Genomic DNA, 121,896 nt, shown 5'->3' with positions numbered 1-121,896 from the left:
AAGCTGCCCATAAACTTCTTCCTCATATTTGAGACTGAATTTGGTTGCTAGAGATTGAATAGAATTTTAACTTAATAAAGATTGTTCTGCAGGATCAAAAACCATTTTACGAACCTTTAAATGTTCAACTGTGATGTGCAAATAAAATGAACCCTGAAATTGTATGAAACACCTGTGTCTCCAAATTCAAATTGTTTAGGCAGAAGGGACTTTTCAGGTGGAGAGTGGTAGTGTGTTTAGGTAAGATGTAACCCAGGTAACTGGATTTGTCATTCTTCTTTTTTCTGATGATCAAATCAAAGATTGGGTAATCAATATATGAGCAATATAGAGTAAACTACTCTTTAATTTGTGTCATCTTCTAAGACCTAAAAGGTTTATATTTGTTTTCTTAATTGTCAGACCACCTGGAGTGGATTTATGATTTACTCCTCAACATTCATCCCACCTTAGAAGATTAGCCTTATCTTATTCCACTGCCCTGCTACCACCACCTTCTCGGGTGACTGGTCAGGATTAGGCATGGTGGTGGAGACTTTCCAGTGTCCTCCACATCTGATTCTACTGTCCCTCCTTAGGACATAGGAAGACAATACTTCTCCATATACTTGCAATTGAATGGGGCCATATGACTAATAAGCCATGAACGAAAGTGAAAAGTATCACGTAGGGATTCAGCATTAAACAGTTGTGCAAGACCCTCTGCTACTCTCCCTCTGCCATAAGGAATGTGGAAGAATGGAGATGCAGGTGTCCACAAGATTTCTGAGTCAGCCAACTCGTGGAGCAAGCTGCCCCAGAGAGTCTCTGGAACCACAACATACTTTGCATGAAGCAAGAAACACACCTTTGCAGTCTGAAACTGCTGAGAGTTGAGGATTATTTCCTACTAGAGCATAATTTAGCTTAAGCTGTGACCCTATTCTAGATAATGAAATGTTAGATAAAATCTGATGAGTGGCCGGGCACAGTGGCTCACTTCTGTAATCCCAGCACTTTGGGAGGCTGAGGCAGGTGGGCAGATCACCTGAGGTCAGGAGTTTGAGACCAGCCTGGCCAACACGGTGAAACCCCGTCTCTACTAAAAATACAAAAATTAGTCAGGCACGGTGGCGCATGCCTGTAATCCCAGCTACTCAGGAGGCTGAGGCAGGAGAATCACCCGAACCCGGGAGGTGGAGGTTGCAGTGAGCTGAGATTGCACCACTGCACTCCAGCCTGAGAGACGGAGAGAGACTCTGTCTCAAAAAAAAATCTGATGAGGGCACTTTTGGGGAAAGTTTCCTCTCCTAAAAGAAACCACAGGAAGAGGTAGTTTGTCATTTCCCTCTGGATTTTAGGTCTGGATGTGAGGCTGGGACCACTACAGCCATCTCACTCCCAGCCCCAGGGTGAGGCTACTTAAGATGGGAAAGCAGAGAGGTCTTGGATCATTGGTGACATCTTTGAGCTATTGAATCAACAACTCTGGAACTTACTGTACCTCTTTTCTTTCTGCTATGTGATATAACAAATTTCCTTATGTTCAAATTGGTTTGATTTGGAGTTTGTTACTGTGATGATTAATATTGAGTGTCAACTTGATTGGATTGAAGGATGCCAAGTACTGTTCCTGGGTGTGTCTACGAGGGTGTTGCCAACAGAGATTAACACTTAAGTTAGTGGACTGGGAGAGACAGACCCACCCTCATCTTGGGTGGGCACCATCTAATCAGCAGCCAGCGTGGCTAGAATGAAACAGGCAGAAGAACGTAGAAAGACTTGACTTGCTGAGTCCTCCGGCCTTCATCTTTCTCTCATGCTGGATACTTCCTGCCCTTGAACATCAGACTCCAAGTTCTTCAGCTTTTGGACTCTTGGACTTACACTAGTGGTTTGCCAGGAGCTCTCGGCCCTTTGGCCACAGACTGAAGGCTTCACTGTCAGCTTCCATACTTGTGAGGTTTTGGGACTTGAACTGATCCACCACTGGCTTCCTTGCTCCTTAACTTGCAGACTACTCATTGTGGGACTTTTGATTGTGTAAGTCAATTCTCCTTAATAAACTCCCCTTCATATATACATATATCCCATTAGTTCTGTCCCTCTAGAGAACCCTAATACAGTTACTTTCAATCAAAAGCATCTTAACAGATAAATCATAGCTTTTGGCAATACAAGATTAAACTTCACTTCACTCCTCTGCAAATACTACTCTTGTAGCAGAAATGTTGCTAAAAGCTCTATTTCTCATCTAGGGCCAGGCACAGTGTCTTACTGTAATCCCAACACTTTGGGAGGCAAAGTGGGGAGGACTGCTTGAGTTCAGGAGTTTGAGGCCAGCCTAGGCAATATGGTGAGACTTCATCTCTACAAAAGATTTCTTAAAAATTAGCCAGGCATGGTGTCGCATGCCTGTAGTTCCAGGAACTTAGGAGGCTGAGGTGGGAGGATTGCTTGAGCCCCAAATGTCAAAGCTGCAGTGAGCAATGATTGTGCCACTGCATAAGCCTGGGTTACAGAACAAGACACTGTCTTGAAAAAAATAAATAAATAAAATCTAATTGAATTAAATAGGAAACTAAATTTAAAATAAACTTCCAGGCCAGGCACAGTGGCTCATGCCTGTAATCCCAGCACTTTGGGAGGCTGAAGCGGGAGGATCACTTGAGGTCAGGAGTTTGAGACCAGCCTGGCCAATATGGCAAAACACCCTCTCTATTAAAAATACAAAAATTAGCCAGGTGTGGTGGCAGGCACCTGTAATCCCAGCTACTCCAGAGGCTGAGGCAGGAGAATTGCTTGAACCCAGTGAGAGGCGGAGGTTGCAGTGAGCAGAGATCACACCAATGCACTCCAGCCAGGACAACAGAGTGAGGCTCCATCTCAAAAATAAAAATAAAAAACAAACTTCCAATTGTTCTAACTGCTTTATAGTATTTATCTCCTTAAGACCCCACAGAAGCCAGTGAGAGAATCTGGCTCCCAACTGTGGGGACAACACTGAGGTGTGGCACCTTCTTGGCTCTGGAGGGAGCTCAGTCCCTGGACCTGCATTCTCCCACAGGCCCTGCCTCCTGCCCACTTGTCTCAGCATCTGGTTGTGGAAAAAAAATTGCCATGTGATACTGCAGTTGCATGTGATGATTCAGAGGGTAAGGGAACCTGAACAGAGCTTCTCGGCACCCCAGGACAACTTATAAGTCTCTTCTGGTGCCAGCTTCCCAAGATGATTTTGGTCTCCTATTATGGGGAGCTCAGGTGAAATATGGGCACTGTGTGCCTACTCACTCTGCATCTGAATGGTCCTAAAGCCTCATAGAAAGGTTATATCCTTTCTATCTTCATATCCTTTATACAAGACTCCCAGCTGGGTATGATGGCTCATGCCTGTGATCCCAGCACTCTGGGAGGCTGAGGTGGGTGGATCACTTGAGTTCAGGAGTTCCAGACCAGCCTGGCCAACAGGGTGAAACTCGTGTCTCTACCAAAAAATAGAAAAAAAGCCAGGCGTGGTGGCGTGCGCCTGTACTCCCAGCTACTTGGGAGGCTGAGGTGGGAAAATCGCTTGAACCCGGGAGGTAAAGGTTGCAGTAAGCCAAGATAATGCCACTGCACTCCAGCCTGAGTGACAAGAGTGAAACTCTGTCTCAAAAAATAAGACACCCTTACACTTCCCCTAGAGGAATCTCTGAGGGAAAATCTATGCAGATCTCTAAAGGGTCACTGGGAAAGCAGGAGAAAGGGACCAAGGTGAGTGCAACTACTCAGTAGCCGCCGTGAGGGGCTCAACCATGATGATACTGGAGGGTGTCATTGATGTGGATATGCAGTGACAAAACTAAGTGTTCTTTGTGTGTGTTGGGGGAAATATCCAGGAGACAGTGTGTCTCTTCTTTCTTCCCTTGAAATTTAACTTAATTCTGTTATAATCACTTCTCGGCCTTTTGGCTAAGATCAAGTGTAATTCTGTTATATTATTTTTATGTTGTATTATGTTTAAATTATTTGGGGATGTAGGTGGGGTTTAAGTAGAGTAAATAGTTAACTGTGATATCCTATATGGGGACAGTCATGGTTCGCTTGCATTCACCTCATTCATTCATCCATCAAAAATACTTTTAAGGATCTACCGCTTGCCAGACAGTGTACTAGGCACAGGGATACAGAAAGAAGAGACACTGTCACGGGGTCAGGAATTCGAGACCAGCCTGGCTCACATGGAACCCCGTCTCTACTAAAAATACAAAAATTAGCCAGACGTGGTGGCAGGCGTCTGTAATCCCAGCTACTCGGGAGGCTGAGGCAGGAGAATTGCTTGAACCCAGGAGGCAGAGGTTGCAGTAAGCTGAGATCACGTCATTGCACTCCAGCCTGGGCAGACAGAGCAAGACTCCATCTCGGAAAAATAAAAAACAAAGACACTGTTCTTGAATTCAGTATAAAGTGGGAGATAAACAAATAAGCAGGCCCTGACAATCTAGCAGAACAAAAGCCATGTGAGATCGTGCCTTGGTAGCTTTGGGGGCTTCGGGGAAGTGCACTATGCCAACATGTATCCTGCAGTATGGAAATTCCACCCGTGGAGACAGGAAGCCCTCTTAAGAAGTCCTCCGTTTAAAATAAGGTCTTACCTTGGCTTCTCCCAAAAAGGGCAGTCTGAGCCGAGGGCCTGTGTGTCAGTGGTTTATTTTGATAAGCCATCCTAGGGGTCTGGTGTGAGGGAATCAAGAAGAATCAAACAAGGGCTGGGCTTGGTGGCTCACGCCTGTAATCCCAGCACTTTGGGAGGCTGAGGTGGGTGGATCACCTGAGGTCAGGAGTTCAAGACCAGCCTGGCCAACATGGTGAAACTCCATCTCTACTATTAATAAAAATATAAAAACTATCCGGGCATAGGGTGCATGCCTGTAATCTCAGCTATTTGGGAGGCTGAGGCATAAGAATCACTTGAACTCGGGAGGCAGAGGTTGCAGTGAGCTCAGATTGCTCCACTGCACTCCAGCCTGGGCAACAGGGCAAGAGTCCATCTCAAAAAAAAAAAAAAAAAAAGGAAGGGAAAGCCAACTTAGGGGTGTATTACAGAGCTACAGAGCTGGTTACTCCCATGGGCAAGTGGGAGAGTTCCCCCAGGGAGGCTTTCTGAGGAACCACTGAAAGGCATGGGAAAGGGGAGGTTTCCCCTATTGGCTCTTCCATCCTTTGGTCAAAGCTCGCTCTGAAGTGTTGACGCTCACATTTCCTGGGTTTTGTGTGCATGCACCAGGGCTGTGGAGACGGAAGCCTGGGAGTGGGGGCAGGAGAAAGGAAGGACAGCCGAGGAAGGGCTGTCAGGCTCCAACTGCACAGGAGGCTGCTGCAGCAACAGCAGGAGCTCACGGTGGCCTGAGTCAATGGACAAAAGGTCATCAAAGGCGCTTGGCTGAAAGGAAATGTTATCGGAGGAAAAGTTACCATTCCACTAGGCTAGTGCCAGCTACCGAGCATGCATATTCAATTCTGATCAAGCATTTATTGGGCTTTCCACTCCAGGGTCTGGTTTGCTCCCTCAGGGTCCTCCCGAGGAAAGGGACCAGAGGACAGGCAAATTCCGATAAGTCAGTGGGAGAAGAACCTTTTTGGGGCAGTGAGAGGTGGTGGAAGTTTTCGAGGGAAAACAAGGAAAGCCCACGAGACTGACTCAGATCACCAACTGCCTGAGGAGAGTGTGAAGGAAGCTTGAGAGGTCCTCTGTGGAAAGGAGGAGAGAAGCGCCTGTGGCAAAGCTCTCCAGCTGTACTCAGGAGGAGTCCCTCTAGGAGAAACTCAAATGAAGATGCTTAAAGACAGCAGGGCACTCAGGGCTTCACGGAGAGGGAGACTGACAAGTTTTCGAGAAGTCTGAAAGCCTTCATCCTTAGCATATTTACTGAACTAAGGCCACATTGCAAACCCAGGCCATTACACATGCTTGAAACGTAAGACACATTTCCCCAGAAGGCGAGGCCAGTTTCTATAAAGATTGGTCATGATGAATAGCCTTCTCATTGCTCCACCAAACTTGGGTTTCATTGGAATTGGATTACGCCGTTGCTGCTTTGAACATACAATCCTACTCAGCTGGGAGCTGAGACACTACCTTCTGTGGCCGTAACTCTGCACTCTAATAGAATAACTGTCAGAACCACTAGCCATCAATTCTGGCTCCTCTTTCCTTATTGGTATTGGAAAACACCTTCAATATGTTTAAAACCAAATGCCCAAGTGCTTTATTCCAGAAGGCCAAACACAGCCTGGAACTCCTCAAGCAACCCAGGCCCCCACATATCCCACTTGGTTTATTTTTTGCATGTGCAAACCTAGAGTTCCAAAGACCCACATGCATGGGCTGCAATTCCCAAATAAGGAGAGGAAAAAACAGAGGAAATTATCCAGAAAGAAACAGAGTTTCAAACCTCCAAGTCATAAATGTATTAATTACAGCTACCATTTCTTGCATGCTTACTGTGTGCCAGGTCCTGTCCAAAATAGAGTTATCTCATTTGATCCTCATAACAGTGTGAAGTAGGTGCTAGTTTCCACATTTTATAATCAAGGAAACTTGATCAAATAACATGCCCATGGCTGGGCGCAGTGACTCATGCCTGTAATCCCAGCACTTTGGGAGGCTGAGGTGGACGGACAATGAGGTCAGGAGTTCGAGACCAGCCTGACCAACATGGTGAAACCACGTCTTTACTAAAAATACAAAATTAGCCGAGCATGGTGGTGCATGCCTATAATCCCAGCTACTTGGGAGGGTGAGGCAGAAGAATCGCTTGAACCTGGGAGGCAGATGTTGCAGTGAGCCGAGATCGCGCCACTGCACTCTAGCTTGGGCAACAAGAGAGAAACTTCATCTCAAACAAACAAACAAACAAAAACAAAAAAACCAGGCTCATAATCATACAGTTTGAAGGGCAAGAGCCAGAACTCAATTCAGATCTGATTCCGAAGCCCTGGCTTTAGGTATTGAGTAGGGGGGAAAAATTATAAATAGGAATAAAAATATCCCCTATGAAAACATCTTCTCTCCAAAAGGATGAGTTGAGATATTTCTAATAATCTGTTATCACTGCTTTGAGTTCTTGGCTTCAAGAGCAGAAATATTATCTTTTCTCCTCATTGACTTCTCTTCAGCAAAACCAGGCCACCCAATCACCTCCTCCCCAAAACCACAACCAATTATTCCTACACACTCCTGTTAATTACGAGTTACGCAGGTCCTTTCGGAGACAGAAGGAGTGATGAGGCCAGTCAGCCAGAAAACATCTTCCTTCCACAAACATTCCTCACTGGGGCTAAAGGCTTCAGCTACCCAGATCTTGCAGTGTAGTAATGTCTCTAAGCAAAGAGACTTTTTTCCTCCTTTTTGACTCTGGATTGCATCCCATGGTGCTAAAAGAGAACGGACTGGGTAGATTAGGCATCAACTTTGACTCTCCTCTATAGGTAGGGCATGGAATGATTGATTTGCCTCTCTTTATTATGGAGACTTCCTCCTTCACACACATGGATGCCCACTGAACCCTTCTGAGGCCACTTGTCAAGTAAAATGAGGCACTTGAAAACAACTGAATGAACAACCTCCTCTTTTAGACATTTTAATCGATTCTCTCATCTTGCCGTTGCTCTTGGTGGGTGACTTTCGTACTTGAAACACTCACCTTTTCTCCATTATGCCCTCTTACCTGCACAGGGTGGTTTTCTGCCTCCTCCTTGTGGAGCGCAATCAATATTCTGTTATTCTCTGTCATTTGGATGTTACTTTGTGCAAACAGTAGTTTAAAAAAAAAATAACATCAGGAGCTCTGCTGTCTACACAAATCAACAACAATGAGAAACAAGAAGTGGATTACTACCGAACGAAATCCTTTCTGTTCTAAACTGTAATCAACTATATTGGATGCGAGGTTTGTCCATTTAAAAAATTTAATAATGGGGTCTGGTCCTCTTGTTTCTATAAAAAGGGCATTTATAAATATTAATATGGAATGCCAGGGAAAGAACAATACATAACAATAATGAGAATCACAAAATCCCATCACATTTGACACTGTCATATCACCAGCTTAAGGATTAGCAGGTTAACCTTAGAGTTAAAAATATTGCTTTATGATTAAAAAAAAAACCTCACAATAAAAAAAGCTCCTTGTTGCATTACATATTCGTTGCGGCTTCCTTATTTTTCTTCAGGTGATGGGATCACTGCTTCGATTAACATTTTTGGGGAGAGGAGGCTTATAAGAAGGTGGTAGGTTGACTTATCTGCGTTCTTTCTTGTTCAAGTCATGCTGAGCTTGTCTTTTGTCTAATTCTAACCCCTGACACTACTTGAGTCAAAGGCCTGGCAACTAATACCCCCATTTTAGCTGGGGGTTTTTATCCACTCAGAGCTCTGTTTTAAATGATAAAGTTACCCAAGGTGTCAGTTTTCACCAGTATTTCTAAATACATCTAGTAAAAATGCAGCAATTTCATAGAAATCCAAGCTACTGAGATCTAATCACTGCTTAAGCTGTGGCTTTATTCAAATCTGGATCACCAATATGGCTTAAGATGTAAATGAAGTGCAGAGAGAAACAAAGCAAGAAAATCTCCGATGGCCTTTCTCTCTGCTATTTGAGGCCCAGGCTCTTATCAGTCAATTAATGCAGCTAAACTTCACTGGCAGCATCAGTGTAACGGCACCAGTGGCTGCTGTCCTCCTCCAGCCTCAGCCAAACAAAACACACTTTCAGTAGCCTTAATATGAAACGGGAAAAGGTCAAAATAGACAGCTTTGCCGAATAAATCCCGAAGATCCATTCTAATTTCCACCCAAGGATCTTTTAAGTCGTCCTGGATGCTCTTTATGATACGTTGATCCACACTTAGTTTCATTAAAACTTTGGGACTTGGTATTTTTCAACCTGATAGCTTCACTAAACTAGTTCTCAAAGTGTCCACTAAGCTGCTATGCATAAAACTACTTTGCTGTCATGGTGGCTTCTAATATCACCTCAGTGCAGGCAGCGGCGGTTCTGGAAATGAACCTGATCTACATGCATTCCATCTGAGCTTGGGAATTACTTTCCTTTGGCTTTCACCGGATGTCTTCTGAGGAAGAGGTGCTGTCCTCTGCAGCCCCCACCCTAAACCCTCCTGAAACTGAACGTTGAATTATCTACCACCCTGTATTTGTTCTGGAAGCAATCTACATAGAACATGACTTTTATCTGCTGAGGTTTCCAGCTGGGATTAACAGATGCTGAAACATTTGGGGAGGAGGGAGGGGCCCACAGAAAAGAAAAGAATTAAAATTAAGGTCTCTTCCAACAATGGCATGGCAAATACAGAGGAGATTCAGACTAAGCTTAAAAAGCAAGAGGTTCCTCAGAGAGGCACATGGAGAACCTAGCTTTACTGACATGAATTTTAAAATGGCAAAAGAAAAAAAAAAAAAACCACTCTGGCCTCTTGGCTACTCTGGAATTACTTCCCAGCTGGCTGCGTCTCTCTTAGTGATTCCTAGCCCCTCAGCTTCCTTCCACCCTGAGATCTGACAAAAACCTTTATTTCTTTATCAATTGCTGTGGTCACTATACATTACTACAGTCAACAGAACTATTGGCAAAGGGTTTCAAAAAAGGTGGAGATCATTTTTCTAGGGGAAGAGGGGATTAAACATAAAATAAATAAATCAGCCAGGCTGAATAACAGACTCCCAAACCCAGCTGAGTCTGCACTTGTCATGTTTTCAGGGACTATGGTATCCCCACAAGGTCTACTCAACATAGCAGCCGTGGACAGCCCTGCTCAGCCTCCACTTGCTAGGGTGCAGAGTGGAAAACCAGTCCTCACCTTAGCTGTCTTCACCTTCCTCAACAAGCCGCATCTCAGAATGTGGTGAATATAGGCCAAGATTTGACACCAGGCCTGCATTTATATTTACAAACTCTCAGACTTTGCAATCACATCAACCTGGATTGGAAATCTGCCTCTATCAGCAACTGGCTGTGTGACCTTGGATAACTTCTCTGAGTCTAAATTTCTTTTCTGTTTTTTTTTTTTTTTTTTGAGACAGGTCTTGCTCTGTCACCCAGGCTGGAGTACAGTAGTGGCGCAAACACGGCTCACTGCAGCCTCGACCTCCTGGGCTCAAGCAGTCCTCCCGCCCCAAAAGTGGCTGGGTTTACAAAGTCTCAAAATGTTGGGATTACAGGTGTGAGCCACCATGCCTGGTGGCCTCAATCTCTTCATCTATAAAATGGAGACGATAATAACACCTTCTGCTAGAGTAGATTGGATACGGTAATTTATATGGAACACCAATCCTGGTGCCTGGCACATGTTTGATGCTTAATGCGGATAATATAGTGATACTTATTGTTGTACTAGGACTCTGCACATACCGTGAAAGGGCTAAGTGAGACTCTTCACTAGTGAACAACAAAACACATCCTGAAGCTTCAACCTCCACCTTTGTTGTTAAACCTCTAAGTTTGCTGTGGGTGCTGTTGTTAGTGTTGCCTCTATAACCAAACTGCTCTGGGATTCTCCCCCATTACTTGGAAATTGAGGATTTTTAATTCTACAACTCTACCCACTCCCCACCCCATCATTAGACTGTATGTTATAGAAAGATATGACAACCACCGGTAGGCTTGAGTCTCCAGGAATATTAGGGAAAAGTGAAAAGGCCCTTAGGAGAACTCTCAGAATAGCCCAGTAGGCTCTCCTAGGGCCATAACCCAACCTGCTTCACCCTCTTGACTCTTCCTAAGGCATTTTCCAAGATGGCTGCAGTTGCTCCTCCCACTGACCGCAGCCAGCCAACAGTTATGAAGCCCACACAATTCTGCTTTCCTCATTGAGAACCAGATTCAGAAAAGTGAAGCCTTGTGATGATGAATGGATGGCTATAAAGACCAGGGAGGCGGAGGAGGAATCAGCCACAGGATGTGTTCCCTGTAATCTGGAAGAATCTGGGGTTGAGGTGTGGCTTCAGGTTTTGGGAACATGAGGAATGGGTTAGTCACCTCCCTGTTGATGGCATCAAAAAGCTCCTAATGGCCTGAGGTGCTGGGAGAGGCCTCTTGCACAGAGGAGCGGGTGGAAAGAGCACTGGGCGACGGGGTCTGGGACCCCTGCCCTTGCTCTGCTACAGAATGACTGCTTGACTTCACCTCTCTGAAGCCTAGTATCCACATCTTTAAATGAGGTAGTTGACCCCATTACCAGGGATTACCTCTGAAGGATGAGATTATAGGAAGAACTTTCACTCTTCACTTTAAACACCTGTACTTGTTTAAAAACATTTTTTTAAACACCACGTTGTATTACTTGTACAATATAAACTTTTCATTGAAATGGAAACTCAGGGGCTAGGGCTGGATCTCCTATAAAATCCAGAGGAAATGGTGGGTAAGGATTGCATAGGTGGCCAAGTAAGGACCAACTGGGAACAACTGAGGAAAAAGTCTCTGAGCACTTATCATGACTAAGACAAGATAGGATCCAGAATATTCTCACATAGATCATCAGATCACATTGGGCCTGTGAAACCCAGACTCCACTGAGACCTACTTCTTACACACTGGATAATCATATGATCAACTAGAGCTCCTTCCTTTAAATCTGTGGGTCCTTTGGAACATTTCCCGGCACCATGAAATGGGATCCTGAGAGGAACATGGGCAATGGGGCTGGAGCTGTCCTGCAGGCTCTCTCAGCTTGGGGACTGGCCCTTGTTGCTCAGTCAAGGTGCACAGGATAGTCCTTCAAGTCTTTTGTTGGACTTGGCCAGCTGGCCCTGCCGCCCAGCAGCTTTAGTCTCTATTCGGAAGCCATGGGTCTAATGCGTTGTGACCGGCATTTTCTGGCCTGAGGTCATCTCCTGGGCACCCTTGCCTTTCTCCCCTCTTCATGTTCATGTCCTAGGTTACCAAATAATTTAGATCAGTAGTTCCCAAACCTGGCTGCATATCAGAAGCACCTGGGCAGTGAGTTAATAACAGATTCCTGAGCCCTATCCCAGGAGGTCCTAGACTAGGTGGGACTCAAAAATTGCATTTATTTTGAAGCAGTGCAGGTATTTCTGATGCCACCAGGCAGGGACAGTGACATCCACTGTGACATGTTACTGGATGATCTTTTTAGGGCTTCCCAGGTGCATGGTTCAGACCTGAAAACATAGTCACTCATGAACAAGCCATCTAGACAGTTGAACCTAAACATTAATCCCAACCCACTGCTGCACCACGCACAGGTGGGTGATTAGTGATGGGAACATGGCTGAGGGTGTTTTGACAATACTGAGTGTGTCCCTCCCCTACTCCATCTGCAATGCACTGCATCCCACTCTGTCCCCGACACCCAACAGCAAGTTAACTGCAGATGGAACTAACCTCAAAAAACAAGAAAAGCGCTGCAGGGGGCCTTCTTGGCTTCGGGAGAGTTCAGTCCAATTTGCCACCAATATCAAGGCTTGCTTTTGATTATGTTGATGATAAAGACTGTAAACAAAACAGCCTTTCTCTACTAATTAATTCCCTTCGAAGAACTCTAAAGATCTTTAATTACACAGTTTGAAAAGCAGCGGTTACCCGATCGGCCTGATCGGGCTCTGCACTCCTCTCTGTCCACCTGAATGAAATATTTTCTTGTTTTCCCTGCTTCACACACCTAGGACGGGCTTGCAGTAAATCCTGTCAACTAAACGCCTGACAAAAGTGCTCTGATGTCAGGTATAAAGAATGCCACCTACAGCTTAATGTCTGGAAAAAAAAATTCTGAGGGCTGCAAACAATGAAGGTTTTTGTCTCCTTAATGCCCAGTATGCAATCGAGTGGAAATGCTACTTCCATCCATAATCTACAAATGAAATTAAAGTTGTTGAAAGACACAGAGTAAACCAGAAGCCTTTGTTTCTTTGCAGAACAGGAAAAATTTAAACCACTAAATGTTTTAGCAGATTTACTAAATTTCCAATTAAATCATGAAATCTGCTATCACGGAGTTCTAAGAAGGCAGTATCTTTCCCATTCTTTTCTCTGTCTCTCTCTGCCTCCTCCTCTCCACTTGTGAACACACATGTATGATATACTATAAGCAAGCCGAATTCCCAAGTCCTCCAACACGTATATAGCCTCTGTGCAATCTGGGGGAAACTGGGGTATAGAGAGGGGCACACAAGCCTCAAGGTAAATGAGGCCAGCTCAGCAGTGATTTTGGGGAGAGATGGGGCCAGGTTTTGGGGAAAAATAGGAGTTTTCCCCGTCTCTATGCTTGCAGGGTTCCTGGGCCCCCAGCAGGTCGAGGCAGCAGGCTGGAGCAGAAAGGCCTCAGGCGCTCAGGCGTGGGGAGGGAGTCAGATCTGCTATACAAGAGCACCCTCTGCCAGTTGGCACAGAGGGCTGGCTGGAGAGGCCTGTGGCCCAGAGTCAGGGGAAAGGGCACGGCACCCTGCATTCAAAGCTTGCAGGGTTGGGAGCCAGGCAGGAGAGAGATTCTATCTTCAAAATAGAACATTCACCTCTGGAACAATAGCCGGTGCAGGCAGGAGCAATGCTGATTTTCCAAGGGCTCTCCACATTAATCCTCCCCACCAAATCCAGCCACTAGGAGCCTGAATGGTCCTCCAGACACCCATTCAGTAGAAAATGACGGGTGATTTTTGCCCTTGTCTCCCGAGATCTCCGGTGAGCACCGCTGCTCTGGCTGACATGTGTTTGTAAAGATAAAGCACCAGGCTACTTTGGGGGCCCTCCCAGGCTATTACAAAGAGCAAGTGGTGCCAACCATGGCTTTTTAGAATTGAGCTGTTAAATTTTTTTATATGCACCTCTTTCTGAAAAGGATTTGAAGCAACTTACAAAAAGGCAAACACAATAAAGTCATTCAACTAAAATTAGAAAAGCAAAGCCATGGAAAGGAGGAAGAACCAAGCATTGACTAGGAAGTATAATAGAATTACTGTGATTTAGCATCAGATTAGGCCTTGAGCTTCCTGGCAGCCAGGGCAAGAAAGGATACCCAATGAGACAGTCCATACAACCTATTAGAAGGAAGCAGGACAATTCTCTAAGAGAGATTTTTTGTTTTTTCCTCTGGCATTAACTTTCTTTTCTTTCTCTCTCTCTCTCTCTCTCTCTCTCTCTGTGTGTGTGTGTGTGTGTGTGTGTGTGTGTGTGTGTGTGTGTGTGTGTGTATGTGTGTTTTCTGAGACGGAGTTCCACTCTTTTTGCCCAGGCTGGAGTGCAGTGGCGCAATCTCAGCTCACTGCAACCTCTGCCTCCCAGGTTCAAGCGATTCTCCAGACTCAGCCTCCCAAGTAGCTGGGATTACAGGTGCCTACCACCACGCCCAGCTAATTTTTGTAATTTTAGTAGAGACGGGGTTTCACCATGTTGGCCAGGCCGGTCTCAAACTCCCGACCTCAGGTAATCCACCCGCCTCAGCCTCCCAAAATGCTGGGATTACAGGGATGAGCCACTGTGCCCGGCGCATTAACTTTCTTTTAGGAGACTTTGCATAGGAAACTTTGAAAACATTATACAGTGTGTCTATCAATCTTGTTGTATAGTAAATGCAGAGGCAATTCTGATATTGCTCTTTCTTGCTATAATCTTTGGCATTTGCAAAGGGCATTTATCAATCACAACTCAATAATGGTAAATCTTAATGGGATAAAGCAAAGTGTGGGGTGAAGGGTAGCTACACAAATGTGAATCAAATTTTAGTTCTTGTCCACCATGGTGGTATGTGCCTGTAGTCCCACCGGGGAGGCTGAGTTGGAAGAATCACTTGAGCCCAGGAGTTTGAGGCTACAGTGCACTATGATCATGCCTGTGAATAGCCGCTGTATTCCAGAACATAGCAAAACTCATCTCTAAAAAATAAAAAAAGAAATAAAATTTAGCTTTGGGGTACTTCATTTATTCACTGGTGCATTTGATATTTATCAAGTGCCTACTAAGTGTCAGGCTCTAGTAGGGGAAACAGAGCAGTGAAGCAGTGGGCAAAGTCATACTCTCAGGGTATGATCTCATCTGATGCCAAGAAAGAACTTAAAATCCCCAGAGGAGTGGGTGGATAGCAGGCAAGATTCCTGGAGCTTAGTTGCTAAGTAGGAGCAGGTGTAACAAATAGAGTGCTTTCAGATATAGATCTCAGAAATCTCACCTCAAACTGCCTAAAATAATAAAGAAATGTGATTTTTTTTTTTAATTCAGTGGCTCAACAATGCCTTCTCTGGGTTATACCATCTTCACTGTTGGCCCCATCCTTGGACTCATAGCTATACAGCTGCAGCAGTTCTGGGAGTCACAAAAAGAACAAGCTGCAGAGCAAGACAGAAGATTATTTCTTCCTGTTGCTTTCTCTTAGGATGGGGGAAAAATGGTCTAGCCCATGTCTCCACCTCCTCCAGCAGACTACTTTTGTCTCACTGGCCAGAGGGCCCACATGTCCATTTGTGATCCCATCTTGTCAAGGAGGCTGGGGTCACTCTTAGACCAACCAAGCCACTCCTGGAGTTGGCTTCCCTTCTAATACTTGGCCAGGTGTGAAAGGAAGACACTCGAGCAAAGTTGGGGTTGTGTTGGAAAGGAAGAAGGGGCAGGGGAGAAGCGGATGCTGGGCAGACAGCTAACACTATCATTTTGGCCTTAAAATGCCAATCCCTTGGGGGATGTGAAGATTAGTATAGAGTCATCAAGGCTGTTGGAATGTCTGTCTGCCTAGGCTTCTCAGGAAAAGAACCTTACTAAATAGTATAATCCTTACTATTTGCCTTATTTCTTGAATGAGACTTACTATTATCCATATCTGCCAATTCCTCGGTTAAAGCCTTTACTTCTGTTTGTACACATTAAAAAAAAATTCTTTTAACTGGTCTTCCTACCTCCAGTCTTACCCAGATCTAGTCCAACTTCCACACTGTTAGTGGAACCATCTTCTCAAAAATAAATGTATAATATTATTCTCTTGTGTAGCAACCTCTTTGACTTGCTATCACCTATAATACAAAGTTAAACATCTTTGCATTAACATACCAAAAAAATAAAATATTTAGGTATACATCTAACAAATGTGTATGACATTTATGTTAGGAAAACTAAAAAACTTATGAAAGAAATCAATGTAGAGCTAAATAAATTGAAAGACATTCCATGCTCATGGATAGGAAGGCTAAATATTATTAAGATGTCAGTTCTTCCCAACATGATCCATAGATTTAATGCAATGCTAATCAAAATCCCTGCAAGTTATTTTGTGAGTATCAATAAATTGACTGGAAAGTTTATTTATATATATATATATATATATATATATATATATATATATATATTTTTTTTTTTTTTTTTTTTTTTTTTTTTCCTTACTGATAGCACTCCTGCAAACATGGTGAATGTTCCTAAAACCCACTGGACTTTCTGTAAGAAGTGAGGCAAGCACCAACCCCACAAAGTGACACAGTACAAGAAGGGCAAGGATTCTCTGTAGGCCCAGGGAAAGAGGCGTTACGACAGGAAGGAGAGTGGCTGTGGTGGGCAGACTAAGCGGATTTTCTGGAAAAAGGCTAAAACTACAAAGAAGATTGTGCTAAGGCTTGAGTGCATTGAGCCCATCTGCAGACCTAAAAGAATGCTGGCTATGAAGAGATGCAAGCGTTTTGAATGGGGAGGAGGTAAGAAGAGTGAGGGCCAAGTGATCCAGTTCTAAGTGTCATCTTTTGTTTGATTAGGAAGACAATAAAATCTTGAGTTAAAAAAAAAAGTTTATATTGAAAGGCAAATAAAACCAAGAAGACTAAACCCAACATTGAAGAAAAAGTCAGAGGTCTGACGCTAGCCAGCTTCAAGACTTATGATAAAACTACAGTAATCGAGGCAGTATGGTATTGGTGAAAGAACAGACAAATAAATCAATGAAACAGAATAGACCCACAGAAATAGACAAGTATAGCCAACTGATTTTTGACGAAGGAGTAATGGCAATTCAGTGGAGAAAGGACATTCTTTGCAACAAATGGTGCTTGGACAACTGGACCATGCAAAGAAAGGAAAAAGAAAAGGAATCTAGATGTAATTCTTACACCTTTTGCAAAATTAATTCAAAATGGATCATCGGCCTAAAGTAAAATGCAAAACTATTAAACTTCTAGAGATAACATATGAGAAAATCTAGACAACACTGGATTGGATGATGACTTTCTAGATACAACACACACAAAAAAATGATTCATGAAAGAAAACATCAAAAATTTGAACTTTATTAGAATTAAAAACTTCTGCTCTGCAAAAGACACTGTTAAGAGAATGAAGAGACAAGCCACAGACTGGGAGATAATATTTGCAAAACACCTAACTGATAAAGCACTTGTACGGTAAGGAAACAGACAACCCAATTTAAAAATGGGTGAAAGATCTGAACTGATATCTCAACAAAAAAGATATAGAGATGGCAAATAAGCACATGAAAAGATGCTCAACATTAGGGAATTGCAAATTAAAACAACAGTGAGATACCATTACATATCTATTAGAATGGATAAAAACCAAAACACTGACAACATCAAATCCTGGTGAGGATATAGAGCAACAGGAACTCTCGTTTATTGCTGGTGGGAATACAAAATGGTATAGCCACTATTGAAGACAGTTTGGCAGTTTCTTACAAAGCTAAACATAGTCTTACCCTATGACCCAGCAATCACACTCTTTGGTGTTTTACACAAATGAGTTGAAAATTTATGTGCACACAAAAACCTGACATTTACAATTGTCAAAAACTTGAAAACAACCAAGATATCCTTCAATAAGCAAATGGATAAACAAACTCAAGTACATCCAAATAATGGAATATTAGTCTGTAATAAGAAGTGAGCTATCAAGCCACGAAAAGACTTAGAGGGGCCTTACATGATCATTGCCAAGTAAAATAAGCCAGTCTGGACCAAGCACAGTGTGACTCACACCTGTAATCCCAGTACTTTGGGAGGATGAAATGGGAAGATTACTTGAGGCCAGGAGTTTGAGACCATCCTGGGCAATGTAGCGAGGCCCTGTTTCTACAAAATAAAAATATTAGCCATGCATGGTAACCAGCATCTATAGTCCAAACTACTCAGGAGGCAGAGGTGGGGGGATCTCTTGATCCCAGGAGTTCAAGGCTGCAGTGAGCTATGATCATCCCACTGTACTCCAGCCTGGGTGACAAAGCGAGATTCTGTCTCTATAAAATATTTTTTTAAAAAAAGAAAAAGTAATTCTGAGAAGGCTACATACTATATGATTCCAACTATATGACATTCTGTAAAAAGCAAAAATATAGACAGTAGAAAGATCCATGGTTGCCAAGGGTTTCAGGGAAGATGGAGGAGGATTAATGGGTAGAAAATAGGAGATTTTTAGGGCAGTGAAGTTGTTTTTGTGTGATTCACACTTGTGGGTATATGACACTGTGCATTTGTCGAAACCCGTAAAACTGAACAACACAAAGAGTGAACCCTAATGTAAACTATAGATATTAGTTAATAATAGTGTATCAATATTGATTCATCAATTGTAACTAATGTATCACACTAATGCCAGATATTAATGGGGAAAACTAGCGGGGAAGAGAAAGGGGGTAAGAGAGGATGGAAACTGTATTTTCCGACCAATTTTTCTATAAATCTAAAATTGTTCAAAAAAATAAAGTCTATTAATTTAAAAAAATCTTTACTATGACATAAAAGACTCTTCACTGTCAAGATGGTATCATTCGCCCTAAACTTAGCTCCACAAATTCTTGCCTATATCCTTTGCATTTTTTAACTTCTCATTTTTCCTAACCACGCAGTGCCATTTTTTTGGGTCCAGAACATTGCACTTTGCTTAGAATACTGCTTTCTTTATTCACTGACTGACAAACTTCTATGCATCAAGGTAAGCATTGCTTGCATGCCTACTATGTGCCAGGCCTATCAAAGTCCCTACCCTAGAGAAGCCCACAGTCTATTGGAAAGAAAACAACTCAAACAACCATTATAATTTTTTTTTTTTTTTGAGAAAATCTCGCACCCTCACCCGGGCTGGAGTGCAGTGGCGTGATCTTGGCTCACTGCAACCTCTGCCTCCTGAGTAGCTGTGATTACAGGCATCTGCCAGCACGCCCAGCTAATTTTTATATTTTTAGTAGAGACAGGGTTTCACCATGTTGGCCAAGCTGGTCTTGAACTCCTAACCTCGTGATTCGCCTGCCTTGGCCTCCCAAAGTGCTGGGATTACAGGCGTGAGCCACTGCGCCTGCCCCATCATGAATTTTTTACTGCAGTAATTAGTTTCATCCAGTTTTCTTGTTTATAATCCACAGTATCAAAATTACCCTCCTGTTTTAAAATAGCTTCTGGAAGCATCTCTGTTTCTTCAGATGGTAATTCTGCCATTATACAATGGTGAAGGAATGAAATAGATGGAGTATCAACTGTCATGTTTATTACCAAAGTATATTCCCACATAGGGAATGTGCCCATTCTACAGGGTAGCAATGAGGCTCAGGGAAGTTCAGGAATTTGGGTAAGGTTGCTGAACTAGAAGGTTGCACAGTTCTTGCAAACTCAGTGCTTTGCAAGAACAGAATTACCATCTGCTGGTGGCTTCACCCCACACAACCCAGAAAGTAGCCCTAGCAGGTAACTTATTTCAGATTAGAGGTTGGTTGGCCTGAAAAGCCAAGCTGAAATCTAGCTGGGCCTATCCATAAAAAGAAGGCTTGAAAACATCCTCCAACCCCATGAATAAATGGAGACACTAGCCCTAGCCTCCTTACAGTCGCGATGTGGCAGAGGATGGGTTGTGGTTAGTTTTTACACTACTGTATCCACTCTGCCTAGCACAGTGCCTGACCCACAGCAAATGCACTTGAAATATCAGCTAAGTAAAAATAAAATAAAGGTCCTTATGTTTACCTTACCCCTTTTTAAGTCACTTCCATCTGCACTATCTCTTTGATATCACATTAGCCCTAAAGACTATGTAGAACAGAAATCATAGTCCTCATGCTATGTGAAGAAAGAAAATCGGGACCAGCATCCAAGTTTCTTCACGTCCAGTCCAGAGCACTTTGTGTCTCAAAGCCACCCTTAAGGAAGCAGAGGCTCAGTGAGTTGGGATGGTCAAGTCCACCACTTATTGAACACTCACTATTATATTATCTAATTTAATGCTAACAGTAGTATTGTGGGGTAGATTTCAATATTGCTATTTTAAAGAAGAGAAAACAGGCTCATTGAAATTGTCACTTGCCTAAGGTCACAAAGCTTTGTTTTCTAGTTATTCATACAAATTTATGGGGCACATGAGAAATTTTGTTCCGTGTATATAATGCACAATGATCAAGTCAGGGTTTTCAGGGTGTCGAAGTACAATGCATTTTTGTTAAGTATAGTCACACTACTCTGCTATCAAACATTGAATTTATTCCTTCTGTTTTACTACTGTATGTTTGTACCCTTTGACCCAGTTCTCTTCTTCTTCCTCGCTCACCCCATTCATCCTTCCTAGTCTCTGTTAGCTATTTTTCCACTTCCTTCCTTCATATGATCAAATTTTCTAGTTCCCTCATATTAAGTGAGAACATGCAATACTTGTCTTTTTGTGCCTGGCTTATTTCACTTAACATAATGGCCTCCAGCTCCATCCATGCTGCTGCAAATGACAGGATTTCATTATTTTTATGGCAGAATAGTATTCCATTGTGTATATAAAACACATTTCTTTACCCATTCATCTGCTGATTCCATATCTTTGCTATTGCTTTGCTATTGTGAATAGTGCTGCAATAAATATGTGAGTGCAGGTATCCCTTTGATACATTAATTTCATTTTCTTTGGGTAGATGCCCAGTAGTGGGATTGCTGAATCAAATGGTAATTTTATTTTTAGTTTTGTGAAAAATCTCCATACAGTCTTCCATAGTGGCTGTACTAGTTTACATTCCCACCAACCATGTGTAAGAGTTCCCTTTTCTCCACATCCTCACCAATATCTGTTAATTTTTGTCTTTTTAGTAGTAGCTATTCTGATGGGGTTAAGGTGCTATCTCATTGTGGTTTAGATTTGCATTTCTTTGAGGATTAGTAATATTGAGCATTCAAAAAATATACCTCGCATGCCTGTTGGCCATTTGTGTGTCTTCTATTGAGAACTATCTATTCATTTCCTTTGCCCACTTTTTAATAGGACCTTTTCTTCCTGTTGAGTTGTTTGAGTTCCTCGTATATTCTGGATATTAGTTTCTTTCAGATGAATAGTTTGCAAAATATTTTCTCCCATTCAACAGGTTCTCTCTTCGCTCTGTTGATTGCTCCCTTTGCTGTATAGAAGCTTTTTAGTTTAGTCCAATTTGTCTATTTTTGTCTCTGTTGTCTGTGTTTTTGAAGACTTAGTCACAAATTATTTGCCTAGACCAATGTCTGGGAGAGTTTTTTTTAAAGGTTTTCTTCTAGTATTTCTATAGTTTTGGGTCTTATGTTTAAGTCTTTAATCCACTTTGAGTTGATTTTGTATATGGGGAGAGATGGGGTTCAGTTTCATTCTTCTGCATTTGGCTATCCAATTTTCCCAGTGAGAGCCTAGATTCAAATCCAATTTCACTGGACTCCAAAATTCATGAATTTTCTTTCTATGATGTCAATGTACTGCCCAGTTTTCTAGATTAGGAAACTTTGAAAGGGTGTTATGTAATAAATATTATTTTTTTTTGAAAACTGGCTCCCCTCTGCTATTTAATGAGGTGATCACAATGCTTCAAATGCAGTGGATCAGGTGAGAGTTGATGGATAATCTAATGCAGTTGTCAGCAAAGGGAGGGGCCAAAGTACAGCACACGCAGCCTCTGTCCTGTTCAGTTTACACCTGCAACATTGGATCTCTTTTTGGAAGCTGCCTTTCAAGAGGAACATTGATCTTGGACACCATGGCCCTGGAAGGTGACAACGATGGGAGGTGTGAGCCTGGAAACCACTTTTTAATGAATGAAGAGATTAGCTGTGTCTAACTTGGAGAAGACTGAGGAAGGCCGTTGTTGTGGATAAAAAATGAAAAGTACTATTAGTAGAGGAGTAGTGGACTCACACCATGTGTTCCAGGAAGAAAGACCAAAACCAACATACATGAATGCAAACCAACTCACAGAGAAAAGAGTGCTCAAACCCATGGTGGAAAGACTGGCCATGACATGGTGAGCTCCTTATCCTCTGCCATCATTGTCCTCCCATGTCTTTGTCTCATATTTATGATCACCTGCCAGGTATGCTAGGTAAAAAATATCTGTGCATCTTGGCCCAAGTCCTCTAAAAGGCAGTGTCAAAGGCAATAGTTTACATGGTTACCCTTTACTGGGGTGCAGGGTACAATTGTAGGGAAGCAGAAGTGAGGGGCAAATCAAGTGAGGCAGAGAAGCAGTGAGATAAATATGGGAGCATGTTACCGAGCTGGTCTCAGCTTTGAAACAGATGCCACTGATTGCTCAACCTTGTGGGGTTCATTAGAAAGACTATGTGAACCGCATCACAGTCTGTCCAGGAGGAGAAAGGGAGATAAATGATCCCAAGAGTTGCCTTCCATCCCTGTCTGGCCCATAAGTGATTTACCTCTTTGCACTGTGGATTGCATTACCTGTCTCTGTGCAGCCACTGGGGAGGCCAGCGCCCCCGCCTGAGAGAACAATCCAGCCAGTGGACTCCTCTGTCTGCTGGGGTGACAGCAGCAGCAGCAGTGACCTGGATCCATGACCCTGGGAGTGGTCAAGCTGTCACTACAGCCACTCTGGCTGGAAAGGGAGGGCAGCACACAGTGGCCCACAGGCTGAGTCTAACAGAGTTTGAGCCAGAAAGGAAATAAATTGTCCAGGAATAAGGGAAGGAAGGTGCTATGACTGAATGCTTGTGTTTCCCCCAAATTCCTATGTTGACATCCTAATCCTCAAGGTGATGGTATTTGGAGACTGGGCCTCTGGGAAGTAATTAGGTTATGATGGGGAATCCCTCATCAATAGGATTAGTGCCCTTATAAAAAGGACTCCCGACCGGGCGCGGTGGCTTATGCCTGTAATCCCAGCACTTTGGGAGGCCAAGGTGGGTGGATCACGAGGTCAGGAGACCGAGACCATCCTGGCTAACACAGTGAAACCCCATCTCTACTAAAAATACAAAAAAATTAGCCGGGCGTGGTGGCGGGCACCTGTAGTCCCAGCTATTTGGGAGGCTGAGGCAGGAGAATGGCGTGAACCCGGGAGGTGGAGCTTGCAGTTAGCTGAGATTGCACCACGGCACTCCTCAAGGAACCAGGAAACGGGCCCTCACTAGACACTGAGTCTGCCAGCACCTTGATCTTGGACTTCCCAGACTCCTGAGAAATTCATGTCTATTGCTTATATGTCACTCGATGTTATTCTGTTCTAGCATCCCAAATGGAATAAGACAGAAGGGAATAACAGTCAGGGGAAAACCAGTGCCTAGTCCTGGTTTGTGGTATAATAACAGCAATAGATTCTGAATGAGCACTTAGCATGGGCCAGTTTGCATTTATTATGTCATCGAATCCCCTCAGCATCCTATAGAGGAAATATTATTGCCTACATTTTCTAGATGAAGCTGACGCCCAGAGAGGTCAGGTCCAACACCTTGCAGGGGTCTCCCAAATGAGAAAGAAAGATGGGATCATGAACTCGTAAACACATGCCACACCCTAGCTCCTCACCCAAGGCTAGTGCTCCTGGAAGGATGCCTTAAGACACAGAAAGCAAATGCTCTGCACATTCAGAAGGCTGGAGTGGGCTGGCCAAGCTCCACCTTAATAACCAGGGAAACACTCAGTCATCTCAAGAAAGCAAACAGGTTATGTCAGTACAATGCAAAGGCGTGCTGGACAACAGGCTTAGTGACGAGTATCTGAAAGCTCAGTGTGGATCACTGACCTGCCCTAGAAACATCGCAATTTACCAAAAAATTACACACTTTATTCTGAATGGGTAGGTAGAGAACGATGTGGGAAGCTTTATGCCACTCTCCAAAGGCAAAGAAATAAGATTGCAGCCGAAAAGTAGTAGTAAATGGAGTATTTCTCATGTGGACCTATAGAACTTTGGGATGCTGGGATGTCCTGCTTCTGGCCAGCATATGAGATGGGGGAAAGCAATGTCGCATCTTGCAAGCACAATGCCAGGGCACAAAGGATCTGGGAACAGAGGGACTGTCTGAACCACAGGCACCCACCCCTGCACTAGCTCTGAGTTATGGAAGGAAAGGCAAGAGCATGTGAACAATCCAGGAAGAAACAGCATCATGATGCTGAGGTCTCCTTCTCTTTCCTGGTGGTTATCAAATACCATCCAGAACACACAGTGATGTTGAGAGATGACCCTGTCAACGTTGGGGACTGCCATTATCACCAGCCTCCAAGGGCATCAAGCATTCCAAAGAGATCATGTGTATTTCTCTGCCAGGCTAACTCAGGTTCCTACAGATGGTATATGGAGAAAGGCAAAATCCTCTCTACTCCAATTCAGGGATAAATTGAAGGTCATGTTGAAGACCAAGCCTAAGTTAGCAGGGGGGCCTACAGGGACACACCACTCCTTGGCTGCCACAGGCAGGAGTGAAGAGGGCCTTGAAGATGTTAATGCAGCCCTATCTCAGCATGGAGAGGTCACTGTTCAATACCCTGGAGCTGGTTAGAAGAGAGAAGCCAACGATCGTCTGGGAAAGGGCAACTGCAAAGTCATCTCAAAGATCGCTCTTTCAGGTTTGGGCAAGGTATCCTGAAAGAGGAAGCATGCTGTCAATGGAACAGGTTCTCATTATTTGTTTGGCATCTGGCTGCTATTTGGAGGGCTAAATACACATTGGGTAACCCTGAATACCCCAAACCCATATGTTCCTCTGGCCTCATGTTGCTTCCACTCTCTTATAAAGTTCAAAGCCCTGAGCATGGCGTACAACGCCCTTCTGTAGATGGCCCCACCGGCCATCCCACACTCTCCCCATCACTGTAGCCTTCACTCCTATTTATGAGGCACCCAGACCTACTTGCTACTGCCCAAACACACTGCATAGAGATGTGCTTGCATAGTTGGGTTTTCCCTCTTGGCTTCTGTCATGGCAATGAGAAAGACATCCTGCTCGGCCAGTCCCGGGAAATGAGACATTCTAAATAGCCTGAAGCCAAGCCCAGCTGTGCCTAACCTGGATCAGCCAAACTCTAGTCTTATCACAGGTGTGTAAGTAAGAAATAAGTGCTTGTTGTCATATGCTACTGCCCCATCTTTCTGTATCTCTGCTTCACAAAAGGGCTTCCCCTGCTTTACCTGTTTTATATCCTGTTCTCTGCACTCTGTCAGGCATCTCCATCCCTCACTTGTGTCTGAAAGCTGTTTCCTTCACCTGTTCCTCATCCGCATTTAAGCTGGCTCCACGGGCTCCAATCATTAAACCAAAACATCCACATTGACCCCCAAGTTCTCCTTCGGTAATCACCCTCACTGTCCTTCTCAGTCTGATTTCTTGGTGAGTTGTCCATGTCAGTGGCTCAGCTCCTGTCTTCACGTCCTAATTTCCCACTCATTCCTCCAGACTGAAATCGGACTCTCCACTGTCATCCTAGGAAACCACCCTCGCATCTCTGTTCTTACACCGCTTCTTCGCAGTGGCTTTGACTTTGGATCACCCCCTCTCTGAAATGCCCTTTCCTCTTGGTCTTTTGGTATCACACAGGCTTCTTCTTTCTTTTGGGGACATCACTTTCTCTGCCCCCCCCCTTTTTTTTTTTTTTTTTTGAGATGGAATCTCGCTCTGTCGCCCAGGCTGGAATGCAGTGGCACCATCTCGGCTCACTGCAACCTCCACCTCCCGAGTTCAAGAGATTCTCCTGCCTCAGCCTTCTGAGTAGCTGGGATTATAGGCGTGTGCCACCACACCCAGCTAATTTTTGTATTTTAGTAGAGACGGGGTTTTACCATGTTGGCCAAGCTAGTCTTGAACTCCTGAACTCAAGTGATCTGCCCTCCTTGGCCTCCAAAACTGCTGGGATTACAGGCATGAGCCACCACACCTGGCCTCACCTCTGCCTTTCTCTTAAAGATTGATGTTTCTCAGGGCCCTTTCCTTGCCCCTTATTTATTCCTACTCTATGTCCTTCCCATGGGAGGTCACATCCACTGCAAGGGTTTCATGTACCATCTATCTGTTGGTGGCCTCCAGTCCTCATCTCTAGACCAGAACTCACTACTGAGTGCCAGACCCATAATCCAGATTCCTACTGGAGTATCATCTATCTATTACACAAATATTTTGCTGACCACTCCTGTGTACCAGACACTTGTTGGAGGTGCTGGATGTACAAGCAGTGAACAAAACAGACAAAAATCCCATCCTCATGAAGCATAGAGGTCACTAGAATAGGGGAGGTCAGACGATAAATAAATAAGATGTTAGCACTATCAGAGGATGATAAGCAGAGGGCGATGTCATCTGCTTGTATTTCTAAAGGCTCCTTCTGGCTATTGTGTTGCAGATAGACTGAGGAGGGGGTAGGAGTGAGAGCAGAGAAAGGCAGGAACAGGGCTACCAGCTACTGGACATCTATTTTTAATGCCCCATGGGCACCTGAGACTCAAAACTCCAACACTGAGCTCATTATCCCTCTTCTAAACTTGCTCTTCCTCTTGTGCTCAGGACACCCAAATCCACCAAGGACTCAAGCCAGAACCTGGAATTTCTGCCCCTGCAGCCCCTTCCCCTCACATCAAACCAGTCACAAGTCCTATCCACTCTAGCTTCTCAATATCCCATTCATTCATTCATTCATTCACTATTTCACTAGTTTGTCAAACATTTACTGGATGCTGACCATGTTTCAGGCCAGTACTAGAAAGGTAGATAATGGTCTCTGCCCTCTGGGAGCTTACAGTTTAGCGTGTGAAACAGATAACAAAACTAAAAATGAAACAATACCTGTATGACTTCCACTCATGCTAAGGGCTATGAAGAAAATAAACTAGTTTTAACAAAGGAGAAAAATAGCAATACTCTTAGGTAAGCTGGCCAGGGAAGGACCTCCTTAGGAAGAGATGCCTGAGAAGGGATGAGTCATGGGTGAAGAATGATGTATTAATTTCCTAGGGCTGCAGTAACAAATTCCCTCCAACTGTTACAGTCTCACCAATGTACCACAATGTAGCAGTTTCTCATTATAAGGTATCATCCAGAGTTCTTTGTCTCAGGACGGTGGACACAATGGGTGAGGTTGCAGCAAAAGTTTAATAAGGGAAAAGAAGCTCTCTGCTGCAGAGAGGGTACCCAGAAGAGGGCTGCCATTTTCACAATTGCGTACAAAGGCTTTTATAGGAAATCAATGAGGGCTGGGTGTCTCATTTGCCTAAGGCACGAATTTCTGGTAGCTCCACCCCATCTTCCTAATGCGCGTGTGGGCCCTTAGCTTGAGTTATTCCATATTGCTTTGTTCCCCTTACTGCACATGTGTCAGGGAATGGAATTTTCCATTGCGGGCATGTCTGGGTAAGTCACCTGTGCAGCCTTTCTTATCTATATGGCTGTGGCATGTCTCAGGTAAGCCCTCCTGTGCAAATTCCCTTATCTGTCCCTGCCGGCTGTTCTTTTGTTTGAAAGGATTCAACCGAAGAGCCACCCTGTCTGCCTAACCATTTTTTTTTTCCTTTCTCCTCAATCAAAACTGACTCTTCTTGTCATTCCTTGGCCTATGGACACATCACTCCAGTTTCCACCTCCACATGGTCACATTCCCTCCATGTCTCTATCTCTGTGTGTCCTCTCCTCTTACAAGGATACTAGTCATTGGATTTAGGGTTCACCCTAATCCAGTGTGATTTCACCTTAACAAATTGACATCTACAGCCTTTTCACCTGGCTGTAGGTGAAAAGGCCCTCAGGTGAAAAGGCTTGGAGTGTTTGGAGCCAGTGTGGCTGAAGTGTAGGCGCAAGGAGTAGAATGAACCCAGGTGAGCTGGGAAAGAGGCAGCCCCAGGGTATGAAGGATTAATAGGGTATAATAGGAAATGGCTGAAGTGTAAGGAAAAGCGTCTCTCCAGATGGAGAACACCGGGGTGTGTGATATGGAGAAAGAGACAGAGAGGGAGAGCGACGAAAGGATACAGAAGAGGAGAGAACTGAAGGAACAGAGAGAGTCTTTGAGAAGGCGGTGGTTCAGGAGCGGAGGAGGGGAAGATAGACACAGAAGCAGACAGGTATGATGTAAGGGAAAAGGGAAATCCTCTCTAAAGGCTTCTATTTTCTCGACTACATTAGATAGCTGAGGTGGAGGAGTGGGAGCTGAAGTGTGGAGAGATGAAAGCTCGGGATGTTTGTCTTGGAGAGTGAGAAGTCATGCTTGCCAGGATGGCCGGGCAGTGTTAAGAGTCTGTTCAGGGTTTGGTTTCTAGAATATGTTCATTTTTCTTTCTCCTCACTGTTATCGACCTAGTTCAGGCCACATCATCACCCCGTGTAAGTGCAACCACCTCTGATTGGGTTCTCTTCTTCCCATCGTGCCCCAACCCCACCCCAACCCGGTCTATTCTCCACATTGCTGTCACCACGGTCATTCAAAGTTTACGTGGTGTCACTCTCCAGCTTAAAGTCCTTCCCCTAGTTTCCCACTGCCCTCCAGATAAAACCCAACTCTGTACTGTGGCTCTCAAGATCGTTATCAGCTGGTTTATGCTTCACTAGCCTCATTTCTTGCCACTTCCACTCAAATTCTGCACTTTTTTTTTTTTTTTTTTGAGACAGGTTTTGCTCCGTCACCCAGGCTGGAGTGCAATAGTGCGATCATAGCTCACTGTGCCCTCAAACTCCCGGGCTTAAGCAATCTTCCCACCTCAGCCTCTGGAGTAGCTGGGACTACAGGCTTGCACCACCACACCCAGCTAGTTTTTTTCTTTTTCTTTTTTCAGAGACAGGGAGTGGGGGCTGGGGTGGGGTAGTGGTGGGGGTCCCACCATGTTGCTCAGGCTGGTCTCAAACTCCTGTCCTCAAGTGATCCTCCCACCTCATCTTTCCCAAGAGCTGGGATTGCAGGTTGAGCCACCACACCTGTCCTAAATTCTGCATTTCAACCACTCAGAATTACTTTATAAATTCCTTGAACGTGCTGTCCTCTCTCCCCTTCAAGGCTTTGCACTTGCTCATCCCTGTTCCCGAATCCTCTTTCCCCTCCTACTCTAGCACTCCCCAGTCGTCTGCCCTCTCCTGCTAACTCTCCTCCTCCCTGCAGCTCAGTTAGTCCGCTCTGCCAGCCAGCTTTCTTTGACATCCTCCACTCTGAGTCTAGATAGGTTTCCCGTACAACCCTCTATGTTTCCCTTATTAGAGCAAGTACACCTTATAATCCAATTGCTCCTTTACCTATCTTAGGTCCTCATAAAAGTATAAACCTCTTAAAGTATCCTGTTTTTCATATTACTTGACACATGCCAGATACTTTTTAAAAATGTGAAATACGTAAATAAATGAAAATATTAAAACAGTTCATGTCTATGCTGAAAGTCGTAAGTAACTCAAAGCTTTCAAACAATTGGTTCTGCTTCCCCTCAACGCACAACAGGATTGACCTTGATGCAGGGGGACATCAGGGAACTGCACTCTGCACCGCCACCAGGACCCAGACCCCTGTTTCATGCTCTGCTTCTCAGTTGGACTTCTGACTTCCATCACGAACTGCATGAGGCTTTGGGAGGGTTCCCCGCAGGATAATTTCTGCCGTGTCTTTCTGCTCCTTTGCACCCCCTGTCTCTGTTGTAATCAGTGATCTCTGTGTTTTGGTCATAGGGAATGCTTTTCTTTATAAGTGCTCATCCAGCTTCTGAGAGCCTTGGAAGAGTGTGTCTTGGAGTCTCCCCGGTCATTTGATTTTGAATTCCCAGAAACTGTTATTGTAAGCTGCTCTTTTCTTGTAGCACAAATAACTGTCCCAGTTCTCATACTTCCTACTCTGCCTTTGGGCAGTGTCCCAAGGATGTGCTTCCACTCACACCCAAGTAGTCCTAGAATGGCTTCTCAAATGACGAAAAAGAACAGAAGATGCTGTGGTTTCTGTTTTGCATTACTTTTCTACACGAAGGCCTTCTGATCTTTTTGGAAGCATGCTGATTCCAACTGCTCATGCATGCAGATCCAATTCCTGCAGACTGGCAAGATCATGCTGCATCTTTAACCCATTCTATTGATGAAATAATAGTTTCCCTTCTCAGTTCTAGTCTTCAGAGAAGTCTTCACCTAGCTTTCATGTCATTATTGGGTAAAACTGGCTATCTTTTGCTCTTCCTCATGTTCTAATCAATGTACTGATTAGTGTGCTTTGGATGTCACATAAATAGATACATGTTGGCCAGGCTGGTCTCAAACTCCTGATCTCAGATGATCTTCCTGCTGCCTCAGCCTCCCAAAGTGCTGAGATTACAGGCTTGAGCCACCATGCCCGGCCAGAAATATATAATTCTTAACCCTCATTATTTTGGGTTGATCTCAGTACCCATAAACCCTTGTTGAAAATTCCTGCATTACTAATTTACCCACTTCTGAATGTGCATTTGTTTTTGGTTAAAAAAATTTACTCTTGTGTACAGTTTGTAAATATGCTTTTTCAAAATAAAACCCATGTTTTCATTTCTGTAATTGTTAAAGAGTGACAAATACAGTGTATCGATGCTCAACATTTAATGCAACTGCTTTTTTTTTTTTTTTTTTTTTTTGAGATGGAGTTTTGCTCTTGTTGCTCAGACTGGTGGGCAACAGCACGATCTTGGCTCACCCCAACCTCCGCCTCCTGGGTTCAAGCGATTCTCCTGCCTCAGTCTTCCTGAGTAGCTGGGATTACAGGCATGTGCCACCACGCCTGGCTAATTTTGTATTTTTAGTAGAGACAGGGGTTTCTCCATCTTGGTCAGGCTGGTCTCAAACTCCCAACCTCAGCTGATCCACCCGCCTTGGCCTCCCAAAGTGCTGGGATTACAGGCGTAGCCACGGTGCCCAGCCAGTGCAACTGCCTTCTAGAATGTTTTGTGTACTGCAGAGGCTGGACAATTAAAACTGTGCTTCCCAAATGCCCTTGCAGTGAGGGTTCTGGACGTGAGCGTAGTTCGGCCATTCAGATACACTCATGTGGGATTCAGAAGGTGGCAGTGAGACACAGCCTACGTTTTCTATTGTTTTTGCGGGCAAGCCTAGTCGGAGATAGTTTCCCTGTGTCTCATCAGTAGCTTTGTGTGTGTGTTGAAAGGCAGTGTTGGGGAAGCCATTTAATTTGTGTGGATTCTAGTGGGCACAGGGGTGGTTCTGGTTGTAGCAGTTGCAGTAACTTCCTGACCACAGTGGCTTCTGAGATCTAGCAGGGGTGTCATGGTTCTGCAGTTTGGGACAAAAGCAGTAGCTTCCCATCTTGTTAGGGAGCTTCCTGGTTGCGGAAGGCCGCAGTTCTGTTGGTGGCCGGGCTCTGCAGAGAAGTTTTGAGAGTCATCTTTGGGAAGGTTAAACCTAGAGCCTGTCTCTTCACCTTCCTCATAATTCTGTCAGCCATTTAATGCTTAAACTAGGTGGAATGGATCCTGTTCTTGGCAATAAATCCATGACCTATATACCACGGGAGTAGTTGTTTGCAATATTAAATATAGCTTCTGGTTGGAGAGATGTTTAGACAAGAAAAGTAGCTATCTGAGAAGACAGACGAGATTTAGACTTTCTCTTGATAGCTGCAGCTATGTAGAAGCCAAATCATGGCTCTTGCCACTTGGGGTGCATGTACAACTCTCTGTGGCAGTAACAGCAATCAGATTTTGAGGAGTGAATGAAAGGCAGACCTCTGGGGGCCCTAACTTTCACGCTAAACTTGAACTCACCCTGAGACCTAAACTTATAATCCTGAGGGTCTAATTCTTCTGTCACAACCTTTCTAATGATGAATAGCCTCTCTCCATTCTCCGCCTCTTTTTCCCCCTTCTCACAGGAGTAAGGACTCCCACTCCACCCCCACATACACATGTGTGGGCGGGAGAAGGCCATTTGTAAAGTAACAGTGTCATATAAACAACAAACTCAAGTTTCAAAGGAGAAAAGATAACAAAATCTGCAATAGAACATATGCCTGTGAGAAAGGACAATTATTCCTCTATGACAAGAGGGGAAACTCACTCACATGGCAGGGAGAGGCTGACCATGAGAACAAGTCTAGGAATTGGCTAGTCATTCCTTTAGGCCAGGTCCTGTTTCACTACAATTTTCCCTTTTTTAATTCCTTCCTTCCCTCCCTTCCTCCCTTCCCTCTTTCCCTCCCTCCCTCCTTCCTTTCCTCCCTCCCTCCCTTCCTTCCTTCCTTCTTTCTTGCTTTTTCTTTCTTTCACCAACTACCTGTCTGTCTATCCATTTTAAGATTGGGTAACACTTGCTCATGGTACAAAATTCAAAGCTAACAAGGGCACAGAGTGAAAAGCAAGTCTCCTGCTCCACCACCGAGGGCATTCCTGGTTCCCTACCCAGAAGCAGGCTTTGTGGTTTCTCCCCTTTTGCATTTTCCCACGCCTCTCACCTCAGATCCTATGGAAGCATCCACAATTGTGGGGAAGAATTCCAGAGGAGAGGCAGAGTCTAGGAGGAGGAGGGGTGGCAACCATCAGGATTCCAGACCCACTAGGCTGGTACCTGGCCCAGGGTTGGATCCTCCAGCGTGGACAGGACAGTCTGTGGTTGCCCCCTGCAGCCACCTGACACCTGGGCAGTAGTGGGAGGGAGGCTGGTGCCTTTTTCTTTAGCATGGTTGTCTGTTTGGTTTTATTATGTTGTGTCCCCACTCCCGCCTCCAGCTTTTCCTTCAGCTGCAAACCAGAGTGCCTATGGATGAATGTTTGTTTACATATGTCATGTTGCTGTCCCTTCAGAACAAATGTGTGTATTTGAGGCAGGAGACTGTGTTTGGTTTTTAAACTAAGTGGAACTGCCAAACACCCTTCACCCAGCTTGTGGACAGGTGCACTATTAAGAGTTTACATAAGAAAAATATGTGCCAATTGTAACAGGTAGAGAAGAGAGAGAGAGAGAGACAGAGACAGAACCTGAATAATCCTTTGGCAATTCTTAGTGTGACACAAGATTCACTTCCTTCTTAGCAATTCTGTGCCTCATGCCTCATTCCTGATAATTTTAGGGTCTGCTATGTCTTTTGCTATGAGAATTAGCATCAGCAGCTTTCAAAATGACTTACCAGTTAGCCCCTCCAGAAATCTTAGGACATTATTCTTTTCTTCTCCAAATTTCCCATCTCTAAGCCTTCTAATTCTCCTTCAAATTTCCATCTGTAAAGTTAATACAATCCAATAAGAAAATAATGTGCTCTTGAGACGTTGACATGCTCAGAGCCATTTTATCCTGCCCTTAAGCCTGGAAAGTTTGAATTTTCCTTGGGATAAAAAAGTAAGAAATAATAGAATAATTCACTGTACTGTAACAATTAAATCCAGCAATTTAACATTGCGCATTGGTAAATATAATGCTCGCAACAACCAAAAGTCTCCCACGTATTGACAGACAAAACCAAAGTTATAAATCTACACCTCCTATTCCAAACCACATTCCTAAATGTAAATAAGCATCCAAGCATGCTGCTACATATCTTTACAGAAGCAATTACAAACAAGCCTTATCAGTTGCTGCTAAGTCACCAACGCACACAATGCTTATCTGCTATGCCCTCTACTGGATAGAGTACACAAGGCAAGTCGCATTATTTCCAATTAATTTTTGGCATCATCACTCTGCATCTGCTTTAGGAATGCAAGGCGTGAAATTTATAGTAGCAGGTTTAATATTCCATCCAGCCAAATCATTTCGCTACGAGGACTTACCTTTGGTAAAATATTTTGGGTTTTTTTTTTTAAGTACATAGATTGCTTCTCCCCTTCTTGCAACCCACTGTCCAAACTCTCAAGCTGTCACAAAACTCAGTACGTGGCAGGAATAATTTCATGCTGAGTAAAATGTATTTAATTTCACATCTTGTAAGAATAATTACTTAGCATAATGCCACTTAAAATGTATTTTTATCTGCAAATGCTAATGAAGCTACAAAAACCTGACTCATCTTTTGAAAGAATGAGGGTATTAAGGGTGCTTCGCCTCCACTCCCTCTTCTCCATAGTGGCTGCCTGAAGAGAGAAACCCGGACTGGAAGAATAATCCCCGACTAGATCCTGCTGTCTTCAAGCTGGGTGTGAGCCCAGTGGCTTTGAGGGGAATTTAATCCCATCGGCCTCTCCAGAGCCTCCCAAGGTGCTGAAAACAGAGCTTCAGGCTCCCTGGGGCTGCCCAGTTCTCACCCAGGTCCACCTAGACAGCTACTAGGAAGAGGCTCAGGCCCAGGGCCGAGAGCTACCTACCCTAACGACTGGGCTGGTGGCAGGCCTGTGGCCTTTGGCCTTAGGGATTGTGTCTCTTTGATCATTGGTGCACCCAAGTCATAAAGACCACTGTCCTATCTATTGTTTGTCTTGAGGCCTAAAGCAGTAGTTAACAAAGAATGACAAGGAGTAAAGGGGGAAAAGGAGTGCCTTGCTTTTAAAACTAAAAAAAAAAAAAAAAAAAAAAAAAAAAAAACCAAAAAACAAAAACCCTCTTTTATTCCTAGTTTTAGAATTACAGAAAAGTTGCAACAATAGTTCAGAAAGTTCCTGTCTACCCTTCATCCAACTTCACTCACCTTAATATCTTACATAATGATCAAAACCAAGAAACTGGGACATTAGTGCAATACTATTAACCACACTATAGATTTAAATTCAGATTTCACCACTATTTCTAATAATAGTATTTTTCGTTGGGCGTGATGGCTCATGCCTGTAATCCCAGCACTTTCGGAGGCTGAGGTGGGCGGATCAACTGAGGTCGGGAGTTCAAGACCAGCCTGGCCAACATGGAGAAACCCTGTCTCTACTAAAAATACAAAATTAGCTGGGCATGGTGGCACATGCCTGTAATTCCAGCTACTTGGGAGGCTGAGGCAGGAGAATCGCTTGAACCTGGGAGGCGGAGGTTGTGGTAAGCTGAGATCATACCATTGCACTCCAGCCTGGGCGGCAGAGTGAGACTGTCTAATAATATTAATAGTATTTTTCTGTCCTAGGATTGAATCCAGGATCCCACATTGCACATAGCTGTCATGTCTCTTTAGTTTCCTTAAATTCAGGACACTCTCTTGTCTTTCCTTGTCTTTCATAACCTTAACATGTTTGAAGAGTACTGGTCAGGTATTTTGTAGACAGTCTCTCAATTTGGATTTGTGAGATGTTTTCTCATGATTAAATTAAGGCCGGGTGCGGTGGCTCAGACCTGTAATCCCAGCACTTTGGGAGGCTGAGGCGAGTGGTCAGGAGTTCGAGACCAGCCTGGCTAACATGGTGAAACCCCGTCTCTACAAAAAATACAAAATTAGCCAGGCACGGTGGTGGGCACCTGTATTCCCAGCTACTCAGGAGGCCAAGGCACAAGAATCACTTGAACCTGGGAGGTGGAGTATGCAGTCAGCTGAGATTGCCCCATTGCACTCCAGCCTGGGCAACAGAGTAAGACTCCATCTCAAAAACAAACAAACAAAAAAATTAAATTGAGATTATATATTTTTGGCAAGAATGCTACAGAAGCAATGATTCCCTTCATTGCTTTGTGGAAGCAGGGCCTGCTTTCCTAGCAATGAAGCTAAGCAAGGGCGTGGGATAAGAGCCTGAATGAGATCAACATCCCTCTAGAAATTTGCATGGTGGCTTTAAGGAGAGTTAGGCACCAAGCCTAAGAGCAGGTGACACACTTTTATTACCTCTCGCCTCCTTTCTCTGTTACTATGGGTGGCAGTGGGAGAGGTGGGAATATTTCTTTGCCACAGATAGACAGCATGAATGTTTTTTTAATCCAATGTTGCTGAGACCAGCAGAAGGATAAAGGGTAGCCAAAGAAAGCAGAGAATTACTCATGTTGGTGTGGGAAAGAAGGTGGGGAGAGATGTGCCAAAATAAAAGTGTGGTCTGATGACCATTTGTGGGTCCAGTGAAGCCCTTTGTGGATTCAGCAAAGCTCCAGATAGCCCAAGAATGAGATGCAGACATCTCAACAGGTGGGAAACTTGTTAACTTGGGTTGAGAGGGTGGTGGTAAACATTTTGTAAGCAACACTTTTAACAATGAGAAAGCAAGTTTGATTCCTTGTTTGGGTAGAATGTAGTAGTGGTGAACAAAGATCCTTGGGCAGATTTTTAGTTTGGCATTTTGGCATTCTCCCCTTCTGGAATGGAAGCTCTGTCAGGGACAGGGCCCTTGTCTGGTTCCCCTCTGAAAACGTCGTTTTCAGACCTGGCACATTATAGAAGCTCAAAAAATGTTTATTGATTAAATGTAGTAAATGTAAGTGAATGGGCTGGGCATGGTGGCTCATGCCTGTAATCCCAGCACTTTTAGGAGGCTGAGGTGACAGGATTGCTTGAGCCCAGGAGTTCATGACCAGCTGGGGCAACATAGAAGACCTCACCTCTATTTTTAAAAAAGTAATAAAAAAAGTGAATAAATGGGGTGCTCATTTACAAAACATACTCTTGGCCACTCCACTCATCCCAGCTCAGCAATCTATGACCCTATCCCCCAGGATGGTTTTGAAGGTCCAGCAGGGCCCCTATGCTCTGGACTGCAAGCTTTCTGACCTATGCCAGTCCTCCAAGCGCCTGCAGAAGCTGTCCTGGTAGGAGACTGTTCTCTGAGAAGTCCCTGGAGGGTAGAATGCAGGGGACAATAGACTAAGATCAAATATATAGATGGTAAAATCTAAGTTTGGGAAGAAGAGGAGATAATGTAGATGCCTGCTTCCAGGTGGGCCATGGTTTGGGGAAACCAGTAGAAAGAGGGAAGGACGGTCATGGTAATGGGGTCTCGTGAAAATGAATTGTGCACGATTTTTACTTGTGTGTGTGCATGCGTGTGCACAGATTGAGATGTGTTTTTCTTATTAATGGGACTGATTTCATTTCTTCAACTGCTTAGTGCTTTTTGGTTACTCTCTTCTAATTCCCAGACTCACATAATTTAAATAACGTTTTTATATTTATAATTATCATTGTAATTTATTTGAATTATTTAAATTTTCCAGATGCATATTTAGTAAAGACGTTTTTAAACATACTAGAGAGACAACCAAAGTACCAGGAGGCTCTGAACATTTATTTTACTCAGTAGGAAGTAGAGAAGAACTGTTTTTACTGACATATTAATGAAAACAGCCAACATGACTTGCAGTTGGTCTATATAGGCACTGTTCAATACACTTTATAAATATTAACCTTTTTCATTTTTATAGCTGCACCATGAGGTAGTCTATTATATTTCCATTCTACAGAAAAGGAAATTAAGGCACACAGAGCTTTATTTATTTTTTTATTTTTTTGAGATAAGGTCTCACTATATTGCCCCAGGCTGGAGTGCAGTGGCACAAACACAGCTCACTGCAGCCTCAACCTCCCGGGCTCAAGCAATCCTCTCGCCTCAGCCTTCTGAGTAGCTGGGACCACAGGCACATGACACCATGCCTGGCAATTTTTAAAAATTTTTTGTAGAGATGAGGTCTCAACTATGTTGCCCAGGCTGGTCTCAAACTCCTGGCCTCAAGCGATTCTTCCATCTCAGCCTCCCAAAGTGGTGAGATTACAGGTGTGAATCACTGTGCTTGGCCCACACAGAACTTTAAAAACTTACTCCAAGTCACACAGCAAGGAAGTGGCAGAGCTGGGAGTCTAATCACTATACTATACAGTGCTTCTGGTGCAATCCAGAAAAAGCCTATGTTCTGGAAAGAACTTGTCTGTTTCTGCTCTTTGCTCTTTTAGGGGCAAAATGAACACTCCAGACCCACATCCTTCCAAGTGCTTCTTTGTGCAAGCAATATGAACTAGAGTTGTCCCCTCTTCCTGGGAGGGAAGTCACAGTGACTTCCCACAGGAGATAGCACATGGCTATGGGAGCTTAAAGAGATGAGATGAAGGTGTTAAGGTGTTGGCTTCATCCAGGTGCATGATAATAAAATAGGAAGATAGAATCTCTATTGTATCCAAATTATAAGCAGGTCACGTTTCACATGACAATATAAGCACAATTATTAAGGGATTTCATGGGATCCCATAAAATAAAGTTCTAGTCTTGTTCACACATTTTCTTGGTACAAATGAGCTCACATATTTACCAGGTTTAGGCTCTTTAAATCAACTATTTATTTGTTCAGCAAGGGACAAGTGAAAGAGAAAAGTTTTGTCCTAGTAAAAGCGAACCTTGTGAAATAGGTAATCTATATATCTTTATCAAACGTGCAAAGTGCATGCAGCATGGCTTATGTGGTCACATCAGAAGGGGATTTTCGTTTCTTGAGGGGTGCCAAACTTATTTCCCTCCGAAGATGAAGGGCCAAATTACTTTTTTTTTTTTTTTTTTTTTTTGAGATGGAGTCTTGCTCGGTTGCCCAGGCTAGAGTGCAGTGGCGTGATAGCTCACTGCAGCCTCCGCCTCCCGGGTTTAAGCAATTCTTCTGCCTCAGCCTTCAGAGTAGCTGGGATTACAGGCATCTGCCACCTTGCCTGGCTAATTTTTGTATTTTTAGTGGAGACGGGGTTTCACCACCTTGGCCAGGCTGGTCTCGAGCTCCTGATCTCATGATCCACCCGCCTTAGCCTCCCAAAGTGCTGGGATTACAGGAGTGAGCCACCACGCCCGGCAGGGCCAAATTACTTCTAATTCTGAGAGTAAATGAAGGAAATTTAGGTGAAGCAATTAAGTGGCTAACAAATGTCACCAAGATTGTTATAATAACATCTATTATTACTATTTTTACTACAGTCTATATTTTCACAAATCATACATATAAACCAAGAGTCAAATTTGGGAGAAATCATTGTCACCTACACACTGAATACATAAGGTTCATATTTAGGATATCAGACACTTAGGTCTTCAAAGAGGTTTCTGCCTTGTGGACATTAAACTTTTTTTTTTTTTTTTTTTGAGATGGAGTTTTGCTCTTGTTGCCCAGGTTGGAGTGCAATGGCGCGATCTCGGCTCACTGCAACCTCTGCCTCCCGGGTTCAAGCGATTCTCCTGCCTCAGCCTCCCAAGTAGCTGAGATTACAGATTTGTGCCACAACACCTGGCTAACTTTGTATTTTTAGTAGAGATGGGGTTTCACCACCTCAGGCTGGTCTCGAACTCCTGACCTCAGGTGATCCGCCTGCCTCGGCCTACCAAAGTGCTGGGATTACAGGTGTGAGCCACTGCACCCGCCTGACATTCAATATTTTTTAAAAAGTGGCTGAACCAAATAGAAGAATCATGAATACCAGTGGTAGGTAGGGTCCGTTTCTGGGAGGTAAAGTCTAATTCCAGTGGAGCTGGGACATATTTCTTTCTCCAAAATACAGAAATATGATTGTGTTTTGATGTCTACTTAAGAGGGGTAAGAAATATATAAACTAGTGCAACATTTTTCAAATTGAGCTTCTAGTAGCTGATTCAGCTGGAATGTAATTTATGCTAATAAGTTCCTGGATTTCAAAGTGACTTTTCTCTTGTCACACTAAAACCTTTTAATTTGGGTATATATTCCGAAGTCCAGAAAGGGCAAGGAAATTTTCAGTCAAAAGCCAGGGATATAACTTATCCACGTCTAAAAGGAAAGGGGAAAAAAATTACATTCTGGAGGGTTGAAGGAGAGGGGGAAAGTTCAATGTATAGCTTTTAATTTCCTGCAACATAGTTGATTTCACACACCATTTACCCCTAGACAAGTTTATGCTAATTTTAAAATGGCTGCATTATTTGAGGACTTTAATGTGCCAGAGAGTTGATGGTGGAATATAGCTGGTTTCATGTAATTGGGACTGGAGTAGGGAAACTGTACCAGGTTGAGCCAAGAAGCTTGTGTCCTAGTCTCAGTGCTGTTACTACCTAGCTGTGACAGCAATCAAGTCACTTGTTTAGTATAGATGTCAGTTTCTTCATTTATTAAACTAGATTAGCTGTGATAGTTAACACTGGATGATCCCTTACTAACCCTTTTGATGTCCTGGTTTTTTTTTGCTTGTTTGTTTGTTTTGGAGACGAGAGTCTTGCTCTGTCACCCAGGCTGGAGTGCAGTGGCGCGATCTCAGCTCACTTGCAACCTCTGCTTCCTAGGTTCAAGCAAAGCTCGAGCAGCAGCCTCCTGAGTGGCTCAGATTAAAGGTGCGCACCACCTCGCCCAGCTAATTTTTGTATTTTTAGTAGAGATGGGGTTTTGCCATGTTGCCCAGGCTGGTCTCGAACTCCTGACCTCAAGTGATCCACCCGCCTTGGCCTCTCAAAGTGCTGGGATTATGGGTGTGAGCCACCGTGCCTGGCCTGGTGTTAAGTTCTTCTAAGCCAGTGACTTTCAAATTTATTTTTTTACTATGACCTACAATGAGTATATTTTATATTGACTCTATACACATTTATCAACTTCTTTACATACACACATATATAAGTATGACATATATGTTATACACACATGCATATGTGCATACACATATTAAATGAAACTGAAGGTTCCATGAAACAATTACTTACCTTTGTTACCTCGAATGCATTGTGGTATTTTTTTATTTTTTATTTTTTTTTGAAACAGAATCTTGCTCTGTTGCCCAGGCTGGAGTGCAGTGGCACGATCTTGGCTCACTGCAACCTCTGCCACTAGGTTCAAGCAATTTTCCCTGCCTCAGCCTCCTGAGTAGCTGGGATTACAGGCACCCGCCACCATGCCTGGCTAAATTTTGTATTTTTTAGTAGAGACGGGGTTTCGCCACGTTGGCCAGGCTGGTCTTGAACTCCTGATCTCAGGTGATCCACCTGCCTCGGCTTCCCAAAGTGCTGGGATTACAGGCATGAGACACCACGCCCGGCCCATTGTGGTGTTTTTAATTCTATTTCATTATGAAAAAGCTGGTCAATTCTCACTCAATTGACTTCATGACCCACAGTTTGACAATCAGTTTAAATAAGCACAATCCTGCAACTGGAGGAACTGCCTCCAGGTGGATACAGGCGACTGCATAGGTTAATGGCTAAAATTCTAATCACTGAAAGAGAAACTTAACTGTGTAGATACAAGCCACATATTGAATGAATATGCTATAATTTTAGGGGAAAATTATGACACTCTAAGTAAAAACAAACACTAAGTACGAGTATTCTCTATCAGTGAAGTTGCTTGTTTTAAGCTCTGCATAATTGAACTCTAGTTTTTTATGCTTTTAAGAACGAACTGTTTTGAAAACTTTCACCTGTTAGACTAAGGAACCCTAGTTTTTTGATAAATGGATCATTTTCCATTTATAAACAATCCTCTTTAAAGTTTCCGTAGCTTTTGCAAGAGTAATTTTTAAAAGCTCTTGAGTTTTTATATAATTTTTTTTTTTTTTTTTTGAGACACTCTGTCACCAAGGCTGGAGTGCAGTGGTGCAATCACAGCTCACTTCAACCTCCACCTCCCAGGCTCAAGGGACCCTCCTGCCTCAGCCTCTCAAGTAGCTGGAACCACAGGTGCATGCCACCTTGCCCTGCTAATTTTTGTATTTCTTTTGTAGAGACCAGGTTTCACCATGTTGCCCAGGATGGTCTCAAACTCTCAGACTCAAGCGGTCCACCCGCCTCAGCCTCCCAAAGTGCTGGGATTACAGGCATGAGCCACCACTCCCGGCCCTGAATTCCTGTGTCTTAGCTGATACTCAAGGATCCAGGGTAATGGGTGATTCACTTAGGTCCATAATCCAAGGATGAGAAAACTGGGTGTGATTTTCCAAGCAGTGTTCCCCTTTCAGTTTTAATCACACACACTTTTATATGTGAACAACAACCACTGGTATGAAAGATATCTTCAACAGTTTAACTATCTAAGGGAATATTTCATTTAGCTGAGAGAAATATCAAGTACCTTCTTTAAAAGGTTACATTTCAAAAAACACCCTTTCAGATAACACTTCTAAATAGAAGATGATTATGGTTATTTTAAAAACAGGACATAATCTCCATTTATTAGTCTGCAATGTTTATTAAACAATGAACTTAATGATTAAAAAATTTTATGCCATTTCCATCTATTGTACTTCACCCCATACTTCTTATACGCTAAAGTTAAAGTTTTGAAATGGTTAAACCTTAGATTTGGCTTATTTCTATGTATCTTTTATTATACTTATCCTCATCTAATGGCAACTATGTACCAGAAGACTTGCAACTCTGCAGTTGCTCTGTGAGGTTGGATCACTGGGATAGGAGTATGGCCCCATAATTGTGCCTTTGTGTCTTGACCTTTATATTGTAACTTTCTCAACCTTGTCAACTCAACTTTTTAATATCATCACAATGTCTGTATTGAAAATTAACCCTCACATCTAACTTTGGATCTGCAGCAAAGAGTCAGAGAACTCCACTTTCAGGCCAATAATTGTTGGCTTCACATGTACAGTGTTGGAAACGCTACTTGTCCTTCCCATGTGGCATCACCACCTTTTTTTTTGTTTTCCAATATGGCATGAGCTAATCTTTCTAGTACATACAGTTTCCATCAAATGAATGTTACATTGTTGAAGAGCAATCAGAATTTTTTTTTTCCCTCAAAAACCCCTTTTTCAGGATATATTCCTGTTTAATTTTCTATAGCTGGGTAAGCACACTGTACTATTCCTGGGGCTGTTTTAAAAATACTGTCTGTGCTGATCCAAATCAAACAGACCTTTAGAGGGTGCTGACAATGATGTCTTCATTGAATATGATCACTGCTAAAGCTTTAGCTCCTTGTTTGCTCTGTAATGCTGTGCCAAGATCTTGGCCTTTAGATGTTCCCAGAATCCCTGGAAACATTACTTATTTGTTTGTGAGTATCAGCATTAGAATGGTTTTGCATTCACAACAAAATGTGAATCTCTTACTGGGTTGAAGTTGTTTTCTTTAACCATAAGACTTGAAGCCAGTTAGAACAGAATTTTAAGTAATATCCTGTGTTGATGCATTTATAAAACACACCAGAAGTCGGGAGTAACAGGATTCTATCTTTTTCAACTTTGGTATAAAATTTTTCCTAAATATTAAAGCATTAACATTTAAAAATTCTGAGGGATACTGATGAGAACTATGATGAAAGATTCACAATATTTCACTTTTAAAACATAAACTTAAAAAACTACTCTTCATATCCTAGCCTGATGACTTAAAAGTTACCGGCAGAGTATCATAAAAATAAACCTAACACTGAAAATGGGTTTTAAATATCATAAAGGCTAAACATTATGATTCTACCAAGAGAAAACACTAAGAATATGAGCAGAAATAACATTTCACAATTTATGTTTGAAGCTTTCAAAATAATACACTAGTAATTGATTCCCTTCTATTTTGGCTACATTTTGAGTAATAGAACAGAAGCATTGAACAAAATGGGTGCTTTTAAAAAACAACAAAAAAAGGCAAGTCAATACCAAGAACCAAGCATACTCCTATCAGAGGCAACAGCAGGGGCACAGGGAGTGTAGCCCACCCAGTGGTTAGTCAGATAACATGGGAGCCACCATCCGCTTCTCCACTTGCCCTCTGGTGCGTGCCAGCCTTGGTGCCAGGGCGGCAGGGCCCTGACGCATGTGGAGAGGCAGACAGTTTCACTGGCTCCCACTGGCTCCTCAGGCCGAAGTCCAGGCAGAAGTTGGCCTTGTGGGGTTCCTGTCTTCCTGCCAAACCATGGCACTCCCGGGACACTGCTAGAACGCTGGCCAAATCTTGCATGAGAAGTCACCTCCATTACAGTCTCCTCAATGTCAGGGGTCAGACTACAGGAAACCCCTTTTATCAGATTTTATGGTGTCTGTACACTAGCCAAGGAAAGTAAGAGAAAGAAAAAGAAAGCAACTTGTTTAACCTCATCTAATAGAAAGGAAAGGATTCTCCAGAGTAGTTGATCTGGTAATGAAGTCCAACATCCCTAAATCTCAGCTCAGTTTACTAGTTTTTCATTTACCAGTGGTTTTTAGAAACTTAAATCATTATGATCCTATCTACTCCGGGCCATCATATCATTGGTTTCTCAAAGAGAGAGTGGCCCAAAGTCACTGTTGCACACACACAAAATAATCTAGGTACCATTTGACAATAATCTATACACAAAGCACGTTCAGCCATACACATATCTCTATAGTACAGACACATATTTAAAAAATTTTTTAAAGCAGAGTCTCAAAAAGAGGTCTTCATTTGCCATTCTTAAGGCTACTAATAGGAAATATAACTTTTAATAAGGTTCCTCAACCACCACATGCGTATGTAGATGCAGAGATGAATATTCACATACCTGTGTATAGATGTTCAGAAACAAACACAACCACCACGCATATGTGCAATCTCTTTTCTGAACCAATAAAGACAATGCTTTCCTAAGGAATGTTTGAATTTTATTGTACTTTTTTTTTAAAGAAAAGAGAATATCATAATCTTACACAATTTCTTTCAAATGGATAAACTTAGACAATTTATCAATGCTTCCTTACATTTTTACACCACGCTGAACTCCAACAGGTTTTTGTTTTAAGGTAAACCAGGTTTTTGGTCCTTCCCTGTGGAGAAGTTACTTTCAAGTCAGTGAAAGTTCTTGGCCCATGATTAAAAGTCTTTGCCAATTAGTACTCAACAACTTCAATTCATTTTTTTCTGGTTCAAGATGAGTAGGAGCCTAATAAGGCTGTGATAAAAGGGCAAAAGGCACTGAGAGCCAAAAGCGGATTAATGAGCTCCTCCATTTATTTGTCTTCCTAACAGCTGAACTGTTACAACTATTGACACTCTTCAAAAGGTTCCGCTCTGAACCCTGTCCAGGCACTGCAGGCTCCAATGGACATCTTCAAATCCAGAGAATGGAGGGGCAAGAGCTTCCCCTGTGTGATGCCAAAACCAACAAAGCCCCATGGATCAGGTAATGAAACTTCAGCTTTTCCCCCTTTGAGATTTATTTACTGGCAGCTGACAAGGGGCAAATTCAGCTCGAATTGTGCAGTCAAGGCCCTGTCAAGCTTTTAGAGGCACCCTTGTCTTGAAGCACCTTCATGACTGGCATTTCACTCAAAAGCCCTCGGCACTGGTCCTTAACAGCTTATGACATCACAAAGGACACTCCAGACAGATGCCTACATGGCATCCTGCAGCATTTTAAAAGAGAATTAGTGGTTTTAATTATGGTCGTAGTATGAAAGGGAACCATGCAAGCTCCACGGGAGACCTTTGATCAGACCCTTTTGCTAGTACAATGCCACGGAACTGTGACTATTCCTGGTAAGGGGCCTTTTCTTGCTGAATGACTCACCAGTGATCTTTGAATGCAGACAAGCTTCTAGCCCTCCCTCTTCATTAGTGAGCATTTCTATACAGGGGCCTATATAGTGCTTGGAGTCTAGGAGCTATACAATTGGGGGGAAAAGAAGCCCTACAGATTCTGGCCTCTACTTAGGAAGTGCTGAAGGACTCTGAGTGACTTTATTCATTAAAACAGGTTGCTATTAATTAACTGTCATAATAAAATAAAGAACTATTATTTGCATTTCTTACTATGTTCTCTTTAGTAATATGTATAAAAGATGCTTGTAACAGAAATGAATTTATTGGGCCACTTCCCCATCCCCCCCAATCCCTGCCTTTTTTTTCCCCTTTGCATTTTGGCAGCAGGAGCCTATTAATTATTGGGCCTAGATCTCTGAGTCCAAATAGAAATAAAACATAAATATAAAATTAATTAAGTAAATGCAAAATCTTTTTTACTCGCCAATCAGTTTCTGCAACTGAAATAAGCAAACATCAAATTAACTTTTTTTTTTTAGTGATTTCCAAGAACGATCTAAGACAGTAAAACACAAACTTTTTTCAAAATATCACCCATTTGGTGTTTAGCTTGAAGTGTAAGACTATGTAACAACTATAGCTACTTTGTAAAAAATGTACTCTCACCTAAAGCCTAACATGATTCATTTTTTTTTTTCCAGGAAACAGAAAATGTCTTTGGTCTGGTATTAATATCAAAAGAATTTAACTTTAAAACTGATCCCAATAAGCATGGCCCTTACGTAGTTCATGACCAATATTTAGTTATATGAAAATGGTTCATTGTCTTCTAGAATCTAATCCAGTGCCGTCATCTGGTGAAAGACTGGAAGTCAGAAGACTTTTCAAAAGCTTCTCACTGAAATGGTAATTTGGTAACACGGGATAAACAGAATTTTGCATAAATAGCAGACCTTAGTCACTGAATACCCCATTAAACAGTACGGCTGGACCATGATACTTATATCTGGGAGATGACTTAGTTTTAAATTTTTTATGCAGTTTCTTTTCTTGAAGGAAGAACTTCCGGACTTCAGAATTTTGGAAGCTGAACGATGAGCAGGTTTTTCATATTTTGCTGTCTCAGACATTTTTCCTATTTCTCAGACTTTGCAGTTCTTTTCTTAGGTGCTTTAGAGCACCTAAAATATCAGCTTGCTGTGGGTCATTCGGTGCTTTCTGAGAGTACAGACGGAAATGTCTGATGGTTTCCGATAACAGCACTTCAGGATCTGCATCTCTTGCCTGAAGACGCAGCATCCGCTCACAGGCGATGGCATAGTTCTTGTGCCAATTCACTGGGTGCTCCTTTTGTAAATAGACAATCTCCTTATAAAGCTAGAAAACAGTAGAAATGTTGGTATTCCATTGTTATTCTTTGACTTTTTTTTTCAAAAACAAAAAAACACAGAGGAATTAGTAACAAGAAAAAAAAATTCAAGCAGCCTCCAGTAAAAATCTAATCATTGCTAGGCCATGCAGAAAATCCAAGAATGTTACTGTAATTATTACAGTAGCAGGAGGCAAATATGCTGCTTCTAAAACTGCTTCTGAGGTTTTCAGACGTTGCAGGGGAAACCTAAGACACACTGTGTTAGGACAAAATGCTCTTCCTCCAGAAAGATGTTCTGGGGAAGGGATTTAGTTTTAATTCATGGAAAGCTATTTACTCAACAGGCAGAAGGGTTGAAACTCTAAATTTAGCTGTTGGAGAAAAAAAAAAAAACAGCTTTCTTTAGAAGACTGCCTGGAAAAAGAACTTGAAGGAATTTAAATTTTTGTCCCACATTTTTGACAAAAATTTCTCTCTACATTAAAAACAACGCTAGTAACAGTAGCAACGATAAAACAATCCAGACAAATTCATCATCAGAGAGGCTGGGTGTGATAGAATTTAAGAGATATCCATAAAGTGAGATACTGAAAAGCTTCACAGTATCCTGTAATTTACAATTTTGATAGTTAAAACTTTGCCCATAGGAATTTAGAATTTCATTTTTCAACATCAGAGACAGTATTAATTGGATAGAGTTAGATTTTTTTATACTGAGTTTTCTACAGGAAACATCAATAATTTAACAAATAAAAACGCAGATACAAATCTGCAAAATGGAATATTATAGTTGCTTACTTGGGAATCTCACAGCTTTCTTGGAGATTGTCAAGTTAGAGCTGTATTCACAGGAGTTACCTGTAGACTTTCTGAGTGCACAGAAAAACAATAGTGCTTTCTCCAAGGGACAAGTGCTTTTTGAATTAGACATTACATAATTTAGTTAAAAGAAACCCAATCATATTATCTATTTTTCCAATTCCTACTCCACGGCAAACAAATGCATACCTATTTTTAAATAGCACCCTCATGAAATATTCCACAATTCATGTTTGATATATTGTTTCAATAGTTAATAACCCTCAGTTGTCCAGCTTCCTTTTAAAGCAAATTTCCCCTTAGTTCCCTTTATTTTATACAATACGGAAGAGGCTGGGCACGGTGGCCCATGCCTGCAATCCCAGCACATTGGGAGGCCGAGGCCAGAGGATTGCTTGAGATCAGGAGTTGGAGACCAGCCTGGCCCACAAAGCAAGACCCCATCTCTAGTTATAAAAAATAAATGAAAAAAAAAGAAAAAATTGGAAAGAATCACCACGCACTTTCATATACATCAAGGTTACTGTCAGACTCCTACCCTTTTATCCTCTTGGTAAAATATTCAAAGTTGCTTTACCCTTTTTGTCATCATCCTTTTTTCTCCAGTGGTTTCTCTTCCTGAGCCCTCTGATAAGACACGGGTGTAAAGGCTGTAGCATGCTGCCTCACACAAAGCAGGCATTCAGGAACTGTTCAGTTTTCAAAATCCTACTAAGCTTTTTGTTGTTGTTTTACAGATATCAATTTTATTTTTTAAATTAAGTATAATTTTTTAAAATTTTATTATTATACTTTAAGTTTTAGGGTACATGTGCACAACGTGCAGGTTTGTTACATATGTATACATGTGCCATGTTGGTGTGCTGCACCCATTACCTCGTCATTTAGCATTAGGTATATCTCCTAATGCTATCCCTCCCCCTACCCCCACCCCACAACAGTCCCCAGAGTGTGATGTTCCCCTTCCTGTGTCCATGTGTTCTCATTGTTCAATTCCCACCTATGAGTGAGAACATGTGGTCTTTGGTTTTTTGTCCTTGCGACAGTATGCTCAGAATGATGGTTTCCAGCTTCATCCATGTCCCTACAAAGGACATGAACTCATCATTTTTTATGGCTGCATAGTATTCCATGGTGTATATGTGCCACATTTTCTTAATCCAGTCTTTGTTGGACATTTGGGTTGGTTCCAAGTCTTTGCTATTGTGAATAGTGCCGCAATAAACATATGTGTGCATGCATGTGTCTTTATAGCAGCATGATTTATAATCCTTTGGGTATATACCCAGTAATGGGATGGCTGGGTCAACTGGTATTTCTAGTTCTAGATCCCTGAGGAATCGCCACACTGACTTCCACAATGGTTGAACTAGTTTACAGTCCCACCAACAGTGTAAAAGTGTTCCTATTTCTCCACATCCTCTCCAGCACCTGTTGTTTCCTGACTTTTTAATGATCGCCATTCTAACTGGTGTGAGATGGTATCTCATTGTGGTTTTGATTTGCATTTCTCTGATGGCCAGTGATGATGAGCATCTTTTCATGTGCTTTTTGGCTGCATAAATGTCTTCTTTTGAGAAGTGTCTGTTCATATCCTTCACCCACTTGTTGATGGGGTTGTTTTTTTTTCTTGTAAATTTGTTTGAGTTCATTGTAGATTCTGGATATTAGCCCTTTGTCTAGTAAGGTGCAAAAATTTTCTCCCATTCTGTAGGTTGCCTGTTCACTCTGATGGTAGTTTCTTTTTTCTTTCTTTCTATTTTTTTTTTTTTTTTACTGGAGAATATAGGCTTTAATCCCTGGCTAATTCCATTCTCTCTTTTTTTTTTTCTTTTCTCCCTTTTTTTTTTTTTTATTTATGTTTTAGGGTACATGTGCACATTGTGCAGGTTAGTTACATATGTATACATGTGCCATGCTGGTGCACTGCACCCACTAACTCATCATCTAGCATTAGGTATATCTCCCAATGCTATCCCTCCCCCCACCCCACCACAGTCCCCAGAGTGTGATATTCCCCTTCCTGTGTCCATGCGATCTCATTGTTCAATTCCCACCTATGAGTGAGAATGTGCAGTGTTTGGTTTTTTGTTCTTGTGATAGTTTACTGAGAATGATGATTTCCAATTTCATCCATGTCCCTACAAAGGACATGAACTCATCATTTTTTATGGCTGCATAGTATTCCATGGTGTATATGTGCCACATTTTCTTAATCCAGTCTATCATTGTTGGACATTTGGGTTGGTTCCAAGTCTTTGCTATTGTGAATAATGCCTCAATAAACATACGTGTGCATGTGTCTTTATAGCAGCATGATTTATAGTCCTTTGGATATATACCCAGTAATGGGATGGCTGGGTCAAATGGTATATCTAATTCTAGATCCCTGAGGAATCGCCACACTGACTTCCACAATGGTTGAACTAGTTTACAGTCCCACCAACAGTGTAAAAGTGTTCCTATTTCTCCACATCCTCTCCAGCACCTGTTGTTTCCTGACTTTTTAATGACTGCCATTCTAACTGGTGTGAGATGGTATCTCATTGTGGTTTTGATTTGCATTTCTCTGATGGCCAGTGATGGTGAGCATTTTTTCATGTGTTTTTTGGCTGCATAAATGTCTTCTTTTGAGAAGTGTCTGTTCATGTCCTTCGCCCACTTTTTGATGGGGTTGTTTGTTTTTTCCTTGTAAATTTGTTTGAGTTCATTGTAGATTCTGGATATTAGCCCTTTGTCAGATGAGTAGGTTGCAAAAATTTTCTCCCATTTTGTAGGTTGCCTGTTCACTCTGATGGTAGTTTCTTTTGCTGTGCAGAAGCTCTTAAGTTTAATCAGATCCCATTTGTCAATTTTGGCTTTTGTTGCCATTGCTTTTGGTGTTTTAGACATGAAGTCCTTGCCCATGCGTATGTCCTGAATGGTATTGCCTAGGTTTTTCTAGGTTTTTTATGGTTTTAGGTCTAACATGTAAGTCTTTAATCCATCTTGAATTAATTTTTGTATAAGGTGTAAGGAAGGGATCCAGTTTCAGCTTTCTACACATGGCTAGCCAGTTTTCCCAGCACCATTTATTAAATAGGGAATCCTTTCCCCATTGCTTGTTTTTGTCAGGTTTGTCAAAGATCAGATATTTGTGGATAGGTGGCATTATTTCTGAGACCTCTGTTCTGTTCCATTGATCTATATCTCTGTTTTGGTACCAGTACCATGCTGTTTTGGTTACTGTAGCCTTGTAGTATAGTTTGAAGTCAGGTAGTGTGATACCTCCAGCTTTGTTCTTTTGGCTTAGGATTGATTTGGCAATGTGGGCTCTTTTTTGGTTCCATATGAACTTTAAAGTAGTTTTTTCCAATTCTGTGAAGAAAGTCATTGGTAGCTTGATGGGGATGGCATTGAATCTATAAATTACCTTGGGCAGTATGGCCATTTTCATGATATTGAGTCTTCCTACCCATGAGCATGGAATGTTCTTCCATTTGTTTGTATCCTCTTTTATTTCATTGAGCAGTGGTTTGTAGTTCTCCTTGAAGAGGTCCTTCACATCCCTTGTAAGTTGGATTCCTAGGTATTTTATTCTCTTTGAAGCAATTGTTAATGGGAGTTCACTCATGATTTGCCTCTCTGTCTGTTATTGGTGTATAAGAATGCTTGTGATTTGTGCATGCTGATTTTGTATCCTGAGACTTTGCTGAAGTTGCTTATCAGCTTAAGGAGATTTTGAGCTGAGACAGTGGGGTTTTCTAGATATACAATCATGTCATCTGCAAACAGGGACAATTTGACTTCCTCTTTTCCTAATCGAATGCCCTTTATTTCCTTCTCCTGCCTGATTGCCTGGCCAGAACTTCCAACACTATGTTGAACAGGAGTGGTGAGAGAGGACATCCCTGTCTTGTGCCAGTTTTCAAAGGGAATGCTTCCAGTTTTTGCCCATTCAGTATGATATTGGCTGTGGGTTTGTCATAGATAGCTCTTATTATTTTGAGATATGTCCCATCAATACCTAATTTATTGAGAGTTTTTAGCATGAAGGGTTGTTGAATTTTGTCAAAGGCCTTTTCTGCATCTATTGAGATAATCATGTGGTTTTTGTCTTTGGTTCTGTTTATATGCTGGATTACGTTTATTGATTTGTGTATGTTGAACCAGCCTTGCATCCCAGGGATGAAGCCCACTTGATCATGGTGGATAAGCTTTGTGATGTGTTGCTGGATTCGGTTTGCCAGTATTTTATTGAGGATTTTTGCATCAATGTTCATCAAGGATACTGGTCTAAAATTCTTTTTGTTGTGTCTCTGCCAGGCTTTGGTATCAGGATGATGCTGGCCTCATAAAATGAGTTAGGGAGGATTCCCTCTTTTTCTATTGATTGGAATCGTTTCAGAAGGAATGGTACCAGTTCCTCCTTGTACCTCTGGTAGAATTCAGCTGTGAATCCATCTGGTCCTGGACTTTTTTTGGTTGGTAAGCTATTAATTATTGCCTCAATTTCAGAGCCTGTTATTGGTCTATTCAGACATTCAGCTTCTTCCTGGTTTAGTCTTGGGAGGGTGTATGTCTCCAGGAATTTATCCATTTCTTCTAGATTAGTTTCTAGTTTATTTGCATAGACATGTTTATAGTAGTCTCTGATGATAGTTTGTATTTCTGTGGGATTGATGGTGATATCCCCTTTGTCATTTTTTATTGCGTCTGTTTGATTCTTCTCTCTTTTCTTCTTTATTAGTCTTGCTAGTGGTCTAGCAATTTTGTTGATATTTTCAAAAAACCAGCTCCTGGATTCATTGATTTTTTTGAAGGGTTTTTTGTGTCTCTATTTCCTTCAGTTCTGCTCTGATCTTAGTTATTTCTTGCCTTATGCTAGCTTTTGAATGTGTTTGCTCTTGCTTCTCTAGCTCTTTTAATTGTGATGTTAGGGTGTCAATTTTAGATCTTTCCTGCTTTCTCTTGTGGCTATTTAGTGCTATAAATTTCCCTCTACACACTGCTTTAAATGTGTCCCAGAGATTCTGGTATGTTGTGTCTTTGTTCTCGTTGGTTTCAAAGAACATCTTTATTTCTGCCTTCATTTTGTTATGTACCCCGTAGTCATTCAGGAGCAGGTTGTTCAGTTTCCATGTAGTTGAGTGGTTTTGAGTTTCTTAATCCTGAGTTCTAGTTTGATTGCATTGTGGTCTGAGAGACAGTTTGTTATAATTTCTGTTCTTTTACATTTGCTGAGGAGTGCTTTACTTCCAACTATGTGGTTGGAATTTTGGAATAAGTGTGATGTGGTGCTGAGAAGAATGTATATTCTGTTGATTTGGGGTGGAGAGTTCTGTAGATCTCTATTAGGTCTGCTTGGTGCAGAGCTGAGTTCAATTCCTGGATATCTTTGTTAACTTTCTGTCTCATGGATCTGTCTAATGTTGACAGTGGGGTGTTAAAGTCCCCCATTATTATTGTGTGGGAGTCTAAGTCTCTTTGCAGGTCACTAAGGACCTGCTTTATGAATCTGGGTGCTCCTGTATTGGGTGCATATATATTTAGGTTAGTTCTTCTTGTTGAATTGATCCCTTTACGATTATGTAATGGCCTTGTCTCTTTTGATCTTTGTTGGTTTAAAGTCTGTTTTATCAGAGACTAGGATTGCAACCCCTGCCTTTTTTTGTTTTCCATTTGCTTGATAGATCTTCCTCCATCCCTTTATTTTGAGCCTATGTGTGTCTCTGCACGTGAGATGGGTTTCCTGAATACAGCACACTGATGGGTCTTGACTCTTTATCCAATTTGCCAGTCTGTGTCTTTTAATTGGAGCATTTAGCCCATTTACATTTAAGGTTAGTATTGTTATGTGTGAGTTTGATCCTGTCTTTATGATATTAGGTGGTTATTTTCCTCATTAGTTGATGCAGTTTCTTCCTAGCCTTTATGGTCTTTACCATTTGGCATGTTTTTGCAGTGGCTGGTACTAGTGCTTCCTTCAGGAGCTCTTTTAGGGCAGGCCTGGTGGTGACAAAATCTCTCAGCACTTGCTTGTCTGTAAAGGATTTTATTTCTCCTTCACTTATGAAGCTTAGTTTGGCTGGATATGAAATTCTGGGTTGAAAATTCTTTTCTTGAAGAATATTGAATATTGGCCCCCACTCTCTTCTGGCTTGTAGAGTTTCTGCCAAGAGATCTGCTGTTAGTCTGATGGGCTTCCCTTTGTGGGTAACCCCATCTTTCTCTCTGGCTGCCCTTAACATCTTTTCCTTCATTTCAACTTTGGTGAATCTGACAATCATGTGTTTTGGAGTTGCTCTTCTCGAGGAGTATCTTTGTGGTGTTCTCTGTATTTCCTGAATTTGAATGTTGGCCTGCCTTGCTAGGTTGGGGAAGTTCTCCTGGATAATATCCTGCAGAGTGTTTTCCAACTTGGTTCCATTATCCCTGTCACTTTCAGGTACACCAATCAGACATAGATTTGGTCTTTTCACATAGTCCCATATTTCTTGGAGGCTTTGTTTCTTTTTATTCTTTTTTCTCTAAACTTGTCTTCTTGCTTCATTTCATTCATTTCATCTTCCATCGCTGATACCCTTTCTTCCAGTTGATTGCATTGGCTACTGAGGCTTGTGCATTTGTCACGTAGTTCTCGTGCTGTGGTTTTCAGCTCCATCAGGTCCTTTAAGGACTTCTCTGCATTGGTTATTCTAGTTATCCATTTGTCTAATTTTTTTCAAGGTTTTTAACTTCTTTGCCATTGGTTCGAACTTCCTCCTTTAGCTTGGAGTAGTTTGATCTTCTGAAGCCTTCTTCTCTCAACTCGTCAAAGTCATTCTCTGTCCAGCTTTGTTCCGTTGCTGGTGAGGAGCTGCACTCCTTTGGAGGAGGAGAGGTGTTCTGATTTTTAGAGTTTCTGGTTTTTCTGCTGTTTTTTCCCCATCTCTGTGGTTTTATCTACCTTCGGTCTTTGATGATGGTGATGTACAGATGGGTTTTTGGTGTGGATGTCCTTTCTGTTTGTTAGTTTTCCTTCTAACAGTCAGGACCCTCAGCTGCAGGTCTTTTGGAGTTTGCTGGAGGTCCACTCCAGACCCTGTTTGCCTGGGTATCAGCAGTGGAGGCTGCAGAACAGCGGATATTGGTGAACTGCAAATGCTGCTGCCTGATCGTTCCTCTGGAAGTTTTGTCTCAGAGGAGTACTCGGCTGTGTGAGGTGTCAGTCCACCCCTACTGGGGGGTGCCTCCCAGTTAGGCTACTTGGGGGTCAGGGACCCACTTGAGGAGGCAGTCTGCCCATTCTCAGATCTCAGGCTGCATGCTGGGAGAACCACTATTCTCTTCAAAGCTGTCAGACAGGGACATTTAAGTCTGCAGAGGATATTGCTGCCTTTTGTTTGTCTGTGCCCTGCCCCAACAGATGGAGCCTACAGAGGCAGGCAGGCCTCCTTGAGCTGTGGTGGGCTCCACCCAGTTTGAGCTTCCCAGCTGCTTTGTTTACCTGCTGAAGCCTCAGCAATGGCGGGCGCCCCTCCCCCAGCCTTGCTGCCACCTTGCAGTTTGATCTCAGACTGCTGTGCTAGCAATGAGCGAGGTTCTGTGGGCGTAGGACCCTCCAAGCCAGGTGCAGAACATAATTCCTGGTGTGCCATTTGCTAACAGCATTGGAAAAGCGCAGTATTAGGGTGGGAGTGACCCGATTTTCCAGGTGCTGTCTGTCACTCCTTTCTGTGACTAGGAGAAAGGGAATTCCCTGCCCCCTTGCACTTCCTGGGTGAGGCAATGCCTTGACCTGCTTGGGCTCACACATGGTGCGCTGCACCCACTGTCCGGCACTCCCCAGTGAGATGAACCCGGTACCTCAGTTGGAAATGCAGAAATCACCCATCTTCTGTGTCGCTCATGCTGAGAGCTGTACACTGGAGCTGTTCCTATTTGACTGTCTTGGCTCCACCTCCTATAATACATATTTCTATACAAATATAGACCTGTTAGATTGATGTTTGTTACTTTAATTTTTGCAAGTACACAGTTGGTGTATATATTTATAAGGTACATGAGATATTTTGATACAGGCCGCCATGCATAATAATCACATCAGAGTAAATGGGGTATCCATCACCTCAAGCATTTATCCCTTCTTTGTGTTACAATCCAATTATACTCTTTTAGTTATTTTTAAATGTATCATAAAAATGTATCAATGTTGTTGGCTGTAGTTACCCTGTTGTGCTATCAAATACTAGATTGTATTCATTCTGTCTCACTATATTTTTGTACCTATTAACCATCCCCAACCCACCACCCTGCACTAAGGTGTTGAAGTCCAAAATAGATGCCAACACTTCCAGGAGCATTTCCCCAACTGCTCCAGAGAATGGAGGCTCATTCACGACCCACCTACTAGTCTTCAGGCAGCAGGACAACTGTGCTACCTTTTTCTGGAACATTTTGTTACTGACACATTATCAACTTATTTTAGATGTCCTATTAAGTCACATGTACCATATCTTAAGAAGCCCATCATTCTTCATTATGTGGAATTATATTTCCTCCTCTATGTACATGTGTTGCTGTGATATTAGTCTTGGTGGATGTATTCTGTTAGTTGGGGACACCTTCAAATTATCCAATTTATTCCTATAGCATTGCCTACTCCCTGCCCTGCTCCCTGATGTCACCTGAACTTAATATTCTGTATGAGCTATTGAGTAGGATAATATAAATAGCAAAAATATATTCAAAAATATATTCTTTATGCCTAAGAAGAACATTCTTGAACAACTAGCACTGGGGGTGGTAATTCAGTAATTACCATGAAGTAATTGGCCTCATTTGTCTTGTAAACATTGTCACACATCTGGAGACTATGTGCAAAGGAGATACCAATAATCTGTATTCACTGAAAAAAAGGAGAGCTCTCTGACCCAAAGGGACAATAAATCCACAAATGAGCTTTAGTAGTAGCCTAACAACTGACCATGGAAGAGGTAGCTAATGAGAATATAAAGTATCAGTAAGTCTCAGTTTTCTCCCAACTAAATACTACTTGTTTTTCATAGAATTACAAGGTATTAGAGATAAACAGGATTATTACATGAACAGGATATGAAAGTGAAAGGAGATCTTTTTTTTTCTTTTTTAGAAAAAAAATCAAGGCCTGGAAAGGTTCATTGAGAAAGGTTCATTGATGCACAGTTGACAACTAATGGCAGAGTGGGCCTAGAAGCTGGGCCTCCTTACTGCCAGACAGAACTCCAGCGTGCTGCCTTCTATAATCAGGTATCTTGCTATCCTCAAGTGGGGTGTCTCGGAGGGATCTGCCTTTGCCTCCATGGCTTGCTCCTTATGGCCTGCTCTCCCCTCCCTCTCTTGCTGCCTTGCCCTACCATCTGTTTGGTTAGCTCCTTCTGATCTTTCAAGATGACACTCCAATGACATCCTCTCTGGAAGCCTTCCCTTCCTCCCTCCCTCACCAGCCTACTTCCCAGACTTCCCAGCTTGCTCTGGGTTTCTGTAGCACCCTTGTGTGCCTCTCACAGCACTCACAAGACTGAACTGTGACTGAGGACTTGATCTTCCATCTCCCTCTCTAGCCTGCCACCTTTTTGATAGCAGGGATAAGACTTAGTTGTCTCCAACACACTATTTGCTATGGAGTGGGTGCTTGAGAAATGCTTTGTGAGTGAATGAATAAGTGAATAAATAAGGAACCAGAAATCACAATTGAGGAGTAAAAGTAGTCATACTGATTGGACACCATGCTATTTTGTCTTAGCATCAAACACTTGTCCTGGCTGAGTAGAACCACAGCAGTCTAAAGATGGCAGAAATATCTCAGCTGCTCATATATACAGGTCCTACCCTCTGTTTTCATTGGCCCTTGTCAGGATATTAGTTTCCTATAGAGCAGACTCTGCAAGTGTCTCAAGTGGCCAGTGCCGTAAGTCATAGCAAAGCAGAGACTTGGTTACAGTAGTGCCACAGCAAGCCTCTTGTATCTGCTCCCACTTCCCATCAGAAAGGACCGATTTGTGCAAGACCTTCAGTGTGGCTGTGTCTTCCGAAGGCTAGTTTGGCTTCCTGGGGCCACAGTTAACACAGTTAAAAGACAGAGCCACCCTCCATGACTCTCTATCTCTTCTCATGAAATCTCAACAAGCCAAGGCCCTATCATTTCAAGTGTAGCCAGGGTCATGACCTTTGCAGAGAGAGTAACCAGCTAGAACTTGTTTTAAATGAAGCTATTATATTAGTTTCCTATTGCCACTGTAACAAATAAACAACATCCATTTATTATCTCACACTTCTGAAGGTGAGAAGTCATAAAGCCAGCATAACTGCATTCCTTCAGGAGGCTCTAGAGGAGACTCTGTTTCCAACATCCTCCAGAGGTGGCCTGCACTCTTTTACTCCTGGCTCCTTCCTCCATCTGCAAAGTCAGCATGTAGAATCTTCAAGTTTCTCTCTCTCTGCCCTCTGCTTCTGCATCATGTATACTTCTCTGACTCTGACCTGCCTGCTTCCCTTTCATGAGGACCTTTATGATTATGTTGGGCCCACCTGGATAATCTGGGCTAACCCCCTGTCTCAAGACACCTAACTTAATCCCCACCACCCCCTGCTTTGTTAACCTATTCACAGGTTGTGGAGATTAGGACTAGACATCTTTTTTGGGTGGGAGGTATTATTCTGCCTACCACAGCCATTTACTTTGGATATTGTGATACAACTGAGGATTTGTTCATATGTGCTGCTTTATACCACCCAAATTGAGAGAAATAAAAGAATAAAAATTCTAATGTGATATACCCTCTATCCATCCCGAACAATCACCTTCCCACCAAATATATCTATATCTACATATAAAAGTATAACATACGTCATATGCTTGAGCGTAGAGTTGAGCTTTCACTTTTGAAGGCATGTGAGCAGTTTCTGCCAGGTTAAAGATGAAGAATGGTGTTTTCATCCTGGGGGTGGGGATAGGAACCTTCATTAAAATCATACAGTCAATTGCACATTCTTTTCAATTCTCTCATATTCATGGACATTTGCTCTGAACCAACAATCCCTCCACCCATCCACCAAGATGCTGCATTCACACTAATGACCAAATATTTTAGAAAAAAAGCTTACACTTATCACTATTAGACATTGTTCATCCTCCAAATGTATGTTATTGTTATGCAAGAGAAGCCAGGAAAAGGGAAACCTGCTGAGTCTGCCAACACATCCCTGAAGGTACCCATCACAAAGCTCATGCCATGTGTGCCCAGTTCTTCCAAGGTGGCCAGACCCTTAGACCCCATGAACTCATCCAAGTTGTATTCAGAACGCCAATTAAATCAATACCTGTGCAAATAATGACCTCTTTCTTCTTTTATGTGATTTCTTCCCTGCTTTCAATCACAGTGAATTATGCAAACATATGGTATATCTTTGATCAGTTCCTTAAAGTAAGAATTTGTCCCTATGACTACAATGACAACTTAAAATATGCTATTTTCTGACTTACTTATTCAAAAATACTATTGCATAAACTATAGCATATATATTTGCAATCATTATTTTGCAGCTGTATTTCTTGACCACTCTTTAAAAACCTCTTTAAACTTATATAAGCTCTTTATATCATAACCGTTCTCAGTACACACAGTCCCTGGCTCAGACTGGACATCAATACATTTTTGCTGAAGGAAGCACTCCTTATGTACAAGATACTCCGTCTGCACTACTTAGGACTTTTACATTAATACTTAGGCCAAAGTTTGTTAGTGTTATTTTGATTAAAAACAAAACAAAACAAAACAATGACAGGAACCAAAAGAAGCAGTTGCATCACTATGAAATGTTCCATACAGGACAGGATGACAGCTGTCCTCTCTGAACTACAGGAAAGTATAGGCTCCATCAGATTAATATTTCAATCTCCTTTAACATGTCTGTCTGCTCATTAGACTATGAGCTTCATGAGGGTAGGAACTGTGTCATATTCATATGTGTAGCTTCAATGCCTAGCCCAGTGCCTGTCCTCCAGTAAGTACTGAATAAGTGCTTAACTAATTAACAGGCACATTACAAATGGAGGCGAGGTTGTAATGATTAATTTCTACTCAATCAATTACACTCACTTTGGTTAGATGAGTGTTCCAGAGGCAGACAGATGTGAACTTTGGACTCCATCACTAGCAGCAGTGTGCCCTTGGACAAGTAGCCTTTCCACATCCAGTCTGTTCTTTTATAAAATGGGGATCAAAATAACCTCAGAGGTTAGTGTGTGGATAAACTGAAATATTCATGTATAATGATTAGTACAGTGCCTCAAAAACATAATTGCTCATAAATGCTATTTTTATTATCACTACTCACCCCTACTCTCAAAATTAAAAGTGCCATAGGCTACTTCCCTGCCATATTAAAAATAGACTGCACACACAAAAATGTAGAATAGTCACCTCGCTTGCCACATTTCTTCATTGGCCACAGATTCCCAAGAAGATGGATCAAACCTGTAGTTACAAGAAAACAGTAATATCTTTCTGTCACCCACTTTTTTTTTTTTTTTTTTGAGACAGAATTTTGCTCTTGTTGCCCAGGCTGGAATGCAATGGTGCAATCTTGGCTCACTGCAACCTCCACCTCCTGGGTTCAAGTGATTCTCCTGCCCCCGCCTCCCAAGTGGCTGGGATTACAGGCGCCCACAACCACACCCAGCTAATTTTTGTATTTTTAGTAGAAATGGAGTTTCACCATGTTGGCTAGGCTGGTTTCAAACTCCTGACCTCAGGTGATCACCTGCTTCAGCCTCCCAAAATACTGGGATTATAGGCGTGAACCACCATGCCCAGCCATCATCTACATTTTTGCAATGGATACATCATAACTGTTTTATCATCTGACAAGGCCAATAAGATGAATCTTGAAATACTGACAGTGATCAAATTAATAAACTTGTTCTCCTAAAAAAGATGAATTTTAAGGAAGTTTGAGTTTTGGTAAATATCTTCTTAATCTGCATAATTAGCTCCCATGCCTCAAGAGAGCAAACAGAAGATTAACAGGAAGACATTGAAAGTATCCAGGGAGCCAGCCGTTCATAAGAACTACATGTTAGATGGCAACAGGGCAGAGGTGAGGTGTAGGTCACTCTATGGACAGAGGTAAGAGCCAAAGAGCTGTGAAACAAGGGGATCAGCCTGAAGAGAGGGGACTCCTGGCTTGGAAAATCACTGCTGGAGCTTTGATGCTGCTCAAAGAACAATGGCCAAGCCATTTGATTTTTCTTTCTCTTAAAAATTTTCTTACTATGTATATATTTGATAGAATGGGGATAATGAGCAAGGTTATGTACGTGTACTAGTTGTCAGCTGTTCTGACTTTTTCTTAGGATGGCTGCAGAGTGTTTTGATCATCCATCTCTGGCTGTTGTACAACAATGTGGTCTGTATTTGCACATACTGACTTTTCAAAAAACCTTTACAGTATTTTAAAATATAATCTTGTCTGTTGCTCTTAAACTATAAGCAATAGGTTATATAATCTTTAAATAATTCATAACTTTAAAAGTAGGTAATGGAGGCACATTTCTTTAGATAGTGACTCTTCGTGTGTGTGTGAAATCAAGTAAAAGAATCGCTACTCCATAGATAGAGCAGCCTAGATAGTGACTCATTTTCTATATAGGAAACATTAAGCTCTATGTAGAAATGCTTAATGGAAGGCCAGTAATGCCCCAACAACATAACCAGATTGATGCCAAGAAACGCTGAAAACAAAGCTACTCAAAGCTGAGTCTTCGCTCACAGAGAATTTATCTGCCATTCTTAAGGAAAAAAAAAATGACAAGTTTGTGCGTATGGAAACTATCATAAACAACAGAATGCCTTTTAAAGTTCAACTGCAGTTAATGAACCTCTTCTGCTTTTAGGGTAATGAGCTATAGGATGGTAGACGATGCAGCATTCAAAGACTTGGAAGTAGAAGGTGCCATGCATCTAACCATCATGGTATCCACACAACCAGCACCCTCTTCCCTCCTCTCTCCCCATTGTTCTGTAAGTAGAACGAGAAGGACATGTTCTCTTTCTGTTGTTTTATGGTATTTTGTGGGTAGCAAGTAACAATATTAACAATTAATAAAAAAAAAATTAGAAGGCATCTCAAAATGTAGTAGTTTTTTTGGGTATTCAAAACTGCTATGTTTATATGCATCAAAATACAACTGCTGTTCATACCTTCCATATTCTTCGGTCCAGTTATAGATATTTTTTGTAAGTTTAATCCATTCCTCAGGGTTGAATACAATCTCCAAAGGAACTAATTTGTCACAAGACCCCCATGGCCAAAGTGAATAGTTCTTTTTCCAGGTTGGGTCGCCTTCATGAATTCCTATGCAAACAAAGGTTTCTTTTCTGTTGGAAACAGAAAAATACATGATGTACTTAAAATTTAAAGTTTTAAATGTTAAGTAAATATAATTCATGAAAGATCATTTTTAGATTTTTCCCCAACATTTATTACCTATATGATTTTGGAAAAATTACTTAACTACCTGTGTTTAGTCTTCTCACTTGTGAAAGAGGTATGGCAACTATCTTTCAGAACTGTTGAAGACTAATGAGATATCTAATATAATTAACAGTCTCAAAGCATAATAGAGGCTGGACATGGTGGTTCACACTTGTAATCCCAGCACTTTGGGGCCGAGGTGGGAGAATCGCTTGAGGCCAGGGGTTTGAGACCAGCCTGGGCAACACAGCAAGACCCCCATCTCATGGGGGGAAAAAGGAAGCTTAAAACTCAGAAGTATGTCTCAAATAAGGACAAAAAAAGCTCCAAGAAAAGTCCCCCCATTTTTTGCAGCCCAAGAAGTAGCACAGGGGACCAAGGTTTGAAGAGAGTGGAGGGAATCCCCCAGGTCTTTTTCTTTCTCTCCTTTCCCAGGTGCCAGGCAACATCGTGGCATTAGCGGAGGCAGCAGCATAGTGATAATAGTGGTGGGTTGGCAGGCACCCAAAACTCTGAGGGAGGGGAACCCTGCTCTCTAAGCAGAGGCATTGTGCTTCCAAGAGTGTGGGGCAAATCTCCATTGCTTTTTCTCTCTCTCTGTCCTTCAGCCTGGCTCCAGATGCAGACACAGTCACAGGAAGGGCACAGCAGAAGAAAGAAATTAAAGCCCCAGCTTTCTGGCTAGAGAACCAAAAAGGAAGGCCCCAGCAAGCTGCAAAGTAATGGGGTGACCACAGAAAGGAGAGAGATGCAGAGAGCAATGCCATAAAGTTGTATCCTCAGCTTATCTCTGAGCTGAGCATGCACAGGTCTGACCCTAAACAGAGTTCGTAAAATTAACCACAGGACAGAGCACCACCCAGGTTCCAGACTGGGTACCCGGTAGTGTTACCATAGGTAGCTAGTCAGGCATGAGCAGGGCAGGAGAGGGCTCTCTGCCGTCCTGCCCCAACCCCACCAGGAATTTCAGACAACCATCAGGTGATGGTCAGACAGTTGTCACACTGCTTCTCTAAAATAGTAACTGGTCACAGTCAGCACCAGGAAAAGGCAGTTTCCCAATAGATAGAAACACCTGAAACTGGTGATCAGCAGCTTCCCGAAAAGATCTCAGGAGTTGAATGAGTGGGCTCAGGCATGTGCACTAAGAGGCAAAACAGCAGAGTTTAACCGGTATGACCTTCTAGGGCCAAACCACCAGTGAGGGAATAACACAAGTGAGCATGCATACAACTCCAGTAAACACACTGCACAGTCTCTCTCTCTTTTTTTTTTTTTTGAGACAGAGTCTTGCTTTGTAGCCCAGGATGGAGTGCAGTGGCACAATCTCAGCTCACTGCAACTTCTGCCTCCTAGGCTCAAGCAATCCTCCTGCCTCAGCCTCCGGAGTAGCTGGGATTACAGGCACGCACCACCATGCCTGGCTAAATTTTGTATTTTTAGTAGAGACAGGGTTTTGCCATGTTGGCCAGGCTGGTCTTGAACTTCTGACCTCAGGTGATCCACCTGCCTCAGCCTCCCAAAGTGATGGGATTACAGGCGTGAGTCACCACACCTGGCCCACACTGCACATTCTCACCTCCCAAGTGCTAGCAGGCTACTGCACATCTGGGCAGCCCACCCCCAGGGAAGAATCAGGGGAGAAGGGAATGCAAGACCCTAGAAGTATGCCAACATATAAAACCCTGAGTCAAAGATCAAATGGGGCACTTGTCTGTCAAGTCACCTGTTGGCCTTCTTCCAAGTGTAGTTTCCTTCCTTTCATTTCTGCTTTAGAGCTTTTAATGAACTTTTACTCCTGCTTTAAAATGTGCCTTGGTCTCTCCTTCTGTCTTATTCCCCTCAGTTGAATTCTTTCTTCTGAGGTGGCAAGAAGTGAGGTTGCTGCAGCCCTGTATGGGTTTGCTGCCAGTAACTCACACACTCGCCGCCAGTAACAGTAGCACACACATGGGATTAATCCAAATAGCACTGCAAATGCTTTGGAAACAGAACCGGTATTGCAACCACAGTTCACAGAAGGCAGGCCAGAATTTGAAACCTGAGATTAACTTGGCCAAGGGCTTGCTAAACAAACAGACCAAAAAGTCATCATTCTCCTTGGGATTTAAATAAGACCCAAATATTCAAAATGTTCAGGATACAATCCAAAATTACTCGGCATATGAAGAACCAGAAAAATCTCAACTCATAAGGGAAAAAACAATCAATAGATGTCAATTCTAAGATGACACAAATGCTAGAATTGTCAAAGACTTTAAAACAACTATTATAAGCATGCATCAAGAAGGAAGGGCAAATACTCTAGAAACAAAAGGAAAGATGGAGAAGCTCAACAAAAAAGTAAAATATATAAAAAGGAACCAAATGGCTTAATATAAGTTTGGCAAGACAGTATGTCAGGGAATTTGAAGACAGAGAAAAAAAAAAGATACAATTTAAACAAAAAAAGAAAAACACTGAAAAAAAGCACAGAGTTCAGGCATCTGTGGGACAATACCAAAAGGTCTAAATTCATTTCATCAGAGTCTCAGAAGGAGAAAAGAAAGACTGTGAAACAGGAAAAATTATTTAAAGACATAATGTATGAAAAATTCCCAAATTTTGTGAAAGATACAATCTTACAGGTTGAGGAAATTTGGCAAACTCCAAACAAGTTAACGCAAAGAAATCCATGCTAAAATATATCATAATCAAACTGCTGAAAACTAAAGACAAATAAAAAGTCTTGAAAATGGCCAGAGAAAAACAATAGATTTCACCTAGGGGAACAATTATTTGAATTACTGTGGATTTCTAATTAGAAGCTACACAGGCCAAAAAAATTAACTTACTTTTTTTCTTCTTCTTTTTTTTTTTTCTGAGATAGGGTTTTGCTCTGTTGCCTAGGCTGGAGTGCAGTGGCACAATCACAGCTCACTGCAGCCTCAAACTCCTGCATTCAAACAATCTTCTCACCTCAGCTGCCCAAGTAGTTGGGACCACAGGTGTGTACCACCACGTCCAGCTAATTTTTTATTTTTATTTTTTTGTAGCGACAGGGTCTCCCTATGTAGTCAAGGTTGGTCTTGAACTCCTGGGCTCAAGCAATCCTGCCTCAGCCTCCCAAAGTGCTGGAATTACAGGCATGAGCCACTGTGCCCAGCCTAAAGTAACATTTTTAAAATGCTGAGGAAAACAGTATTATCAACCCAGAATCTATTTCCACAAATATCCTTCGAAAAGGAAGATGAAATAAAGACATTTTCAGATAAAGGAAAACTAAGAGAATTCACTGCTAATAGTTTTGGTTTAAAAGAAATACTTAAGGAATATCCTCAGAACGAAGGGAAATCACACAAGAGGAAAATGTGGAATATCAGGATTGAAGAAAGAACAACAGATCTGGTAAGTATCTGATAAATATTGTAGAATATTTTTTTCTCTTAAGTTCTTTAATATATGTATGACAACTGAAATAAAAACGACCCTATCTGACATAATATATAACACAAAAAGTAAAAGACTTATATGACAGTAAGGTTTCCACATTCTGCTTGAAGTGGTAAATTATTACTCCTAAGTATACCATGACAAGTTAAGTATGGATGCTGTAATCTCAACAGCAACCAGCTTCAAAAAATAAAAAAACACCAAAAACAAAAACTTTACCAAGCGATATAGTAAAAAATCTCAATAAACATTTTTAAAAGAAATACAAAAAGTCAGCCAGGCGTGGTGGCTCACGCCTGTAATCCTAGCACTTTGGGAGGCCAAGGCAGGTAGATCACTTGAGGTCAGGAGTTCAAGACCAGCCTGGCCAACATGGTGAAACCCCGTCTCTATTAAAAATACAAAAATTAGCTGGGCTTGGTGGCACATGCCTGTAATCCCAGCTACTCAGGAGGCTAAGGCAGGAGAATCGCTATAACCTGGGAGGTGGAGGTTGCAGTCAGCCAAGATTGTGCCACTGTACTCCTGGCCTGGGTGACAGAGTGAGACTCCATCTCAAAAGAAAAAAAAAAAAAGAAATACAAAAAGTCAATTAATCTAAAAAAAGATAATAGTAGACATACATCTAAACATATCAATATTTATATTAAATGCAAATGGTGTAGACATAGCAATTAAAAATAGGGATCTGAGATAGTAAAATAAGACTCAAATATATGCTGTCTATAAAACACCTATTTTAAATATGATATAGGTTGGTTAGAAACAAAAGGATGAAAAAAGATAAACCACAAAAACACGAATTAAGTTAAAACCAATAAAAAACCCCAGAAGATTTTTTTTCGTTTGTATAGACAGCGAAAAGTGCAAATACAATGCAATGAAGAAAGGATAATCTTTGTAGCAAAGAGTATAAGGACAATTTGACATCCAAACACAAAAACAAAACTATAGAACTCATAGAAGAAAACATGAGAAAATCTTTGTGATCTGGCATTAGGCAAAGAGTTCTTAGATATGATACCAAAAATATAATTCATAGAAAAAAATTGAATTTGAGTTTCAAAGAAATAAAGTTTTGCTCTGCAAAAGACACTTGTAAAAGACAAGCAACTGCGAGAAAATATTTACAAACTGCATATTTGACAGAGGTTGTGTACCTAGAATATATACAGAACTTTCAAAACTCAACAATAAGAAAACAACTCAATCCCAACCCTATGCAGAAAACATACTCACACACAAACCTGTTTATGAATGTTTATAGCAGCTCTATTTATAAATGCCCCAAACTGGAAACAACCCAACTGTCCTTCAATGAGTAAATGGATAAACAAACTACAGTACATCCATACAATGAAATATTACTTAGAAACAAAAAGAATAAACTATTGATATACACAGCAACTAGGATGGTTCTCAAAGGCACTACACTAAGTGAAATATGCCAATATCAACAGGTTACATACTTTGATTCTATTTATATGACACTCAGGAAAAGGTAAAGCTATAATAATGAAGAACAGATCAGTGGTTGCCAGGGTTAGGCCTGAGGAGACAGTATGACTATACGGGAGCAGCACAAGAAAATTTATGGAATCATGGACTGCTCTGTGTCCTGACTGCTGTGGTGGTTACACAAATGTATACATGGGTTAAAATTCATAGAACTGTATACCACACCCCCTAACAAGAAAAGTAAATATTACTGCATGTTAAAATAACAGGTGCTCACTAAACATTAGCTAGCTTCCTTTCAGAGGTATGCATTTAGATAACTTTCATATGATGATGGTCCATCCCTTTGGGGGGAAAACTATCTCTATCACATGCCTTTAAATAATGCATGTCCTTTGAGTTAGTAATTTTACTTCTGAGAATCTATACTAATAATTTAAAATTCTGCCCCTCCACAAAAAACCCTACATATACAAAAGCAGTTGTTGTAGGTATAATTTTATTATAGTTAAAATTAGATCATGTTAAATATCTCCTAATAGTTTTATTTGCTTATTATTTTTAAATTACAGTACATGTATTTACAAAGTTTGTAAAAACATAAGGAAATTGTTTTATGACAGTAAATATAAAAAACAGGACACTTATGCTTTCACCTTTGTAAAAAATATGCATTTTTTATATATGTGTTGTTTCTGAGTGAATAGGACCCTGTTTTCTTCCAGTTTTTAAAAACATTTCTCATTCTGTAACAAGCACATGAAACTTTTAAATTTAAAAACTATTTTAAAAACTGATATTAAATAAGTCATATTTATGCAGTGATCTTTGTTAGTCAAAAACATTAACAAAACTTTATGGGGCAGAATGTTTATCATAATTGTATATTATAAGAGCAAAAGTCTAGAAACAGAGAGAATATCCCAAAAATAGAATATTCATTAAATTATTATGCATCTTATGAGAATATTAGCCAACAATGACAATAATATACATGGGGAAATGCTTATGATATAATGGTAGGTTAAAAAAATTGGACAGAAAATGATATCTCAGCTATATATAATACAGTATGTATGAATATGTGTATGTTTTAAAAATAAGTCATTTATGTTAAAGATGAGTGGAATCCAACAATATTTATCAAAATATTAACAGCAGCTGTCCTTGGGAGACAGATGATACTGATCGTCTTCACACTTTTCCGTGTTGTTTAGAGTTTCCTCAAAGAGCATACGATACTTCCATCATATTGTTCTTGGAACATTTTGGACATGCAATTTTTATTAAATAAATGCTGAATGAATGTCCCCAAACAGAATTAATGGCTTCCTTATCCATGCTGCCAGAATACTTGGCATATGTTGTCAGTTAAATCATCTATCTATTCAGTAAACACCTATTGAGTATATACTATGTCTGACACTTTACAAGGCATTGATAGTATAGAACTTATCCCACCAAATTATGGCTAGTTGTATTCACATCTATGTATGTATACAACTAGATTGTGTTCTATTTGGATTTGGAACTGAGTCCCATTCATCTTTCTACTGCTGGAGCCTAATACAAGCTGTAACATAGTAGACATTCAGTAAATGCTTGTGGGATTGAATTCTCGAAAATTCACAAAAATGCCAACTTGGGGATGTTAATGGTTCCTAATATTTTATCTAGAATAGAATAATTAAATGTTACTCTCACAGCGCATTTATAACCATTACTGTCGTTTACTCCACGAGCCACATAAACTTCAGGCTCTAAACACCCAAAATACCACATTATTATGTTCTTAGCAAGGGATAATTTAACTTTGGGATTTACAAAGACATTCTGAAGTCTTCTTTATAAGAAAAAATAAATCATGAAATAAGTGTTTCTTCTTCAAGCTCTGGACAATCTCAAGCACTTCATGGCAGAAGAAATGTTGAACACTATATACCATCGGAGGAATTATTTATTCTTGACCTAACTACAAATAATTTTATGTTCTCAAGTATAGAATTCACAATTCTCATATTTTATCTCAGCTAGCATAAACTGTAGGTGTTTTTCTTATTTATAAAAATGTCTTATCCTTTATAAAAATTCTTAAGCTATTTTTATATAGTGATTATTCCTGAAAACATTTGCTTTACACTTAAAAGGGGGGCCATAGTGTTGATCAGGGGAACTATAATTGCTTGCCATCCACCTGCAATGATTTCAAGTAGGCAGGCACATCTCCAATTTCTGTGAATTGTACTAAGATCTTATTTGCTGTTCTTGCTAATCTGTCTGTATTTTTCCTTTATCCAAAACAATAACATTTATTTCTGCCTGGCCTCATTTATGCACAGATATTCAATTTAATTACAAAGATAATCTCACCAGTGACAGGGAAATAGGTAGAGAAAATTGGTCTTTTGGATGATGCACAGCTGCTACAGAAACAATTTTAGAAAAGCTTAAGATTTTAGAAAAGCTATTATATAAAAAGAATGCTTACTGTTTATTTACTTCAAGAAAATGATAAAGATTAAATGTGACCATTCCACTAGGTAATATTCCTTCCACAGGATTCCACCGGTTCCCAGGAAAGTTGACACCTGGCAAGTGCTTTGCCATCTTGGGTAAATACCACTCGTAAGTCATCATCTGCCAGAAAAGTCACACATAATGTCAGACTTTTAATATATTTCTTAAAAAGAATCAAGTTTATCAAGTAATGGCAAAAACCTAAATTACTTTTGCACCAACCTAATATATACATAATTGAAAAATATAAGCACAACTGAGAATGTGGTACTGATTACTTTTTTAGTGATGTAAACTTTGGATTTTATTATGACTATCATCAGTCACATCAGTACCTTCTTCCAATTTACCTCCCGCATTTGACTCCCCAGAAGGACCTTCCCCCATTCTTATACCTAGAGCAGGGGTCCCCAAACTGGGCCGCACAGCAGGGGCCAGCATTACTGCTGTGCTCTGCCTCCTGTCAGATCAGTGGCAGCATTAGATTTTCACAGGAGTGTGAACCTATTGTGAACTGCACATGTGAGAGATCTAAGCTGCATGCTCCTTAAGAGAATCTAATGCCTGATGATCTCAGGTGGAACAGTTTCATCCCGAGACCATTCCCCACCCCCACCCCCAACCCCCAGTCTGTGGAAATACTGTCCTTCACAAAACCAGTCCCTGGTGTAAAAAAGGTTGGGGACCACTGACCTAGAGAATGTGTATTCAACTTTCAGAACCACTGTAAATATCACTTCCTCTGATGCCCTCCTCTGTCTCCATAGCCAGAATGGCATGATCCTCTAGTACTTTGTACTCACCTCTATGAGAGCCTGTTCCTCACCAGACTGTGAGCTCCTAGAGAAAAGGCACTGTATTTTTTCATCTCTGTGTATCTGCACCTAGCACACTGCCTGGCATAGAACAGTTCTCAAATTTATTATTATTATTTTGAGACAGTCTCACTCTGTCACCCAGGCTGGAGTACAGTGGCATGATCTCAGCCCACTGCAAGCTCCGCCGTCTGGGTTCATTCTCCTACCTCAGCCTCCCGAGTAGCTGAGATTGCAGGCACATGCCACTACACCCGACTAATTTTTGTATTTTTGGTAGACACGGGGTTTCACCATGTTGGCCAGGCTGGTGTCGAACTCCTGGCCTCAAGTGCTCCACCCGCCTCGGCCTCCCAAAGTTCTGGGATTACAGACGTGAGCCACCACGCCTGGCCAGTTCTCAAATCATGTTTGCTGAAATTGAAATGCCTTTGATGGCCAGACTAGACAACCTAGACAAAATAGCCATTATTTTATTCATTAAAAAAATCAAGTATGCTCATCTATAATGAATAAGATATAATCCCTGCCCTGGAGAAGCTCAATCATGTAATAATCTAGGCCTCAAAGTTAAAAACTCTTTTGGCATTTCAAATTATCTGAATTTATTAGTAGCCCTATATTAATTACATATCCTTACAAGTTTACACATTCTTTTGATTTAAATAATTTACTTATATTAGAAAAAATCATTTTACTTAATTCTATACTTAACACATACTTAACTCTATACTTTGATATGTATTCATTCCCTCTTTTTAAAGAAGAGACTCCCATTTACACCACCAAAGCTTTGTTATGTTCGGATATCATCATTTGAGAAATTGTGCTTATGTTTTACTTGTCTTATGTAAGACATTACCTAGCAAATGACAAATTAATTTTAATCTAAGTCTAAACTGTAAATACTCAAAAAATACTTACTGAATTAGGCTTTATTACCCAATAGTTCTGGTTCTGGAGGATATTAATATTAATTACATACCCACTGTGTGCTATGGACTTTACTGTTCATTTGGTTCTCAAAATAACCTTGCTATGTGAGAATAACTGTATCAGACACTGTTGATTGCCCACTCAACAGTGAATACCTTCTCCTTTTTCACTAATGCAATCTTGATTTTGATCAGGTAGCTCAGGCTGCAATGTTCTCAGTCTAGTCATTCTCCTTTGCTAATGAGCAGTTTAGGTGTGAGTATATGACTCAGTATTGGTCAGTGGGGCCTGAGTGGAGGTCTGCTGGGGGGCTTCTGGGGCACATGTTATTTCCAATAAATAGAGAGAGGGAGATACCCAAGAAGAAGCACTGTGCTTTGTTTTAGGTTGTGATGTTTGGAACTGGGCATGCATCCTGTGACTGGGAGGGAAAAGTCAAGAGAATGGCAGAAAAACTGCCTCAGAAACTGACGTCCCTGAACTGCTCATATTATCAATCCTAACATCACCTATCTCCAGACTGCGTCTCATGTGAGGCTAAAAACTCAGTCATTTAAGTCAGGTATTCTGTTTCTTGCATTCAAATGCACCCTAACTTACATAATGATGACTTACATTTCATAAATAAGGGAACAGAAGCTCTGAGAGGAAAAATCATTAGCCCCATGTCACATATCCAGGAAGTGACAGAATGAGGACTTGAGTTTAGGTCTAATTCACTTTCTAATCCATGCTTCTCAACTACAGGAGCTGACATTCTAAACAGTGTTTAAAATCATAGTGTGGAACCATGTTATTAACAAATAACATAGCTTTTGTCAGAATCTAGACTGAAGTTCAAATTAATCAATCGGCATCCATGATATAAATGCAACTGCTTATAAAAATGTAAAATTGTATATTTACAAATCTGTTTATAAAGTTTTCTCCAAAAATTATAATTATTCATTAATTCAACAAAGTGCATTAAGTACTATGCCTAATAATTTGTTCAATTGAATTCATCATATTATTCTTTTAAGATTAAGAATTTCTCTTTTCCTAATGACTGCTCTAAAAACACCAGAGACAGGTTTCTTCCCTTTTATGTATCTATGGCTTAAATAATAAATCTTAGTTTAAATAGTTCTTCAATGAAAAAAAAAGTTTTCATAGCCCTCAAAATTTTCACAAGTCCTCTCTTAATGTATTTTTGTCACAGCATTAACAAAGTTTATATAAAAACTCTATAGCATAATTATGGTTAATAATTTCTATTTTGAGTGAAATGTTTACTTACCTACAGTATGATTTATTTCATATTCCATATAATTTATTTTAATCCCTGGACCAATGGGCAAGGTAAATTTGAATGGTTGAGTTAGCTGAATATAAAATAACAATTTTTTTTTTTTTTTTTTTGAGACGGAGTCTCGCCCTGTTGCCCAGGCTGGAGTGCAGTGACACGATCTCGGCTCACTGCAAACTCCGCCTCCCAGGTTCACACCATTCTCCTGCCTCAGCCTCCCGAGTAGCTGGGACTACAGGCACGTGCCACCACACCCGGCTAATTTTTTGTATTTTTAGTAGAGACGGGGTTTCACCATGTTAGCCAGGATGGTCTCGATCTCCTGACCTCGTGATCCGCCAGCCTCAGCCTCCCAAAGTGCTGGGATTACAGGCGTGAGCCACTGCACCCGGCCTGAATGTAAAATAACAATTTAAAAATAGATTTACCATACAACAAACACTTTTATGGTTTGTCACATGAACTAGAGACCTAAAACATTATGAATCTAACATGAAACACATTAATTCTTAAAACGTTCAGTTTAAATGTTTTTAAATGAGAAAGAAGCAACTAGTGTGACTTACACTATTAGTTAAAATAAAAAAAAGTATGCCCATATATATTCTACCTAACATGTAGAATGTCATATATATTCTACCTAACAGTGATCATGAAAACTGTACCCATCCACCATTTTTAAAAAGATGTTTTTTCCAAAACATATGTTTTTAAATCATCGCTATATTCTAAGTATATTTTTCATATACTTACTTCCTGATCCACTAATGAAATGTCAGGCCTCAACCCCTCACAGTAATGCATGTAACGGAGAGAATTTCCTGGCAAATCTCCTCTGAGTAAGATAATTGCATCATGAGGCATAGAGGTGAGAAGGTTCTTTGCGAACTTATCAATCACATAGTTGGTCCTTTGGTCACAAACACTAAATAAAAGGATCCAAAAAAATTAAAATAGCAACACTTTGCTACAGTTTTAATAAGACTAGGCTTATTTTCTATGCCATTCTTTTCCCATCATACAATCAACATTTAGTGTTTCAATACATTCTAAAATAATATGTATATTTGAAGAGAGAATACTATCACCTGATAAGCAGCAGCTAATTGTGCAATTGAAAAAAAATCAGTCTACTGCTTACTTCTGGAGTTTATAATCATTTCCAGAAAAAGGGAATCAGTACACAAGAATAGGTCCTTTTTTCCCCCTAAGTGTAATCCAATTTTATTTTTAGAAAGTAAGATTTCTGATTCCACTTGGAGTTTAAGGCAATTTTATGTTCATTCCATTTACTCAAAGGAACTTTCAGAAATGCAAAAGGAAATCTGCCCATTTCTGACTTGAATTTGTATGGCATTTGTATGATTTTCTTGCATGCAGAGGTTGATCCTTTCCACTTCTCCCCCGAATCACAGGCCTCCTGTGTCCCTCTCTGCCTTTGGAGATCAAGAAATTGCTAGGGAATGAGACCAATGAGAAGCAAGGGGAGGATGAGTTTCCTGAGTTGTTTACTTCTCTCCAGGCATTATTTGCTATTGCCAATAACTTCATTCTTTTCAAGAATGAAGTGAACTTTCTAACTTCAAAGAAAAACTGGCATGAATTCTGACAGCATTCTATGAAAAAAGAAAAAGACGACAAAACAGTAATTAGTATCAAAAAATGAGACAAGCAATGTCCTTTCTGTTATTACCAAGTCCATTACATTTGATGGAGCTGAGAATATCTGGGGTATCACAAAGCAAATGAACACCTCTAGGAACAGAATATTATCCCTGCCTTTGTAACTGATGTAAAAATTACTGTTTCCTACCTGATTCCCTATGTTGCAGAGTGATGAGGCACATTTTGCCACCTAGCAAAAGTGCTATGTATTCCATTCCCCTGGGACAAATAAAAAAAATCAAAACAAGATAAAAACACCTAGCCTGTGCAAATATGTCTGGTGTCGAACCTGGACTGCCCTAATGGCCTGAGCCAGGAGATGACTGGGATAAGAAAAGGTTGGGAAACACACTGTGGGCTTGGTGCACCTTCTTGAGCTAGTGATGATGTTGTGTCCAGGACACGCAGCCCCTTCTCTCAAGGCCTCCTGGTGGCCTTCCTAACACCAGCTCTACCCCAGTATTATAAAGAACAATGTTGTGGGTTTTTTTAACTTTTATTTTATGTTCGGGGTACACGTGTGAGTTTGTTGTTATAAAGGTAAATTCATGTCACAGGGTTTGTTGCACAGATTATTTCGTCACCCAGGTATTAAGCCTGGCACACAATAGTTATTTTTTTCTGATCCTCTCCCTCCTCCCAGCCTCCACTCTCAAGTAGGCCCCAATGTCTGTTGTTCTCCCTCATTGTATCCATGAGTACTCATCGTTTAGCTCCCACTTATAAGTGAGAAGATGCAGTATTAGGTTTTCTGTTCCTCTGTTAATTTGCTAAGAATAATGGCCACCAGTTCCATCCATGTTCCTAAAAAGGACATGATCTCATTCTTTTTATGGCTGCCTAGTGTTCCATGGTGTATATGGACCACATTTTCTTTTTCCAATCTGCCACTGATGGGCATTTAGGTTGATTCCATGTCTTTGTTATTGTGAATAGCGCTGTAATAAACATTCGCATGCATGTGTCTTTATGGTAGAATGATTTATATTCCTTTGGGTATATACCCAGTAATAAGATTGCAGGGTTGAATGGTAAGAACATTGGTTTTTAAAGTTAAGTTAAAAGAGAAAATTTAATCCTTTAAAATAATACCAGTCCAATCTCACTATAGCAAAATTCCAAGGGACTCTCTCTTCCATTTCCATAATGTGTACTTGATATTGCTGGAAATAAACGAACTATAGTCTAAGACTTAGTCTTTTATGTTAGACTGAGATTTGTATTGTAATGGTTATTAAACAGATTTTTTGAAAAATACATGTAATACTAATAATATATGAGTTAAGAAACTTTAGAACTTAATTTAAAAATAATTAAGGCTGGTATAGTGGTTCACACCTGTTAATTCCAGCACTTTGGGAGGCTGAAGAGGGAGGCTTGCTTGAGACCAGGAGTTCAGGACCAGCCTAGGCAACATAGTGAGACCTTGTCTCTACAAAAAAAAAGAAAAAAGGCATGCTAATGGTGGCATGTGTCCATAGTCCTAGCTACTGAGGAGGCTGAGGCAGAGAACTGCTTGAGCCCAGAAGTTCACGGCTGTAGTAAGCTACGATCATGCCACTGTACTCCAGCCTAGGGGACAGAATAAGACCTTGTCTCAAAAAAATTAGTATTTACTACTACAGAGTAAACTGGACATAAAGGGAAGCATAAAGTGAATTATTTTAGGGTATACAAAAAACTCTAAATCATTTTACTCTCCATCTAAGTGGTATTTTAGGTCATGGAATTTTACCTGTACTAGGGATTCTAAAAGTATCTCTTGGGTTCTTAAGAGAAAAAGATACAAATTGTCTACATGCACCACCTAAACCCTTGTTTGCAATGGCCTGAAACCATTCATCGCCCATGCTTTAACTTTTAGGTTTAACAACCCTAAAAGTTAAAGAACTACTGCATTCAACCAAGCTGTCTCACTTTGAGTCTTGAAAACCAGTAGAAGTTAACAATGAAATAAAGTGTTAGAATCTAAATATTCAGGTATCTCTGGCTTGACAGCTACTTTTCATAAAAATAACCATGTGTTACCTGTAATTAGAATATATTTGGTAAACTACAAAAAGAGTTGCAGAAAGCCATTCCAGACACTGAAGCCCATTGCTATTCAGCACTCGATTAGTCTCAGACACAACTGCAGCCAAACCAATGCCAGCGAGGACGGCCACTACTGCATTGCTCTGCATCCAGAATCGTTCCACCTGTGAAAGAAGACATGCAACCAGTGGGTCCAGTTGACTATTTTATGCTGTCAATCAGCTCCTCATATATTTTTTAAATATGCTGCATGCATCTAGTTGTGTGTGCCTGTTGTCATTCAGGTTTTGTTAACTGATTTCCCCAATCCAAGCCCAGGTCATTTTATTTTTCTATTTTCAAACATTCTTCCTTCCCAGTTTGATAGGTGCATCTCCCTTTTCAGATCCACACATTCATTTCAATACTGTGGCCTTAGTCTTGAACTCCAGTAATATACAGGCTGAAGGAGTTAGAGAAATGCTTTTGCTTTACTCCTGATGTTTCCTTCCACATGGAGAAGCTCCACTGTCCTGGCCTGTCTCTGACCCCTCATGTATTTCCTCCTGTAGGATGTAGGGACTGATCTGACTGGGGAGTTTGGGAGCTGGGACTGGGCCTGCAGCGCCCTCCCTTTTCATCTCACTTTCTCCTGGAAGTGAGCTACCCACAGGAAGCACTTGTCCAGGGCTAGAGTCTATCTCTGTGGCACCAGTGGGGTGGGGGAGACAGGGAAGAGGCCTGACCTGCACAGCACTGCCTATGACTAGTGGGTAAATCTGTCTATTCTGGGATGCTGGAAGAGGAAGCCCCCTTGGCTACAGATATAAGCTGCATTTTCCAATCTCAGTATTATCAGTAATAAAAGTGATTCTCCCACCCGTTGTACTGTATTACCTTGTTTCTCAATTGATTCAGAACTCAGGTGATCAAGTAGGGTATTATTTATTAGGCTTCCTGAACACACACATACGCAGACTTTGTTTCAGCTGTCAAAAAAGTGCTATTGACATTTACAGAGAATCTATTGTAAGTAGAAGAAATACTCTAATCTCAGAGACTGCTGCCAAAGAAAACAGAAATACGGTTGCTCTTTTGCCTAGGCCTGGGACTGGGGAGGTAAGAAATAAGGAAATATGTTGTCAAGTGCCCTCAATTACAATTCATATTTCTTTTGCTATTAAAAAAATTCCAGGAGAAATGCAGTTGTACCTATATTTGCAAGCACACACACATACAATGACTGACTTAAATCTACTTTACATTTACTTTTCTATTTAACAACTGTGTTAATTAAACACTGCATTCTTTTTATCCTAAAAAGAGGCCTTAGCTGTATTGACTCAATAATTCAACTTTGATTTATAAAAATGTATATAAAATTTTAACTATTCCTCAAGTAATTTGCCCTTCTACAAGATTTATGAAATGCAAATTTGCACATTCTTCACAAACTTTCTGGTCAAAGGATATATCTAAGTAAAACTTACCACACCCATGAAAAGTGGTTTTGAAATATCTAAATTTGCTCTCCAAGCAAAGAACAATGAATAAATGCAAAACATTCCAGTAAAAAGCCATACTAATGATGGATTCTGTCTGTCCCTACAAAAAATAATAAAAATATGTCTAAAATATTTAGATACATGAATGTCAAACATAATATCACAGGACTTTAAACTATTAGATCTATAAAAACTTTCCATTTTTAACTAGGAGCAAAGAGAGATTTCGGTTTTTAAAATCTGAGTTGAAACAAATAACCAAAATATAATAATAAATTTGAACTACAACTTGGGACTACGTAGTAAAGGATATAAAGCTAACATTCACAGAAGAAATGCAAACTACTGATTTTGTTAAATTTCAGAAGTGATCAAATACAGGCAAAATAGAAATATTTTCATGCTTGAAATAATAAAGATTTAAGAACGATAACTCTCAATGTTGGTGTGCAGTGGTATGACAATATATGTTAGTATAATCCTTCAGAAAATTTAATTTGATAATATCTATATCGGAAGCCTTACAAATATTAATAATCATTGACTCAGTTATTTATCATGCAGGCATAAATCTTTAAGCAATAACAAGAAATGTAAATAAAGATTAATCCATAAAAATGCTTTGGTATTACTTATAATAGTGGAAAAAGTGGAAGCAATCTAAAGACCTCTCAATAGAAGAACAGTTAAATTAATTCTCCTGTGGTCATAGAATGTTCTATTATATAGACATTTAAATGATTTTAAGTATTTTTATAGTATGAGAAAATGTTCACAATGTTTGTGTCAAGTAAACAAAACTATAGATAAATGTACAAATATACATTTACATACAAATACATTCAACAGACTAGATCATAAATGAATAAATTAATGGAGATTTACAGTGCTACATTTTTCAGGGTTTCTTTTGTCATCAGGGATCACTTTTATCATCAGAGGAATTTAAATTATTGCTTCTTTTTAAAATCAGCAATAATAATCGGTTATAGCAGAGTTAAGGGATCAAACCTGAAGTTTAGGACATCAAATGACTGTCTACTTAGATGTAATATAATGCTCGATTTCTTGAAATCATTGATTTATTTAGAATCAGAATAGAAGAAAGCAATACACATTTATCTTAATAGACAGCTAGGAGAGTCATTTATTTGGAGTATAAAATAATACTGGCAATGTCCTACAGTGACATACTGAAAACATTAATTCAATTCATGAACATAGAAAAATAACAGAAAAAGGAATTGTATTACTTACTTTCTTGCTAAACATATATTTGCACAAACCGCAAGGGCTTGGATGTTGAATGAGAGTTCGGTCCTCATATTTGTTACTTGAGAACTGCAAAAAACAACCTAACTTATTGTTGGCAGGAAACAAATTTGATTGATTCCAAATAAAATAGTCCTTGTAAGATACCACTGATTATATACTGAACAATCACAAGGGCTGGGGTCAGATTTTAAAATTTTGTCTTTTAAAGTTGGAAGAAAAAGTGCACTAGAAAGACTTAAATAGTTCCAAGACGTTTTCCAATGGTAACATTTGGTTATCAACTTATGTAATTTGGAATAGGATCAGAACAAATAATTCTTCTGTATTTTTTATATTGGTATACTGTATAGAATATCCCCGACTGGTTTGGTAGGAAGCTGTTTGAAATGAGTTTTTGAACTTTTTTCTCTTGGCAGTGTAGACATGGCCTCCAGTGATTTAGCAAATAACAAAATTAATTCAAATAGATTTCTGGAGATCTAATATGAAGAAAATAAAGGCCATGAGAGATAATTCCCAGCCATTCTTTTGTGGGTTATCTTTTTCCTTAATTGGTTTCCTTGTTTTCTATATTATTTGTTTTGGTTCAAAAAACATTTAAGCAATCTCAGAGAAATGTATTATATTTTTTTCCTACAAATAAACTAAATTCTTCCACTAACTCATATGCATTTTCAGGTGTTAAAATCTGAGTTCTAAAATAGCTTCTGCTCTAGCTGTCTCCAATTGTTAAAAAAGAAATGACTCTATACATCATCTCAAAGAACTTTCTTCTCCCTACCGGCAATTTTACTGGAGAAAATGTGATACCATAATTATAGAAACCATACAATGTGTATTTTACTAATGAAGACTCATCTACTATGAGAAGATATCCTTACTCACTTTCAAATACACTTGAAAAAATTGATTCCAGCATGAGGCCCATTTCAAACCATTCTTCAAAAGGAATGAAGTCAGTCTCAAAATTATTCTTGGAGATCTATTGCTTAAGTGTAAGCGCTAAAAGATGGTCACTGCCTAAGGTTAGATTCAATAATTTCCTTGTACAGGATTGCAATTTAGAGATATGCATGGGGAAAAAATTTAATTTGCTTGACTGGAAAAGGGTAGATGATTAGCTTCTATCATTTTGAAGGATTTTCTCATAAGTTAATTATGAGTTGCCTTTTTCAATGTTCCTGCCCACCTGAAACTATTAAAGACTAGACATTCTCATTCAGGGAGTGCTAAGATTATGCCTTCATTCTGCATGACGACTTGGTCCACACAGAAGTGTGGGTGTGAGTGGTCATCACTTTTGTCAAGTCTTTTTTCTGGGTATACAGGCTGCTATTATTTTAATGTAAAGGAGGCCTTTAAGGGTCCCAATAGATGACTTTTATGTGCAACTAATAAAAGTTAGACATATGGTCTAGGATTACTCTCAAGAGTTCTTTGGAGTTCATGTAGGGTTTGCTAAGGCAAAATATACCAGTTATCCTTAATGCTGTAACAATCTCTGGAAGGTAGATAGAAAAGAGCAGGCAGTGAGTCCTTCTGCATGGAGCAAAGCAGAATAAAATGAAAGTTCAAAGACATTGATATGACATTTGACTGTCTTTATCTTTATTTTTTTATTTTTTGAGACAGAGTCTCACTCTGTTGCCTAGGCTGGAGTACAGTGGCATGAAGATGGCTCACTGCAGCCTCGACCTCCTGGGCTCAAGCGATCCTCTCACCTCAGCCTCCTGAGTAGCTGCAACTACAGGCGCATGCCACCATGCCTATTTTTTTTTTTTAATGTTTTGTAGGCCGGTTGTGTTAGCTCACTCTGGTAATCCCAGCACTTTGGGAGGCCGAGGCAGGTGGATCACTTGAGGTCAGGAGTTTGAGACCAGCCTGGCCAACATGGTGAGACACTGTCTCTACTAAAAATACAAAAATCAGCTGGGCGTGGTAGCACACACCTGTAATCCCAGCTACTCAGGAGGCTGGGGTGGAAAGATCACTTGAACCCGGGAGGCGGAGGTTGCAGTGAGCAGAGATCTCACCACTGCACTCCAGCCTGGGTGACAGGGCAAGACTCCATCTCAAAAAAAAAAAAATTTTTTTTTTTTTTTTTTTTTTCAGAGACAAGGTCTCACTACGTTGCCCAGGCTGGTCTCAAACTCCTGGGCTCAAGCGATCCTCCCACTTTGGCTTCCCAAAATGCTGGGATTACAGGCATTAGCCACCGCACTCAGTGCCATTTTTATTTTTGAAAAGAAAACTGAGCTTCTTGTTACATTCCCCCAGCGAAAATGAGAAAGCCACAAAAGTCTCACACATAAAAAGAAATATTTAAAATCAATGGTGAGAATCATCAAAAGGTTATGTGAAAGTAACTGATGGCAAGGAGATATTTCCAAGATATAATGTAAAGTGAAAAACAGCAGGCTAATAAAACAGTATGTTTACTATGATCCTACTTTTAGAAAGAAATAAAAATCTTAAAAATATTAGAAAAATATAGTCATTAACAGATAAGTAAACGTGGTTATCTCTGCATGTTGGATTTATAGGTAGTTTTAATTTTCTTATTTTTGCTTACCTGTATTTTCTAAGTTTTCTATAAAGCTTATGTACCTTTTTTGAAGTAGAAAAAAGAAGTTGTTTAAAAAGAAAGCAAGGAAGGATGGCTGGAAGAAAGCAAGCTAGTAAGTAAATTACACCGAAACTGTGAGAACTCATAAACTGCCTCACATATAAAGTTGAAATATTCTCCTCATAGTTTTTTTTCAAACAGCCCCAAGAGTTCCAAATTAGTAATTAGTTAGGACATCACTTTAGTGTTGTAGAAACCTATTTTCTTCCAAAATTTTGTATCAAGTTGGTATGGATATCTTTCCACTTGTCTTAATCTGTAGGTTTTAAAGCAAATATTAACCCAGTTTTCAAAGAACACTATTAAATAATATACATTAAAATATATTTGCTTAAGCCAGCTCTAATAAGGTTGGATGTTAAAAATATGTAAGCCAAAGATAGAGCTTATGGCAAGGATAGCCTAAAGAAGTCATAGGAGACATTACATAAATTAAACTCTGAAATACTAAAAACCAAAATAACAAGAAAATAGTTGTTCAATTGAAGGTTGAAACATTTTAGTTCTATAAATGCTCTATATAGTATTCTAATATTCATGTTGTGTTTATTGCTCATTTTAAGCTCTATCTTATTGAAGGAGGTGCTAAAAATATTTGACAGTACAGTCGGCCCTCTGTATCCATGGGTTCTGCCTCCATGGATTCAATTAACCTTAAATCAAAAAAAAAAAAAAGTTGGGGAAAAAACTGTCTGTACAAACATATACAGATGTTTTTTCTTGTCATAATTCCCTAGACAATACAGCATAACAACTATTTACACAGAATTTACATTATACTAGGTATAAGTTATCTAGAGATGATTAAAAGTATACAAGAAGTTGTACATAGGTTATATACAAATATTATGCCATTTCATATCAGGACTTGAGCACCCATGGATTTTTATATCCTTAGGAGTTCCTGTAACCAATACCCCATGGATACTGAGGGACAACTGTAAACACAAACAACTGTTAACTGTAGAGGTAACAACTACTTCTCAGACATACTTTGTTACAAAGAGATGAACTCAGAAATCCCTAAAATCACTTAAAGGAACTAATAGAGAATTCATTTTAAAATAGTTTCAAATATTTCATACTCACAGCAGTATTTCAGACATACTGGATCCTATTTCAGATTTGGCCTAAACACAAAAGACAAAAGTTTATCTGCACAAGCATTAAACTGACGCTTTATTAGGCTATTGTATTTTAATAATCTTAAAAGGTTCGGGTTTTCTTAAAACAATTTTTTTATTTTAGGTTTCGGGGTACCTCTACAGCTTTGTTACACAGGTAAACTGCGTGTCAAGGGAGTTTGGTGTACAGATTATTTCATCACCCAGGTAATAAGCATAGTACCCAATAGGTAGTTTTTTTAATCCATTCCCTCCTCCTACCCTCTGCCCTTAAGTACACATGTGTCCATGTGTACTCAATGTTTAGCTCCCACTTATAAATGAGAACATGTGGTATTTGGTTTTCTGCTCCTGCATTAGTTCGCTTAGGACATTAACTCATTCTTTTTTTATGGCTGTGTAGTATTCCATGGTGTATATGTACCACATTAAAAAAAATCCAGTCTACCATTGATGGGCATTTAGGTTGATTCTATGTCTTTTCTATTGTGAATAGTGTTGTGATGAACATACGTGTGTATGTATCTTTAGAGCAGAACAATTTATATCCCTTTGGGTATATAGCCAATAATGGGATTGCTGGGTTGAATGGTAATTCTGTTTCAAGTTCTTTCAGAAATCACCACATTGCTTTCCACAATGGCTGAACTAATTTACGCTCCCACCAGCAGTGTATAAGCATTCTCTTTTCTCCAAAACCTCACCAGCATGTTTTTTGACTTTTTCATATAATAGCCATTCTGACTTGTGTGAGATGGTATTTCATTGTGGTTCCAATTTTCATTTCTCTAATGATTAGTGATATTGAGCACTTTTTCATATGCTTTTTGGCTGTATGTCTAAAAGACACAGGTTTTAAATGTACAATGTATCATTTCTCTTCACTCAAAGTCTTTAGTTCAGAGTCTTATTGAATTTTTAAACAGAAGTCAGTGAAAACTAATTTGGCCACCCTTTAGGAAGAATTTTAGAAGTAATAATTGGCAGGCTGGGTGCGGTGGCTCACACCTGTAATCCCAGCACTTTGGGAGGCCGAGGTGGGCAGATCACGAGGTCAGGAGTTCAAGACCGGCCTGGCCAACATGGTGAAACTCTGTCTCTACTAAAAACACAAAAAATTAGCCGGGCATGGTGGTGCATGTCTGTAATCCCAGCTACTCAGGAGGCTGAGGCAGGAGAATCACTTGAACCCAGGAGGTGGAGGTTGCAGTGAGCCGAGATCACGCCACTGCACTCCAGCCTGGGCGACAGAGTGAGACTCTGTCTCAAAAAAAAAAAAAGAAAGAAAGAAAAGAATATTTGGCTAGAAATCAGTTAAACTATTCCAGCAAAAATGATTTACATGTTAATAAATTAATAACCTTTTTATGCTTCCATTATAGACTTTCCTTAAGCTCTTTATGAGCACTTTGATTAAAATTCATTATAACTTGTTCATCTATAATTTCACAATTATGTATGAATTATATAAATTTGAAATCTAGAATGGTCTTCAGACAATATTTTTCTGGAATAACCAAAATAATTAAAGTAGAATATAAATGTAAAGTATCAAACTCTCTAAGTCAAAATAATTAATACTTTTTTATTATGAAACATCACCTACATATAAAAAACATATATAATACATCTTAAGGGTCAAAGAGCTTTTTAAAAATCTACAGATCCAACATTCATTTAAGAAACAAAACCTCACTGGCCAGGCGCGGTGGCTCACGCCTGTAATCCCCGCACTTTGGGAGGCCGATGAGGGTGGATCACGAGGTCAGGAAATCGAGACCATCCTGGCTAACATGGTGAAACCCCGTCTCTACTAAAAATACAAAAAAATTAGCCGGGTGTGGTGGTGGGCGTCTGTAGTCCCAGCTGCTGGGGAGGCTGAGGCAGCAGAATGGCGTGAACCCGGGAGGCGGAGCTTGCAGCGAGCTGAGATCGCGCCACTGCACTCCAGCCTGGGTGACAGAGCAAGACTCCATCTCAAACAAACAAAACAAAATTAAAAAAAAAAAATTCTTTTTTTTAAAAAGAAACAAAACCTCATCAATATCATAAGGTATCTCCCAAAGCCCTCAAAGACTTTTTCTTCCTTATCCCACAGTAGTAACTACTACCTTGAATTTGGTGTTATTTCCCTATTTTTTATAAATATATAGTTCTACTACTTTTGTATGTACCCTTGAACAATAGATTGTTTAGTTTCTCATGGTTTAGAGTTTTGTATAAGTGGTATTATATACTACATACTCTTCTGAGACTTGCCTTCTTAAGTAGGACACAAAAGTACAAACCAAGAAAGAAAAACCTGATATAACTGTCTATATGAAAATAAAAAATCTTCTGCTCATCCTTTCATTTTTCAGATAATCTTTACTGCGACTATATTTAATGTGTTCCCCTAATATGTCTTAGGAAAAGCAAGGCCTTTTGAACTTCTTTGGAGCACACTGTTTCCATTTAGTGAGCTCATGAGGCATTTACAGATATGTCTTGAGTTTCAAAAACTAGACATTAACATAAAAACTGTTCATGAAATATGTAAAAAATAAATAAATAATAATAAGAAGTGGTTTGGTCAAGGAAAATTTTTTAAATTGAGGATTTTTTTTTCCTTCAATCTTTTCCAAATAGTTTTATTCACAGATCAAGTACCCATAGTGACTCACTGCTAACAAGACTGAAATGTTTCGACTGTAGGTGGAAGACTTTTTAATGACTGCTATCCTAAAAAGTATATTCAGGATATACAACTACATGATGTTAAATTAAGTGATTCCGGCTTTTCTCTAACATATATCAAAGGCCATATTCCAAGGGGCAACTTTGTTACATAAATAACCAAAACAAACATTTGATCTACTGTCATTGATAAATATTGTTTTTTTAATCAAGGCCCAGGCAGAGCACTGAAGTTTTGCCACTTGTTTCCTTAGAAGGGCTTTAAATCTGAATTTACCAGGCTGAAGGTTCCATATTCTTCCCTGAGAAAATGTGTCAAAAATCCTTGCAGTGTTGTCTGGTCTCCCCAGGTCCACCGGGCATGATTAAGGTAAGATGAGATGGGAAGGTGGACATAGGGTAGCAAACCAGCAGAGAAGTACAGGCTCAACTTCAACAAAGAGCCCAGGGAGAGTTCCTGCATCAGAGCACATTGGGTGGTATAACAATGTTTATTTTAGTAGATTCATCCCGGAACTTCAAGAACATATCAAGGAAAACATCAAATATGTTTACTCAGAGCTGATCTCCCAATTTATATTAAGTCACCATAGAATACTATGTTAAACCTTCTGATTACTACGGATTACTAGAAAATTGCATCAGCCTGAACTCCTTTGCATGGCAGGTGAAAGCTGAGTGAAGCAAATAATATTAGCAAAGGCTCATGAGTATCAAGTTTATTGCATCACTTACATTTAAAACCATGTCATGACAAGCAGCATTGCACAGCTAAGATAACCTGCTTGGAAGTGATTATGTGTTGTTTGGCTGATTTTGAACATGCCCAAAATACAATTCTAAGACCAATTCACTTTGTCATCATCATTAGGAGTAGACTTCAACTATATATATTACTATGATTATATGTTGACAATTATTTCTACAAGCGTTTTGAACATTTCACAGAAATGTTTGGCATAAATGAAACTAGCTTTTATATAAACTCCAAGCTCATCCAAATGCTTTTTTTCTCCTCAACTTACATATAGGATAGAATATTAAAGAAAATTAGTTGTTATAACAATGCTGCTTCATATACCTTATTTGGGAAAATATATTTCTCATTTGTGAAATACTTTTCTTAAAGGACAATATCGACAGAGTTTTATAAATATTAAATCCAAAATAATATGAATTCTGATATATTCAATCAATTCCTGTGTATCTGAACCAAGATTCAAATACTGCTTACTTTAGTAACTGGGAAAGGTAGTCTCTCACAAATATCGTATTTGGAAATTGCCAATTTTTCCTTTACAAAAAAGAGAAATTCATATGTGAGAATGAATATAAGAATCAAGGTTCACATTCACCAGAAGTAGAACAAGCAGTTGATTTATATTAGCATTTTCAAATAAACATTCTTAATTGAAAATGAAGTGTTTTATTACAGTACTGATTTCATTTGAGATTTCTATAGCAGTAATGAGATGCATACAAAATGATGGCATCAAAGGAGTGGAAGAAATAACTAACAACATGCCTTTGCTATTCTTAAAATTAGTTTTTAAAAAAGTAAATGCTTATTTTTGCACAGTTTCTGCATATTATAAAGTTGAATTTAGAATGGTAAGATGAGTTGCTGCAGAATTTTCCTTTTGTGTGAGAAATAAACAGGGAGACAATTGCATGAAAGCTATTGCAGAGCTGGGGAATAAGTGGCTCCTAATCCTAACTGCACATTAAAATCACCTGGGGAGCTTCTTAAAAATACTGATGTCTGGGCCTCACCCCAGACACTTATATCAGAATTATTTTGGGGTAGAATCAATTTGTAGCATAAATAAATACATATATATATACACACACACACGCCCCTATGTATGTATGTACATACAGATATGTACATATGTACCTACATTACTATATACATATGTACATCTGTGTATATATACACACAAACAAACACAGACTTTTTAAAAGCTTCTCAGATAAGTAAGCAGCCAGGGTTGAAACCAACTGACTCAGGACTTTCTGCTCTGTCTCCAATCATCTCCCAGTGAGATCCAACTACCCTGTTACTTCATTGGTAGGCCTTATTTTCTAGCCTGTGCTTTTTAACTAACGGGAAATAAAGAGTCACAGTTTTCACAATTTCATCACTCTCTGGTAGCTTACCTCAGTACAGGGAAAACAGGCCCTTAGTCCAGGCTCTGAAATTATCAACTCTGAATCCTCCATGTTTTACAGAAAGTATATGCCTCTCCTTTCAATCAATTAACATGAAATATGTGCTAAGAATGCACCCCTCTGATGTCTGTTCAGGTCAGAAGTCTGGCTAAGATGACCAATACTAGAGGGAGATGTATCCATCCACCCCCACTGATTCACAAGAGAAATATCTGGGCCTCTTTCTCGTATTCCATGGAAAAGCTTCACTGAGTTATATTTCGTATCTCCATTTTTAATCAAGGTTTATATAATAAAAGGCCATATAAAGAACTTGCTATATACACTATAAAACCACTGTTAAAGACACTGCCTGTTATGCTGTTTAATAAGATTTACATAAGGACTTATGTGATTGACTTCACAAAATTCAGTGCCAAGGAAAAGTTCTTTCCTGTCAACTGCTATGTTTCCCTTTTACTTATTTTTTATTTATTTATTTATTTATTTATTTGGAGACGGAGTCTTGCTCTGTCACCCAGGCTGGAGCGCAGAGGCACGATATCGGCTCACTGCAACCTCCGCCTCTCGGGTTCAAGCGATTCTCCTGCCCCAGCCTCCTGAGTAGCTGGGACTACAGGCGCACACTGCCAAGCCCAGCTACTTTTTTTTGTATTTGTAGTAGAGACAGACTTTCACCGTGTTGCCCAGGCTGGTCTTGAATTCCTGAGCTCAGGCAATCCGCCTGCCTTGGCCACCCAAAGTGCTAGGATTACAGGCGTGAACCACTGCACCCAGCCCTTTTTACTTACTTTTTAATCACATCATAAAAATTTTATAACCTCCGTGTTACCCTTTTTGCTTTACTGTTAAGAAGCTAAGAAGCAAAATGTGTTCAAGTACAGTAAATATAGTTATCTAAAGCTTTGGTATAATTATTTCCCTATTTTTAGATAGTAATTTTGTTTTAAATGTTTTCTATTATAATTCTGATTATAGCTGGGTATAATGAACAAATAATAAAAGGATAAGTAAAGCTGAGTTTGTACACAAACAAACAATAAGGTAAAAAGACTCTAGTGCTGGCTTTGTATATAGACTATTTTAACCTCTGGGTACCTAAATCTCGCATTGCCTAATGAAGTAATTTTCCTGTTGCTTTATATTGCCATTTTAATTAACAATCATTTTTTTCTTACAGAGAAAGAAGAAATAACAATAAATCATTTTTAATTCTAGGGAACCGTTTTGAGAAAACAATACTGTTACCAGAGATTTTATTATTTAGTTCACAATAGAAGCGATGTCTGTTTTGTTGAGAGCTGACTCTTCAGCACATGGAGCAAGCATATGGCACAGGGCAAGGACTCGGCACACAGTTAAATAAATGAAGTATGATGGCACACCACTCTGTGTTTTAGAATGTATAAAACGATAATTAAGAAAATTTGATATTGTTGCTTTAAGTCCTTTCAGCCTACTTTCATCAAGATGCTATTCAGAATCAGTCATAAAATTATGGAACAGGCCAGATGCCACTGCAATCAATACTGCATAATTTTTGTAAATCCTATTTTTTTCAGTCAATATTGTTAGGCCCTAGGGTTATTTATGCTTTACATGAAACCCAAGAAAAATTAAAGCCTGAAATTTTCTCATGACAAAAATGTTATATTAGACCTAAGTAAAATATTGTACTTTTTTTTACAAAATTCAAAAACGTACCTTCTTTTTTAAAAATTGAAAGAGAATCCAAGGTATTATGCACAAAACATAGAGTATTATTGTGTGCTGGTTACATAAACTAAGGCCACAGCAGAAAGCACCAATTTTAGCTATCTGAAAATAAATTAAAAAAAAAATTAAGTAAAAAATTCACCTAAAACTCTAAGAACATAATAAAAAGCCATTTTTATATTAAAACCAAGCATTCGTATCATAAGTTAGGTTAAAATCAACCTCTAAGATGCAAGCAGTTATTTTAATAATCATTCATATTTGTTACTATTATTTTTGTTAATATTTTCCAAGTTCATCAAATAATTGCAATTTGATCTTAAATAACTGTTTTCAAACCAACTTTTAGAAAATCCTGTATGATAAATAGATAAGTTGTAATAGTAATAGGGTATTGTGTAATGCTTATTCAAGTAAAATCTATAATTGAAATTCAGCAATTGTTTTTTCTCCTATTAAACAAATGAAATATAGCCTCTTTTATTTAGAAATCTGGTTATCTCTGGGTGTTGGTTTTGAGTTTTTCCAACATGTGTTAGTTTCATAACTGGCAAAGATTCTCTCGTTGACCAAACTCAAGTCAGGCTCCTCTGAACTCTTCCCAATTAGGTCCTGACTTTTGAGTTTCCATGTTCATCTCTGCATTGTCCAGTTTTAGCATCAATCCTGTCAAGTCAGTTTAGCCAGAACACTAATTCTCAATATCTGATCAAGTTCTTCATCCACTACCATTCCCTAGGTGATGTCTGATCACCCTGGCTTGCTTTCAGCAAGAATTCAGTCAAATCTCCCTTTACCGCTGATGCTTCCTCTCAGTAATTTTCCATACACTGACTCCCACACTGCTCCTTGGCTATAAATTCCCACTTTTCCTTGTATTTGGAGTTGAGCCTGATTTCTTTCCCCTACTACAAAACCCCATTGCAGTTGTCCCTATACCTGAACCTGAATAGTGTGCCTTCTCACTCTTTAAAAAGTGTATTGAATAATTTTTTAACATAATCAGATATTTTTTAAGCCAAAAACCCCCTCTAATAGCATCACAGGAAACCACATATAAACCATGATGTTCTTTTGTTTCTACACTCTTTAACAACTCAAAGCTGCCTATACTAAGATGATTTGGCATTTCCCAATGTGTAGACTCTAAGTTCTTAGAAGATAGGGTTCTTTCACATGTCAAGTGATTTTGATGATAGTGTTTGTCTTAAAATTCATTGTAATCTCTTCTGAACTACTTCATGGTTTATATTTGATACTCTTCTTTTAGTTAGTAGATTACAAATTTGACCTTTTTTGGCAATTAAGGAGTGAGTCAATGCATCCTAATTTAAGGGGGCCAGTGTAGAGCTTGGCACCTTCTGATAATATACACAAACAAATGATGGTGAATTAACCAACAAGCCTATCTTTCCCACCGGACACACAGGGGATTTTATAATCCTCTAATTCTCCAAAAAACTTTTGAACTCTGAGGGAAGAAAAGCGCCATGTTTTATAAGGGCTATCCTGGTTCCATCCATAATAAAAAAGACTGAGATCATTTTCTCTCTCAGCATGCTAGATTATCCCGACTGTAATCAGAATAGATAAAAGGTATTTAAGCCAAAGTTAAAAAGAAATACATCTGTCTAAAAATTAAAACAAAAACTGATTTCACTTTGATCAAAATAGGTTACCTTTGATCTCTCCTTAGCAGTTGCTGCTTCCTCAAAATGTACAGTAAGAGCCATAAGCAGCCCCACAAAGAGATTGTTTAAGCTAAAAACCTCTGCTGCAATGGACCACTGCCATGTTAGACGAGAAAATGAAAACACCCCCGCAGCAAGGATTCCTCCAGCAGATGAGCCAGAAAGCCTGCAAACACAGATAACATGAAATCTTCTTTCCCAACAAAAAGAACTAACTTTATTTTCCTTTTGGTAAACTGTACCAGCAAAAATTATGATAGTCACCCAGCACTACTCCAACACATTGTATGGTTAATACATTAACTCATATAATAATTTCCTTCAACAGATTTTAATTAGGAAGTTCATATGTTAACCTATTAATGAACAAATAAACTAACCTATGGCTAGAATGAGGTTCAGTCCTCAGATGTTAACTGCTAGGATTCACGCCAGTTCAGAAAACCTGAAGACACAGTAGCTACAGAGAGAACAAACCTGTGTCATTTTCTTGCTCCATCCATGAAGAAGGATGGCCTAGTTAAGACCTAAATGTTTGATTGTAAATATTAATGAAATGAAAAAATATTTATTCAGAAAAATGCATTCTCACTTCAGGTAGAATGTTTGGACCTAGGTACCTTCTATTTTCATCTCTCAGCATATGGCAAAGAATGTCTTGATCACAATATCTGATGATTTCAATATCTTATACGGTGCATTTCTTACTTTGCAAGGGTTTTTTTTCTTTAGACAACGGTGAAGTTAAAACTAATTTTTTTTCTAAAGAAGAAGATGGGAATGTGAATTTCAATAACACCAGAAGAATCAGATGCTACACTCAGAAACAAATTTCTCACCCACAAATGCCAACAAAACCCATACCATTTAAAACAATCAGGAATCTGGATCTCGGTTCAGAGATTTGTTTTGAGACTGGTAGTGTGGATGAATTTACTAGTGCATATCAAACCAAAACAACTTTCTATTTCCTTATTAATCTAAAACTATGAAAATGAAAGCTATTATGAAATGCCTATTTCTAATAGTGTTAGAAAATTCAGCAAGCATTACTGCGTCCAACAATTATCATATTCTATAGCTCCAAACCATTGATTTTCAACTGTATCCTTTTGTATAAAAAGTTACAGGGTAGTTCTATGGCTTTAGTCAATCATTATTTTTAAATGATTAAATAAAAATCTCAATATCAGTAAACCTGTTTTTACTTTGATTTTCTGTTTGCAATTTATTTCTGTTTTCTTTCTCTTAAAAAATCAGCAGTTTCCCATTTCTTTCAGCTTCCCGTTCTTCCAGCGATCCTGATTCAACACATTATTATTTCTTCCTTCCAAATTACTTTCCTGTCTACTCATTCCTATTTGTATTTTTACTGCCTTACACTTAATTATTTTAAGAGTTCCCTAATTTGTCTTCTGTTTTTCTATCTATTCTGCAATATAACATCACATCAAGTTTCCTAAAACATATCCTTTATGACTACCCAGCCCAAAAACTTAAGGACTCTCCGCTGCTTGAGGGATAAGTTCTAAATCAGTCAGCCTAGAATCCAGGCTTCCAATAAACTGGATCCCACTCATTCACTAATGATCAACATTATTCTCGCCACCAATTAGTCAGGCTCATCAAAATTTCCTAATAAGACATGCCTATGCCTAGCACTATACCTTTGCTCATTCTGTACCCTTGAATCTAAAGTCCTCCCTGCTCCTTTCTATTTATTTAAATCCTACTTCTTTCTCAAATGTTTCTTCAATTCCTAGGTTTTTAGCCCATTCTGTACATCTATAGTATTTAATTGTCTGTAACAATTACTTTAACATTGTTTTTGAAATGTGAATTGGAGTTAAATTTCATTTATATTGGAAGTATGTAGCCCCAAACACACAAAGGAAACTTACTGAACGAAAGAACAAATTAAAGTATTTCTAACATTTATAAAGGAACTTCTATGTTTCATATATCAATATTATTCAGGAAAGTCAGCATAAGATACAATATTCCTTCCTCTATTTAAAACCGAAATTAGCATCCTTGGAGAAATGGCTGATTCTAGAGCCAGGGTAGCTCTAGCACAAAATTAGTCTGAAACATCTTGTGCCAGAAAGTAAAGAAGTGCTCAAAGAATGATGGGGGCATGACAGAAGGACACAGGAGCCAGCTTAAAGAGGCTCCCACTGGGCAAATCTGGGATAATTTAAGCATCAAAAATAATTATAGTAACAGCTTGTAAATCACTTAATTCATAAGAAACCATGAATCCAGTGATATAAATAAATAGGTGAGAAGGACATCATTGGCCTTTCCATAGAAAGTCACTAATAACTGTAGAAGAAATGATGGAATTAGAAATTACCATTTGGCAGCCATCTTAATAATAATCAATGAATACCAAAACTAGTGGGTAAAAGTTTTGGAGTAACAGAATATGTCTAGTCTCTCAAGGTACCTCCTATAAATAGATGAATTACCAAGGGAAAAATGGTAACTTTACGGTGGTGAAAACTGTCAGACACAATCTTAACCACAGGACCAAAATTAACAGCATTAGTAATAGGACAAACATCATATGCTTCCCAATCTATTCTAGTGAAAAGAATACAGCATCATTTCTATAACATTCCTGCAGAAATGTGTTACCTGAAGCTAAGCAGAATAAAATCCTGATATAAATGAATCCTCAGGAAGAAAACTCAACATTCACTAATCTACAATGATTAACACATATTCTTACGCTCAGAAAGGCATCTTAAAGCATCTGAACTGTTGACATTAAATATTAGAATTATGAACTCCATTAACTGCCTTTTCAAATATTTCATAAGGTTTTAAAAATTGAAGAATGTAAAGTAAAATTTTTGACTTCGATGATAACATTTATCTGGTTACCTTAGATTGTTACACAAAGTTAGGTACATGAGTATTTTACTGAAGACTAATCCCATATCAGCAAGGTCTATAATCTGAATTTTCTCTCTCCATCTCCCCACTAAGGTCAAGATGATTTTGCAATCCATGTACTGTTTCACCTGATTTTCCTTGGCATTACAGAAATAATTTGTGAAACCGCTGAGTAAAATAGTAGAAGACAAGGTAACTGATTATGAAACCAGTAATGGAAATCAAATCTAAAATCTCAACCTTTTTAGCATCAGATGAACTTGCCTGGAAATCAAACTAAGTCTACAGGAATTTGCCTTGGTGTCCTAATGTACTGCACACAAAAGCGTAGTGGATCTTTCAATTTGTTTGTTTCCCAACAGCAGTGTATGAGAGTCTGATTTTTCCACATCCTAGTGAGCACGTACTATTTAGCTTTTTAATTCTAGCCATCCTAGTCAGTGTGAAGTGGCATCTCACTGAAGTTTGGATTTGCATTTTCCTAATGGCTAATGCTGCTGAGCATCTTTTTCTGTGTTTATTGGCCATTTGTGTACCTCCCTTAAAGAAATGTCTATTCAGACCCTTTGCTCATTTCTTAAATTGGATTATTTGCTTTTTTATTATTGAATTGTAGAGTTCTTTCCGACTTCATTTTACTATGTTTCTTTTTGGCTAACCACAGCTAGAGTCACCTGCTTGCAACCAAGAACCCTGACTGAAACACACTGTCTTCCCTCTTTAGTATACTTCTCATTATTTTTTCAAGGAAAACTGTGAAAAAATTCTGAAAATAAAATGCTCCTGTTCTCCTAGTCTTGTGCAAAACAGAAGAGAGGAGGTATGCCTCCAAGAGCAGAAAGTCATGTGTACGTCCACACATAGGATATACAGAATACGAAATGTTTTGGAGGACCCAGTATTCATGTTTTCGTACAATAATCTATATGTGATAAGCCTGTATGAATTTCTTTGATTTCAATAGGATTTTTATAAGTCAAACTCTGAATGCTCCTTAAAATGCACATATTTCAACACACTGCCTTTAAAAGTTTATGACAGTTAACATGTGGGCTATTTACTGCTTATTTAAATGTTGACCAAATTGTCTACTGTATCTGACTAATCATCATCTCTTTTCATTTTGGAAGAAAAATTATCCAAATAATTTTTAAGACCCAAATGACTTTGGATTTTTGCAAAGAGGATGACAGACAATTTAAACAATAGATTCTAACGTTCTCTAAAAAACTTGAGATGCTTGAACTACCATTTTGTATGGGCTTATGTTGGATTTAGTCCAAGTAACACATACATGTTTAATTGATTCTGTTTCCAAAGATAGGTTCAGCTAAGTCTTCCAAATCAGGAGGTTTTTTGTTTGTTTTTGTTTTCCCTTCACACCTTATCCAGTTATGCAGCAACGAAAACATACTGAAGATCATGAAGATCATGAGCCAGTTTATCAGAGCTACATGTATAAGAAGACTCCTCTGCTAATACAAATTTTTTTTAAAGTTTACCTTATGCTAAGACTCAGAATCAATCAACAGTTATTTGCCATGTAACATATACAAACTAGTGGATGAAGAAGTTGAGATAACTTGAAACATCTGTTATGGAAAAATTCCACAGCTCAAGAAGGATACACACAAGGCTTTGTAGGTAGCAATTAATGCTCAGCTGAGTTTGAAGACTACAGAGACTGTGGAGATGGAGCAGCAGTGTCAGTACACATGGCTGTGGATAGGTCTGCAGTAGCCTGAGCCAGGCTTTATTATAATAATAAAATAAAATATTATTTTATCCTGGAGAAGCTGGATGGAGCCATCCTTTGAGGCTTTACTAGGTCAGAGGGACAGGAGGGCAAAAGGACAGAAGGAGAAGAGTGCGAGTTAAAGTAATGAATCATGGGGCCTAGACTGAATAGAAAAGGAAGTAAAGCCAGTAGGGAGCTAATGGAGGAGATAAGAAGGATGAGCAAAGGGTTGTGGGTGCCAATTACACCGCAGACAGTGTGAGCCATCAATGAAATGAGTGAAATGAAAGCTAAAGTCATACCAGGGAGTGAAAAGTGGGCTGGGGAAGGGAACATCAAATTGTTAGTGGATGGAACAGGCCAGTTAAGCAAGATTAGACTCTACTGTTGAAAGCAGCCAATGATGGAACAGAGTTTTAAAAAGCTTTTCTCAAAATCCTAAGATTTTCAATACAACAAAGTATTTGTCCTGAAAGTCTGCCAGTAGTTGGTACATGTGCACTAGTAAGTCTGCAGGCTGAGTGCAATGTAGAAATACAGGTCTGTGGCCCAGTGCCATGGCTTCACATGCATGCTACTAAGGAGCCATGACCCCGTCAGGACACAGCAAGTTATGTCTGTGATTTGTGCTGACACATCAAAGGATGATGCCAGTAGTGATAAGGATGATGATTTTCTGAAGACTTTGAAAGTCTTCAGTTAATTCATTGATTCTGTAAGAAGATAGTCTCATTATATTGCTCAAGTCATATTTCCTATGCATTATCTGAGCATTCTTCATTTCACCTTAGTGAGACAAAGATAAATGACTACAAAGCAGGTTGGCATCAGGGATGATTTCATGAAGACACATTTCAGGGTGAGGGCTAGGCTCAGTATCAGCCTCACAAGTCCACATCTGCAGCCTCTACCTCTCTTCTCATTGTAGCCTTCTAGTGAAATTGCTCTTGCTGAGGTCTCCAGTGACAACAGGCTTTCTGGACCTCTCTGCTGTGTTGATCCCTGTTGATGACCACTCCCCTTGACACACTTTACTGAGTTGATGTCTAGGACCGCATATCCCCCTGGTTTTCCTTTTTTGGCTCTTGATCTTCCTTCTGTGTTTTTTTTCTGAATGTCTCCTCTTTTTCCATTAATTTCTTTAAAGCTGGTTATTTCCCCAGATTTCATTCTCAGACAATTGCTTTTCTCACTCTACACACTCTAGGTGGCTAGAGTCACTTTATCCACTATCTTGATTTCAACTGCTAACCACAAACTGAAAAAAACAGATCTGTTCCCAGCACTGCACTCTCCTGTACTGTTGGACTTAAATATCTCCAACCAACTATGGTACACCCCAATGCCAGTACAACTCTGGATGCCCCATAGAACCTCAATGTCAACATGTACAAAATTAATTTCTCATTCTCTTTTCTAAAAATGATTTCCTACTCCTGTATTCTCTATCTTAGTGACTTTCATTATCTACCTAGTTAATTAAGAGACCTGGTAGTGATCATCAAAGCTTCTTTTCCCTCTCTCTCTCTCTCTGTTGAAAATAACACATCCTGCCAATTTCATTTCATAATAATTTTTAAAGCTAATCTTCCCTCCATCCATACCACCACCATCCCATTTTAGCTATTATCATCACCTCAGACTCAAACCAATCCAACAACATGGTAAGCCATCTGCCCCCAATCCTATGCCCGCCATTGCCAACAGAGTAAGAGATTCAAAACATCTGACCTCACATTTCTGACTCCAACCCTTTAATGACCTCTCCTTTAATGATAAAACATAATATAAGACCCTCATCATGACATAAAAAACCTTTCATGATCTGGTCTTTTAACGTAACACATCAAACTTTATGTTTCATCAACACTAAATGACTTGCAAGTCCCTATACTTAAAAGCTGTTTCTCCACTTCGGGGTTTCTTTGCAAATGAGGTTCTCTATACAGGTTGAGGATCCCTTATCTGAAATGCCTGGGACCAGAAGTGTTTCAAATTTTGGATTTTTTCAGATTTTGGAATATTTGAAGAACACATATCAGTTGAACATTTCTAATCAGAAAATCTGAAATCCAATATGCTCCAATGAGCACTTCCTTTGGGCATCATGTCAGTATTCAAAAAGTTTCAGATTTTGGAACATTCTAGATTTCAGATTTTTTGATTAGGGATGTTTAACCTGTATGTGGAACACTGTTTTGCCTTCACTTTGCTAACTCCCACGTAACTGTTTACAACTCAGTATAAGCATCGTGTTTTGCAAGTATTCCCTGAAATATTTTCTCTAAGACTAGGATACTTGCCCCTTCTCTAGGTTCTCATCCAATTAAACGCAATAAATAGGTATGAAACAGACCTTTCTATATTTATTAAAAAAAGACCCAGAGGAATATAAATTTTTAACTGTAACCTAATCAAAACACTATAAAGAAACCAGATTTTAAGAACTTAAAATCTTCTATATAATGTATTACAAAGTCAAAAAAATATTTTTGGACTATTGATAATATTGGATAACCTATCAGCATATTGGTGTGTGTGTGTGTGTGTGTGTGTGTGTGTGTGTGTGTATATATATATATTTTTTTTTTTTTGAGACAGACGGAGTTTTGCTCATTGCCCAGGCTGGAGTGCAATGGCGCGATCTCGGCTCACCACAACCTCCGCCTCTCAGGTTCAAGCAATTCTCCTGCCTCAGCCTCCCAAGTAGCTGGGATTACAGGCATGCACCACCACGCCAGGCTAATTTTGTATTTTTAGTAGAGACGGGGTTTCTCCATGTTGAGGCTAGTCTTGAACTCCTGACCTCAGGTGATCCGCCCACCTTGGCCTCCCAAAGTGCTGGGATTACAGGCGTGAGCCACTGTGCCTGGCCTGATATATTTTTTAATTAAAAATATCTCTCTCTATATATATATGTATATGTGTGTATATATATACACACACACACACACACTCTCACATATATATGTGTGTGTGTCCCTAGAAAAACTATTTGATTTTTTGAAAAACTAATTGTTTCCCATATATATATTATTTAAGACATACTTTATTTGTGGTTTTTAATGCCCTCCAAGTAGAAATGGTTTCTAATGACCTCAATGTAGGTCCAAACATTTTCAAATAATGCTTGATAAAATTACTTACGCCATTATTTGGAAAGAAATATTTTTTTAAACTGCAAAAAATTAAGACAAAAGATGTTTTGGTCTTGGGGTAAATTTTGTTTAAGAGCCATGTCCTTTATTGTTGCTGTCTTTTACTATTATATAAATGGTGTCTTGGTAACAAATGCTATTAAGGGAAAAATTAAAGAATTCATTTTAAACTTGTTACATTGATTTTTTTTCTTAAATAAAATGATGTTTATATGGATAGATCTTCCAGAAACTAAGGGATATTATTTTATCATTCTGTACCTTAATTCAAGTGTTTAAATATTCTTTTGGCAAGGGTATAGAAGTAATAATTTATTTTTAAAAACTTTCTATTTTCATATTACTTTATTCCTTGTCTATAAAATAAATATTTCAAAGAGAATAATAAAATATAGACTGGGCATGGTGGCTCATCCCTGTAATCCCAGCACTTTGCAAGGCTGAGGCAGAGGATCGCTTGTGCTTGGGGGTTCATAACTAGCCTGGGCAACATAGTGAGATTTCATCTCTACTAAAAAATAAAAATAAATAAAAATTAGCTGGGCGTGGTGCACATGCCTGTAGTCCCAGCTATGTGGGAGGCTGAAGCAGGAGGATGGCTTGAGCCCAGGAGGTTGAGGCTGCAGTGAGCTATGATAGCATCACTGTACTCTGGCCTGGGTGACAGAGTGATACCCCTGACTCCAAAAAATAAAAATAAAATAAAATATAGGTTCACAGTTACTCATATTGCCTTTCACACATTGATTTGTAAAGAAAGTTCCTTAATTTTCTCAAACTTTTGTGAAATTTCAAACAAAACACATCAAATTTCCCATTTTATATTTTATTGAGCCAAACAACAATGAACCCTCCATATCAATAAGACACTACATATTGGAGCTAGAAAAAAAAAGTTGAATGTGCAGAAGGCTTTTTTACCTGTGCAGAAATTCAAATGAGGTTGCGATGCTACAAAAAGCATAACTACAAATATATCTGAAGGCATATCTAGTCTTACACTTGCTAAGAGAGATTACTGAGAAGCACTTTTATCATCCGTTTATTATGAGTTTAAAAGAAAGCAATTTTCCTATGAGTTTACAGAATTCCTAGAGCTTCCAATTAATCCACTATCCTTTTTGATCACTGGGGCCTTTATTATCTTATGATCCTGGCCAATTATCATCGCTATCAATGAAGGGAACCTGTGAGTGAGTGATCAGACAAGTTAGTTGCAATCTCTTTTTGGGAATAACTCTAATCAGGAGACATACTCTATACAAAAATTTTCCCCTGGAAAGACTACAACATATATTTAAATTTTTTTTGGCGGAGTTAAATTATATAAGTAGAGCAAAATATTATTCATAAATCTTTTGCATACAATACTATTAAATGAATTGGTAGTCCAAATTTCTGATTTAAGTAATCTTTTAAAAATAAATGGAAGGAATGTCCAACCTGACATTATTTAAATAGGAGATTTAAATGAAATTGTTAATCTGAGCTCACAAAACAAGCTATCTTTTATAATCCATAAAGTCTAAAGTGCAGATGAACTGTAAATAAAAGTACACCCAAAATAAGACAGACAAACCATTGTCATCTACCCGTAGAGTAAGTCTGATGATTTTTTTCAAATAAAAATGACATAATCAAAAACATGATTGTATTTTCACTTGGCAATCCAGGAGACCTGTTTTCAATTTCCATTTTATTCTTTTGAACAAATATGCTTATTATTTTAAAAAAGCAACTAAGGAGTTAATAACATGCTAAAGTAGAATCTTAAAATCAGCCCATTAAAGTGAAAAGACATTTTTTTCCCACTGAAATTGATTATTACTTCAACCAAACTAAAAGCAAAAGAGAAATTCAAATGAGGTTGTGAATAAATGAGAACTCTTTTCACCAGAACTCACAGATATATGGCTAATAGTTTAAACTATTTTCTATTTTAACTTGAGAACACTTTATGATAAATTAGATATGAGAAAAAAATGTTTTCCATTCTCAATCTAATTCTTACAGAGCCTCAGCAGAGCAAGGTCAAATGAGGTATTCCTTCAAATGAAATGCATATTTTAATCATCTAATCTGACTTACAGAAAGATAAAAATCATATTAGATCATATGAGGAAAAGATCACAATCTTCAAACACCACCACTATGATAATTTTAATAACACAGCCCTTGTATTATAAAAGACACTCACCTGTCAATACCAATAATCAAAATCAAGTTTTGACACTGTTAGAGAGGTAAACTTAATTCTAAGATCTCATAATAACGGGGGAAAGCACTGATATAGATTATTCAAAATACCAAATCCAAAAGTCATTGAAGTACATTTTGTTTTATATAAATAATTTTATATTTTATATAAAAAATATACTTTACAGTATATTTGAAGTAGATAAATCTTCCTGATTGCTTTTTACTTAGGTTAACAATAAAACCATGTAATTCACATTCCAGGAGAGCAGAGTGTTTAGTCAACAAAAAAAGACACACCAAGAGTATGACAGATAGTATGGGAAGGGCAGTCAAGTGTTTAAAATCTCACCCAGATCATGCAAATGACAGAAATTCTCCACTGGAGTAAGGATGATGTGATGCTATTAAGCATCAAATGTGAGCAACAGAATTCTCTGCTTAAAACATAACTGTCTTCTTTTTTTGGTCCACAAAATTCATGAGACCCAGATAAGATTCCTAAGAAAGGTACTGATTGCATAGTAGTTTTCTCACTGATGGAATACTATTCATCTGTTGACACAATGGATAAATCACGAGGTTACAATTTACACCATTGACACAGGTTTGCTATTGATAAGGTATATTTTTCTTTCCACTACACAGTATTTGATTTTCATGTGTAGTCACATGTTTGTCTAACCCTTAATCAAAAGGCAAATAACAGAAACCTGAAATTCTTTCCGAACACACATTTGACATGCCTCATAAAATTCATGAATATATTTGTCTTCAGTGCTACTTGCATGCAAAGAACCCAACACGGAAGGTACACTGCCCTACGTCTATACTGAGTGTACTGAGAATTCCTACTTGAAGTGGAATTTGACTGGGCAGACCACAGTGCAGCATCTGAACGTTATTGTTTAATAAATTACTATTAGTGTCAATTCATAGTGACTACTAAAATAATGCAGCTGACTACAGGGAAGAAGTATGATAAAGGAGGATAAAATGAACAGCAAATCTACCACCCTTATCCTTCCACATTCTTATCTTTCTGGGTCCTAGTCATGAAAATGATATAAAAGTTCCCTTCAGGCTTATTCATATAATCAACACCATGTATTTCTCTCTCCAGTCTACCTGGAAAATGGTGAAACTAGGGAGCTAAGTTACTGAAAACCTAAGTTCTGCTAAGCCTCCTTCTTTTGGTGGCAGCTCACTCAACATTCTTTCAACAAATATGTTCTGGGTATCTAACACGTGCCAGGTACTCTGTGGGAAAATTAGAATGAGGCCACTGAAAGAGCAGTAGATTATAAATCTTTTCATTGTCAAGTTTAGACCTAAGAACATAAATCAATAATTTAGGACATGATATAAAAGGTACATCTGTGAAGCCATCACCACTGAACCTAAAAAAATTTAAAATATTTCCATCTTTAATGAATTTGCAAATAAGTCCTTTCTTCCACATTTTAGAAAAATGTACTGTCATTCCAGATGAAAACTTACTAAGGTTAGTTCTACTTCATGAGGTTTGATCAAAAGGAGAACTGTTTTACTCAGAATTTTCAGCTATATAAATATTCACTACCAGTACTCTAAAAGGAAAAGTATAAAGTATTATTCCTGATTCAAAACCACTACATAAAATTAGAGTAAAAAATTTAAAGCCTTCAAAAAGGAAAAAAGCACAACTAAAATGCAGGGAGTAAGGTTAGGAATAGCTCCCATAAATAAAATGTAATCACACAATTTCCATTAGAATTAAGAGTTGTGCATTAGCTATTAAATGATAAAGCTATTTGAAGTTTAAAACAATTCATTTTATTATACTCCATCAACTTATTCCTGAATATGTGGAAGAAAACATTCAACTAGGCTTTATAGGAACAACCGCAATTTACTTCACGTTTTACTAAGTTTTCACAGTATGCCAGGTAACTTGCACAATGGTACAGCCTGGTTTAAAATAACTCCCCAATTACATATTTTAGTCAATTTTGTTTAAAATGTATAAAAACATATAAAACCTCAAGATTAGTTTGTTACTCAATCTTCAAAATGTATTTTGCATTCAGGAGCAAGATTGAAATTGGTTAAAAGGATATTCCATCAGAGTATTCTCAAAGGCACCGGCCAAGGCATATCATCACGCTAAGTCCTTTTTAACTGAAAACTTAGAAGATGCTACGTAATTCTTACAATGTTAAGATACTAAAAGTATAGGAAGTCAAGGTAGAACATCCAAATAACTAAAGTCAACAGAATGAGGGTATTAAACTACTTTCATCAGTAATACTAACCAACTTAATAAACAATACAGATTTAATATTAAGTAGTCTTATGCAAAGTTATGAAGTGTATCTTAATATCTCAATTCATTAAGACTATTTTCTATTTTTATGGCTCTGAAAAGCACCAAATCTATATGAGTTATGATCTATAATTTTATTTGTAATTTAAAGAAATATGTGCATTTATTATCAAAACCATAATAACTGATGACTAGTTCCAGTGGCAAAATCTCGGCAGGAAACAGATTTAGCAATTTAAATGTTTTATAAGTTTTTGTAATTGAGGAAACTTTTCATAATCTGACATTTGTTAAAACCACTTATTAGAAATTATGCAGCACAGTAGCTGTGCAAATATGAGCTAGCTTCACAATTATAAAGTCAGCCTATGTAGCCCTTTCCTATTGTATATAGTGGCATAAACCCCACGGCGGCCTATCAGCTAACTGGCAGGCAGGGGGCTGCTCTATTCAAAGTGAGAGATACAAGCTGCAGGGCAAAAACCTGGCAGCTCCCATCTGACCCCACAATCCCCTACTGGTGACAGCTCCAAGCTCCATGGCAAATTAGGCCTTCTCATATTACAATTGGAGAAGACAGATTCCATTAGCAGTATCTGAAATTGAGTGGAGAGCTGCACTGTTATCAGACTTGACTCATAAGCACTGCTATTAATCAGAGCTATGATAGCATTTATATATTTCAAGCTATCTGCTGCCGCTGTGATATTCTGCTACAAAGGGTTGATGGGACTTAGGAAAGTGAACAATAGAGCTTTCTGGGAAAAGCAGAGTAAATCAAGAAAGTCTATGACTTCCGCACATTCTGAAGGGATTGTGGTTTACATAAATTTTCTCCCAATTGGAGATTGAGCTCTTCCTCATCTTACACATGGGATTTAGTTGTCACTCAATGGTAACAGCTGTGAAAAGGTGAAGCGGCCCACCGCTCAGAATATTGCCTTCGCTTTTAAAGCAATTAACCCATGAACAGGAGGATACCTGGTGATATCAAAGGGATTAGGCCAGGCAGTGCATTATTAACATTTCCTTGAACTAATTCTAACTCTGACTAGCTGTCAGAAAAGACTCTACAGTCTTAAAAAAGAGTTTTTGCCCTGCTTTTTTTCCCTTCAAAATGAAGCGCTGCTATTTGAGCCTAATATGTCCCTCTACTTATAAGAAAATGCAAATGAACCAAGCTCTTAATATGCTTAAGCAGTCTAAGTCAATGCAATTTTAATACAAGTATGAGAGAAATATATGATCAATTAACCACAGATCAAGACAGATATTCTCCTGAATGGAAATTAATGCTCCAGTACTTTCCATTCTTCTTCAACTACAAAAACTTGGTAACTATTTGTTACTTATGCATAGTTACTTCTGAAATTAGGAAGAGCTTCACATTATTCTCTATGGCAATAATCTAAAATACTCTTTGAGCTGGAAAATCCAATGTCCCTTAAGCAAGAGATTCGGCATTCTCTAAGGTATGGCATTTTAATTTTCTATTCTTTATTGAATGGAATCTTAGCTGAAGCTCTAAGAATAGCAGACACAGTGCTCAGAATCAAGTCTTCGCCTTCTAAAATTTAATCAAATTAATTTTTAGCAGCAACACAATGTTTAAAAATATGTAAGTTATAAAATTACAAAATCCATGAGTTAAATACTGGCACAAAACAATCTGCCAGAAGATATTTAAGGATTACTGAAATTGATTGTACGTTCTTTGTAGTAAGCAAAGTTTCAATATACCTTTAATATTATTAATATTCCTATATTCTAGGTAATCTACTTGACGTTAAGAGAGCTGATGTCTTACTGCACAATATTAATGATGTTAGGAAGTATTTTTATGTGAGTTTCCTGAAACTACACCTTTTTGAAAAAATATTTGAAAAACTGCCTATTTAATGGTAACTTTGTATTACCTTCTTTAAAATAAGCACTGAATTTTGATTATAAAAAATAAGAGCTTTACTTTCAATTCACATGAGTCTTCAACAAATATTGTGGAATGAATTCTATAGTTCCATTTGGCCGGTAATAGTTTGAAAAGGATAGGCTGACTCTCAGGCCTGTTGAAAATACATCCCCTGCACTGTAACTATCAAAATAAATGACACGACATATACCCTCCTCTGATATCATAAGCAATGTAAATCTTCCCCGAGGTAAAGAATTTTTATACAATGCTATCAACATGCTCCCTTCTCTTTTAGTGATACCGGAACATATGAAGGATGAGAATACAGATGTTTAATGATAGTGACTTCAGTACTCCTTCTTTATTCAGTAAATAAGACCTAGTTTGACATTTCCTAGAAAATAATTTTGAAATTCAAGCATTAAATAATGTTAAATGGTGTTCATGTTAATGATTTATATTACCTATAACTTTAAAATTTTATATTAATAGGATTTGTGAATTTCAAATAGAATAGGGCATTTTAAATATTATGCTATTAAATCTAAAAATCATTTACTTTAATAGCCTTAAAAAAGAAAACCCCAGTTCCCAGAAACCACTAACTATATTACAGCCTTAGAAACACAGATGTACACATTAATAAAATGAATACTATTTCATATAAATGAAATGTACTAGATTAAACTCCCCTAACATAATGCATGCTTAAAAATACTCCTTAAGGGGACAATACATAAATAAATACTTACAGAAACAACTGCCACAATCTTACTATTTTTAATTCAATAAACTACAGTGACACGGCTTTCAATGTGCTGTTTTACTCATATGCTTTCTACATTAGAGCAAAGCAAATATAAATGAGTTCTTGCCAACCATTAGGAAAGATTGACAAAAAAATGCAGTGTTAATGACATCTTACAGCTTTTAAAAGCAAGAGAAAGATGCAAGAAAAGCAAAAATTACATAGTAATTGGAAACAACGAATAAATTGGTCTTTCAATCTAAGTCATGTTTACTGAAAAAAATGGAGCTTTTTACATCAACACATTTAAACATAAATTTGCTTTTGAAATAAAATCTTTGTTTAAAAGGTACAGAAGGTCTTTATGTCCACCCCAAGAGCTAAATATAGTGAATGCTATGTGAACAATTACCTGAAAAAAACCTAAACCTGTTAAAAGAATTAATTTACTGCACACCAGTCAGCACTAATCCTACGTGTACAGTAATGGTCTCTTAAGTGATGGGGGAAAGAAAGAATAAAACTGTTTCCTGGATCAAAACCCTTCAATATTCAACAACAAAATGGAATGATGATTTGGTTTGTAAATGAATAAAGTAGTGAAACGTCTCCTAAACAAATTCTGATAAGGGAGTCAACCTGCAAAGAAACACATTTATTGTACACTGGAACAGGAAAAAGCCATCACTGTAATGGTTGTACAAAAACTGTGTCCTGCTGTTGGGTTTATATTCCAGAAGAAAGGTTTTAAAGGTTAAGTTCAGGTCATACAACAAATGAAATTGTAACAAGCCAGCTGACATTGTATAATGTCTTCTTCCACTCAATCAATAGGCTACTGTTAGTCCTATTACCATAGAGATGGCTTCTCCTTTTTGAAGGGTGTCTATTGTTTGACAAAACAGATTTGCCACTTGAACTAGGTTATTCCCAAAGGACGTGTACCTTGTCAATTATTTGTATTCAAAATAATGAAGTATTTTCATATTAAAATTATGTAAGAGATAATATTGTTAGATCCCTTTTCTGAAAGAAAGCAACTTTTCCAAAGCACATACTATATTATTAAAACTACTCAAATACCTAATTTAGTCATATTAAGAGATTGAATTTAAAGCACATGTCAGCAAGTATAAAATATATCATTAGCCATGCATATTAAAAGAAAAGCGTTATAGGCTAGTATGCTAATCTAAACCATTATAATTAATCATAATAATTAATAAAAGCTATTTTTAAAGAAAAGTACTGTCCAGAGCTATCCAGATTCTGTAAATTTTTAAGATTTTTATTTACGATTCTTACAGTGGTTCTCATATGGAATGGTATCAACAATTAATAATGTTGAAAAACACGGAAAAGTTTTAGAAAATGAATCCCTTTACTTGCACAAAGAGCTATTTATAGCTACATAACATTTAAATATATGTCTATGTTACATAAATGATCTAAAATACAGACTATCAAAATGAATATATTAGTCTTCTTTAAATGTTTTTTTCTAAAGTATCTTGTGAAAATTAACAATATACTCATTCAATACAGAACAAGGAAGTTCCCGTTCAACCTAGATATTTAAAAACAAAAAACACTTTTTCTCTCAGTGGAAATACTGACAGATTATTAATTACAAAAGACTCAGAAGGAACAATTCTAATAAAAATTATCCTAACCATTGAGAAAAAGAAAAATATTAATAGTACTAATGAATCTAAGCAGAAACATTAAATATTTCATAAAGACTAAAATAACAAATTTAATAATATAACAATTTGGGAAAAGATCAACAGTTACAATACTTGAATCTGAAAGTTTTTTCACATACAGATCAAAAGTAAACTTCAGAGTTATAATTATACTAACTCTTATCTTTCTATAAATAATTAAAAGAGAATTTAGAATTTGGCTAAAGGGCAGTATTATGACTTTAACACAAATAAAAATATTGGTCTCCAAAAAAGACATTTGAAATTGTACCTATTCAAATTATATTTACCTACAGAAATCATTTGTTTTATAGTAAGACATGCAAAAGTTTTTAGAAGAAGTGTTTTAATTTGGTTTTTCCTTTTGCAGAAAGTGTAATTTGTATTTTTCACTATAATCCTCTTAGGTATAGGATGCACTGAGTTAAGAATGAAGGAGACAGAACATCAAAGACAAATGGGTTACCAGCATTCTAAACTAATGACCAATGTTTTAAAAGCAGGGTAGCCTTCCAACCTAAGAAAGTCTTCTATCAATGAATTACTTGGGATCTAATTTGCCTACCTTTACTACAGCCATAACGGAGCAGAGTGAAACCTTACTAAAACCACATCCCAAATTGATTTCCTTAGTTAATATCCTTATTTCAGAAAGTATACAACATGTTCATATTTAGAATACAATATAATTAGATATTAGCCCTGGACCTGATAGGCAGCTGCTCGTCAGCAATACTGTGAGTAATTAAATGATATTTACCATTTACCAAAAGATGAACCTCATATTGTTGAATTAAACTGGCCCATCTGCATCTTCATAAAATGACAAACCTCATTAGTTCTGCCTAATCAGAGAACTGTGATAATGAACTGGTGACACCTTCGCTCCATTGTACGAAACAAAACCAACTGTGTAATCATTTGAGGGGTCAAATGCATATGAAAGTATTATAAATTAAGAAAGTGAAATCACATGTGTTAGGGAAACCAAGCAACAAAAGATTTTTTTAATGTATGTACTTGAGCCATAAGAAATCTACATCTCCAACTGCTCAAAATTAATTTTAACTAATCAACTACTTTACCTGAAAACGGTGAAAAAAAGTAATGATGCAGCTACTGCTCCAAATAAGCCACAAAGAAGATTGACGCGGTAGGCAATTGAACCAAAAGGAAACAGTGTAATTGCCAGTTTAGCCACCAGCGTGAACAAAGGATATCCAGGAGGATGGGCAACCTACGGAAAAATTAGCAACAGTTAGAAGGTTTTCATCTAGGAAAGGAAGAGTCCCACAGGCCTTAATTGAAAAGTAGCCCTTTTCTCAAGCAACTATAAAGATTAGGCACCAATGACTAAATGTTTGAATAGTGGTTTTCTATTGTAATCCTCTTGAGGCAATACAAATAAATATTTTCTTTAGTGGATTTGGCAGCGTCTATCACATGGTGCGTCACCCAGAGAAAGGGTGACATATTTCATTGTCAGTTCTTAAGCAATTTGTTCTCTGGGTTCACAGTACATTAGGGTCATTTAAAAGGCTATTGAAAAAAAGCAGGTTCTGAAATATTGTATTGGTTAGAAAGTTGAAAGACCACACTGCTATCGGATTACCACCATGCTGACAGTCGTAAGGTCTTGCCTAAAGGGATCATGCACCATAATAAAGTTTATTAAATAATAAACTTATTAAAACTGTTAACCCGATTTATTTTATTCTCCACAGCTTATACAAAATTTGGGGTGATAATAAGGCAGCTACTGTATATATAGTAAAGGCTTTGCTTTATAATTTAGTTTAATTGGATTTAAAACTTAAAGTAAATTGTCACGTACTGTACTTATAAGTTACTAAAAACTGGGGTTTGAAAATAAATTAATCTACTTTACTCCATGCTTAATTAAACTTTCTTAATTCCTAAAACTGTTAATGAGAGCATTGATTAAACAATAAAACTAATACTTACTCCAAGCTCATGTGCGGCTGTGATCAGTTCCCCTGTGAAAAAATAATGTAAAACCAATAATTACTATTAGAGAATGACACTCCTCCAAAGTTTTCAAAATCCAAATGCTTGCATTGGGGTTTTGCATTAATTTGACTGGATAAAACTGTAAATCTGTAGAGATTTAACAGCATGAAATAGTCTAAGAATATTTTCTCCTTTAGGTCTTATTGAACAAACTATCTTTGATAGTCTTTAAGAAGTGGTCAGTGGAAATATAGGTACATTCTGGTCTTTAAAAAATGCTTATTTTCCCTCTTGAAAGTTGTATCCACTTGCAAATATACAAATACTGTAGGAGCATTAGTGTAATATGCTTTATTATCCCTCAAGAAATTAGCACGAAAGTCTATAAAGATGCAACCTTATAGTAAGGTAAAATGTGCAGACATCTGAGGTTTGGACACTCCATAAAATGTCCCATACTACCCTAAAACTGGCATTTGGGTATCTTCTCCACATTAATTGCACTGGATATCTTTAAATGATTTCCAAGTGTTTATTAACTCCAGGTTATTTCGGTAAGGTTCACTGTAAGACATTTTTTCAAACCATTAAATAATATTCTTTACATAGTCCTTTATAGTTCCTCACCATTAGTGACTATTTCTAAAATTATGATGCAGTAATTTGATGCCTGTTTGTTAACCTTTTACGTATTCAGAGCACAGGGACTATTTCTGACTCATCCCTGTACATTGTAGTACCGTACAATGTAAGGAATCAATATTGACTCATGAAAGTTACTAGTACCTGTTAGGAAATGTACTACTGTCCACTTCCTATCCTTTCATAGATAGCAATACTCTGCATTTAATTTCTGTCCCAGCTACAATTTAGACCTTTACTCTCTCTGGCCTGGACTATGGCAACAGACTTGACCAATCCTACTTCAATTCATCTTCATACTGAAATCACTTATAATCAACACCTGCCTTCCCCCATGCCCCTAAACACATACACACACACACACACACACACACACACACACACACACACACAAAGGCTGGATTGCATCCCTAGTCTAAAATTTCTCAATGGCTGCTCTCTGCTTACTGAATGAAGTTCAGATTCCTCAGCATGACATTCAAGCTTTCTATGGTTTCAAGGTCCCTTTTCTAGGCTTATATCCATGAAACCTATGTTCCCTCCAGTCAAATCTTATTACCCACTGTTTCTCTGGTGTGGTCCTCTTTTGCACCTCTTCTCACTCATTTTCTCACCCTGGAATATTTTCCCTAGCATTCTCCCCCTAAATCCTTCAAGGCCAAGTTCAATTGCCACCTTCTCGGTAACCTTTCCTTAGACACCTGCTTCCCCAGCCTCCCCATCAGAATTAATCACTTCTTCCTCCTCCATAGAACCTGCTTGAGTCTATTTAGCACTTTAGATGGCCTTATATTCTGGTTGGTTTTCATTTCTCTCTCCCACTAAGTTTAAAAACATTATCCTATCCATTTCACGATCGTGCCAGGATACCACCACCTCTCCCCTCTGGCCACACACAAAGCATCAATTCAAGCCATACACACAGAGGTTAACAAAGAGACACATCACATTGTCATCCTTGCTACTAAGACACCCCAGTCTTAGGTGACTGCATCACGGAAGCCTTATAAGGGCACCTGAAGACAGATTAAGTCAATTACTTAAGGACATTTGTTAAGAGATATTCAAGAGCACCTGAGAAACCAGCACATTTTATATCCTAAATGCTTCTTTTTAAATAGTTTATGGTCTCACAATGTCTCAAACAACTGTTCCCTTTGTTAACTACTGTAAAGGATATGATTTTATAGTTTACTCCATAATGGATTAGCTCTTAAGTCTTTAGCTCCAAACTATTTTCGATTTTTTTGTTCTTGTAATCTTTTTGTAACGAAGCCACCATAAATTCAAAATTTCAAAGGTCAATATTCATTCTCCTCCATTTAAAATGTATTCAGAATTACATTTAACATTAAGAAAAATAGGCTGTTTTTCTCTAACTTCTTTTTACCATGGAAAAGTCAGTGTGCTATTATTTGCCAGACTTCTGCTGCTATAAAGATAAATCTGGAATGTGACAAACTTTCATCAATTCTTATCAAATGTTAAACTAAAATCGAAATAGAAAAGATGTCCCCATTCAACGCCTCTAAATGTAACCTTGATAAAGATCTAAAGGGAAATACTACTCTTAAATTGATTGTGATAAAGAAAAGAGGAAGGGAATAGTAAAAAAACCTCGAGCTTCCCGAGTCTTGGCTTTCTCCCAACCCTTTACATGAAAGGTTCCTCAGAGTTGTGTCTACCTGCATCAGAATTAACCTGCTTTTTAAAAATGAAGATTCCTTGCCCACACCTCCAAATTCCATAATCTACTAAGACCCACTGGCACTGGGGGCTCAAGTTTCCCAGGTAATTCTGAAGTACGTTCCTGTCTGAGAACCACGGCTTTGTTGTCTGCAATACAAACTAATGGCAAGCCCAGAGTTGTCAGCAGATGCTTAACCTTTACAAAAACCAGCTCCCTTTATATCATACTTCTCAATATTAATTAGACTAGACTGTCACACATCTGTTAAAGACAGTATCTTTGAAATAAACTCATGTACAAACTAATTTAGTGAAGGCCAGATTCCTACCCCCTCCCCGAAAAGCACCACAAGCACCCTGCCCATAAATGAACTATGTGTGTCAAGTGGTACAAAAAATAATTTTGGCAAGACCACACAATGTGATGAATCTATGGAGTAAAATGTAAGACTTATCAGGAAGGAGAATACATGCTTTATACTGGTTTTGAGATGTGTTCTGTTTATTGATAAAAATATAATTCATAAACATTCAAGAATAGTGCATTCAACATGTAAACACAATTATCAAATATACGATAAAGCAAATTTTCCATATTGGCATATACTTGGAAAACAGTTTATCATTCCCAAAAATGAACATAAAAATATTAGAAGCAACCACTATTTAACATCAAACCAAACAAAATTAAAGCACCTAAAGTTTGGTAACTCAAGGTGAGTACACAACTTTATTCTTTTGGGAAAAAATAAAATACAGTATTAATAAAGGCAAGGCAATAATCATGATTTTAAATAAATTTTAAACATCACTACATATGTGATGGTGGATTTAGAAAAGAATTTCATGAAATGTTTTGATGAAAAGTAGAGGTTAAGGGGGCATATTCTGAAGTCAATATACTTTTCTTTTCCTGATTTCTCTATTCTGTGTGACTTTGGGCATAGCTTAGCCTTAGTTTTCTCATTTATAAAAGGAAAATAATAATTGCACCTACTTTTAAGGGTAGCTGGGAGGGTTAAAACAACAACCCATATAAAGCACTTGGAACAGTGCCTGGCACATAGTAAGTGCCCAACAAATGTCAGTTATTATAAATCTCACTCCCATCCTTCACACTCAACCAACCATAAGTAGCTGTCAATCTTTTTATTTTTTTACAAGTAACAGAACTACCTAACCTCTGAATAATGCTCTCCAGCACCAAAACTCTCACAACTATAAAGTTACTTCCATTATGAAATACCAATCTTGGTAACATGGTACAGAAACTCCCTACTACACGAATGAAACACTATCCCTACTTGTGCAACAGGACCTGAAAGAAGAAAGGTAACAATTTGAAGATGGAACATCAAGGATCTTCAATGTGGTAGGCAGCCCTAAATATGATCCCCACTAATCCCCAACTCCTGGTATTCTCACCTGTGTAATCCTTCCCCCTTGAATATGGGTTGGGTTTACTGATGAAGTTCCAGGAATAAAATGCAGAAGTGGTATATCACTTACAGTATTAGGTTACAAAGTGACAGAGGTGTCAGACAGAGAGGTGTCCTTCATCTTTTTCTTGACAGAAGTCAGTTAACTTATGGAGACCCACATAGCAAAGAACTAGATTGCGTTTCTCCCCAAATTGAGTCTTGAGAAGACCACAGCCCCATCGCACACCATGACAGCAACCTTGTTCTGAGTACGAGCATATCTAGCTTAAACAGCACCCAGATTCCTGATTTACAGAAACGGGAGACGATAAACGTTTGCTGTTTAAGCTGCTCAATTTGGGGATCACTGGTCAAGCAGCAAAAACTGCTTCTTCAGTCCATAGGTTCACCACCTGAAATTACAGCACTATTCTGACAAAATTACTGGCCATGATATGGCATTATTGAATCCAAAAACAAAACATGGATCTTGTTTCTTGCATCAAATACAAAACAATTAGTGTGATTTAAGGGCCAATGAGTCACGCTTTTCTTTTTCATAGAAACAGCCGCACCTGGCTTCCACCTTTTTAAGAGTTCTCCTGCAAATATTCTGCATGGCTAGTTCCTTCTCAATATTCAGCTTTCAACTAAAACACCACCTCGTCAGAGGTCTTTCCTGAATAGTCATTCGGAAGGACCCACTACTTACCCCTACTCTCAATCATATTTCCCTCCTACTGTCTCCATAACTTATCACCAGTGAATATGCTGTTTATTCATTAACTTGTGTATTGTCTAACCGCACTGGAACACTAGCAATTATCTGTTCGCCACTACTGTTCTTTTGTTTGAAACATAATAAGGACTCCGTGACTAATATCTGTGGACTAAAAAAGACTGAAAGTAAATACTCAGGACCAGGATAAAAGATCTGGGGAAGTGGAGAGGTCGATAAGCCCCACCAGGCGAAATCAACAATACGCCCCATCTCGAAAGCCTGAGAACTAAAGAAACCACAACGACAGGAATGGAAACAGAAGTGGGCTCTGGAACACACAATAGTGCGCTGTGCACAGGCGGGTGGATGGAGGCCCAGAGCTGACCACACCGAATGCCAAGAGCAGGGGCCAGACGCAGACCATGCCCGTTCTGGGACCAGGGGAGAGGGACAGAAGGGGCAACCCTGCGAGTACTTTACCGGAGTCTCCCCCCGGTACCGAAGGGGGCAGGGTGAAGGTGAACACTGCGGCCACGGCGGCGAACACCGCCACGCCGCCGCGGATGCTTCCGGAGCGCCGCAGCCCCACTCGGACTGCCCGCCCCCGGGCCTGGCCCCTGCCGTCGCCATGGGGACTCATGGGCCAGTGGCGACCGAGGGAGGAGGACACGGCCGGCCCAAGAACCCGGTGCGACACGGAGCTCCCCTGCCTAGAGACGAGCGCAGCTTATGCGGCGGCCACGGCGGCTTCCGGGTCGAGCCTCCGCGGGTTGGACCGCACCTTTCTCCGCCTGAGCGCGGGGAGGAGAAAAATGCCAGGCCTCCCTTGAGCCAGGCCCTGCGAGTTTTCCCGCAGTGCACCACGCATTGGCGTTCACCTACTTATAATGTGATTTAAGGTTCCTAATCACCAGGAGAGCATTCCCTTTAAAAAGCAAGCCCGGCCACAGGCCTACCGTCTCCATGGCTATTCCCCCCTTTTATACTGACTTGGTTGGGTCTGACAGAGACCAAAGCAGCGTCGAAAACCGCGAGCGAGGAAGGGCTGCTCCTGCCCCCTACGGTGCGGGGTGGAACTGCACAAAAGGGCCACGATCAGCCAGGAGCCCCTACCTGTGCTAAGAAAAAAAAAGGGTGGTGTATTTACCGTATGTGCAAAGTAAGCCAATAAACACATTAATCGCAATTATGTATTTATTACGATTTACTACGTTACTATGACTAATTACAATAAGTCTGTGTGCTACTTATTAAATCACTGAGTAATTTTTAGAGAGATTAGAATATGCTAGTGCGTCTTTTTTTTTTTTTTCCATTCCATAGCATAATGAAAACTCTGTAGATGAGTCGGGAAATTTGAGTTCCTGTATTCATGCAGATAACTCAAACCATGATAAAGGTGTCTCCTAGTTTAATGAAGAGGAGTGTTTTGCTGGAGCTTTCAACACAGCAAAGTGGAAAATGAAATTGAATCACCATATTTTTCAATGAGCTGTAACGCAGAAAAAAGAATCGGAGGTGTTAAATAAGGACAACCACATAACAGCGCAGTTAAGCTTTTTAAGCTTATGTTTTATTATTAAAGCAATTATCCTGGAGTGGGAGGGGAGGAGAGCAACCCCCATAAAATGTATCTCAAAGACACACTGAAAACCAGTGACAATCTCAAACGTGTTAGGCGCAATTTGATAGAGACACAGTGACTAAACTATAGAGTAACATATACCTACCTTGACGGTCATGGGGCCAGCGCACCTTAGTCTTTTCCAGGTACTTATACAATTTCCAGCCTTTTCCAGGTAATTTCTCAGCTGTACTGTGAGTTCCTGGAGGAGAGGGGCTGTGTGGTAGAGTGCTTCTAAAATGGCTTCCCAGATATCCCTGCCTCCTCACTCACTTCCTGTATAAGCTGCTCCCCTTATGTGTGAGCTTAACCTAAGGATTGGCTTCTATCAATACAATAAGGCAAAAGTGATGGATGTCACTTTCAAGATTAGGTTATGAAAGACTAACTTTCATCTTGCTGGCACTCCCTCTTGTCCTCTCACTTGTTCTCTCTGATGAAGCCACTTACCATGGTGTAGGCTGCCGTGTGGAAAGGTCCACATGGGAAGAAACTGAGAGCCACCTCTAGCCAACAGCTGGCAAGAAACTGAGACCCTCAGTCCAACAACCTTAGAGGAACTGAATCTAGGCAACACTATGTGAGGGAGCTAGGAAGTGGATCCTTCCCCCACATAAGCCTTGAGATAACTATAACTCCTGTCAAGACTTGGATTGCAGCCTGTGGATGACCCTGAAGCAGAGGACCTAACTAAGCCTCATCCAGACTGCTGTCCTACAGAAACCGCGAGATAATAAATGTTGTTTTAAGTTGATAAATGCAGGCTAGTTTGTTAGTTATCAGCAATAGATAACTAAGATAGGCTGTCTTCTATTTCTTTGCTGAAAGAACATGCCAATGAGTAACCTTGACTGGGTCAAGCCTATACTTCTTTCCCTTTTTATGCATTTCACTTTTGCTCATGAGTTTTATTTAAAATTTTTTATTTTGGAGGGGAATAATTCTTTGTCCATGTTTGGGAGGTAGAGATCAGTGCTGGAAGTACAAATTTAGGAGTTGCTCGTGTAAGGATGATATAAATGACTAACTTGATAAGGGGATAGTGTAGAGAGAACAAGGTTGAGGTCTAATGTCAGCCCATATTCTCATTTAGGGAATGGCTGGAGAAGGGGAGAGAACAGCGTAAGAGAATGAGGCATCACCAGAAGCTAAAGAAGAAAAGTTGATGAAGTACATGTGGTCAGGATGTTACAGAGAGGTAAAGGACAATGAAGAGAGGCACGTCTAGATTTTGTGAAGCTCAAGTGTATAAAACTTGGAGAATTATATGTAAGTAAACTGATATAAAACTGCAGATACAGAATTAGGCACAAGATATTGGAAGACGCCTGGGCTAGAGAGGAACTGTGAGGCCTAAGCTTCATTAGCTTCATGGTTGTTTTCCTTTGAAGATTAAGAACTTCCAGTTCTCTGTTTGTGTCTGACTCTACCTCTCAGTAAGCATCTGACTATTCCTTCCTCCCCGGAAGTATTTTCTTTTCTGGCCTTCATTGATAGCACACTCTTTGGTTTTCCTTTTATCAATGGCCTCCCTGCCCTGGCTCTGCTTCTGTCGGTCCCCCAAATGCTGGAGTATTCCTGGGCTGTTCTAGACTTTTCTCTCTTTCTGTCTTCTTTCCCGAGATGATCATATTGAAGCTTTAAAGGGCAACTATGGGGCAATATTTCTCAAAATTAGACCTCCTCTGCTTCTCTTTTTTAGCGACTGATTATTTTAAAAAACCCAACTTCCCCCGACCTCTCCATTTCTATGTCTAAATAGCCTGTCAAACCTGATGGAGTTTGTCTAATTTCCACCGTATTTAAAATGATGCCTGGCACAAAATTGGTGCTAAACAAATATTTATGTAATAAATGAATACATGAACAATCAGAGATCATTGGCATATCTGTTAGGGATTGCATTTAGCTACTAGTGACAGATCCTGCTACAGTGTCTTAAACATTAAAACAATCATTCTCTTATATAAAAGAACTCAGAAGTCTATAGGAAGTCAGTCTACCACTGGCTTGGCAACTCCCTGATTCCACTAGGGACAAAGCTGAAGTCCTCATATCTTTCTGCACCATCCCACTCAGCTCACATTCTCAAGGTCATCTACTGATCCAAGGTGGTTGCTAATGCTCCAGACATTACATCTGTTCTTGAGGAAGAAAAAGAAAGGATGGGAAGAGAAAGGCCTGCTCCAGCTTTTTTTAAAAAGCACTATTTTTTTAAATGCTATTCCACAATTTTGCTATATCTAATTGGCCAAAATTGAATAACAGGTCACTCCTAGGGGCAAAGGATGCTGCGAAATGGACTTTTCAGCTGGACAGTTTGCCTAGAATTCTATTACAAAGGAAGAAGGGGAGAATGGATACTGAGGGGCAACTAGCAGGCTCTGCATGGTTGGATTTGGTGACCTGGAGGTATTTGAACCTTGAAAGTTCAAGAGGTCAGCTTCAGTAGAGTAGTATCTACGGAAACAAGGTACTAGTGGGCTAAGAAGTGAGCAAATGGAAGACGTGAAAATAAAATACATTTGCAAAAAGTTTGGCAGTGAAGGGAAAGAGAGAAATAGCATGAAAATTCACAGGGATCAAAGTGTCAAATGAAGATTTTTGAATGTCTTGTTTTGTTTGTAACTCAAGGGAGTATTTGGAGAGAGATAGTGATGAAGTAAAGATGTACAGGTTATTGGAGAGGATGGGACTGAGGAGGACAGAAGAGAAGGGTTGAAGATAGAAAATGTTAGAGATAAAGAGAGAGACCTCATGATGTCTCTCTTTACACATGATGTGTAAACATGCGATGGTTGGACTTGATCCTGAGACAGACCAATAAGACATCTAAGGAGTATTGATGTATTGTTTGTGCTCTACATCATTCTATGATGGCTTAGAGTTAGCCACTATAATACAAACCATAAAGCACAAAAATATGTAAATAATTTGGGATTCATCCAGAGAAACAGAACTAGTAGGAGATATGTATGATACAATTTATTGCAAGGAATTGTATAATGTAATTTTGAGGGCTGGCTAAGTAACTCTGAAGCCCATAGCACAGGCCATCAGGAAGGGAAGACTGGAACTCCTGGGCATGGCAGAAATCTGTTGTCCACAGGTGGAAGTTTTTCTTCATCAGGGGACCCATATCCCTGCTCTTAAGGCCTTTCCACTGATTGAATCAGGCCTACCAGATTAACTATGATAATCTCAAGGTTTTGAAGACAAATGAGGCTGGGCATGGTGGCTCATGGCTGTAAACCCAGCACTTTGGGAGGCTAAGGTGGGAGAATCACTTGAGGCCAGGAGTTCGAGACCAGCCTGGCCAACATGGCGAAACCCCATCAATACTAAAAATACAAAAAAAAAAAAAAAAGCCAGGTGTGGTGGTGTTTACCTGTAATTCCCGCTACCCAAAAGGCTGAGGCACGAGAATCGCTTGAAACTGGGAGGCAGAGGCTGCAGTAAGCCAAGATCGTGCCACTGCACTCCAGCCTGGGTGACAGAGCAAGACTCTGCTTGGAGAAAAAAAAAAAAGTCAACTAATTATGAACTTTAGTCATATCTACAAAATACCATCACAGCAACACCAAGATTCGTGTTTGATTGAAAAACTGAGGAATGTAGCCAAGCCAAGTTGACACATTCGAAGAACATCACAGAGGCCAGGGAACACTCAATTAGATGTAGAACATCAGATTGACGGAAAGTAAATACATAGATCCATGGCCCTATGGTACCCTAAATTTGGCTCTGGGAGTCTTCCTGGGATTTATGGCCAGCATCTAGCTTCTGTTGAAACCAAGGAAATGGCTCCTCATTATTGCTGAGCAGAGTTGGACATTCCACCTACCTGCCGGGCCTCTACTGCTGCCTCCCTGCTGCGAGGTAAAGGAGTCCTCGTCACTATTCCACTTGTGGTTTCCACTAGCACCACATGGTTATGGGGGTATGGAGATGGCCTCCTTTTCCTTGGACAGTGGTGAAAGTCCTGACTCTCACTAGGCTGCCTCTGATACTACCCCAGAAGGGAGGGAGAGGGGGACCTCATTCTTTTTGGGCAGGGGTGGAAGTCTAAGATCCCCACGTGGTCTCCACTGCCACCATGGAGAAGAGGGGTCTCATTACCACCCAACCAGAATGAAAGTTCTGGCTTCTTCCTTTGCCTTCTTTGACATGACCCTGGTGGCATGTGGAGGCACCTGGAGAGGGTAGAAGTCTAGGCTGCCCACTCAGCCTTCCTCATGGTTTATTCTTTGGTTTTGGCTACAGTAGAGTGATTGTTTTCTAAATGTATCTGTCTTGCCCTTTTCTTGGTCTTTTAGCTAGAGGGACGAGGCTTTTTGTTGGGGCTTTTTTTTTTTTTTTCTTGGCCCATTGGCATCTCTGGGTTGCTAGCTTCTTTAGCAACCAATCTGTGATATAAGGGGGAAAAAGAAGTCCAGGGACCTCACCACTCTGTTGTTCTTCAGATTTCAGAGCTCCTGCCTCAACTGCCTTTTTTTCTTCACATTTTGAAGTCTCATTATCTTTGTTTTATATATAATGTCCAGTGTGTTTAGTTGTACTTAGCAGAAGAATTCAAAAAAATACCTATTTCAACTTTCTGAAAGCAAAAGTCACTCCTCTTTGTTTTATTCTGAGCATTCAGAGTAGCTTCGCAGACATTAATGCACTGAAATTCACCTACAAATTACAATTTAGATGTCTAATTCCTCCAAACCCCACTTGATATAAAGTCAATGTCTTAATATTTCTAATATCAGCGAAATTTAAGGTTAGCAACTTTAGACTAGAAATTGGATGCCTAGAATACCATCCGGTAATCCATCTACAATAGGAAAATGCAAGAGATACAAATATCCCTGACAAATGCCTCAGAATAGTAATTTTAAACATATAAATGTATTAGTAACCAAAGGAATTTGAAATAAAAATAAACAAACGCCATTTCCACCTTTCCAATTGTCAAAGGTATTTAATAGATATGGGGGATTGGTGATAAGGGAATTTGGTATAATATTTTAGAGGTCAATTTATCTATGTGTATCAAAAATTTGTAAAGATATTCATATAATTTGACCTAGAATTAATTGTAAGTAAATATTCATATACATCTTTAACTTTACTAGTAATCAGAGAAATACAAATGAAAACCACAATGAGATACTACACACCTACTAGGTTTGCAAAAATTGAAGTCTAACTATATATGATGTTGGCAAGTGTTTGGAGCAATAGAAATGTTACCAGGAGTATAACCACTTGGAAACCACTTCCAACCACTTGGAAAACAGACATTTCTAGTAGAGTCAAAGGTGTTTAGAGTCTGCCACTCAGTAATTCCACTCCAGGTTTACACCCAGAGAAGCCAGGAGACATGTACAACATGTCCATAGCAGTGTTGTTCATAATAGCCCCCATACAGGAATAGCCTCAAACATCTATCAGTGGCAGAATAGAGAAATAAATCCTCTCATATTCATACAATAAATAGTATACAACAAAGAGAATGAACAAACTATAGCTAGCTACCATGGAACAATCTGGATGATTCTCATAAACAAAATATTGGGCAAAAGGAACAAGTTATGATAGAACACATGTGGAATGACTGTAGTTATTTATTTACTTATTTATTTGTCTATTTATATATTTTTGAGATGGAGTTTCACTCTTGTTCCCCAGACTGGAGTGCAATGGCATGGTCTAGGCTCACTGCAACCTCCATCTCCTGGGTTTAAGTGATTCTCCTGCCTCAGCCTCCCAAGTAGCTGGGATTACAGGTGTGTGCCACAACACCCGGCTAATTTTTTGTATTTTTAGTACAGACAGGGTTTCACCATGTTGGCCAGGCTGATCTCGAACTCCTGACCTCAGGTGATCCACCTGCCTTGGCCTCCCAAAGTGCTGGGATTACAGGTGTGAGCCATAGTGAAACTAAACTATATCGTTTAGATATACATTGTGTATATATAATATTATATATGCTATATATGCACAATGTATATCTAAACAATAGGTATTCATTGAAAAATTGTATACTGTATCATATATCTCTCTATATATATCTCCATAGGGTTTAAAACTATAAAGAAAATAAAATCAAGATTGCAGGTGTTGGGTTAATGGTACCTCTGCAGGTAAGTAAGTGGGAACTATAATCGGAGAGGGGTACATATGGGCTTTGACGTACTGT

The 121,896-nt window shown here is 39.4% G+C and overlaps 1 protein-coding gene and 1 pseudogene across 8 annotated transcripts; one reads left to right on the top strand and one right to left on the bottom strand.

The window, feature by feature from the left end:
- Positions 1–16,383: 16,383 nt before the first annotated feature.
- Positions 16,384–16,814, top strand: LOC117975741 (large ribosomal subunit protein eL42-like; annotated as a pseudogene).
- A 3,802-nt stretch (positions 16,815–20,616) lies between these two features.
- Positions 20,617–115,059, bottom strand: TMEM260 (transmembrane protein 260). Of its 8 annotated transcripts, none has more exons than XR_008620891.2 (17): positions 114,563–114,871; positions 109,604–109,635; positions 108,724–108,875; positions 90,963–91,140; positions 89,272–89,385; positions 85,673–85,852; positions 82,685–82,725; positions 78,952–79,035; positions 77,680–77,794; positions 76,205–76,374; positions 73,265–73,436; positions 69,444–69,592; positions 61,792–61,968; positions 60,013–60,066; positions 59,689–59,792; positions 58,437–58,527; positions 43,925–43,943 (listed from the first exon to the last, which is right to left on the bottom strand). XR_008620891.2 is itself a non-coding variant. In XM_034937611.3 (16 exons), exons 1-16 carry the CDS (start codon positions 114,720–114,722, stop codon positions 43,902–43,904), a joined length of 1,911 nt encoding a protein of 636 aa, XP_034793502.1. In that variant the 5' UTR covers positions 114,723–114,869; the 3' UTR covers positions 20,617–43,901. The 8 variants fall into 8 exon arrangements, 3 of the variants coding, with proteins under 3 accessions (XP_034793502.1, XP_003831725.2, XP_054953608.1); XR_008620892.2 differs by having other exon boundaries at positions 59,689–59,787; XR_004666189.3 differs by lacking the exon at positions 43,925–43,943 and adding an exon at positions 46,725–46,773.
- Positions 115,060–121,896: the final 6,837 nt, after the last annotated feature.

This window comes from Pan paniscus, chromosome 15, assembly GCF_029289425.2.
Source record: "Pan paniscus chromosome 15, NHGRI_mPanPan1-v2.0_pri, whole genome shotgun sequence".
NCBI classification, from domain to species: domain Eukaryota; kingdom Metazoa; phylum Chordata; class Mammalia; order Primates; family Hominidae; genus Pan; species Pan paniscus.
Note: the sequence above shows the minus strand (reverse complement) of the source record. Positions and strands in the feature narration are given on the sequence as shown.

What these genes read in the sequence shown, in the direction of transcription:
- TMEM260 (XM_003831677.6), bottom strand. Translation starts at nt 114,722, where the DNA reads ATGAGTCCCCATGGCGACGGCAGGGGCCAGGCCCGGGGGCGGGCAGTC. An exon ending in TGGACCGAAGAATATGGAAG is followed by an intron (nt 60,067 to 61,791) that starts GTATGAACAGCA and finishes TTGTAACTACAG; the next exon opens with GTTTGATCCATCTTCTTGGG. An exon ending in TCTACGCTCAAGCATATGAC is followed by an intron (nt 46,774 to 58,436) that starts GTATGTTATACT and finishes ACTGTTTTCTAG; the next exon opens with CTTTATAAGGAGATTGTCTA.